The sequence below is a fragment of the Argiope bruennichi genome, chromosome 6 (genome assembly GCF_947563725.1).
Source record: "Argiope bruennichi chromosome 6, qqArgBrue1.1, whole genome shotgun sequence".
NCBI lineage: Eukaryota > Metazoa > Arthropoda > Arachnida > Araneae > Araneidae > Argiope > Argiope bruennichi.
In genome coordinates, this window is record NC_079156.1 from 7,630,585 (window position 1) to 7,754,222 (window position 123,638).

At 30.6% G+C, this 123,638-nt stretch overlaps 1 protein-coding gene across 5 annotated transcripts; it reads right to left on the reverse strand.

Annotated features, from left to right (window-relative positions):
- Positions 1-20,086: 20,086 nt before the first annotated feature.
- On the reverse strand, positions 20,087-120,790 carry LOC129971182 (septin-7-like). Of its 5 annotated transcripts, XM_056084720.1 has the most exons (15): positions 120,659-120,790; positions 114,961-114,996; positions 53,176-53,434; positions 51,526-51,632; positions 51,081-51,181; positions 49,975-50,109; positions 48,170-48,287; positions 47,206-47,301; positions 46,204-46,300; positions 46,037-46,088; positions 44,460-44,573; positions 43,251-43,386; positions 40,568-40,731; positions 32,971-33,039; positions 26,726-28,671 (listed from the first exon to the last, which is right to left on the reverse strand). In XM_056084720.1, the coding sequence occupies exons 2-15, from the start codon at positions 114,961-114,963 to the stop codon at positions 28,620-28,622; spliced, it is 1,503 nt and encodes a 500-aa protein (XP_055940695.1). In that variant the 5' UTR covers positions 114,964-114,996; positions 120,659-120,790; the 3' UTR covers positions 26,726-28,619. The 5 variants fall into 5 exon arrangements, with proteins under 5 accessions (XP_055940697.1, XP_055940695.1, XP_055940699.1 ...); XM_056084724.1 differs by lacking the exons at positions 114,961-114,996; positions 120,659-120,790 and adding an exon at positions 86,019-86,216; XM_056084719.1 differs by lacking the exons at positions 114,961-114,996; positions 120,659-120,790 and adding an exon at positions 80,205-80,696.
- Positions 120,791-123,638: the final 2,848 nt, after the last annotated feature.

Genomic DNA, 123,638 nt, shown 5'->3' on the forward strand with positions numbered 1-123,638 from the left:
AAAGGAGCAAAGAGAAAGCATCTGACTCTATCCACCAGGCCACGGAGACTTCGGCCAACTCAGCAATGTAAGATTCTTAATACCATTAACCAAGTTTCAAATGTGATGGAAATCTGGTTCTAAATGCACAATGCTAAGCAAATGGTTGATCTCTGCTCATGCGCAAGACATCGAGGCTTAAAATTTCAATTAACCTTATAGATATTTTGACATTAAATTTTATCTTAAAAAGTATGAAAATTGGTCGAATTCTTAGTAGATATAGAGTATATAAGGACAAATGAAAATAAATAAAAAATATATAATTTTTCTTCGCCTTTCAGACTCGAAATTGAGACAACCCAAAAGGAGAAAAGAGAAAGCATCTGACTCTATCCACCAGGCCACGGAGACTTCGGTCATCTCAGCAATCTAAGATTTTTAATACCATTAACCAAGTTTCAAATGCAATGGAAATCTGGTTCTAAATGCACAGTGCTAAGCAAATGGTTGATCTCTGCGCATGTGCAAGAAATCGAGTCTTAAAATTTCAATTACTCTTATAGATATTTTGACATTAAATTTTATCTTAAAAAGTATGGAAATTGATTGAATTCCTAGTAGATATAGAATATATATGGACAAAAAAATAAAAAAATAATAATCAAAAAAATATATAATTTTTCTTCGCTTTCAGACTCGAACTTAAGACAACCCAAAAGGAGCAAAGAGAAAGCATCTGACTCTATCCACCAGGCCACGGAGACTTCGGCCAACTCAGCAATGTAAGATTCTTAATACCATTAACCAAGTTTCAAATGTGATGGAAATCTGGTTCTAAATGCACAATGCTAAGCAAATGGTTGATCTCTGAGCATGCGCAAGACATCGAGGCTTAAAATTTCATTTACTCTTATAGATATTTTGACATTAAATTTTATCTTAAAAAGTATGAAAATTGGTCGAATTCATAGTAGATATAGAGTATATAAGGACAAAAGAAAATAAATAAAAAATATATAATTTTTCTTCGCCTTTCAGACTCGAAATTGAGACAACCCAAAAGGAGCAAAAAGCAACATCTGTCTCTATCCACCAGGCCACGGATGCTTCGGTCATCTTTGCAATCTAAGATTCTTAATACCATTAGCCAAGTTTCAAATGTAATGGAAATCTGGTTCTAAATGCACAATGCTAAGCAAATGGTTGATCTCTGCGCATGCGCAAGACATCGAGGCTTAAAATTTCAATTAACCTTATAGATATTTTGACATTAAATTTTATCTTAAAAAGTATGAAAATTGGTCGAATTCTTAGTAGATATAGAGTATATAAGGACAAATGAAAATAAATAAAAAATATATAATTTTTCTTCTGCTTTCAGACTCGAACTTAAGACAACCCAAAAGGAGCAAAAAGCAACGGTTGACTATATCCACCAGGCCACGGATGCTTCGGTCATCTTTGCAATCTAAGATTCTTAATACCATTAGCCAAGTTTCAAATGGAATGGAAATCTGGTTCTAAATGCACAATGCTAAGCAAATGGTTGATCTCTGCGCATGCGCAAGACCTCGAGGCTTAAAATTTCAATTAACCTTATAGATATTTTGACATTAAATTTTATCTTAAAAAGTATGAAAATTGGTCGAATTCTTAGTAGATATAGAGTATATAAGGACAAATGAAAATAAATAGAATATATATAATTTTTCTTCTGCTTTCAGACTCGAACTTAAGACAACCCAAAAGGAGCAAAAAGCAACGGTTGACTATATCCACCAGGCCACGGATTCTTCGGTCATCATTGCAATCTAAGATTCTTAATACCATTAGCCAAGTTTCAAATGTAATGGAAATCTGGTTCTAAATGCACAATGCTAAGCAAATGGTTGATCTCTGCGCATGCGCAAGACATCGAGGCTTAAAATTTCAATTAACCTTATAGATATTTTGACATTAAATTTTATCTTAAGAAGTATGAAAATTGGTTGAATTCTTAGTATATATAAAATATATATGAACAAAAAAAAATTAAAAAATAATAATCAATAAAAAATATATAATTTTTCATCGGCTTTCAGACCCGACCTTAAGACAATGCAAAAGGAGCGAAAAGCAACATGTGACTATCCACCAGGCCACGGAATCGTCGGTCGTCGAAGCAATCTAAGATTCTTAATACCATTTACCAAGTTTCAAATGTGATGGAAATCTGGTTCTAAATGCACAATACTAAACGTGCGTTTGATCTCTGCGCATTTGCAAGACATCGAGTTTTAAAATTTCAATTAAACTTATAGATATTTTGACATTAAATTTTATCTTAAAAAGTATGAAAATTAGTTGAATTCTTAGCAAATCTAGCATATATATGGAGATGAAAATAAAAAAAATAATAATGAAAAAATATATAGAATTATTCTTTGAATTTCAGACTCGAACTTAAGACAACCAAAAGGAGTCAGAAAGCAACAGGTGATTCTATCCACAAGGCCAAGGAAGCTTCGGTCACCTTAGCAATCTAAGGTTCTTAATACCATTACCCAAGTTTGAAAAGCGATTAAAATTTGGTTTAAAATGCAGAATGTTAAGCATACGTTTGAACTCTGTGAATGTGCAAGACATCAAGACTTAAAATTTCAATTAAATTTATAGATATTGTGACATTAAATTTTATCTTAAGAAGTATGAAAATTGTTTGAATTCTTAGTAAATATAGAATATATATGGATTAAAAGAATAAAAAAATAATGAATAAAAATATATAATCATTCTTCGGCTTTCAGACTCGAACTTAAGACAACCAAAAAGGACCAGAAAGCAACAGGTTACTCTTGTCCACCAGGCCATGGATGTTTCGGTCATCTCAGCTATCTAAGATTCTTAATACCATTAACCAAGTATCAAATGGGATGCAAATCTGGTTCTAAGTGCACGATGCTAAACATACGGTTGATCTTTGCGCATGTGCAAGACATCGAAACTTATAATTTCAATTAAATTTATATATACTTTGACATCAAATTTTATTTTAAGAAATATAGAATTGTAGTAAATATAGAATATATATCGACAAAAATAATTTTTTAAATAAGGAATGATTTTCGATAAATAATGGGAATCTCAATTTTGAGTGAACTCTGATAGGAATTCATTGTGTATATTTTGAGACTTTTATCTGGAGAGAAGGATAGGAATGATCGAATGGAGAGAATAAGCTCCAGAGAGTCGCAGATTAGTTCACGGTGTAGTGGGTAAAATCAGAAGGCGTTACTTTTATATTTGGTATTCCATTTTCGACTCTCGTACTTTGAGTGGATAAAATGTCTCTCTTTTTTTTTAAATTCCTAGAAAATTCTGAATCCTTTTCTAAATATTTTTTTGAATAATTAAAAAGAACAAATATTTCTGTTAAATAATAAATTGATTTTCGATAAATAACGAGAATTTCATATTCGAATGAACTCCGTCAATCTTCCATAGAAATACATTGTGCATATTTTCAGACTTCAATCTGGGAAATTGGTTAGGAATGAGCGAATGAAAAGCATAAGCATCACAACTGCAGAGAAGATTTCCTGGTGTAAGGTGTAAGATCACAGCGCGTCGTTTTCAGTTTTGCTACTTTCGAGAGCATGGAGGAAATCCAAACATTTTTCATCTCTAAAAAATGATTATTATGTTTACCACTTCCTAGAGCATTAATTCCTCTTCTAGAATCTGTGTAGATAATGGCTTTCTTAAATTTCTATGAAGAGAGTTTGAAAAGCCTCAAATAAATAGCGTAGTGTTTAGAATTGTCTCGGATATTGCGATATCAGGAAAAACTGTTGCCGAACCCATCTATGGCTATTAAATTTCGAGCCATCTGCAAAAACAGGAATGTAATCAGAGTAGCGTTATATGTGATCATAGCATTAGAAGGGAATTTAGACAGCATTTTGGTTTCGATGTATAAACTTAGCTTGGGAAAACAACAACTAGCGCAAAACAGAAGTTAAAATGAAGCCTGAGTTCGTAGATTAGGAAATAATTATTTCTAGGATCCGTATGAGTTGAAATTAGAAAATGCTTTACTTCTGGTTACGTTAGCACCATATACAAAAAAAAAATATTTGGTTTAATAATATTTCTTCTGAGTTTCCTACGCTTATCATCTTAATATTGCCACGACTCTCGCCTGATTATCGGACCATCTATCTTATGAGAAGACTCCTTCTTAACTCTCAGAAAAAAAGAGGCTCATCAAATTAAATACTGTGTGTCCACCAGGAGAACACTTCCTGCCAAATGTCTATGTTTATGGTGGTCAATAAAGAAACCAGTTTCTGTAGAAGAGTACATTTCGTGTAGGTAGAAGTACATTTAAGTTTCTTACATTGGCACGTTTAACGCCAAATTGGCAATATTTTGTTTTATTACTTTTTAATTCTTGAAAACAAATTCAAAAATGATTCTCAAATTCAAAATTTTTGGAATCTTGAAAATATGAGATATTCCTGCAATATGTATACAAAGAACAACACAAATCAAACAGAGAAACTGAATAATTCGTATGTCTAACGATTGCACAATAAGAAATAACAATAAAATAATCAAGTAAGAAATCTAAAGTAGAATCATACATACAAAAAATTAATCATCTCCATTTCATTTGTTTCAAATTTAAATTAATATCAAATTAATATCAAATCAATATCAAATGCCAGATGATCTGTATAATTTAAAATAAAAACAATAGTAAGCTATTTTCAACATGCACAAGATTTCTGTAATGTAATTAACTTCAAAAAGTTTATCTGTAAAAGTATTTTGAATCTGAAAAAAATTCAAGTGTTCATTCAAGTGCTTGAGTTCTTAAAGTCTCTCCTGTTTTAAACTGAAAAGGCATTTTAAAGGATGTTAAAATTTAAGAGACAAGAAAAAATATTAAATAATAAAATATAATTAATGTTAACCAAAGAATAGGTCAATAAAATATAAAAGAAGTAAACTAAGCGAATATAAAGAGACGTGCCACTGCGGCTAAAGCGAGAAGACGAATTATCAACAGCTTTTTTTACCGCTTCAAGCTCCAAGAAAAAAAGAAAATCCCTAGACTTCTGTCCGATTCCTCCTGTTTTTCTGTACCGAAACCTGTTTTTATAACACCCGCCATAAACATAGACATTTGGCCGGAAGTGTTCTCGTGGTTCAAGTGTAGATGGTTCGGCACTATCAGATAGCAGTTCTGATAAGCTGACTACAACAGAAACAAATCACTAAAAATTCGCATCTCTTTATTCTCCTTAATCCACTCATCGGTGAATCGCCGTTCCTTCAAGCTGTGTCACCAGCTGCTCTCTCGGTCTCAGTATTTCGCGCATCCGTGCGGGGAATGACCATCCTCCTCTGCTCTGCGGCCGAGCGCTGCTCCCGAAGGGCCATCAGCCACGCCCACAGCTTCTGGCCCATATCACACTCCTTGCAGCACAGGAACATCACGAACAGGACTAGAATGACCAAGAAAACAAGCTTGATTCCTTCGTTGACTATAACCACTCGCCGGATGTTGAACCACGTGACATTGGTCTTGGATGTCATCCGGAAGGTGAAGGGAGAGGAGTTGGCAGAAAAAGAGAATGGTGGACCGTGGAACATGGGAAACATCGTGTCCGTTCTAGAAGCAAGTTTGGAAATATTAGATTATTTTTGCGCTTGAAGGGAACTAGAATGGGAGAGTGGCTAACCAACTAAAGTGAGAGAATGAAATCTGTCCTATAGAGTTATAAAATGTATATAAAAACATCGTTCATTACAGTGAACTCAGTCATTTAGTTCTGCAGATCGAATGTGAAAACTAAAAAAATCAAGCCATGTTATTATGCTAATAGAATTAAATCTGAGCCGAAATAGATAAGAATGTGAAATATGTGATTATTATATTAATTTTTAATCTGCATGTAATTTGCTGAATATTATCATAAACTTCCCTTTTTTGTTGTTACTTAAGACACTTGTCATAGACAAGCCCGCTGACCAAGTCAGTGGTTTTAAGCCGAGTTTTAGCATCTTTTGTTTCAATAGTGCCATCTAAGGCCAAGAGTACGTCTCAACTACTCATGCGTCACAGCCTTTTTCACGAGGTTGACTTCGTTCATACATTTCAATTACTCATCCAAGAGATCATAATTTAGACCTGAATCAGACAACGATCACCTCTGATCCAGTATCCCCAGTGGTACTGTCTCAACTTGGAGGACTTTGTAGCTACGACAGATTTATACGCTCACCAGCCACTATGTACACGGAGAGTCTTCAACCGGCGGGGTATGAGCTTACAACCCAAGAGATGCGAATCCAACGCCCTACTAACCAGACTATCCCGGCTTTCTCTCTCTCTCTCTCTCTTTTTTTCCCCCTCGTATACAAAATATAAAAAAAGTTGTAATCTTCGGAAAAATTCGAATTGTAAATGTTGATGAATCACCAGTTTCAGATCTATCTGAGTTCGAAAAACACATTTTTGGAAAATATCTATTTATAAATGACAAAGAAATTAAAAGAAACCCTTTGAACTAGACGGATGAAATTCGGTACATGATCTTTCCACCAAATTTGCCGATTTCTTTAAAATACTGAACAAAATCCATTCAGAGACAGTCTGTATGTCGAGCTGTTGGAATATATGTTAATACGATAACTATAAAACGAAGTGAGATAGATGGATAAAATTCGGCACACACATTTCTCATCTGTGTAGTAGACTCTTATCTTAAATCCAGTAAGCGTTTAAGGATGTGTCGAGTGGTGCTTTCAAAAATATATAAATGGGTTAATTTAAATGCGCAATGAAATATATCAAGTTGGGTATTTGATTTTGTGACTACAATTGTAATTCTGGAAAACTGTAATTGTCAAATTTTAACTGCAATTGATTGGGGAAAACCGCATCTGAAACACAAATTCGCCTTCATTAAAAAGTATGCGAGAAAATGGATAAATGATTTTCCATCATTGTAAATATAATTCGTTTGTGCTTTTTTTTTTTTTTTTTTTTTTTTTTGCAACACACAGTTGAGATGAAATCAGATCGCATCTACTTGAAAAAAAATTATTCATTTACGTAATTACACGTGAAACAATGCAACTTTCGACCCGAACCAGCCTTTATAATAGTTTTGGGCTGTTTAAAAAGCAAATTATTTGGATTTTTGTAATGAAGTCTTTTTGGACTTATTTTTAATGAGCGGTCAGTTTAATCAAATCACTCTCGTTTTATTCGAACAGCGGCAACTCATTCTTAAAAATGGCTCTTAATATAAACATCCGGAGTTGCAAGCCAAAAAAATTAAATTAAGATTAAGACAGGTACTGCTATGAAAAAAAAAAAATTCCAGCCAGCAGAAACTTGTCGGATTTAATATGGCATTTATATGTTTTTATGCTATCCTTGGCACAAATTTAATATGGCATTTAACACACCCCAGTCTCAAATGAAATCAAAAACGTTACTTTTCAGTAAACGAATGACAAATAAAATGCTCGGACTTGTGCCAAGGATAGCAAACTACTTCAGAAAAATGAATATTGAATTTCAATCATTAAGTCAGAATTTTTGCTGCCACAGATCTCAAACAGTTAAAAAGAGAAAAGACCCATATATGAGAACGTATCGGGGGTACAAACGAGCTCTATCCTTTCCCAAAAGATGGCTCTGACTGCCTTGAATGTTTCTTAATGACAGCTGATTTTACTGGTTTCAGAGAGGTTAGATCACTATCATAATATTTATTTTATTACCCATCGGGTTTCGTGAAAAAAATCTCGATTTTTACTATATTGAATATGTCAAATTTTGCGTTAAGTAAGCAGCATTTGAGAGTAATTTTAGTTTTCTGGTTTAATTGGAAGAAATGCGTGTGGAAGTTGATGGGGGCAATGCCCCAAATGATAAATCAAGTAGGAAATGGTTTCGATGTTTCAAGAATGGCGATTAAACCATTTATGTTTCAGAGTTCATGTTCACCCAAAAGGTGTTGTGTACTATGAGCTGCTACAAACTGGCGATTCCATTGCAGGCGACACTACATTTGATTTGTTTGAGTCATGCATTACGAGAAAAACGGCCGGAATATGAGCAAAATTATGACAAAGTTATTCTGCATGAAACGCTCGGCTTGGTGTCGCAAAAAATATTTGGGAACGATCAAGTGGGGTATTTCATCGCACCCGCTGTATTCTGCGGACATTGCTCCTTCTGGTTGTTCCAGCAAATGCAGCACTATTTAGAAAATCACCGGTTCACTTTTTTCCCAGAAATCGAAAATTGGCTCCTAACTTGGATAGCCTCAAAAGAACGAGATGTTTTTTTTTTTTTTCGAAATGTAATTTGAAAAGTGCCCGAGAGGTGGGAAAAAGTAGTAACCAGCGACGGACAATACTTAGATTACTCTGTCCATTCAGTTTGCTCTGATATATATGCATTTTTGACCACAAACACATGCACCGAACTAATTTGTACTCCCAAAAATTTAAAAATTAACTAGGTGTAAGTGTCTTCCCAAAATTTTCTCATTTATTCCCTAATAAAAGTGTTATCCCAGATAACGCCTTGCATGACATTATTGTACAATAGTTACGAAATGTTATCTTTTGTCGTGAGTTTAGTACTCTTACTGTATCTTAGTCAGTGTTTTGGAGACTAATCCCTGCATGTGGTTGCATAAAACCGAAATTGTGTTTTAGACGTGTTTTTCCCACCCGATTGAAACCAAAACTTGATACCGAAGAACAACTGATTACACCAAAATTGATATATTTAAATCGTTGCGTTTTCAAGTTATCGCGTTTGCATGCTTCTGAAGGTATAGACCGACAGACGGTCATCCTTTGCCGTATTTCGTTTAAAATTTGTACTCTAGATGTCAAATCTGTACGGCGAATTTCATCTCTCTGGCTATTTTCGTTTTGCAGTTATTGAGTTTATTTATATCCAAACAGTCGGGCAAACAGACTTCCTCCGAATGGATTTTGAGCACATTTTGATAGAAATATGTTAATTTGGTGTAAAGATCATACATTCCATTCATCCTTTTACTTCAAATCATTTTTATCTTTATGACATACAAACAGAACATAATATCAAAAAAAAATGTATTTTTCGATCTCCTGGAGGTCTAAAACATCGAGATTCGTCAAAATTTCGATATCGAATGTTTTGATAAAACATCGCAAAACTCTCTCCATACTTCGTATACGAGAAAATAAAAAAGAGGGTGGACGGAACAGGTTGGTAAAAGTTAAGAAAACGATAATGTTTTGTTGCCAAATTCGCGAATTGTCCGAATTCCATTTAAAACTTAATAATGAATTAAATTTGAAGAGACGTCACTTGAAAGATTTCAGATTTGATGGTAGTGCTATATTCTCAAGTTAGACATAATTTAATTTCATGTCTTCAGTATCTTCCAGTCGTTACAAGTACATAAAAGTGAAATGTGTTCCAAAAATGAATTTTGTCAAAAGATAATTCATCAAATTTGGTAGCGAATTTAACACAAATAAGATTTGGTAAAAGTGAATTATAGTGTGCCCCCTGTTGCGCCAACAATGCCAAGTCGCCAATAAAGATGGCGGACAAAATAAGCAAATACTTCCGCGGAACAGTTACGGTTACTATTTCAAGCCATATAATTAGGACTTTATACTGATAAGTACTGTTTATTTTTATTTATTTTTTCCATACTGCCCGGTGCCTTCTACAGATGCCGAAGGCATCTGTAGAAGACACCGGGCAGAATTTTTTAATTTAAAAAAAAATATCCTACGGCTTCGCTAGCAGTGGGAACCTAGTAGCTTCGCTAGCATATTGAACGTAAGGACTGTGTGGATAGCAGAAACAGTACATAACCAAAAGAAAAGAAGGAAGCAATTGGAACATTCTCCATACAAAATTTCAAACAAACATCCTTTTCCCAACTTCATCAACTCGTAAAAAAATATATTCCACTCACCCTTCATCCATTCTGCCGGTTCGATATCAAACCATTCTCAATACAAAATTTCAAACAAGCATCCTTTCCTGACTTCATCAACTCGTAAAAAAAAATATATATATATACATATTTAACTCACCCTTCATCCATTCTACAGGTTCGAAATACTCCGGATATAACAAATTATGAAGGGAACCAACCGTTGGAACACCAAAAGAATTAAGAGAACTGCGAAGAATTCCATTGCAGCTGTCTTTTAAAGTGAGAATGCAGACGATTTTTTAAAGCACATACTGACAATTAAAAATTGCAAAAGAATAAATATTTTCTATTCGTATTCACATTAAAAAAAAGAAAGAAGAAAATAACTTTTAATTATAAGCTTAATTTTCTTTATTTAATAAGCTTTTAATCATAATAAAGAACAAAATTAAAATCTTTAATCGATATTTTTTTAATATTTTTAATTTGACATTTTTCATAATATAGTTGTAGTTTATGTACAACTCAACCATAGCAAAAAGTAGTAAACCAAACAGCATGAGGGTTGTTAGAAGAACGTTCCGATGGGTTGCAATATTGGCGACAAACTCGGGGGGGGGCACACTATTCTTCACATTATCCTAAGATTTTTCTGTTGGTGGCCACTTGTAAAATTGGCGATAGTCCTTATTGTGTTTTTAATTTAAATCGTTATTTGAAGACTTTTATTTGCTAGGTTTCATTCTGAAAGATGGCATTTATTTTCTTAGCTTTAATGTGCTCTTTGAGTACGTCGCTAATATGGCAACCCAAATATGCAAGTGGATGAGCTCTTCTAGCAACCCAACGCACAATATTGCTCTTGAAACGATGAAAATATGGGAAAGGGCTGCAAACAAATAGTATTGTTTACCTTGCCTGCCATCTTGATTTTTCATTTTAAAGACTTGGCATTGTTAGCCTCCTTGGCAATATAAAGGGACATTAAAATAGATTTTAGCTATTTCTTTACATAAACGAGAAAAAAAACTTGTCCATAAAATCTGACAAGAAAAGAACAATTGGCTAGAAAATAATGTAACAGATGTTAATGAATGATTATGTTATTATTAATTTTGATTGATAATTTTATAAAAAAACTATGTCTGAAAAAGTAATTTTTTTAAGCGTAAATTAATATTTCATGCTTAAGACAAATATTAAAATGTTCACAAGATGAGTAATTTTACTAAATATTCTTAATAAGTATCACTTTAAATGAATATTCCATTTTATTCAAAAACAAATATTTTGTAGGAACTTAATTAGTTTTTCTCAAAGTGTCAAGAAATGTTTAAAATTTATATATAAAATGAGAGAAGTATTTGAAGAGCTCTAAAAACATCTAATCATTGCAAAAGTTATTCAGCGTTCATAATTTCATCAAAATTGTTATTTATTTAAAATTGTTTAACCATTTCAGATAAACTGAAATATCATGAAGAATCATTTTTATTAACTTAAAACTTACCAGATATTTTGAGATCTAATAATCTATATGTAGAGCAATTTAAGTTTTCTCAGACTGTTATGCTTTTTGAGATAAAAAACATATTTATAATTAAAGTTTTTTTTTTGTTTTGTTTTTTTGGCAAAATAATTATCTTTCTGATTTGATGCCATGATTCAATTCGCCGCACGTTTGATCGATGTCATTTCCTTCATATTTTTTAAAAACTACAATCGAAAATATAATTTCATATAAAAACTAAAACACCTTTTCAATAGTCCACCTTAAGACAAAATATGTTAAAGCGTATAAAACGTATCATAATAATGTTATCGCTATAATTTAATGATATATTAATCAATATCGAAATATCTTCACAAAATTTTCTTTTTCCCCAATTCTGTTTGTTTTCGAAAAACAATATATTTCAATATAAATAAAATCATCATATAAAATAAATCGAATGCAAAACTTTCTATTTTTAACTATATATATATATATATATATATATATATATATATATATATATATATATATATATATATATATATATATATATATATATATATATATTATTGTATTTTAAAGTGGGATTCTATCAAACAGGAACAAGACTGGTGAAAGCAGGTACAATATATCTGAATCGTGCATATCGCCACTGAAAATGCAAAAGGTCATAAACCAAAATAAATAATTTAATTAATTAAAATAAATAAAATATAAAAATAAATAATTAGGATGATTTGTAGCTATAGTCCAAAGCATTGTAGCATAATAATAATCAGTTTTTTTTTAATCGTTGTTATTTTTTGAAATTTACTCTGACGAACAAAAACCGATTGAGTGTACATAAAAAAAATGTCTTTAATATCAGTGCAAAGCATCAATATAATCCAATAAATAAAATAATGAAAACTATTGCTGTAAGATATATTCAAGATTTTTTTTTTTTTTTTTCAATTCCTAATATTAGTTCACACTCTCCCTATATATATTGTTACGAATCTGTGATGCGGGCTTCCCAGCATAGTTGGTTCCATCATCAGAAAGACAGTTTTACAGTCATCTGTATTAGACGGAGTCCGGGTGTCGCTGTCGGAGGTCCATGAGCTTGGCGACAAACTTGGCGACTTGGCGATGAATTTGGCGACTTTGGCGCCAAAATAGATTATACCCGAAACATCGAGAATTTTCCCGATCCGTCCATTAGGAACCGAGATACGCCTCGAAAGTTCCTAATTGAGAGGCTTCTAGCCCCACCTCCTGAGACCTATAAAAGGAGGCAGCCGCAGCTGCCAGAGGAGGGTAGTCGGAATCGACGGTGAAGAGTAGTCGGGATTGACGGTAAGGATCGAGTCTTCCAGAGATTAGCAGAGCAGCGACGGAGTCAAGCTAGTGCTGAACTAAGCTGTGCGCTACTGTCTGCAGTAGAGTCTTGTGTGTGCTGCTGTGTGCATGTCTCTCAGCTGAAGATAATTGCCTTCTCTATGCTGTAAATAGTTGTCGTCTTTGTGCTGTCCTGTGTGTCTTCGTATAAATAAACGTCGTTGTTTTGTTTCTTCTACTGCCGCCTGCTGATTGAGTGTTCTCCACACCATATCACTTCCACTATACAAACGAATCCGGAAATTTCGTAACATTATTTATATATTTTGTTAAAATTTCCATTCGTTAATAAAATACTTTTATTCTTAAAATACTTTACTCAAGTTCAAATACATTTTTTTAACTTGTAGTGGATGTCACTTGATGTTAATACAGTTTTTTCAAATATTAATTCATTAATTATTAAATTTAATTTATTTTTAATATTTTAAATAGAGCTTTAGTAGTTTGTAATGAAGATTGAAATCAATAGGTAGTAACTCAATCGGTAAAATGCAAGGATTTCAGTATTTTTCACTTGAAGGTGAAAAATGCGAGTTCAATTCTTGCGAAAGTAGGAATTGACTTTAAAAAAAATAATAATACTTGTTTATTACAGAAAAATTTATGCTGAAATGAAGTTTATATCTCCAAAAAGGGTTTTTTTTTTTCCCTCTTTCTCTCTTTCTAAATTTTTAAATGGATTTTGTGCAAGAATACGCTACAAAATAATTCAGAAGAAGCATCAGAATTTTAATCAATTACAACTTCAAAAAAAATATTTAATGTGGGAAAAATCGTTCATAATGAACACTTACAAATTAACATGCAACAAACTGAGAGATTTTGATAGTTCTAGTGCCACGTTATGTCCTGTAGAATATTTTGTTGACTGGCATAGTGTAAGCCCACCTTTATTTTAACTAATCTGATTATAATTTGGACAAAACAATTTTCACGCTTACAAGTTTCTAAAAGTACATATCAACAGACTTTCAATTCCTTGTTCGATTTGGCTTAAAATTTGATAGGTGTCTACAGTGCAGATGTTAAATCTGTGTACAGAATTTTATCCACATAGTTCTCCCCATTTTGTAGTTATCACGTTGGCGTATATTCAAGCAGTGGACAGGCAGTCTTCAGCTGAACGTGCTTTGCTTAAAATTTGATAGAAACCTACGAATTTGGTCTAAGACCGTTATACCAAACTTCATCTGTCTAGAACAAAGCGTTTTGAGGTTATCTTTGTCACAAATAGATAGACGGATACGCAGCCATAATGCTGAAAACGTGTTTTTCGTACTCAGGGGGGGGCTGAAATGTAGAGATTCGTCAAAATCCCGAGATCAAATTTTTTTCTGGCGATTACAATATTTTCTCTATACTGCTATAAGAGGGAGTTAAAGTTATCTTACCAAAAATCAAGGAACACGGTCCATTGTTGAAAAGTTTTGACTTAGTTGGATTGATAATACGAATTGGCCGAGAGCTGAGAAATAATTGTGAACCTCACGCTAAATCAAGATGTGGCCAGTCTTTCCGGGAGAGTTATTATTAAAGCTTTAATTTTTTTTGCATTCAATTGCATATTTCATTTATCATTTAATTTTCGCCTATACATTTATTATTTATAAATTAACGTCAACTGTTAGACTATAATAAATCGGCCCTTCTTACTTTCTCATATACGATTATACGAAGAGAGAATTGCCAGAATATTCTGCCTCGAGATTTTGATGAGTCTAAACTTGCAGACTTCCAAGGTCAAAAAAAAAAATTAAATTAAATTTTAAAAAAAACTGAAACTATGTCCGTTTGAAACCATGACAGCTTAAAGATCGATGAGCTAAATGAATGAAGTTTAGTCTAAGTTTGCAGAATTCTTTTTTAAAATTATTTACTCTAAAACTGCTTATGCGTATCAGTTTTGAAGGGAATGTCGTTTATTTGTCATAATTGTATGTGTATGTGTGTGTGTGCGTGCGTGCGTGCGTGCGTGTATGTGTGTGAGTGTGAGTGAGTGTAATATTTTGGCAGATGCGTGGCCGAGAAGAAGACATGAATTTTTAACTTCGGTTTATTCCAACTAGGGGGGGGGGGCATAATATGTACAGATAAAAAAATAAATTGTCAATATGTCAGTCTACATCGCGACACAAGAACAGAAGAATAACAGAGAGCGACCTTTTTCCTTCGGTGATTTTATAATGAGATTTTGATAGAGATTTCTTTGACACGTGTAAATTTAGGATAGGGAAATTTAAGTATCTTTAAAAGAATGTGCAAGCATTAAGGATTTCTATCCCTTCATTCGGGTGCATGAGGAAATGCAGAAGTAAGCATTTTTATAGAAAGTGCGTTGAAAGTAATTAAATAAAAAGTGGAATTGGATAAGGAAATAAGAAAACATTCTAGAATGAAATTAATATGGGTTAAATTAAGATAAAAATTTGGAAATTAAATAGGATTTAAATTAGATTAAGAGATATTACACACATATATATATATGTAAACGAAAGTACGTTGCCCAGAAATCATTCATATTATTTATTGTCGAACTTTTTTATAGTTGCACTGAATTCATTGCTTCACGTAGGTGATGAATGGAGCAGAGAAAATATTATTAGAAATGTTCTGGAGAAGATTCTATGTCAACAAAAACTCCATTCAGCCGGAAGAAAGGAGATATAAAAAAAAATCACAAAATAGGCTTCGAACTGCAAGCTGAACCGAGCACAAAAATAGGTTTAATATTCGACAAATGACTTGCCTGTGTAAATTGATGTTCATATGTTCACATCTTCCAAAACAATTATCTTACAAAAATGATTTTTATATATTCCTAAGTTTCAAAAAATTATCGTTTTAATGATATCAGTCTTATTTCTACATAATTTTCTCTTATTTTTAAGTATTTTTTAGTTCAATTTGATACAGAATTCTTTTTGAAACGGTATGATGCAATTTCAAATATATCCATCAAAACATTCAATCGTGTGGTTTTGCCAATCATTAACTACGCAGCAGGACTTCCACTTCCGCTTTTATTTCATAATATGCACACTTTTTGATTTGCAGCAAAATTGTTTCAATTGAATTCATGCTTTTAAGTCATATCAAATAATAAAGTAATTTTTAATATTAAAAATGTATCACATAATAAAGTAATTTTTAGTAATAAAAGTATATTCCACATTAATCATTTAACAGCTTAAAAAAATCAATAATCTAAGTAAACAAGCTGGTCGCCAAAGGCGGCTAGTATGAATAAATACAACAGCTCGGAGACATATGTTGTATAAATAAAATTTATGTTTCTTGTACATCTTTTTCAATTCAGGGTTATTCAAAAAGGAGGAACAGAATTAAAACATTGATTCCAACGGAATAATAATAGATAGAGATACACACGATAACTAAAGAGGAAAGTTCGATTTCTTTTAATACATCCGACATGAGCTCTACTTGCTGTACGATAAACATCGAACTTAAAATCAATTTCCTGCTACAAATGAAGTAATTGGTCTCTCATTATCGAATATCATTACAATACATTCAAGATCGTTCATTGCTCTAGCATTCCGAACTCGCATATTTCGAAAACTAGCAAATAACAACACCGCGTTTACCGGGAATATTTTAACTTTGGATGTTCCTCTATTTAAATGATGTATATTCCTCTATCTACCGCCGTCCATTAGAAATAAATTTTGAATCCGTTCTTCCTTTTTGAATAGCCTTTTGTTGGTCCAATCGATAGACGGGAAGATGTCCATATTCTCTCCCTATAAAACAAAGCCGATGACAAAAGTCCCGTAGTGTGCAAATACACAAGCGGGATCATTCTCACGTATTTAGGTATTTCGCAACATTGGGCAGTGACCATTATGAATAATAAGATGGTCCATTTATTTTCATGCTTCCGCACATTTTTGACATATTAATGATTTGCTTTTTGTTAATATTTTTCTACTTTATTAAATTTAGAAGAACCATTCGTCTTTATCAATTACAGACTGCCATCTACTTTTGTACGCAATATAGCTTTGACGTGTATAAATTTAAGATATTCAGTTTTTAATTCAGTTATTTGGCATTTATAAACTAAGTGAGCAAAATGAAACACGTAGAAGCTTTACCAATTATATTAATAAAATGTTCATATGATCCTAATATTTCATCCTCTTCATAGCATGTTTATTTTTTACAGACTTATTTATTTGGCATCTAGGAACTTGCTTGCGGCTCCTTCTCAACCTAGGCAGTTGCCTGCTGGAAACTCGGCACTGCTCACTCATGCTGTTTCATCCTTTGCGTAAATTTGATGAAATGCAATTTCACAACAAAAGTAACACAAAAAGCGGAATATATTTACATTTTAAACAATATGCATTCAGAGATTCTTTAACAGAGATTTTTAATATATATATATATATATATATATATATATATATATATATATATATATATATATATATATATATATATATATATATATATATATATATATATATATATATATACAGCAAAGAAAAATGGCACTGTTTGCAATTTTGTTATATACAAGGGGTGTCAAATGAAAAGGTAGAAAACGTCGTAACAACGTAACCATTAATATATTTGCCTATGCCGCTATGGGAGAACGTAGCGAGACATCTAGGGATGCGATTGGAGTCTCCGGCGTAGATCGGAGCATGTGCGGGCGTCCGCATGCGCATGAGAGAGCAGAGGCCCTTATAAAGAGCGCCGTCCAATTGATTAATAATGTTGAATTCCTCGAGCACAGAAGAGCCATTAACTTCGATGTGTACTGTGAGACACTCCGAAGACTACGCAGGTCCATTAAGAAAAAAAGACCGAGTCTACTCACGGACAGGGTGGTTCTGCTCCTTGATAATGCGCGTCCATACGTCTCCAGAGTCACACACCCGGAACTGGCCAAGTTCAAATGGAAGTAGCTCGAGCATCCACCCTACAGCCTGGACATGTCTCCCTGCGATTTTCATGTGTTTGGTCCCTTGAAAAAACATCTGAAAGTGGACAGCTTCAACTGGACGGCAAATTCAAGGACACTGTGAAGGACTGGGTCTCATCACAACCACAGGAATTCTGGGAACAAGGAATCCTTCGGCTCATTAATCAATGGGATCGTTGTGCTTGCTCAGGCCTATGGTGTATACTTTGAATAAAGTCTTCATTTATACTCACAGTGTCGTTTCGTACCTTTTCATTTGAACACCCCTTGTATCATAAAACACACAAAACGGATCAACTGTTAGGATCATTGTGAAGGTGGCATTAAGTTTTACGTACGGAAACGATTTGAGAGAGAAATTAAGTAAAAGATTCCTACGTAACACTTAATAGTTAAAGTTCAAATGTAAGTTAATATAACAATATACGGATACACTTTAAAAAGCTAAGAATTTCAGTTTTAAAAACAAAGTGTAAATAAGACATTAACTATCTCTCTCACTCCATTTTATTTTAATGCACTAGAATTCTGTGCCGTTTTTGAATAGAAAGTGTGTAAAATCCAAATATAATAAAACACTGAAGTACGTGGCACAGAAATCGCTTATTATTTATTGTGAAATAGTAACAGTCAAATAAAAATTAACACTCTACCACATTCATTTTTATGAACAATTGAAATAATTAGAATGTCTGAAACATTTTTCTGTACTTAACTTATGTGTTGTGCGCGCGTTTCTTAAATTTAAAATGATAAATATCCTTTCAAATTTTTTGTTACATCCAACATATCATGTAAATTTATTTCATCATAAGTAGTCCAATTACGAATGGGCATTTATATTAACTGACATACATAATTTTTAACACTTGCAACATCAAAACAATTCACCCTTATTCTCGTCATTAATTGTTAATATGTTCCAAAAATGTATCATCGCCGAAAGTGCTTAAGCTCCAATATCAAAAACTCAGCATGCTTGGAATCTGTCAGTTGGAGTTTTTACATATCCCCAAAGCCTCCTGTGATGCTTATTTATATGTGTAACACCGTTTTATAGATGAGTGACCGAAAAGAGGAAAAATCTGAAATTAATTTCAATTTATTTTTCAAGGGTTTGTACGTGAGTACCAAAAGAGGAATACGTCTATTCGCACCAGAACACAAGAGCAAAGTGTGGGAAATTTTTCTTCTGAGGCATTTACTTAGAGATTCTTATAAAGGATATATATGGCATGTTTCGATTTAGGAAAGGGAATTTTAGATACCCTTGATAGATACCTCTTAGGTATCAGGCATTTTTATTCCTTCGCTTTCAGGCGCGAGAATTTCAGAGTCAGTCATTTTTAGTACGGCTGTCAGAAATAATTAGTTTCTTGGCAGCTTTGCTTCTATTGGTGATATGAAGGAATGCCAAGCAACAGATTTCACCTACCAGGGATTTTTGATATACAACATTTTTTACTTTCACTGACGACGTTCATTCTTCTTATGCGTAAAAACTGTCCGTATTCTAAAAAAAAATATTATTTCTTTAAATATTTGAAAACAAAGTCTTTAAATGTTGAGCCGTTTGAAGGATTATCTAGAAACCACCTATCGAAAAAATACCATCTGACTTCCAAGAAGATGAGCACATTTAAAGTCGGAATTCGGTTTAAAAACTTGAAGGGAACTGGGACGTTCTCGGCAGCGACAACATTTAAGCTGTAAATTAAAGGGAACTTTTTCTCAAGTAAATTTTATATCCGATAGAAAATTCAGAACATATAGGATGAATATTTTATTTTAATAATAAAACAGTAGAAAAATATTTGTTTCTTAAAGTATTTGATATTATGAATGGCAAATCGAAATAATAACTGTTGTGTAACTTGAAAATCTAAAAAAAAAAATGCATATTTTCCTAATAAATAATCTTTATATATTAATACTATTGCGCAGGAAAAAAATAATAAAAAATAGCTTTAGCAGATGCATACTGTTTGTAAATATTGTTGTATAAGGTTTCATACGATTGCAATGAATGGTTTAGTTTAGTTTAGTTATATTAAATATCTGTTTTAAAGAGCAACACTAGGGCTATTTTGGGACGAACCTCGTGATTTCGAACCGCTGTCAGAAGACGAGGACGACACCTGGGTAATGAATGGGATAATGTTCTATGTGTATTAAAATTTGATGAAAGCATGCTTCGAGAAAAAAGTAGGAAAAAGAAAAAAAAAATTTTTTTTAGGAGCTCCTATTAAATTTATTGTTGAAAAATAATTTATAAACTTCTGATTTTTTCAAAACTGTATATATATAATTCTGTAATCAGTGAAAGATTCCCTATTTTATTATACTAAAATTAAAAAATAAATGTTTTGAAGTTGCCGATGTTCCCTTAAAGGTATGTTGCATAAAGTAATTATACAATCTTGGAATGAGTGTGAGAAGAAAATATACATAAATTTCATACATGTTTTCATGTACATAAATTTTCACAGATGGAGACTCTTGATACCTTCTTCTTACTTCTTAAACCAACTCCAGTGCTTATCCTGCAACCTGTCATAAAACAGAAAGAATTAGAAACTGTTAAGGCCCCACTACAGAAGCACTAAATGAAATAAACTGTCTAATAAAAATTCTAATGAAAGAACAGACTACTTTGTAAATCAGTTATTTGTAACACACTACTTTGTAAATCAGTTATTTGTAACACATGTTGACCATTTCAATACAAAAAATGAAAGGGCAAATCATTAAGAGGAAATAATCTGTCACATACAATTAAAAATGCAATTCAGATGCACTAAAAAACAAATAATTACATGTTTTTTAAATTTCATTTCCAGGAAAATTTGAAGCAATAATCGAAATTTAGTTCGATTTAAAGTTCGGTCGATCTTAGTTTGATCTTTTTTTTTAAAAAAAATATAGTCAAAACTTTAGTCCGAAACGTAGCATATAGATTTGAATCCTCTATCTCATATTATTTTTAAACATTTATTCTCAATAATAGCAATGCAAAAATTATACTACACAAAAAATGTATTTGATACTGTGCATGTATAAACCAAATAATGAAAAGTGTTACTGTAATATACATTTAAAAATAATTTTAGTTAAAAATATTAAAACTAAAAAAAAAACAGACGGAAATAAGATTGGCATTACTAAAACTTTATAATTTTTTAAATGTATTTTGTGTAATAATATGAAGTTAGAAAAGAAAAGCGTTACTTCCATTAATTCTCAATTAAAAATTTAATAACATATTTAAAAACCTTTTTTTTTAATGAGCAACTTTAATGCAAGATAAACTACATGCCAAAATTTGGTAGCCAATGAACTAACTATAAAAAATTTCGGGGGATTTTTTTTTTTTTTAATCATGCATGTCACAGCTCAGAAATAGTAATAGGCCTATAAACAGCATCTTGTCAGATGGTTCTACCAGAAGCACTGACAATCGCTTCATACTAATACTATATCCAATTATACATCTTCTCAAAATTTCCGGATACATTCGGCTGTCGTCCAAGCTTTCTTTATTCTCAAATAAATGCTGTTTTGGTCTCGCTTCGGAACCGGAGGGTTTCAGGATCAAGATCAGATTTTACTAAGAATCGTCGTGTAAGCGGGTCTGGTGCACGTCCTCTCGCTGGTGTGGTGTGGAAGCTTGGAGAGGGGGTGCCAGCATGGATGTCGTCCCCGCCATATAACCGCGGTTCAAAATGACGAGGTCCGTCTCAAAATAGCCCTAGAGTTGCTTTAAAACGGGACGTTAATATAACTAAAATCAAACGCTCAAAATAACGTTCTCTGACACCTTAAAATAAGGGATTTTCTGACCTTAAATTCCTGTTTCTTATTTGTCCTTTCATGTGCTTATTATTGTCGCATTATTAATTTAATCATCGAATTGACGTAGAAGAGCACGAGTACTCATTTTCCAATGACGAAAAAAATGTCCGAAAACCTTTTTTTTTTTTTTTTTTTTTTTTCTTTTCTTTTTAAGATCTATAGTTTTCAAGAAAATTACTGAAAAATAGTATGAAGTCATATTCGATGTTCAGAAATGTATTCTTATTTCTAGTTAGAGCAACCTTATGAATTACGATTGAGTATGCACACTACTATCATCATGCTGTCATGAGCTGGTAGTTGAAAAAATAGTTTAAAAAGTCTTGCCTTGATATACGCGACAGACATTTTGAATATCTTTCTTTGTAAATATGAAATGCATTATTTCTCGCATTTTTCAGCAAAAGTACAAATAATAAAGCTGAAAATAATTGGTTATTTATAGATTATGCATTCCAAGTGAAGACATACATATTTTTACTTTTTCTTACATGAAGTATAGGAAAAGTATTATGATAGTCAAAAATTCGAACTCCAGATTTTGGCGAATTTTCACGTTCAAACCTGCATTCGAAAAACACAATCTTGGCTGTCTGTCCATCTGCCACTGACAAAAATTAAGTCAAAACCACTTTGAGATAGAACGGATGAAATTAGGTATACTGTCTTTATACAAATGTTTGGCGCAGAATGATCAAATCTGGTCCTTGCGCCATAAAAACCAACTAACTAATTAACTGTCTTTATATCAAATTTGTAGATTACTATCAAATTTTGAGCAAACTGCGTTCAGTCTATCTGTTCGAATATAAGCTAACACGATAACTATAAAACGAAGAGAGCTAGATGGATAAAATTCGGTAAACAGATTTAACATTATAGACAATAGTCTATAGTGTAGACAACTGCTAAATTTTGAGCCAAATCCAACCAGGGGTTGACCGTCTATTGATCTTAATTTTCAGAAACATATAAACTCGATAAATCAGAAACTCAACGACTTATACATATTAATTTTGATATTTGATTTTGTGACTACAATTGTCAAATTTTTGTGTTAATCAGGTGGGAAAAACGCGTCTAAAATACAAATTGTATTTTCAGATACTATCAACCGTATGACTGGGATTAATAGCCAGAACACTCGCCAAGGACACGATAGATTCAGTAAACATGCTGAATTCAGGCCACAGGTTAATATTTCGTAACAATTGTAAGATGCAAGACATTCTCACCTTTATTAGAAAGCATTCAAGACGATTTGGGGACAGCACTTCCACTCATTTCTACGAACAGATTAGGTCATTAATAGGTCACAGCGGTGATTAATACATGTACAAATACTCACCAGTAATTTCATACTTTTTACTTTCTCGTATAGGAAGCATAGTAATCGTCAAAAAATTTGAACTTGGGATTTTGTCGAATCTCCACATTTTAGATTCCACCGAGTTCAAAAACACATTTTTGAAATTCAGGGTCTGCGTCAAAGATAACTCAAAGATGTTTTGAGGAAGACCGCTGAAATTTGGTATACAATCCTTACATCACACTTGTAAATTCCTATCAAACTGTGAGCAAAATCCGTTCTGAGAAAGTCTGTCTGTCAGGCTGTTTGAATATAAGTTAACACAATAACTGCTAAACGAAGAGAAACTATATAAACGAAATTCGTTACCCATGTTTAAAGTCTATAATGCACACACCGTTCCAATTTTGAGCCAAATGGAATGAGAGATTGACCATTTGTCTGTCTGTACTTTCAGAAACATATAAACGCTATAACTCAAAACGCAGTGTTCAATCTATTAAATTTAATTTGAAATTGTGTAACCACAAGTGTAGTTTTGCATCAAATTTTTGTTTGCATCGTTTGAGAAAAATGAATCTAAGACACAAAATCGATTTACTGATACTATTAACCCCATGCCAGAGATGGATCTCCAAAAACCTCGCCAAGAATGAACGACAGATTGAGTAAAAATATAAATTCACGCAAAACGTTCATATCTCGTAGCTATTATACGCCAATGCCACGCAAGGAGTTCATTGAACTAACAACTTTATGAGAGAGAGTATACAAAAAAGTTTTGGGAAGATCTCTACCCCTACTTTATATCCATCTTTCTTTCCTTCTCTTTTTTATGTTTAGAACTCTAGACATGTACATTTTAACTAGTAATTAGTGTGTCAATTTTGACAGTTACAACTTCATCATTTTAACCCGACATCCGTCCTTCAAAGGAACTAATTGTAGGTTCCTTTAAAGAATAAATAATTAAATACGAGATTGTTAAGGAAAAGAAAATTTGTCATTTCTAAAATTTCAGTTTAGAGAAGATAACATGCAAATAGCCAAGTAGATCCCAGCACAAAATGGGACCGCGGTGGCAAGGTTTCGGCTTCGGAACCGCAGGGTTTCAGGATCGAGAACCGACACCACCGAAGAAACGTCGTGTAAGTGGGTCTGATGTACGTTAAATCCGTCGGAGCCAAACGATCTCCCGCTGGTAGGGTGTGGAAGCTTGGAGAGGAGGGTACGATAGCACAGGTGTCGTCCTCACCATCTGACAGCGGTTCAAAATCACAAGGTCCGTCAAAAAATAGTCCTAGTGTAGCTTTAAAAACGGGACGTTAATGTAACTAAATTAAAAAACCCAGCGCAAAATTTCGCAGACTGAAAAAGTGCAAAAAAGAGTGCCCATTTTGAAACAATAATGACACTGCTAATTAAATAGAAAATTTTATTAACAGATAATTTAGTTTAAAAAATATTATATTAAGTATAAATAGGATAAATAGTGCCCAGATTATAATTTCCCCAACCGTCTTCACAAAGGAAGACTTTCTTCAAGAAGAAAAATACATGCATTCTTTAACCACTCTGTTTTTCTCGACAAAATTGAATTTTTCTAAAAGAATGCAGATATCGCTCTGAAATGAATACTATGTATTCTCTTCTGTGCAACACATACTTAAATAGAAGTGTAAACATTTCACTAAAAAAAAATTTTTTTTAAAAAATAGATCTTTAAAAAAAAAAGTGTTGTTGTTTTTAATGGCTCTTGTCTAGTCAAGCTCACAGACTTTAAGAAGTCAATTGTAGTTTAAGCCAAGGGCACGTCTCTTGTTTTAACAGTAGCACCATCTAGAGCCAAGAGAACGACTTAGCTACACACACGTCACAACCCTTTTTACGGGGCGGACTTCATTCACTCATCCACAGATCGTAATTTAGACCTGAATCAGAGAATGATCACCCCTGATCCAGTACCCCCAGTGGTATTACTCTCGACATGGAAGACTTTGTGACCACGACAGATTTAACACGCATCAGCCACCACACACGCGTCGAATCTTCGGCCGGCGGGGAACTCGCAACCCAAGGGACGTGAATTCAGCGTCCTACCAACCAGGCTATCCCAGTAAAAAAAAGTGTTCTATTTAAGCTGTTTTAACATCCATGACTCAATGCGTAAGTTTTTTTTAATACCCATAATTTTCCCAGATTTACAGCCTTTTATTTAAATCGAAAAAGCGATGTTACTACTGACCTCTTCTTATCCCGCAGTCGAGTGGTTTGTTTTGGTTGGCCAACCCAAAGCTTAAACCAATAAAACTGTTGTATTTTCTTTTTCATCAGTTTGATATTCAGTTCAGCTGAACTATTCGTTCTTGTAGAACCTTCCTAATGGGTGCTACAAGCGGTGCTTTATTTATTTATTTACTTTTGAAGAGTATTTTCTTGGAATTGTATCTATTGGTGAAATGAAACATTTTTGTCACAATGAACGAAAGTTTGAACATAAACTGAACTTCAAAAGATGCAAGCCCATATCATGAGATGAATTGGTGGATTTTTGTATTAAAAGTTCTGTTAATGTTAACTTTAAGTAACTGTTACACCCCGAATTCAACTAACCTGCCAAATTCAAAAAAAAAAAAAAAAAATGAAAGATCGATTTTGATATAACGAGGATAAGACCTGGTCACACGTGTCTCGACTATCGTTGCAAATGTTTATTTATTTATTATTATTATTTTATTATTTGCAAATGTCACATTGACAATTTGCCAATCTACATGCTGCGAACAGAATGAGCTATGAAGAATATCACTATGTACTGTCCAAATATACACTATCGCGAAATAATTTCGCACACATTATTGGCTGGTCATCTCTTCAAATATTCTCTGTCTCATGCAAGTGGCGTTTCCAATTTTATACTTATAGCTTGTTTTCGTGCTTCCTATGTGCCTGTTGTATTTTAGCTATAATTCTCCATAGCTAAAATTTGTGTGAATTTTAAACTACCACACTTGCAAGTAGTTATTTTAATAATTAGTTTTTTTTTTTTTTTTAGAGAAATAGAGATAACATATCCGTATCTTTAAAGATAGATTCTTAAGAAGTCAACTTTATTATGGAAACCACTTAAATTTATATGAAATAATAAAAGATTTACTTTTGGATTATGAAACACATTTTTCACAAGAAAGACATTAGTTTTTGCCTGCGTTTCAAAATGTGGCAAAAATGAGGAGCAGGATTCTCATTAAATAAATCTGTAGTGTGCTACTACCTTGTTGAAGTAATGATTCTTAACATAAGATGCAACAGTTTCCCATGCTTACAGCATCTTCTTTATTTCATTGAAATGGTGATGCTATACAGTTATACCCTGACAAAATTTCCCCTTCAACTTCTTGCTGTGACATAGAATGCGGTTCCAACTTATATCTGAATTTGTGTTAGAATGCTATTGAAATACCCCCCCCCTCCTCATATTACAATGTGGAACTATGAAGCTTTCCAAACTATCTTGCAATTTTTTCAGCTCAATTAACTGTATATTTTACAGTTCCGCTTTAAATTCGGAGGGAGGGGGAAATTAATAAAAACAAATAAGGATTAGAAACAGCTTGATAGCCAATATATAGGTAAGATTCTAAATGTGATATCACGATGTCACCCATTTTTATTAAATAAAATTTGACAGTACTCCATAAAACGTTTGTAAAAAAAAAAAAAAAAATTTATGAAATTAATGGAGTCAACCAGAAACTGGAACTATGTTAAAGAGAAATAACCACAGAATCTACAAAACATGAAAATGTTTTTTATTTAAAGTCCATATAAAGACAACTGCATATTGATTTCCAATGACAATAATGTATAGCATGTTAAAAAGAGATTAATTTCATTCGAATATACAAACTTCTATTCAAACATTGGAAAAAGCTACAAGACTACAAATGCCAATAAAGTTAATTGCAGTATCAACAAAGTAATGCATTTGAGGCACTAAAATTGATATGACTTAAAAGAATTCACCTGCAACACATATGGAGATAGCCAGTCTTAATTTTCAAGTAAAAACAATTAAGTCATATCAATTTTAGTACAATTAAAGCAATAAAATTGACATGACTTAAAAGAATTCACTTTCAATATATATGGAACAGTCAGTCTTAATTTTAAGGTAAAAACAAAAAATTAATGACTGATTCTGTACAACAAATGAAGTAAAATAAATTAGAGAAAATGGTATACACCAGCAATAAAATTCTAGTTAATATGGACTTTCCAAGTAAATCAAAATTCACTTTTTACTCAAGGTACAATAAAGTATTTTATATTAATGCTACAATGACCAGTTACATTTGAGACCATGATTATTTTTAAGGCACCCAGTGCACACAATGAAACATTTCTTAAAATAGAAAAGTCCTTTCCAATAAAAAAAAATAAATAAAAAAATACAAAAAAAAAATTGACATATACAAGCGACATTTAATACAAATATGGTCTTACAAAAAATTTACAATATTAATCAAGATAAAAAAAATACAGTTTATATCAAAAACTGGATTCACTTCTCTTTGGGAAACAGCAAATACATAAATAGATTCAAAATAAAAGAATTCAAAGGTGTTAATATAAAAAGGGCTATGTGCTTAAAGTTTCTTTTTTTTTTCTTCTTACTCATAAAATATGAGCTTGAGATTTTACTTCTGTTCAGTGAATTAAAAAAAATGATTTTAAATAAAGTGAATTTTTAAGCAATACTTTAATATCTAAATTTTTCTATAAAAACCAATGTAATGTAAAAACTTATTTGAATCTCTCATACTTCATTTTAAAACCAGTAATTTTTCAGAATTTAAAAAAATATAGAAAAGATGAGAGGAAATCAAAATTCATGTATAAATAATTTTTTAACAATAGATGCTTAACTACTTTAAAAGAATACATGACTTTTATTTTCAGAATTTATCATAAAGCATTTTTTGAAAAGAAAAAAAAAAACTATTAGAACAAAAGTAGCTTTATGGTTAAATGTTTATTGTTCTATTCATGGAGTAAAAAAAAAGGGGAGGGATTGTTATATTTTACAAACTTGATTCCTCTGAAACTTACAGAAAAATATTTTTTTTTTAATACAAATAACAATTTACTTTTCAAAAAAAGAGAAAAATAAATCTTACTAAAGCAAAACTTACAACATTTGTGCACAATAGATGCCTTTGGTTTCGATCAAAAATCATTCATTCTAGAAACTAACTCTAAAATATATACTTGAAATTCAATGAGCATCAGTTTTGTTTGCCTGCATACAACACTTCTCACAAAACATTTCAATGATTAATTACAAAGAAAAAAAATCTTCAAAGTTAATGATCTAAATACCATATTATTTATTATGATCCAAGTCTTCAAATAAAATGTTATTTATAAATGAGACTTTTGCTATATACAAATGGATCAGATAGACAACTAGGGAATGCCTTAATTAAAAAGAAAAGAAAAGAAGAAAAATGTACAAGCGTTTCAATGTATGCAATGGCAGAACACGATGTGAGCAAGTTTTCCTGGGTTGTTGAATAACTCCAACATAAACACACAAACACACAGACTGTAGTCATGACAACTGGACAACACATAAGCAAACAATAGTAAATGGAGTACAATGCACACCAAATACTTTTTATCCTTTTAGAAAAGACCCTTCTTTTTCTCTTTTTTCTTCTCTTTGCCATCCAATTGCCTAGAAAAAGAGTAAAGGCCATTTTTAGGGTGCAAACAAAAAAGCAACTATTTCTTTTTCCCTAATAAGCAGCATGCAGTTATGCTAAAAGAATAATATACTATATATATAAAGCTTAGCATAAAAAATAACTATGCAAATACAGACACTAAATAAAGCAAAAAGCATTAGTAGCTTTGCAAGAGTGTATATTATATATGATTGTAAATAATCTCATAAAATTAAAAATATTCATAAATTAGACAATTGATACTCCTAATGAAATATATGCAATTAGAATTTAACAAAAAAAATATCATTCCTTTATTCTATTTAATATGTAGATAATTAATCCAATTAGTTTCAAATTTCAAACCATAAATATTTTCTGATCATAGCTCTAAATTAATAACAATTTATTAATTAAATTCATCTCTAACATGTAATAAAAGACAATGCAATTTCAAAAACATATCAAAGAATTTTTTGTTAGCATAATCAAGTTAAATTTACTCCTTGTTTTCACACCATTACTTTTTCAGTTAAAAAAAAAAAAAAAGAATCTTCCAAAAACAGACATTTAGCATAACCGTTTGCATAATTTATGAATATTTTTCAGTGATCTAAGAGAATTTCTTTTTTAATGATGTAAATCATTTTCTTTTGATTACTATAAATAATTCAGAAAAATAGTTATTTATTTTTTTAATTTAACAAAACAAAAATCTTATTACACACTCCATCAAAATTAGCAGAAGCTAGATTAATCAAGCTGCATATTGTAAGAGCAATTTAAATAAAATAAAAATGAATTATAAACAAGAACACAATTTTACAAACAAACATTATAATAAACAAGAACACAATTTTATTTTCATATGAAAAATGTATTTTATTACCAGATTAAACATAAAAAGAAAAATAAAGGCATTTAAAAAAATTAAACACAATATATATACAAGGCATTAACAAGTGATGATGTCATTCTCAATCTCTGCCGTAATATTTCCTTAATTTATTTCAGTCTCCATGATTTGTTAAAAATTATCACATCAGCATTCAATCAGTGCACTCACTAAAATTTGATGTCATAAAAGTGATGTTAAGAATAAACTGAAATTTATGATTTTATTAATAGCAATTTAAAATTGTTTCAAGATTTTACATCTCATTATATACAAGAAAAATAAAAACTATTATGTTTATTTTCTTATTAAATATATCAATATTCAATATTTTTTACATTCATTTTGAATATTTCTTAATTATTCTTAATATTTCCGTAATTTAATTTTACATTTAATGCATTTTATTTTCACATATTATACTTATTCAGAATGATATCTTTGTAGCTTTTTAACATAAATCTGAACCAACAAAATAATAAGCTGGAACAAATACTCCATTCAAACTTACAAGGGTTATGGAAAGCATATGCAAACATGCAAAAAAGTGATAATTGCAAAAAATGTTCTATACATTAATTATCTATTTATTACTTAACATGAATTCATGAACAGAAAGTCTGAATACTTTATCTTTCACTGAGTTCAATTTTGCTTTGGATAATTCATAATTAAATGAATTTGAGTATTAAAAAAATACAACAAACTTTAATTTTTAGACTTTTTAAGCAATTAGTATGGAGTCAAAGAATAAGTAAATAAACATTCTCTGCATGCTACAGAATTGCCTACAAAAGCTTTTCGCAAAACAAAATGTAATACCTGAAACTTAAGATGAAGGTGTATATTTAGGTGGAAATGTTTTCAAACGTATTTTTAAACATGAATCATTATATAAAATTTTACAGCACACAATAAAAAATATAATTATGTATTAATTAATGATTTACTAATACAGATGTTTACAAAATGAAGAATTGTCACATTTTTGACACAGTCCAATCGTCAAATAAATATTTGATGACAATGTATGAAATAGCATTAACAATAATAAAGAACAATAAAAATACTCATATGTTTCATAAAGAATTATTTAAAATTTTAGGATAAATAAATGAATTGACAAAATTAACAAATAGAAAGTGCTAAAACTCAAATGTTTTGCAGAAGAGATTGATTACAAAAATATGTTTTGGCAAATTTGATGAATATTTGCTTATTCTTTTAATACAGTATGAAATTCTTCTTAAAAACTATCAATCTTTGGAAATTTAAAAAATTTTAAACATACAAATAAGAATATTATAGCTTCTTTAAGGTATATATCACAATTAAATTTTATAGTAATTTCATATAATTTAATTTACAAACTCTTTTGTTAAAAAAAAATTCAATAAAGTGGCAATTTTTTTTTTTAAAGTACCAGTAACTTATTGAAATAATCTGACAAATTTACGATTGAAGACTTAGAATTCTACAGAGCATATTTTCAAGCCCATAATTAATTATGCATTGAATTCTTTATTTCCTCAAATGCACTATACATGCCCAGAGGTAAACATTAAAAAAATATTATTAAACACAAATTTCTAGATTTATTACATTTTATTGGCACTAAAAACTATTATGAGTTACAGATGACAATTCAGTACATTCAATGTAGTGTCTTAATTGTTACCAATATGCTTAAAACAAGGGAAATACATGATATGTATAAATAGTACTATACCATAATGTAAAATATATTCTTAACTAAAATCTCAGAGTTACTTGAAAATCAACAGCTAAAAACTATTTTCTTCATTAAAAAAAAAAAAAAAAAAAAGAGTTTCATACAAAGAAAATTGAAATCAATAAAATATAACTACAGCTGTACACATGAAGTTCTGAATGACAAGGAACAATTCAAAGAAAAAAGTAAATTAAAATTTGGTCAGAGAAATAAATATTTTTAAAAAAGACAAAAGTATATTAGATAATGAGAGAGAAAAAAACAGGGGGTAGGAACAGTTTCTCTTGAATATGGTTTAATCCATGATTCTAAAAATATATATATCTGTAGCATTGTTTTTATATCAAATTCTAAATAGTGTATCTATTCTTCCCTATATTTGTACAATGGACTACTCCCACTTAATTTTTTTTTTAACAAAAAGTACTTTGCCAACTGAGAGTAAAAAGTTCAACTGTGTGCTGCTCAAAATGGTTAAATTTCTATTTCAACACACATCCATCTATATATATTCAATACATATAAAATCAAAACAAAAATGGAAATGGGAAAAAAAAAAGTTCATCACACTGAAGAAAAAAAATTACATCAACAGCGATCTAATATTTGATATATTCAACATAATTTTTGTGCGTACTACCATTACACAAAAAAAAATACAAAACAATAGCAAATTAAATTGAAAAAATAAATCATATTGGTGCAAATGAGTTGTGTATTCTAAAAATGAAAGTACAACTGAAAAGGCTTTAGAAATGTATTCAAAATTTTTTAATTTAAATGATTATAACAACTGGTTCTTATTCGCAATAATGTACAGATTGATCATGATAACTTTTCTCTTTGCTTTTAAAATTTCCATAGTATAAAAAGAAAATTTTATAGAAATATTTATGAAAATTTTAAAATATAAATATTTTTAAACCCAAATTTCATATAAATGTATTAAAATAATAATAATGAAAATTAATCTGCATTAATAAAAAAATAACAATTTTTAATTTCATTTCATTCAAGATAAATTAAGATATTACATATAATAATTAAGGTCTGCATACAACTCAAATTTTTGCTAATAAATTTACACTAAAACAATAAAATGTTTTAATTTCTCACATTGCTTTATAATTATTAATGAAATCATAGTTGTTTTCAAATTTTATTACCTTTGAAAAAGTGTTAAGTTTTGAATTTTGAATAGCATAAAAATTTTATAGAAACCTTTCAACTTGTAAAAACAATTTTAAAAAAACAGTAAAAACAAAACTGATAAATAAAATGTTTACAAATAATTACTTAAATTCTACTTTAAGATTTTCAGAACATGTAATAAGATTAAATCTTTATTTTTAAATATATAATAATTAAAACACAACATTTAACCTTTGCAGTATATTTTTATGAGTAATGTTCAGACAAGATATTTAAAAACAACATTTATATAATTTATTATAAATATAATTTAAATTATGTATTAACTGCACAGAAAAATCTGGGAATTCATTCTCTAGATACAAAAAGAAAATAATAAAGATTTTGATAAATGATAAAAAGAAAATATGAATTGTTTTCATTAACAATTAAATTTTTAAATCAGGAAATTTTTATAAAACCTTGCACAAATGAAATTGCACAACTCACAGCACATAACAAAACATAACATAACATGAAAAAGCATTTTACTTAAAAAGAAAGGCAGTCAAATTTTTGCTTTTCAGCCGTGGAGTATTCCTCGCTGATCCGGATACTGTCCTGCAGATGGCAAAATATATAAAAACAAAATATGGAAAATGAAAATAATTTTTTTTAAAATTAATATGCAAATTTTTATGCCTACAATGAAACTCAATAACTCATCTCCTTCCCTTCCCAATTTAAAAATAATTTTTTGCTGAAGTTTTTATTTATTGTTTTGTACAGGGTAATTCAAAATGAATATAGCAATTACAAATGGCTATAACTATTTAATGAAAAAAAATTTATCAATAAGATTAATACATAATGTAGACGGAATTTCAAAATTTCCCATGCCCAAAACAATTAAAGAACTCAAGCTAAGAATTTCTAATGTGCTTATGTCAGTGACTTCAGACATGTTTCAGAATATATGACATGAAATGGACTACCGCCTAGATACTGTCTGCGTTACTAAGAAAAGTCGCATAGAGCATTTATGACGTATCTATACAAAATTTTGAAGTTGCATCAACATTATGTGTTAATTTTATCAATAAATTCTTTATCATTAAATAGTTATAGCCATTTGTAATTGCTATATTCAACTGGAATTACCCTGTATTGAAACCAAATTTTAAATGCTAGAAGTGTTCTTTGAAATTAAAACCAAACTAATATATAATACAAATGTCTATCAGAAAATCTTTAAGAAAACAGGTGCAGCATAGAAGATTTATATATATCATCTATATAGAGTCAACATTCTGAATGGAACCTTTTTTATTTACTTTTCTTAAATTTTAAAAGCAAAGTATTCTTTACAAAAATTACTAGGAATCTTTTAAGAATTAAACTGTGTGGAATGGGCACATGCAGGAAGTGAATATTAAAAAGAAAACGTGCAGCAAAGTAATTTCTAAAAAAGCAATTGAATTTCCAAATCATACTCTTAGAAGCAAGTTTCACAACAGTGGATGAAAAACTGTAAGCCCATTTTGTGATCATACACTTAAGATAAAACAATAACAAAATTAATAAAAAATGCATTTGAAACAAGAAAGTACTACATGTCACTAATATGAAATCAAAATGCTGAAACATATATAACAAGCATGCATTCAATCCAAGTATTGGGGTGGGGTGGGGTGGGGTAGGAGGAGCAAACAAGGACAATTAAGTGAATAATACAACTTGTTCAGGGTCAAATATTAAATACATGATAAAATTTACAAAAACCAAATAATTGAAGTGTTTGTTAAAATACAATAAATAAAAATGTATTTTATAACAAAGTTTTACAAATTATACAGCAGATATATTTGTATGATTGTCTAATACTTCTAACACCATACAAGATACTAAAAAAAAAAAAGAAGAAGAAGAAGAAGAAGAAAGATAGAAAGAAAAGAAAAAAAGAAAGAAAGAAATTAGGACCATCAAATTAAAAAATACAATTTTACAATTAAATATTATGGAAAATATCATTATTAAGGATTAAGGAAAATGTATTTAGCTTTTTCAATGTGAAATTAGAAAAATTCGAAAGAGATGTTGACAAAAAAAAAAATTTAAATAAAGCTTTTAAAAGAGAATACAAAATTTGACATAGCAAGTACCAAAGACAAATTCGAGAGAATAATTTATTCTGTATCTAACTGAAAAAGAAAAAAAATTCAACACTACAACTGATAATAGGTATATAATTTTTTAAATGTCTAAATAAATAATTTAATCAAATAAATAGATATACAATAAAATTAAAATAAAATAATGAAAGTAATTCAAAGTCGAAATACAGAAATTCAAAAATGTTAATGAAGAAAAAAAACCATAAATTGATAAGAAAAATTTGAAAGCTATACCAGTTATCTAAAAAGAACTGATTATGAAAATAAGTTTATAGAGAAAAGATACAGACAAAAAAAATAATGTTTGTTCTCTGAGATAATAATTTAATAGAAATATAATTATTTCAGATACAATTTATTTTGAAGATGTACATGAAATAAAGATAGAGAAAATTCAAGTATAATGTCTTAAATAGTACATTTTTAAAATTAAGAAACTAACAGAAGGAAAACTGGCTTTCCAAACAATTTCAAAAAGGAATTAGAAAAAATTAACTGGTATTTTATGTATATAAAAATTTATTTTATTAAAAAAAATTCCAAAGTGTGATTTATTATCACATCCCCCCCCCTTCAATACATCATTATGATGTGAATTTCAAACACAGATGCTTCATTACCTAACTAAGGAAATGTATGGATAATTTTCTTCATTCATTCAAACAGCTTGAATTTCATTCACATAATCTCTACAATATTTATTGCAATGAATAATTCAATACAAATGACTTCATCAATTTTATTTCAATAAAAATGAAACATTTTACATAGTAACCTGAAACAATTTTTAAGCCTGCAGTAATTAGTTTCATAACATCACCAATTTTTACTTCTACTGCTATTGCTGATATTAAAATCTTAAGAAAAATTTTTTTTTAACTTTTATTTCTTAAAATTCTTATCTTTTGCAAAAATTAGCACTCACAGATGCAGCCGGGCAAGATAGAAACTAATGCACTATTTATATTTCTTCTAAATCAAAACAAAATATATCATTATCTAACAAACCAATTGATTCCAACCCCCACCTCCTCCTCGCATATGGAGAACAAATGCATATTTCCTAATCTCATACCTCATTAACTTATATATCCTTGCTCTTGAATTTTACTAATAAATTCACCAAAATAACTATTTAATAGATAAAATTTTATAAAAAAACGTTTTTAAAAGAAAATTTTATTTATGTAAAGAATCTAATAATCAATTTATTAACAGCAGTTTTCAATTTTTCTCTCCATTTAAAACATATTAGAGAAAATTTTATTTATTCTTTCAGAAGTCTTAGCTAAAAAGGAAGGTGCTGCCTTAATTAAAAAGTGGTAATCAACAAATCTAGAACTAAAAGCCAAAAGTTTTGAAGCACTGATTGGAATACTAATAAGAAAACTGAAGCATAGCACAGATTTAAGAAGTACCTGTGTGCTGGTGTAAAAAGAATGAATTAGAGAGAAGTAGGAGGTTCACCAAACATTTTCAAGAATTTCTTTGAAGAGAAAGGCGAACAGCAAGCAGAGAAGATTTTCTGGCCCAAACTCTGCCTGCATCACAAGCAGAACACATTTTTTAACAATTCAAGGATATACTGATCCACACCCAGAATTAATAAATAAAAAACAAACATATAACAAGAAGTTTCAAAATTATAAAAACATTTTTGTATGCTAATTACTTATTAGATGGAGAAAAAATCATTGTAATATATGCCTGCTTTTTTCCATTTTTTACAAATACTACCACAAATTAACCCCTCAATTGTGATTCCGGAACTCCTTTCATGAATTGAATTATGTTATTCCTAAATTTATAAAGAAAAATTAAGTCATTCATAAATATTACAATTTGATACAAAATAATGAAAAATCTCTCCACGCATCAAAAATACTGCTAAATTAATAACACATTCCTAAAACTGAAAGGATAATTAAATTTGATATAAAAAGAAATCAGAAAAGTAAAAAGTTTAATGTTATCCAAGTTCACAGACATTTCTATCTCCCACCAGGATACTTTTTTTATAGCAGACATGCAACAAAAGCGATATTTTATCAGATGGCAATCATTTTATCCTTAACCTTTTCTGGGAAAAAAATCACTTTCACCATTCTCTTGTAAGATTTGCAATATGTTTTCTTCAACAATCACTCCATCATATTCGATGCATTTTCATTTTATAGTCAATTTGGTTACACTCTGAATAGCATTCAATTTTAACACTGAAGTGAACATAAAATCATGACAAAAGAAGTTAAGTTTTCCTCAATATTTCAATTTTTACCATATATTTAAAGTTTTAGCTTTTTTTTTAAAATTTATTCCATGGGTGTAAAGAGTTTATTTTCTAAAAGTATAGGATTAGAAATGTCACACAGATTTTATTCATTTAACATCAAACATTAAAAAAACTATAAGCTTCTATCATATCTGATCAAATTAAACTTCTTAAGCATCAAAACAATTTTATGATATAATTTTTTTAAAAAATTAGGAAATAAGTTGAATGTATCACCAGTTTTACGAATTAGTTTAAAACCACACAAAATCTTTAATATTAATATTAACATGAAGTACAGTAATGTTCTTCTAAAAAATTCTGCAGCAGTTTGATATTATTAAATACAACACACACACACACATAAAAAAAGCAAAAATTCAGAGAAAAATCTAAACTTTTAAAACTAGGATTAAAATTATGTTTCATGATGAAGTGTATTGTAAGCATTCATTTTTTAATTTGCAGTAATACTTAGATGGATCTGTAGTAATAATTGATGGTGACTTATCCTATTTATGTGAAGCTTTAACCATAAAGTTCATATCAGAAAATCTTTAAAATATATCCCTCTCCATGATCCAAGATTTTCATTTCATTTAGATTAGAAAAAAAAAAATACATTTAGTTATGTTAAGCCTTTTTATAGTGAATCAGAAACACAGTCAAAATTCATTATGCAAAGAAAATACATCATTGCTATGAAATTTTTGGGATCAATACAATTTTATTACCAGATCTTCTGTAAATCAAGTCAATCAAATGTAAAATATTTCTTTAAATGCTACTATTTGTTAAAGTGTATACAAAAGTGTTAGAATACATTTAAAATCCCATATAACTATATTTGAGAATAATTTAATTATTTTAAGATTATTTTAATTATTTGTCATATTTAGATCTGTAATATATAATTTGAATTACATATACAATTTGTTACAAAATAAATGTACAGTTAATTTATAAATTATTATTTAATTTTTGCAAGAATGTATAAAAAATATATAAATATTAAAAGAATTAAAAATTTTGTAGAATGTCATGCAATTCAATGATTTATATAATATAAGAACAAATATTGTCAAAATTTTTTAGATTTTTTTTAAAAAAAATAGCCTATATTATATAAGCATGAAACATAATCTTCATTCCCCAATTAAACAGCAATAATTTAAAAATACATTTGTTATTTATCTAGAGATCCATATAATTCTTTATTTTATTATCGTAAATATCAACATTTTTCAATTTTCTAACAATTAGAAATATCCAAATTACTTTTCCTTCATTTATTTTTAAAATAATTGAAATAGTAACAAAAATATTTGCTTAAGTACTATGTGGAATTAAATCATCCCAAACAATTACATATTTTGGTTCATCAGACTAATGGCAAATTTTGTAAAATATCAATTCCATAAATAAACCATAAAATTGTACTGCCAAATGCTATACTTTTCAATATGCCTGTACATATTTATATGCAAATATAATGAAAACTAATTATTCTTTTAAATATTAATCATTATATTTACAGAATTGGCAAAATTTGAAGTTTTATTAAATAGGAAGAAATTAAACTACTTGACATTATACCAAACTAACAATAGAGTATAATTTCTAGAATGATTTAAAGATTACTTTTCATATTTTCAATTAAACAAGATTTAAAAAATGTTCCTCTATTTAATACTGAATTGCAAGTACCTTCCACTTTCTATGACTGGAAAAAAAAATGATCCATGTTTTAATCTTAGAGATAACTAATTAGTATTATATACTAATTATACTAAATTTCCTGTGGCAATAAGGCAAAACTTTTTTAAGCCCTAATATTATGATTTACTCTTAAAATTACAATTAAATTTTTTTTAATTCCTCCCTTTATGAGTTTTAGAAATAAAAGTAAGCAACTTAGTGGTTACAAGTCTATATATTCTTGCTTGTACAAAGCCTAAACATAACAACATTACAACATTTAAAGAAAATTCTGCATATCATAAAGTTCTTAATGATATAATTAATCTTTATCATATTATTTTGTTTTGTGATACAAATTGTACTGATTTTCAGTTTTCCATTCATATGCAATAAAAAATTTTTAAGTATAATGTTACATAATATAAATACGATTCACAAATATCATGGGGGGTGGGGAGAAAAAAAATGCACTACAAATTACATACATCATTTAAGAGAATTCATCATCTTACAAGGTCATCAAATCACAATGCATTCATTAGACAAAGTTTAATAAGACAATCACAAGACATAGGCAGTTAAGATGAACAAAGCTATATAAACACAATAACTAAATGTAATGCAAATGAAATTCTCCACTTTACTAAAACATAATTCTATCATAAATTGCGTTATAAAAAAAAATTCTATAAATTATGTTAAAATGATGCACACACAAAAATTACTATATTCAAAATGAAGTCTCATTTGATAGTATACTGTATCCTGTATATTTTAATAACCTTATCATTTAATGACCAGGTCTGCAAAATAATATGAATAAAATAAATTTATACTTTGTAAATGTTTGGGAACTTTTAAATAACCATTTTTTTTATATCACAAGATACAAAATCTATAGAAAATAAATACTTTTTTCAAAAGAGATTTTCTTGGAAGCATTAATTCGAAAATCATATTTAAAAACTAGTTTTGCATTTATCACAAAAGGTAATACAAATTTTTTTGGAATAAATTAATCCAAGGGTTTTTTTTTTTTTTTTTTTTCTAATGATTTTTCAACATGACACTGTAAAAGATAATTAAAATCTTAATTTTGCTAATGAAATATTTTATAATTTTTTTAAATAATAATAAATTATGGTCTAAAATTATTTGAAAAACTTGAAAGAAATAGATGCAGAAGATTTTATGACAGAAAGATAAGATAAACTACAGTACAATTTTTAGAAACAAAACAATTTATTAACTGTGATCTCATTGAAATTAGAAATTTGCAAATATCCTACATATGTTTCATCAATTCTAATTGAATTTTAATAATTCATCATTAATTCTGATTTAAGTAATTTCATTTATGCAAAAAAGTACCCCACCAATGTTTTTGTAATTGAAAGATAAAAACAAATTGCAATATAGAATAGAACTTTGTTCATCTTCTAACACAGCACAACAAAACATTGCAAAACACAGGACACACATGGAAAAGCAAAGAAAGATACAATACAAAACACTTCCACAACCAATCATGCATCAAGGAAATTACAATAACAGCACACTTCAATAAAATTTAAAATATATAAAAATTTTGTTTTACATGTGACCAAATGTTTGCATCTTGAGCTTTCATATAAATACTGATAAATGCTGCATATATAAATTAAAACATAATTAACACTTTTGGAAAAAATACAAAGAAAATTCAACCTCCCTTCGATTTAGATAATTAATAACTAATGGTTGCAGCAGAATTGTATATTAACTTTGGTCAAAAAATTGCACAGTTAATAATACAAAAATTACTGGTTATATTTTAAATCACTACTTTATTAGTCTCAAATCACATAACTTTTTTAAAAAATCTTCAGATGGCTAAAGGAAAAACTTTTACAGACACTTTAGACTATTATTTGATGTGAAAAAAAAAAGCCTAAACACAAGCTAAAATGATACGAAAATATGCATTTACTACTGTAAAAAAATAGTGAAAGGAAAAACTTACTCTTTGGAATTGTTATCCATGGTCATCCTCTTAAAAGCATCTTCTACATCTTTATTGGTTAATTCAAATTCTTTTTTCTCTTTTTCAAATGCCTTCCTCATCTCTTCCAATTCTTGAGCCTGTTTAGCCAAGCTTAACCTTATCTGTTCATGTCTCCTCTGGAGCTGTAAATAAATAAATATATTCAGTTGTTCAATATTTTAAACTAATTATAATGTGGATGAAGAGTTGTATCTAAGGAAGATGAGGATGAGGAAGCAACAGCACAAAAATGGCTAAATTAATAGGAAGGAAGAAACACAAAATTTTGTGATGTGAATAAAGAGGTACGAGGAATAACCTTTTATTATCAAAGAATGTGCAACACAAACTGTATGAATAATACAAGATGCAAACATTTTTTTTTAAATTAATATTAAAAGATTTTTCAAAACTTTAAACTACATAGGATTAAATGATAACCAATGGTTCTGTTGTATAATGTCTCATATTCTTTTGAGATTTAATTTTTTTTCTTGTTAAAAGTAGTATTCAAATGTTTTTCCTTAAAAAAGAAAAATGAATATATTATCTGAAAAAATTATCAAATCATCTTCATTTGATAAATGTTAGGAATCATCAGGAATGCCATCATAAGACTGGCAAAACTTCTATAATATTGATGATAAAACAAAGCCATATTCTAAATATATTTTTATATATATTTTTTTAAAGAATAGCAGAGTTCATAGACAGATTATAAAAAAATTGTCTTATTGTTTCTTATTTTTGTAGTTTATTGAAGGCTTTTTTTTTTTTTTTTAACATTTCGCATTTCGAAAATTTAATAAAAACTTGCTTTTTAACTTATATATCATACTTGGGCTTTTAAAAAATTGTAGAAAAATGTGATGATATATTTTGTGAACAAATGAAAATGATTTAACAATTTCTAGTTTCCATAAATAACAGAAATAAATTCGGGGTGTTAAAATAAATAAATAAATAAAGTTCAGTACTAAGAAGCAAAATGAAAATAAAAAATGCTAGTCAAAGCATTTTAATTTTTTTTAAAGATAGTGCAAGACAATATATTGTATTGCTTCAAAATATGACTCATAAAAAGATGAGTCATATTCAATTAACTGTTTTTAAAACTTTTAAGTTTAAATTAACGCAAAGACCTCCCCCCCCCCTTTTACCAAGACGTTAAGAATGATAAAATAATGTGACTCAATGATTTGAAGAAGTAATTACATTGTTTTGAATTTCATTACAATAAAAATCACTGTTACAAACTATGTCCAAAAGTAATTTTTTAAAAATTACTAAAACTGAAAGGGAGGGGAATGCATTCAATCAAACAAAATTGGTATCATTGGAAAGCAATTTTTTTTATTTTTTTAACCTTTAAAAAATGGTGTAAAAATAATTTTTTAGCAATGTTGCTTTGGCTGTTGCAGTGACAATAAGTTAAAATTCTGTTTTTATTTTTTAAATTAAACTTCTTGGATATTTGATAATTTTAGAAGTAACTTTCCAAATTTCAAGCTCCTAACTTCAACGGTTTTTGCTATTCACTGTTCTGTCAACCAGGACAAATCTTTATATGTAAAGAAAGATTTCATTGGGTGAAAATTTCTATAAGAGATTAAAGATTCTTACTAACTAGGAGATAACTGTTCTCCAGGTTGCGTCACAACCCTGTTTTAAGCACAGAACTTTTTTTTTTTTTTTTGCTTTTTATTAGCAAAAACTCAAATTTGGTGAGATTAGTGCAACAAATAATAATTTTCAAATGGATGAGTCATTTATAAAGTATGCTTTGTATGAAATCACGATAACTGGAAACTTACAGCTTAAAATCTCATATTAGATTTTAGGCGATTGACTAACATAATTACTCAATGCAATTACAATTCAGTACAGTAAATTAAAATCCCTTTAATAAGTCATTCAAATTCTTCAAGGCACTTGAATGATTTATTAGAGGGATTCATTGCTTCGAAACAACATATTAATGAGAATGATGATTGCGAATGTACTAAAGAGATTTCACTGCAAGTGTTTTTACAATAGATTTTACCATATTCAATAAATCTCTGTGATGCACCAAATTCATCCTGCTGTATTCTCATTTTCCATTGAAAGGACCAATCTGCATATTCTTCTTTCACAACATAAAAAAAGTTAAGCATATACTTACCTGGTATAAACAACATCTCAAACACTAAAAATTTATTTAGTGTTTCAAATTTTTTTAAAAAAATTTAACACCTTTTGAACCGCATCATATATGGCCAGTACGAATATTGTACTGCCCTGCTGGATAACCCATATTTTAAAAAAGCAGCAAAGTACATGTTAAAGAAAGAGGGAATGCGGGAGGAAAAAGACTCATTAAGCATTATCTTAATATGGGCTGGAAACCCCAGATTCCTTCTCCTAATTCTTCCCTTTTCTTGGGGTTTCCCCCTCCCCTCTCCTTGAGACATTGTGTATGCTTTTGAATTACTGCTGAATTTTGAATTGTGTATGCTTTTGAATCTTGAGAAAAATATGCACTTTTTAAGGACCTTATTTCAAAATTAAGCACTTTTCATGAAGCTACAAGCTCTGATATTTGTTTTAACCCAATACTATATTATCAACAGTTACTCATATAACTAAATTCTCAAAATAAATAAATAGAGAGAATACTTACATCCTGTTCAGAATCTTTCAGTTTTTGACGCTTTTCTTTCACTTTCAGTTCAAATACTTGTTCCATCTCTTGCTCCATCCTCTTCATTTTATTTTCGTGCTCCTTTTTCTCTTCTTCTAGTTGATCAAGTGGATTCCTACAAAAATCAAGATATTCTTTAAAATATTATACAAAGAAATGAATTTAAATTTTGAATGAATTTTCAACAAATATAAATAAAATGCAATATTATATTTATTATTTTTTCTTCCCTGTAAAAGATTTTGAAACAGATACATACTTGATCAAACTTAAGCTTACTTTATTCTAATTCCTTTCAAAATTGTTTCTATATACCTAACAACAATGCAATTAGAGACCATAATGATAGTTCTAAAAATGTAATAACCAACAGAAATCTACATTTTACATTGATGAGTACATTAATATATTCATTCAAATACTTTTTTTCTTTCTAGATCATTGAATTTGATCCTTTTTGAATCATTCATCTCCCCAAAACTGTCTTGCATACTCTCAAAAGAAAGTCAATTTGTGTTTTAGATGCCTTTTTTCCCTTCAATTGACCGAAGCCAAAATTTGACGCAGAATTCCAACTATAGCCCCAAAATCACATACCAAATTTTATATATTTAAGTCATAATATTTTTGAGTAATTGCATTTACATGCTTCTGAAAGAACAAGCCAACAAAAATTGAATTGCTTCTTGAATTTGACTCAAAATTTAATATGTGCCTACAATGTAAATGTTAAATACGTGTAATATTTTTTATGCATCTAGCTCTCTTTATTTTATAGATATCATGTCCACATATATTTGCACAGACAGACAAACAGATTTCTTCTGAATAGATTTTGCTCAAAATTTGATAGAAATCTATAAATTTGGTATTTACCAAATTTGATCTGTTTAGTTCATACTATTTTTAAGTTATCTTTATCACAGACTGATAGACTGATAGATAAAAAAAAAAAAAAAAATACATTTTTTGAAATATGTTTAACTCAAGGATGTCTAAAATGCAGAATTCATCAAAATCACAAGTTTGGATTTATTTGATGATTAAAATACTTTCTCTCTATTTTGTATATGAAATAAAAAGTACTTTTTTTTTATAAGAAATAAATAAAAGGTCATATTTTAATCTTCTATTGTCAACTACTTTTATAGAATATAGAATTTTAATATTGTCATTCATAATACTTACTTATTACAGAGTCTAGCTGGTTTTCCATCTGATCCAACTCCAGCTAATTTCCTACATCTGAAATTCTCATAGTGTACACTATTTGTAATATCTTTCAAGTCTTGCATATGTGTCCTACAAAGAATATAAGCTTAATTATCAGTGCTAAGTAATAAATAGTGATATTATCCATTTACATAAAAACAAATTATCACATTGCTTAAAATATTTTTTAACTTACACAGCAGCCTTTAAATATGAAAATCAACAAAAAAATGCAGCAATAAAAAAAAAAAAAATTCCCCTCTATGATACATTAGTTGAAGTTTTTTTTAATCCAATATGGAAAGTAAAACTACATAATGTTTACAGGTTTGAATATATATGAATAAAAATCACCATGTCTTGAAATGTAATCAATTTGTATAAAAAAGGTGATTGATGTTCATGTATCAAGTGATCCAAGATTCTGTACCAAGAATTCCTAATCAGAGTTACATGACAACAATTAATGAATTTTTTAAAAGTTATAACACTACACCAGAGATCAAAATGGAGGACTTGAAAACATTGACCCTGAGAATATAAAAATTATAATGAAGCTATGCGTGCTAAAGGAGAAAAAAAATTTTCACCATTAAAATACACAACATTAGTTGTACAATTAATAGTTTTTAAAAAGTCTGGGAAAAAGAAATTCAAATGTGGTACAATATTTGATAAGTACTTTCTGAAAAAGAAGAGCTTTGTTTAGTGGTAGAGTCTTCTTACAAAATGGCTAACTATGGATTAGTGACAAAAAGAATTACAGAATTTGGATTACAGATCAATTTTAATTACTGAAATACCCAATAATAAAAAAAGTATTGATATCTGAAAGGAATTAGTACAAAAAAACAACTGGACTGTTTTAGTACTGATTTAGTATGCAGTGAAATTAACAATCAGAAAAACAAAAAAGACAAGTTATTCATGAGCAAGAGCTTTCAATTCTGCCAATGCTGAAATCTTTTATTATAAACCTCAAGCAAGCTTACTTGAAAGTAAGTCATTTTCCTCCTCATTGCATCTAAAATCAGGATAAAACAGGACTACAATAATGTGATCCAACATACAAAACCATCTTTTACCATGAATAATTTTTCATTAAATCATAAAATTCCTCTTTTTTAACAATTCAACTTTCTTATCTCGCTGCTTAAACTAAAATTAAATAGATACTATACAAAACAAGACACCTGCAACTAAAATTAAAATATAAATTGTCAGTTTATAGTCCTATAATAGGAAAAAGTTACAAACTATAAAACTTTTTAAATTAAACAAAACAAAAAAAAACATGTTCTAAAAGAAAGGCAAATGTATTTGCTGACAATATATGATTAATATAATCAAAAAGTAATACTTCAAGTTTCAGGATACACCATAACAGGATAAGTGTCTTTTGTTTTGTTCAGCATTTTATGGATGTCTTGCATGAGATATATATTTTTATTTTAATATATATTTTAATTTTTTAATTCTTAGAAGTACAAAAATATAAGATAAACAGGAAATAAATAAAAAAAAATTAGCTACAAATAGAACCAAAAACAAACCTTAAAAGCATGTTCCGTAATGCTAAGAAATCACAATGTTCCATGTTTTCAACTGAAACAACAACAAAAAAAAATTAAAAACTGCAGTATTAAGGGATTTATTAAATAACATAAAAAAGTAAACAACATTTTTGAGATAAAACTAAAAATAGAATATCACTTATTACCTTCAGCCACACCCCAGGGATATCTGCGGCCTCTAACCTGTTTCCCACCAACATCAATTAATGTATTACTACCAACAACAGCAAATGGCACTCGCTCCTTAAAAATGGAAGTAAAATGACATATTAATAGAACTTCACTGTCTGTCAAATATTGCAATATATCTTCATTTAACATTTACTATATTCCCCACAATCTTAAAACTAAAATCAGCCAACAAATAAATAATAGTAGAACAGTAGTAAAAATAGTTAAAATGAAAATTTCAAAATGAATTAAAATTTATTAATTTAACTGTGCAACAATACAACGTTTCAGTTACACAATATTGGCCCAACCAATCATGAGACCAGAAGCTGAGTAAGAATTGCCTTATTCCTCAGGCAGATTTGCAGAGCTAAACCACGATATGATCTTGAATGGATATTTCTAAATTTCTAAGATGTTCATACAATATCTTAATTTAATCAGTTACTATACAGTTAATCATATGCACAACCAATAAACCTAGTTTATAAAAGGCTTAATAACAGCATGAACTTATTAATGAATCATGACTTATTATTACTGTTGTTCTGAGTTATAAATGCTATAAACTGACTTAGTACATGGATGCCTTCTCTCATCCATCATGGAGACAGTCTGTCAGTTTGAAATTTTTTTTTTTTTTTTTTTGGATAAATTTAAAGAAACTGTAGAAGTGCAAAATGATATAAACAATACTTATTTTTGATATTAATTTTTTGATAAAGAATCAATATATACAATATATTATTTATATCTCCAAACAATAAAATGAGCCCCGCCTTCAGTGAAGAAGTATTAAATAATTGTTCTCGAAATGTTTCTGGTATAATAAAGTGAAAAAAATATAGAGAGTAATTTAATAATAAGAAGAAATTAGAAATTTAATTCAGCAAATGTTACCTCTGATATTTTATTTTAATTTACAGTGTTTAAAATTAAAATAAAATATCAGAGGTTTAAATGTTTATCAAATTTACCTTCATTATTTTCTGCTGTCTGTTTTCATCTTCATCTTCATCACAATCTGGGAATTCATATATCTTTATTTGATTTTGTGCAATTTCACTCAATATCTAAATTTAAAAAGAAAAAAAAATACAAACAAAAAGATAAGATAAACATCATTATACTCAAATATACTGTATAAATTAAAGACAGAATGTCAGTTTCCTATTCTAAGTTATTTACAATAACTGTAAATTAATTTTAAATAGTAAGAATTTGAAGCTCATCATGTCCATATCAATTATTAAATAGAATTATATGAAAAAAAATGGTATCAAAATTGTTTGGGCAAGTAAAAAAAATAGCATCCAAGCATTCAAAATAAAAGCATATGATATTCTACAATTGGTTATAAATTTTTTTTTAATTTTCCCTTTTGAAAATTATTTTAAATTTCAATTATAATAAATAAAAAGACTACTGATTTCAAGAAAAGATTCATAGTGCAAAAATTTATAATTCTGTGAAATCATTTCTAAATAAACAAGAAAATTAAAGTTAGTTGATTGTGAGATTTATTAGTTTATATAAATTCTTAATGGGGTGGAAAGCTATTAGATTTTTATATTTGCATTGGATGGTCTATTATGTATGAATTATCTACATATCCATTATGTATTCATATGAATGCAAAAAGTTCCTAAAGCATAAGTAATTTCTTTTTTAATTAATGAAGTTTTTAAAAAATTTATCTTGGAGTTTAGCTTTAAAAATAAACATGTAAATCATTCATATACATAGAATATACAATATGACAAAAAAGGCATAAAATACATTTGCTGAGCCAGCATTCTTGGTCCTATTAGATTATAAGGCAATATTCTTCTGTATAAATTAGATGCAATATAGAGAATGATAAGACTGATTTCTAAGCAATCAATGTTATATGTAAGATAAAAAATATCTAACAAGATCAAAATATTATAAAAAAATTACTGTTTTCTTGAAGTGATGACATTCCTCAGGAGTCATTGTATCTGCTTTGGCAATGATAGGAATAATGTTGACTCTGTCGTGCAACCTCTTCATGAACTCCACATCAATAGGCTTCAGGCTGAAAATTTTAAATAAAATTCAACTAAAATTACTGACAGAAATCTTTACTAATAATAAAGGGGAATATATGTATAGCAGAAATTAAATAGGGCAAACCAATAAAAACAGAACAAAAATAGAATTTTAAAAGAATATTTCAGAATTTAATTAAAAAGTAAAATTTTACTGCAACATAATCAAGAAACATTATCATACAAAAGTTATTCTTACAGCATTTTAAAATTTAAACAATTATCTTTTCAACTTTAGTCACCAATCAAATTTCCATAATTTTGACAAAGTATTTGAAAGTTTAAAATATACAACACTATTTTAGATTGTATCATGTTTTAGAACTAACCTAATTTTATTCTAGCATTAGACTATTTGAATATATTATATTTTCCATAGAATATTGAACAGAAAGATTCTACAAATATTTATTTACCAGAAAACAGTTTGTTTAAAAATGTGTTTATTCTCAAAGCATGATTAGAAATAAATTATTTTTGTATAAACTCTCAACATGCATTAAATTTATATTTTTAAAAGAATAAAGAAATTTTAAAATATTATACAATCAATATTAATAGTTTAATAAACAGGAAAACAAATATTCCAATGAAGCAATCTGGTGTGCAAGTCTAATAATATATATATAAAAAAATTGTCTCTTTAATTATTCATTTCATGGCAAATATAAATCAAGTAACTCTCTACACTAGACATTCAAAATAAAATTTTCTTAAATCAAAAATTTAATAAGAAAATATGAAAAAACAATGAATTGCACAGGGCGATGACAACTTTAACAATTTTCTTGTTTATAGAGCCAGGAATTTTTATCCGATTCACTATATCTGTCAAACTGATTTCAAACATGAAAACAGTTTTTCTCCATCAACTTTACTTTATGAAATTTAGCATGGCTAAATGATAAAATATTTTCAACTTATTCTTGAAATAAGAAGAATTATATGGAAAAAAATGAAAGGAAAAAAAAGAAAGAAAGAAAAAGAAGAAAATGGGGGGGGGGCAGTAACAATGGTTATCAAATAAAATCTTGTGATGAATAAAAAAATAATATTATATCATAGTTTTAGTTAAGGAGAACACTAAAATTATGGATAAATTGTGTGGCTTTAAAAATAATTAACTATTTCCTTGGTCAGCAAACAGACAAATGAAATAGCCTTGTTTTTCTGTCCATAAAATAGTGGAATTAAACAATATAATTGATTAAGAAAAAAGTTGCATACCAGAGAACATGGTGGCTGTAGAAAAAAATGTTAATTGTAAATCTTAGTTGGACAAGGTAGAATCATCTTATCTCTACTGCATGTAATATTAAATTAAAACTCTATGAGGATAGTCCTAGCTTTATACGCATAAGACAGAATGACCACTAGGGTACCTCAGGGTCATGAAGCTGTCACACCTGAAGAAGTGCCCCTGAGCTGATGAATTGTGATGAAAGATAAAATGTTAAAATTTCAAATATGATGAAAATAACTAATGGCTTTGAGAAAACTGAAAATTTATTTAAATATAATGAGCCATGTGAAATATTAACCACTTTATATATGGTAAGAAATTAATAATTTAATGAGTCATTGATGATTGAGCCAAACTGGATAATAAACTATGGATTACTTACTATGAGTGAAATGGATTACTATAAAAATGCTGATAAATATGAAATTTACCCATGACCAGAAGGAGCAATGAAATACAGGCAACAATGCACTCTCCCATCAGGTATAGTTGTTCTGTGAACCCTAGATTCAGCATTCAAGTATTCTTCATATTTATTTTCTATGTAATCAGATATTGGCTGCCAACTACCCAAAGAAAAAGAAAAATAAATTTACTCAGATATATGATAAATATGGCATACAATAAAATATATAAATATATAACACTTTTTAAGACAGGAAAAAAATATATACAAATAGAAATCAAATATACATATATATTTTAATTAGATATTAGTTTATATATAGATTTAATTAGATATACAGTTATCTATTGATAACTGTATATCTAAAATGTTGTGTTGCAAGTAGAGAATAATTAAATAATTGCAGAATTTTTAGATGATAAAACTTAAAAACTATAAATTATACTTTTCAATCAATTAAGATAGAAAAAGAATAAAATGTCAAATTTTTATTTCCATACTTCCAGTCGTCCAAATGAACAGCCATTTAGAACCCTAACTCATCTTCACAAAAATCTCCTTCAACACTGAAATGATGATACATACCACACTTTAGGTACACCCCTCCCCCTTCCCAAATAAAGGTCATTAGATCTTATGGTTCTTAATTTCTTACTTTTAAATTATTTTAAAGCATAGTGCATGTGCTGCTATTGCCTATTAGACTGAATAAGCTCTATAACCATGTAATGAATGCTTTTGCGAACATGTACTAAAAGATCTTTCAGAAGAATTTGATTATTATAAAGCTGTATAACAAAAGGAGAACATATAGAACTATATAATAACCATTTCATAACTATTTAAAAAATTAAAAATATTCATTTTAATGAAATATTGTTTATTTTAATAATTGTTTAGTAATCGTTTTTTATAGATAATCTAACCATCATAAAAAATATTAATGCTGTTCATTAGAATTTTTACTAAATAGTTGTACAAGTGAAAAATCAATCTTAAATTCTAAGTAATTCTGAAATTTAGATATGAATCCTATTCAAAGAATTCAATCACTGATTATATTATTCACCAATCAAATATTATTATACACAATCCAGTCAGAATTACACAATATTCTGTAAGATAACATACCAATGAGAATTGTCAACAGCATCTCCAAACCCTGGAGTATCTACTACAGTCAATAATAAATTAACACCACTTTCTTTTAAAAGTACTTTAGTTGTCTCCACCTACAATTTTAAGAAAAACTAGTTACAAATGTCCATACAAAAAAAATTTAGATGATATAAAACATGTACAAATTAAAAAAAATTCAATGGTGAACAATTTTTATAGATTATATTAAGTAAAGTTCTATTAATAAATGCATAGCAAAAAACAAACTTGGCTTGTAAAAATTAGAAAATTATCTACAAATTAACATTAAAATCATTAACTTAATGTAAAATTAACTCAAAAAAAGTATGCAAATTGAAAAAAAAAAGAATACAATTTAATTCAGTAAAAATTCAGGACCAACTTAGGACAACTTAAATTTAACCTCCAAAAAAAATTATCACATCAGAAGATATACCTGAATTGTTTTTTTAATTCGATGAGATGGACCAGGATGTTCATTAGAATAAATGTCAGTCAGGAACATAGAATTAATTAATGTTGATTTACCCAATCCAGCCTCCCCTGAGAAAGAAAAAATAAATGGTGAATACATTTTTACATTACATATATATTTTATATTACGTTACATATTTCATGATCTTGATAATAGGAAGGGCTTCTAAATATACTTATAAAAAGAAGTATTGCTATGTGTGTATCTGCAATATCCAGACAAATCTGCTGTATTAACAGTCATGAAATTTGGAACAAAGATTGTTATAATGGCAACTCAATGACAGTACAGAGCACCAACTGAGTAGATAAACAGAAAAGATGCAAAAGAAAAGCATGAAAAAGAATCTTTTGATCTTATATAGTTTAGAAAGAATTTCTATACCTCAGTATTTTCTTTCATGAGAAAATTAATAGCCGGTGGAACTTCGAAGTTAATAAGTTACAGTGAAGATATAGCTCAAGTGGTTAGGAAATTATTTTAAGAGTGAAGCTAAAATGAAGTTATTACATGCACAAATAATAGTTGCTACAAATCTCATAATCCAAGTTATAAATGATAATTATTTTAAACACATATGTCACTGAAGCTAATCAATTTATTTAATTCCAGACCTTTAAAATGATTCAAAACTCTCAAAAGAGGTTTCTACTTATGACAGAAATGAAATATGAAATGAATACTTGTAGAACACAAAAGCAAAAACAAAGTTTACACACCTATATTTAAAATAATAGCTAATTAGCTGAAAAAATTTAATTTTTCACTTTCTCAGGAACTCCATTTCTAAGATACTTTTAAAAAAAATGGTGAGGGGTACATGCCCTTTGCTTTCTCTTATTTTTCATATCAATGACAAAGCAAGATTAATCATCGTAAATATAATTCTGTTTATTTTTAGAATGTTCAGAAGGGGGAGGGGAAGCCTATTATAGAAAACATGTTTTCCTACCGAAGAATTTCAATTCAAATTTGAAACAGGCCAATTCTGGCATAAAGATTACAAGCTTAATTTACTCTATTTTGTACTATGATTTTTGGAGTTGTTATAAATAAATGTACATAAACTGATAGACACTCTTCAATAAAATGGATATAGTCCAAAATTTGATTATTTATAATTTTAGTGTTAAAAAAACTAAAAGGTAAATTTGTTTCTGAATTTCTACACTCATCTATACATGGATCCACAACTGCTAATGAATTTTTATTCAAAATTGGTAACATTGAAAAATTTTAATATAAAGAATATGTATCAGCATACAGATGACACAAATAAAAAAAAGTTTTTTTTTTTTTTTTTTTATAAGTGGTCTAAAATCTGTAAATTTATTAAAGTTCCTAGACCAATCTTTTGCTACAGCTGTTAATGAGATAAAAGAACTGTGACAAATCAGTCAAGAACTGGAATTCAAAGAAAGAAAAACTTTTGTTGTAATTACCTGATAAAACAAATGTTTGCCACTTCAGTGTATTTTGTTATTTGTATGAATGGAATAAATTTAATTTATGAATGGAATAAATTTAAATAAACTTAACATACACAATTGCAATACTTTCACTTCATATGAAAAAGTAAAATGAGAAAATACAAAATAGATTCACACTCACCAACAACCATGAGAGTGAACTCAAAACCTCGTTTCACAGCTTTTCTATAAACTTGATTTGGCAGATTGGCAAAACCGACATAGCCGTCCAAATCTTTTGGTGACATGTCTTTCATTCTGTCACCTTCTTTACTAGAGAGGGATTCTTTGGATGAAGAATTAGAATTGATGCCTAGCGATGAATTTACATTAGAAGATGCTACCGTATAATTAGTAGTTGATGCATCATGACGGAAAAATAAGTCCCTCTTGGCATTTAACTGAAACGATAGAAGAAGAAAAAAATTAGCAACAAACTTTAAAGTAACTAATAAAAGAAGAAAATTTACAAAAATATAATATTAAAATTATAAATTCATTGAATCATGAGATGAATTCTAGTTAAGTGTTTCTGAATTTATCACCAGCATATTAATCGAAATAAGCAAGCAAATAGTTATCCTAATAATCCTAATACTATTTAGTTTACTATTTTCTTTTCGCTTGTGGAGTTGTACATCAATTATAACAATTTTATGATAAATGAAAATTAAAAATAATCAGCAAACACCCCTTAAAGAATTGAGCTAAATTATATAAAATAATTGAAAACATTATTATTGCTATTAAAATATTCTAGATTTATTTTAAAGAACAGAAAATATTTATCATTAATAATATCAATGAACAGATAATATTTATCACTATGCAATTATTAATAAATGAATTTATTTTAATTAAAATCATCTATTCAAGCCTTTTGAAATCGTTCATCTTTAAATCACAATTCTAAGACCTTTTCATTCTAATGAATGGCATGCAATTTGTTTTTCTTTTCATTGATTTTCTATGCCTTTTTGAAATACACAAATGGCAATTTTCAAAAAAAAAATAACGATGGCTGTTAAATATTTAAAACTAGCCGCCTTTGGCAATTAGCCGGTTCACCAATCTTAATGCTTCGTCAAAATTTTAATAATTAAATATTTTATGTAATTTCTACTTTAATAGCTTCTTCATCAAAATATTTTAAAACTTCACATTTTGATAGTCATATAATTCACTCATAATATCATAAAAGCCTTCAGCCATAACGTAATATGTATCTCTCTCATTTTCTGTTAGCTCCGGTAGAATTTATGCTTTAAATTAAAGTGGAAATAATTAATCTGCAATTAATATAATAATATTTTTTATTAAAATAAAGCATCTTTTTAATAATATGATTACTGATGAATAATAAAGTTTACATAACTTAAAGAAATTCTTCTTTTAATTAAAAAAATGTTTCAAAGCTAAGATTTATGCTTAATATAATGAATACAAAATATACATAATGATTAGATATTTTTTTTTAAACATTCAGTATTCAAAACACCAAATGAAGAAATGAATTTAAAAATTTTAAATCCGAAAAAAAAAAAAATCAGATTCCCTATCATTGATACAAACAAATTTTTCTATTGCTCAATTCATATTATTCTATAGCTATTATTACATGTTAAAAAAGTTACTAATTAGAATTTGTACAAGCAAGTATAAATCTGGGACAAGAAAAAACAGATGCAGTTACTTCTACAGAAATTTGAATAACTGTTTAATATCAATAATAAAACCAATACAACTTTTTTACAGAAATTAAACGGACCAATAAAATTACTTAAATAAAAAATAAAGATATGGCCTACTATGTATTTATGACAGTTGTTAACATACACCAAAAGCAGTGACAGATTTCCAATTTGGCATACACCTAAGTCTGTTAAATTAGGAACGATTCGATAAAAGGTGGATTAAAAAAAACACCTTTATTTTCTTAGTTGTCAAATTAATTAATAAATTTATTAAGAATATTAATTCTATGAATGAGAAAATGTTAGAAAAATATTTCTATTTTATTTAATATATTTAACACGTTTGATGTCGAAAAATTAGATGCACACTAACAGTGAGAATAAAAATATAACAAATAAAAAAAAGTTAAAGAAAAAAAAAGAAAAGGAAAAAAGCTGTACTAATATTGAGTATGCATACTTTTTTCTCCGATTGCTGCTGGTAACTATTTTGGCACTGATTCAAAGAATTTGTGACACAATTCGGACAAATTTTTAGTCATTCATTCTTATAAAATGTAAACTTAAAACTATAAAGTTCATATAAACTTTGTTAGAAACTTTACTTTTCCTTTGCTTATCCAAAATATGCCAAACATTGGTGATTGTGGCAGCGTTTTTAAATGATTTCTTTACTTTATATGACAACCCTAATCTTGCATTGTACGCTGTATGTTTGTGATCACTATCTCGTAAGTAAATGAAGTTAGCAACTCCCTATTTTGAAGCGCTATTGGATAAATGATCTAGCAATTCACTAATAAATTGTTTGCATTCGTGTTTCCTTCAATAAATACTATTTCACCAATTCCATTAAAAGACATGCCTCCCGAAATCATTACAAAAACACTTTATGCTTTACAGTTAGTCTAAAGTTTTTTTTTTTTTTTGTTTTTTTTTTAATTGAAGGGGCGTATTCGGCTTTCGCCATGCACTTTTATTTCCATCTGATCCAAAATATTAAATTTACTTTCATCGAAAAAAAATAACATTTTCCCCAAACTCCGGTGGCTTGCTGGCATACACTTTGGCAAAATCAAATCCATTCGTCTCGATAAATGCTTATTTCCCGAATCTCTTTATCGAATATGATGAAGGATTCCTAATAGTTTGCGTTGTAACTCTTGTTTCTGAAGTTGAAGTGATATCAGCAGCCAATTCTTGGACACTTAGATAAGAGTATTTAGTAAATTTCTGCATGGTGGTCCTTCTTTACCTTGCATTTAAGCCTTCTTGGATGTCCAGATAATTTGTTGTTTCTCTATGGCAACGGGTATCAGATAATCAATTTTCAGTTGTTGTTTTTTTTTAAACCTTTTTCTCAATAACTTAATCCTAAATCATGAAGAACAATTATCTTTTCATGGATAGCTAAGGAAAAAAATCACATATTTTCTGCTCTATGGCAATTGAAACTGACAGATTTCATGTCTGATATATTATATGACTTCAAAATGCCGAATTATTGTGTTGTTGGACTGTTGCGTTAATATTTGTACAATGTTTATATTTAATTGCTATTTAATCAGTCAGTGTTCCAAGTGCAAATATTTTTTGGCTTAAAAAAAAAGCTATTCTATTTTTTAATGGCGTATTATTATTATTTTACATAAAGTGAAAGTTAAAGCAATTCCGTCGCATTTGTTTTCTATTTATGCAAAATATTGAGAGCAAATATTTCTTAGATCATTGCACATACAGCCTATCAGAAATTAGCCTAAATATATATAGCCGATTGGTATTATATAAAAAGTTTATAAAAAATGTGTTTAAAATTCCGTAAAACTGTAAAATACTACAGTATTTTTAAGAGATAACTAACGTAATATTCATTAGAAAATTAAAGAGCGTTTTCTCTAATTTTCCTTAAAATATGAAATCTATCCAAAAACTACTTTTCACCATTACTGCAAAATAATGCTTTGCAATAAAATCTTCTCTTAAAAATGCAAACTTAACAAAAACAGAAAAACATACCAAATATACACATTACAAATTAATAGATTTCAGCCATTTTGCCTGCTTTAATAGGGGTTGTTTCCTCTCAACCCCTATTATGGTCCGAAAAATAAATTAATTTTCACTGTCGCTTTAAATAAATAAAGCGAACATAAAATAAGCTAGATCCTCTTCGAAATGATATTTACAAAAAGAACAAGGATGACAAGGAAATTTGATATCATCAAGTTATTGCAAGCAAAACCAGTGTTTATAATCATAAACAAATCATCGTAATTGAACAAGAAAGTTCAGATACAAACATATCCCAGTATTGTAAACAGTGGAGAGGGTCAAGATCTTGAGAGATAGGAATTTCCGATCTAAAATTTCATTAATAAAAATCTAAACAACGATAAAATTTAATGACCTAATGTCTGATTTTATCAATATATCCGACGGCCACTTGAAAACCGTTTCAATCAAAGTATGAATGAACATAACACCACACAATGACAACACATATTTATAAACGTTGATAAATACTGTTATATGTTGGTTTAAATACATTCCAGGGAACAAATACTTGTTTGGCTCAATGCATAAAATTAAGCCAATCGATAGTACTCGTAATTATGAAATATTTCCTCATTGGTAAAATTGCATATTATCAAATATTTCATATCATAATAATAATACCAATATCTAGAATTTATGAAAAAGATATCATAAATTTAATGCTATTTTTTTTTTTTTTTTCGTATTTTCATTCCCCACAAAAATAATTTTAGCTTAAGATTCATTACAAACATGGACATTACTTGCATGATAACGAATAAGTTTATTCGGCGTTCAATACATTTAAGAAGCATATTCTGATACTCATCTGTAAAATGGCACTTGCATACACAGAAATAAAACTTTAAAAAAAAAAAAATTAGTAGTAGTAAAAGCAGCTCGTAGTTTTGAACATCGACCAAATAAAATAAATATCCATTCTAAAAACTTCCATGCAGGAACTCTTGAGTTCGACTTTTAATATTTATATTAGTGCTGAGACGACCACATTTCGACGACTCCATCTCATTAAGGGGTGAGACGCGAAACAATGAGTGATTTCTGATATTCCCTTTGACCTTGGATTTCTCCTATTAGATACTAGTAAATATAAACATATCCTCCTTTTATCTTTCCTTTCACCCCTATTTTGACGAATTAAATCCATCCTAACGCATGCGCAAAAGTGCGGAGGGTTTTACAACCCGTTGCTGAACAGTACACAGCTGATCTCTGGTGGAATTGAGCTTCATCATCATGACGATGCAGCCTCCTTGAATGTCGGCCATAAATTTGACTATTTCGGATTTAGAATTTTTAAAATGCTCGCCTATTCTTTCAGCAAAGATAGGCATAAACCAAAACAAATGCAGCCCCGTTCCCTACCCCATGAAGAAAGTGTAATTGCAAAATTTAAAAAAAGCTTCAACATAAACAAGAGGAAAGTTTTCAATCTAACAACAACAATTTTCTCAGATATCATACTTGACATAATAGTGGAAAATACAAAAATGAAAAAAAGAACGGAAAAACGGAAAGCATTAATTTTTCCATAACTGCATTGGCTAATTAATGCAGAAACTATGCAACAGATTATTATTACATATTCATACTTTTACAAACAAACACACATTTTTATGTAATTGAAGAGTTTGGCATGACAGCAAGCCTTTTAAATTTCTATAACGCAATTAGCAACAGAACTCTATAAACAGACATGGAGCGTTCGATTGAATTAAGACCTAACCGCTTAAGAATTTCCGTAAAAACAAGAAACAGCAGCAACCGCATATTTGGGAGAAAACAAATTTGAACAAGCGCCATCGAGCTAATTTAATGTTCGTCAGCAGCAACACAGGGATGAGGAAATGAGAGGGCTTATGTCTCAATTATAGGGTTAAGCACCCATCGGGAGAAGGATTGCAAACCGATGGCGCGGCAACTCCTCGACACGTGATTTCAAGATCTGACGAGACGCGGTTCCACGTGATTGAACCGAGCAGGAGCAAAGGACAAAACACTCGAAACAAAGAACTTGATGCCGTCCATTGTGAGGCCAATTCTGGGCCCCGAGGGTCGAAGACACTGGGCGCAACAAGAAAGGAAGTGTTGTTGCCTCCAAGTGAGACACTAATACTAGTACCGCTTTCTTTCTTTCTTTTCTTTTCTTTTTTATTATTATTATTCTGTGTGCCCCATAAATCAATGGAAATATCTGTAGCCGCAAATGGAATTGGATCTCTTTAGGCTGAAGTTGTCTATTGGTCTAGTAGAAGCTCCGACAAGATATGGACAGTATTTCCATATATCTTTATAGTAATTAAATGAATCGATGTTCAAAATTAATAGCAGCCTTAGAAACCTTAAACACGTGTAATGTTGATAACAACTGAGAATTATTTATAGGTTCACCCTTAACAAGTACTTGAAGGATGGGCAAAATTTCTTCCTCTGGAAAAGGAAGAGGGCATTAATATTTGTGTATCAAGATCAAATGATGCAGTGGCTTTTCTTTGACACGAACTAGCGTAGAACTTATTAAATGGAACAATACCGAATATGAATTTTAATGACCTGCATTTTACTGAGTAAATAATTCATATTTAAAAAAATATATACACATCACATATGATTAATTTTTTAAAAAAACAGTAAATTTTTAATCTTAAATCGTGCTATTTTTTTTATTCAATAATAATTCAAAATAATAATAACAAAAACATATATAAAGTTAAGTTAGCTTTAAAAAATTCTGCTTCTCGACTTTTTAACTACGATAATTCACTCTATGATGACCAATGCAGAAGAATCCGCTTGAAGTAACATTAGAAACTGTGACAGCAAAATATTATCAAGCTTCTTTATCTCTTTCTATAAATTTTTAAATAATTAAATATTTCATTGTTTCTAATACTTCAGTTTGGTTGTCAACCATTTCTCCTGTCTCCACACCTATCCAAGCATCCCGAATCTCCTGTTTTAAAATGTCCCGGATCAAAATCTAAGAAAATTTGGATATTTTAACAAAATACACAAAGATATTTACACAAAAAAGACAAAAATTACATGATTTATACAGTTGAATCTCGTGTATAATGAAACCACGACTAAGACCTAACTTTATAAAATTTTACTAAATATCTACAGCAAATAAAAAAAATGGCTCATTCAACGAACAAATCAATATTAACATAAGTTAAATCCTCCTAATTACCTGGAGAAGAAATCGTCCTCCGCCCTCTAAGCAAGAGAGATTTAAATAAAAAAAAATTTTAAAAACCTGGGGCAATAGAACCACACATCTGAGAGTAATATACATCTAATCTGCAAATTAAACTGTAACTTGGGAGTAAAAGTGCAAAATCCGAACACATAGCAAAGAATAAACTTTCTCGATCTGAACACAACAGATTATATGAAAGGTTTCCAAATCCTCCAAAACGAAACAAAACGTCAAATCAGTCAATATGCCATCACCAACATCAAGATATACAGGTATTCAAAACTCACAATTATGAATGAATTTCATAATAAAACTATTCAAAAGATACAATAAAAGAGAATAAAATTGAATTTAAAAAAATTGAAATCGACGACACAGAACATTCAAAGAGCAAACGAAGGCCATGAAGACTTATCTAAAGCTATCAAATGACTAGGCACAACTGGGAAATAGATGCCCAGGATGCAATCGGAACAAAATAGCAATGAGTTCACATCATTTTCGATGTTTTTTGAATCACGAGACGCGAAAAAATCATGTCCTCGGAGCTTGTTATTGTCATACTAACACGATGTTGACCGCAATGGCCTGGAGGTAAGGTCTCGGCTTCGGAACCGGAGGGTTTTAGATTCCAGACCCGATTCCACCGTCGTGTAAGCGGATATGGTGCGCGCTAAATCGTCGGGGCCAAACGTCCTCCCTGGTGTGGTGTGGTGTGGTGTGGAAAATTGGAGAGGTGTGTGCCAGCTCAGGTATCATTTTTGTCATCGGTTCAAAATGACGAGGTCAGTTTCAAAATAGCCCTAGTGTTGCTTTAAAACGGGACGTTAGTACAACCAAATTAAACTATTGTGCGAAACTGAATTATTGAAACAAATAAGTTATGTACGAATATCCCAAACTTATTCATGTCATTCCTCATCATCTTCCTCTACCTCATGCCTTATCATCAAAATTCAATTTTTATTCTTTTCTTAATTTCCTTCAATTTAACTTTTACTCTTCTTGCATTTCAAAGACACTCCCATATTCAATAGGTACTTGCCTTCGCTATGCTCGAAGGTTAAGATCCTTTGAATTTAATTTAGGAACTTCGCGCACCCATTCCACATCGGCAAGGGCCAAGGAATGAATTCTAGAAAATCATAAATTTAAATGACATCCTCCAATACACGTCAAAAGTTACAATCAACTGCTGTGGAATAAAATTACTTTTGACACGTTACTTTGGCGTACCACTTCAAGGGAGAGAGAAAGAAAAAAAAAAATAGAGAAAAATCTAGAATTTCTTTCAAGTGTAGACGGTAACAAGTAGAACACATAAAAAAAGTTACTCGATGCACTCTTCCGTTCACCATTTGCATTTCAGCGGAAGTCGTGAGTCATAGCAAGGAAGAAGAGTGAAGCGGGTAGGGGGACGCACTAACTTTTTGAACAGTCAGAGGTCGCACGGATCTCAACAGAGAGGAGGGTCATCAATTACCATCGGAAACTGGCAAGCATCCCGCGAACAGATTTATGCGCAATCCAATGCATAAACTCTAAGTAATGGCCACAGATGGGGAAAGAGCGCGGACAGCAATTTCAAGGTCATGGGATGAGGCAATGTTCCATATTCATGAGTTCTTCGTCACTTTCTCCTTTGTTTGTTTAGAACTCATTACCAATCAGTACGAGAGGAAAGCTTCTCTTATCGATTGAGAGAATGATTCAGTTTTCCGCAGGAGTCAAAAGTTAATAGAGTAAATAAGTGATCAGAATTGATTATCTTCATACTTTATTTACATGTTAATACGATATTAAAAGGAATTGGAAGATGACGACAGAAAGTGCAAATGTTTCTTCTTGGGCCGATGCAAGTCAGCTTTTGGTAATGCTGAAAAAAATGATACGTAATATTTACAGTATTCTTTGCAATATACAATATAAGTTGTATATAAAAAACGGCAACCCCATCGTCCGGAATGTGAGATAACAAAAAAACAGGGTTTTCCTCTTTATACAAATATTTACTTTTTTGTAGTTTTTGGCCCATTAATTAATGCAATGACCAGAGGAAGCAGATTAATGATTGATATGTACAACGGTGTCTGTCGCCTAAAGAATGTAAACATACAAACCAGAAATTATTACTCCTTTCAATTTCAACTCTTGAAAGTTTCCTCCACTTCCATTGCCAATTCACATGCTTTTATGATCCAATCCATTACCCCAAATTAGAAACACACCTGAAAGTGCAGTGTGTCTGGAATTTTAAAAAAGAAGCCTGGTCTATGGGAATCGTCATTGCAATAAAAATATCGGCTTTCTTATTGCATGCACAGAGATCTCTGTTGACAAGATGACTGTTATCCAACTCGTTTCAGAAGGGGATTATAGAAGGGAATCTTTTTTATTCGGAGATAAGACACTGCTCACTACCCACATTTCCCTTCAATTCATTTTTAAGTGGTAAAAGTGATGGCCCAAAGCAAAGCATTGGCATTTGCAAAGCGTTATACCATAGCGGATGTAGAAAAATCAGATCCAGTTAATGATGTTACATCTTAGAAACAACAAGGTTAAAAAAAAGTGAGAAAAATAAAGTATATAGCGCATTTTAAATTGGTTTGTTGAATGAGCCAAGGCCAGATAAAACAACGTTCTTTACAAAGAGAAAATTCTAAAAAGCTAGGAAGAAATTGAAACATGGATTGGCAGTCTTGCTTGTTCAAACAATACTAGAACTGACAAACTATACCACTGGTCATAGGAAACTCAACGAAGGTCATATGCTTTTAAAACGTCAATGGTTTACTAGTTGACAGCAAGGCAAATAAGGTTTGAATGGTGGAGAATCTTAAAGTATTGACTGATTGACTGTCTGGTGTTGATATTATATTATATATACATATACATGACATACATGATATATATATATACATGATATATATATACATGACAACTGCAAATCTCACATCATATGCCCAAGTCTGAAAAACAAAAATGCTCTGACTTTCTACCAAACTGTACTTCAATCCTGCAACAAGATTTAGGCATTATCAAGTATTTCCAGGAATACTATAGAAAAAGATTAATTCAAAACATCAATAGAATCTGGATAACAATTTCCCAAATTCATACAAAATTGATGTAAAAAAATGAATGCAATTACGACTCAGAAAATTGCAATTCTATAACAACATCCAAGACTCCAAATTGTTGGAAGAAAGCTTCAACGTTTGAAGAACCAATGGTCTCTATAAAATTTTATCGCATATACTCTAATAAACAGTCCCAGAGAACGCCTTACATGGGACTGATGTACAACAGTTATAAATTATTAAATTTTGGTGCAAATTTAGCCTTTCTATTAATGTCATCCTTGGCAAGTTTTTTGGAGATTAATCCTTGGCATATAGTTAACAGTACCCAAAAATCAAATTTATGTTTTAGAGCGCGGTCTTTTTTTTTTTTTTTTCAATTGAGAGAAGTTGCAAATCGACATAGAAATACAATTATAGTGACAAAAACATAAACGAAATTTGATATATTTTAGTTATTGCGTTTACATGCTTCTGAAAACAGAGACCGACAGACAGTCAAACCAGTAAAAAATTTGGCACAAAATTCAAATTTGTGTACCGAATTTTATCAATCTAGCTCTTTTCGTTTTGTAAATATCGTGTTAACTTACATTCAAAAAGCTGCACAGACTTCTTTTCAGTGGATTTTGCTGGAATTTTAATAGAAATCTACAAATTTAATGCAAAGGTCACATACGAAATTTCATCCATCTAGCTCAAAGCATTTTTTAATTTTCTTTATCATAGACGGACATTGCTTAAAAATGAATTTTTCGAACATCTCACTTCAAGTCTAAAACTTGATATTTGGCACAATCTCAAATTTTTTTGATGATTACAATACTATCTCTATCCTTCATATAAGTAAAAAAAGTGACCGATGTACGAGTATTGGTTTTACTGAAATTGCCTAGTTTTGCAACAATAACTGAAATAACTAAAGTGGCAGTCTGTGATAGATATAGGTATTTTGCGGCCCTTGGCATTACACATTCTGGGACCCAAATACGGACAGATGATGAATACGACATCTAAGCTGGCACCCTCCCTTCCAAACTTTCGCATCACATCAGTGGGAGGATATTTCATCCCGACAGATTTATCTGGCACCAGACCTTCTAACATTGCGATTCTACAGAGAAATCTTCTTTCGGTCTTGGAAACCTCCGATCCAGAAGTCGTGATCTTATCACCATCCCACCGCGTCCTGCAAGAATGCCCAGAATTTTATTTTTTGAATAACGAACATAAGCGTTCTGCATCAGGTAGTGAGTACTATGAAGAAAATCGAGTGAGCACTTTAGAAGCTCTTTTTCCCCGAAAGAATTAAGTCAATATTATAAATACAATTTCAACAAGATTGCATTACAAATTTCATTTAATTAAATCGTTATATTTTTGAATTCTTGCATTTATTTGCTTAAGAATGAATAGACAATCCATTCTTTCATAGATCTGATTCAAAATTTGAAACTTTGAATGCTAAATCAGCAATCTGATCGTAAACAATTAGCATACCAATTTTTGTTCATCTTTACTGGACAGCCAGACAGAGAGACTTCTTGCGAACGGTTTCCGTTCAAAATTTTGTAGCATCTGCGAATTTGGTATTTAAAAAAAATGTGAAATTTAATCTTCTTAACTCAAAGCATTTTACAGTTAATGTGTTCACAGACAGATGGAGAGACAGAAATAATTCCAAAACTCTTTTTTGGACTTGAGGAAATCTGAAGCGTGCAGAACAGTCACGATCTCGATTTCGAATTTTTTGACGATTACACTTTTGTGTTCGCATTCGAGAAAGTAGTTTAATAATGCTCAACAAATCAAAAAGTTCATGTATGGACAAAACTGTGAAAATGACATTATGCGGTTAAAAAAAACACAAGACTTTACATGGCAATAGCACAAAAAAAAAAAAAAAAAAAAAAAAAAAAAAAAAAAAAACCAAGAAATTTTATTGACTTTCATTGGTATGCACAGCTCACAGAAATTTCGAAGCAGCGTGCAAAATTGCATCAATTCAAAGAGTCGTCACGTCCACTGGAATTGTCAGCAAAGAACTAAAACATGAACAGTTGTTTGGAAGAGAGACACGTCCCGCGAAAATATTTACACTGAAATATGTCTTTCGTACGACTGGTTTCACAGCAGCCAAATCGTAAACAAGCACTATTCATGATCACATGCTAGCCATTATCCCCCCCCCTCGCCAGAAAAAAGGAGTTAAGTCACGCACGTCTACGAATAACAAACAGGAAAAGAGAAAGGGAATTTGTGCAAATAGAATCTGATGCGGCGATAGAGATGACATATTTTTTTAATGGACATTCAAATGAATAGATATATCTTTCTTGCATCATTAACTAAATTTCGTTATTTATTTATTTTTTTTTCTTTTTTCATTTATTCGTAAAAATAAAATAAAGAATATTAGAAACCGCAGTTCAGAACACTACTGCAGCATAATAATGTTTTAGGTTGATTTTTAAAAAGTATTAATAATTTAACTATTGATAGTATACACACAAAAATTGTGCAAATATCCTTATATCAAAGGTGTGTATAAAGTAAAACAATGAAGAGTGCCATTATGAAAAATAATAAACACTTTCCCTGTAATTTGTTGTGAAAGATTTTTGAAACGGACAAGATGATATTTACAGATTAAAAGTTTCGAAACTGAATTGAAGGATGAAAACTGATTAGCTCTTCAGCTTTGGAATCCCAAATTAGTATCAGATGAAAGAAGGCTGATTAAATGTTCAGCCAATAAGAGATGACAAAATACAAATGGGCTGGTTTATTTTAATTCCATTAACATCTCATTTCAAAGAAACACTAAAGCAATTTTGAGGCAGACCTCATAATCTGAACATCTGTCAAATGATAAAGACGACACCTAAACTGGTGATCTCCCCGCCAAATTTCAGCACCATACCAACAGGAGGAAGTTTGGCCCACGATATCAGATTTAGCGTGCAACAGGTCCGCATACCCAACTGATCTTTAGTACAATCGGGTTTTGAACCTGGAGTCTTCGGGCTTTGGGGTCAGGGCTTTTCCACTAGGCTATCAAAGCTCTACAACTGGACAGGAGAAAACTACTGGGACGAAAAGTCAAAACTCAAGACTGTATTGACGATTCCGGCACAAGTAGTCACTTCGTATTGATACAAAGATACACGATAATATTTAACGGAAATTAATAATCGTAAAAGAAAACAGGATTACTAAGAAAGGGATCCTCAAACCACACAAACGATAAATGTTTTTCAATTACCGTATGTGCATCAAGCCCATACACATAATTTCGAATTGACATCTTCAAATCTCGTAGCTACCAGAACCAAGTAATAACACAACATTCTAATGTTAATTTGTTCCCCGTTAAATGTTATTACTTTAATGTCTTTTAGCGTTAATTTTTGATTTTCATGCAAAAACACAGGCAACTCGAATTATTTTATTCAAAATCAGTACGTTTTCTCAAACTGGAATTAACACTGGAAAAATATTTCACCTAGTCCTGGTCACTTAGTCATCCCACTCCATTTTTATGCTCTTTCTTAATAATAAGTAATCAATACTGACTTCTTTACTTATCAAGGCAATATATATTTGATTTGTATTGCAAATTGTGAAATTGCGACTGACAAAGGAAATCATTTCTCCTCCCCCCTTTCCTGCAAAGCACTGATCAAATAATCCCATTTCAACTAATAACGAAGACAAGCACAATTAGAGTATTATAAATTTAAAAATATTAGAAAAAAGTATAAACGCATGAAACTGACATGATGTAATCAATGTTAGTAAAATTTTTTATTACTTTAAAATATAGTCAAAGTCAGAGTTAAAGGTGCTCCAGGTTCAGAGAGAAGTTTAACAGAAGATTTTTGGAGGAATATTAAGTATAAGGATATTAAGTCCGAGTCCCTTCATTTCTTTAAACTATTGTAATATTTTGACCATAACCGATCAAATAAAAGAGTAGATAACAAAATAATTCTTTTATTTACAGCCCTATATATTTACAAAAAACAACTTGTTCTCATATTGGTTGTTTTCTTTTTTCTTCTATGTCTGTCTAGTAGCGGTGATTTTCGTACCATAGGTAACATTCAAAAGATAGATACCATTCATTCATTCTTTTTTTTTTTAATGGAGAATACGTTTCAATAAAAAAAGTTGTCATTGTAATCGTAACTCTTAGAATTTAACTGTTGTTTATCATATGATTCTTGAGCACATACCTCAAAATGCCCTGAAACACAATATCTGAACCTGAGAACGTAATGACAGTTACGATCACATACATCCGGAAGGCTTGTTTTTTCTATAATTCTCCGATATTATATATCTTACGGTCAATATGAATAATCGGTTATTATTAATACTTACTGGTCATTATTAATAATAGCCAAACCGACTATTGTTAATAATGACCGGTTGGTATTAATAATAACCAATTATTCACATTGACCGTAATATTATATAAATGAATTCCAACTTCCAGTTCTCTACATTTCCGGATGAAAACATTGGAATAGATAAACACATGGCTCAAAATTTGATAGATATCTATCATATGAATGTATCAAGTTATCTGTAAAACTCACAACATTTGTGAGTTCTAAGATACAGAAAGGTAATCACAAAATTAAAAAAAAAATTAATTAATGAAAAAGGGGGAAAACATCTTTTACTACCGTTTACACGAAAGTAAAAACGTCGGGTATAATTATATTGCTATTTAAAGTATGCATAAACGCGCAGGGAAATTATCTATCTTCATCCACTCACTTGCGCACGAAATGCAGCAGGCATGCATGTCCGTTCACCGAGATGCACGCAATTGCGGCGGTCATCTTCCCCACATACAAGTGACATTTTTCAACCGCGAAAGCGGTTTTATTTTTAATTACGGAAGACGAGATGAATTTTTTCGGCGGAGGGTTACGATTTCACAATCTGCATTCCAGACGCGTGATGCAAATCGCAGATAAACGTGTTTATCAGAGTCCGTTGGTCGAAAAAGAAACGTTTCTTCAGACGTCTTGCAGGCAATCAGCGAGTCGTGCGAGTGTCGGAGCTTCCTGCTTATTCCGCACCATGAATATTCATGCTCCACTTTGCACGGTTACATAGTTTCAAAGGAAAAAACACGCAGGAATAACTGTGATGAGCTTAAGTAGTATAGAGAAGGCATTGTAATGGACACAAAATTCGAATTCCATGTTTTAGGCCACCCCGAGTACAAAAAACACATTTTTGGCATTATGTCTGTCTGTGACAACGACAATTCGAAAGCGCTCTGAGTCACACCGATAAAATATGGCGCACGGTCTTTATTTTGCAGATTTCTATCAAACGTGAGCAAAATCTATTCAGAGAACGTCTGTTTGCCCAACTGTTCAGATATAAGTTAACACAATAGCTACAAAACGGAGAGAGAAGGACAAAATTCGATATACAAATGTCTGTCGGTCTGTTTCAGAAGCACGTAAACGCATTGGCTCAAAAACACAATGACTTAAATATATGAAAAACTTAATAGATGCGATTTTGTGATTGAACTTGTAGATTAGTGTCAAATTTTGTCTGCGAAATAATAAAAATGCGTCTAAAATACAAACTACGCTTGGGGCGTTCACTCCCGCTGATGCCAATATAATTTTTAACAATGTAAAGTAGAAACCGTTAGATGAGTTTTATAAAACTTACAAGAATATTTGCTGGAAACATATACATTATAAGATATACAGCTGTAAAATTATGAAGAGGTCTGGTTCTAGAGGCGAAGCCGCTATTGTATTGTTCAATTTCAACTGTCCCCTTGTCATATAATACAGTGGGTTGTTGTTTTTTTTAAATTTTAAATTGTAGCATATACATTAGAATGAAAAATATATCTACCGTCATAAACTTTTTAATCATTTCGATTAAAGATCAAAGTATCCCAAACTGAAATATATAGAGATGGATAGTTAGAACAATAAACTGAGCACATACAATAGTTAAATAAATTTATAACTCTAAATATAGATACATAGATAAACTAATGCCACCAAAACTAATGCAATTTGCCGTTTGCATGTACCACAATTTGAGGACTCCTCCTAAAGTATTTTCCCTCATCTTTTAAACAAATGTATTTCAAATTAAAACTTTCTGCAATTTCTTTAAGGTATGTAACTAAGCGTCGAGATGAATGTTTTTAAAAAAGTTCCAAAATAGTTATATTTTTGAATTTTTGCATTAAAAAATTTTACAAAACCAAAATATACCCGGTAAATGGTAAAAACGTATCGAAAAATTAGGTTAAATATTTTTTTCCCCCTTGTTAATAAGAGGTATAAAGGAAAAACCTACTTGTTTAAATGTTTATCACATGAATTACTTCAAATTTGCAGATAACTTTAAAAATATATTACCTAGCTTCTGAACTAAAAAATAAGCTGTATCTTCATCCACTGTTTAAATACTGGATTTCAACTGGTCAATAACAAGAAATGTTCTTTCACCCCCCACCCCCGCCGTGTGAAACATTAAAACAACAATAGAATATTTCCAAGTAAAAAGATTACTTATTTTTTAGCTCAGGTATTGAACAAAGTATTGAAAAATTATTATATCAAATCTGAAAAAAAAATACGCATCATGTTTCAATGTATAAGTTGTTTTTTTCGGGCGGGGGGGGGGGGGGAGTAAGAAAATTCTCCTTCAAAAGGTTAGAATTTGAGAAAATAACATTTAAAGATGTAAATAGCATTCAAAGGTATGTAAATACAATTATAAATATCAGTGTAAAGTAACAAAACAATGGATTAAGAAATAAAAGTCAAAACTTTTAAACATCAAAAATATTAAATAGTAAAAAATTTCGCAAATTTCAATTATTTTCGCAAAAAATTCACTGCTTAACGTTCTTATCGATAACACTAAAAAAAAAATATTCGTCGTAGATGCATATAAAAAAAATATAGATTTAGCAAATTAGCAACCAATTTAATTAATTGCTCATCACAAGTTAATAAAATTCACAAGAAAAAAGAAGTAGGCGGATATATTTCGCATTTTATAACATGGATGTGCTCAGGTGCCACATTTCACGCGTTAAGACTTACATACATTCAACGAGAAAAGACCAGCACTGTTTCGAGGTCGAATCTTGCATGCACGTTATAAAGGCCTGGTTAACAATAAAGCGATCAGATCCATTCGGGCAGCCTCGATTTTTGATTCTTAATCTGGGAATAAAACTACTTAAGAGTACTGTTGCAAATTCGAATTATATATCCAGGATTTATGCGTTTTTTAATTATTTATTGGTTTATAAAAAAAAGGTTAGACTGAATTTTACAAAAAAAAAAAAAAAAAAAAAAATCTTGAAGAATTCGCCACCCTTTAGATCATATATAGTGCATGGTAAATATAATATTATTAATATAGTTAAGGCAACTTGGAAGATTAACAGAAGGTAATAGCTAAATGTATCAGTCTCGTTTCGATAACTGTTTTTTCTGGGGGAAAGGGGGGGATTTTGAAGGTCACTTTAATGTATCGGCATCTTTAAAAAAATAAAGAAAAATATTGACATTTTTCTGTTTGGAACATGCTGGAAAAAAATGAATAATTCAGAAAATTTTAATAAAATTTGAGATTAAGTCAATTATTAAAAAAGCTCTGTCATATTCTTCCGACATCTCAATACCTTATTGAAGCTTTGATTAATTTTTGAAACTAAAAGCGCATTCTAAAGCCCCGTTCCAACGACCTGTGCGCATCTGGAGACGGGCACACTTTCCCCCCTCTTGTGGTTTTCTGGGGTTCTTTGAAGTCTGTTCAGTTTACCGACAATTTGCTGGAAACCCCGGATCGCTGTCCACAGGCGAGGATGGTCATAGATGGGTCAGTTGTCAGATTTATGACCAAACCCGTAAAGCCACAGGTTGTCGGAAAGCGGATTAACACTTAGATACAGTGTGTCTTTTGCACAAATTTCATATTCTGGCCACATTTTAATGTGACGGCTTACTCATAAACTAAACCATTTGACCAATCAGTAAAACGTATTTCAAGTTAAAAAAAATGATTTAGACAGGCGTTTGGGATGGAAATCATACGCTGTAAAAACAGTGCATACCCCCCCCCCACCCTTTAGGTAATAAATCACGCTCCCTTCCGAACATCTGCGAAAGCTGCAGAATATTTAACACCGAAGAATTTACAGCTGGATAATAAACATGTAACACAGGACGGAGTTTCCGCCGCTCTTCAAATAGTCACTGGTTACTAACATGTTGGAAGATGATGCATCATCCTCTGAGGCGATAAATTTTAAATCACAGCCGACATTCGACCCTACTTCTCAAAGAAGTCTTGAACAGGTTAAGTTACAACACAAAGAAAGCCTTGAGCAACAATAATATAATTATAAATTTTTAATGACTTTTGAATTGTGTGCACTACTAGATATTACACCTAATCAAAATAATCTTGAATCAGATTAGGAATCACAAAACATTTTCAACAACCTAGACCGGTAATACATTACTCAATGAAATGTTAAGAGATGAATTTTAATTTTAAAAAACATTAATGAGCGATGGCTATACAAAAATTAAATAGATAAATGCGCATCAATTTTGACATTTCCACCAGGTAACGGCAGAACAAGAAAATAGAAAGGTAACCAGAGCAACGTGAGATTATTTCTATTAACACATACTTTATGTGTTAATAGGCCATTTTTATGGGCCATTACAAACAGTACTTTCTTTAAAGCTTTGAAATTTCATGATTTTTTTTTAACTGTAGGCTAAACAGAAAATTTGGGAGAACATGAAAAACTATTACAATATATTTGATTCATGCGTATTACTCAATATAAATTGTTAAGAAAACCGCAGATTAAAATATCTCACTAAAATTGGGTGAACAAATATTTAAAAAAAAAAATTTTAAATACTTAGTCACTCAACGTATCCATCTCTGTATTACTTTCCCGTGTACGAAATATACAGAAAATATTGCAATCGTCAAAAAAATTCGACCTCGGGATTTTAACGAAACTCCCAGTTTTAGATTGCACTGAATTCGATAAATACATTTCTGATATTATATCTGCCTGTGACAAAAGTTAACTCTAAAATGCTTACAGATAGATAATGAAATTTGATATACCGTCTTTATAACAAATTTGTATATTTCTAACAAATTATAAGCAAAATTATTTCAGAGGAAGTCTGTCTGTTCGGTTGTTTCAATATAAGTTAATATGATAAGTACAAAATGAAGAGGATTAGGGAGATAAATTTCGGTATGCGGATTTAACATCTATAGTGTAAATACCTATCAGTGATTTTGTAACTGCAACTGATGTTCTCGTCATTTTTTTTTTTTTTTTTTTTCAAACGGTAGGGAAAAACGCACTTACAACCCACATTCGATTTTCATAAACTACTAACTGCATGCCAGGGATTAATCACCTAAAAACTCGCCAAGATTCACAAGATAGATATGGATCGATGCTAAATTCACGCCAAGCGTTAATATTTCGTAACTACTGTATGGCAGAGAAATGCAAAGCGTTTCTATGGGATAATTCCTTTATTAGAGAGTATGCCGTGATTATTAGAGAGAAGACCACTCCCGCTGGTTTATTTTGAAGTCTTTTTCCGCAAAAATGTCCTGATAATATACAATGTGCATTTAAATAATAATAAAAAAAAACTGATATTATCTTTGATGGCTCCGTTCAATAATTGAAATTACAATAACTACATCAATAATCGAATTAAACAGAATTTCGCAGCATATCCTCAGCAATCCTAGTGGACTCGCGTAGCTTCTATAATGTCAGAATTGAGAAAACTGATCTTTTCCTTATCTTAATTGACAATCGCGCGAATGGATTTCACCCCGACATCTCCTATCTTGGTAAGCCATCATTTTGCCGCGATCAACAAGGGAGCCATGCCGACAGGGACAGACAACAACCGCTCACTGTTTGCGTTTATCTACCGCGATGAAGTTTATGCACGCCATAACTCATTATGAATCTTCATTGACGCCAATGAAGGCAACCAACATCTTTTTAATACTGAATCCTCTTTAGTAGGCATATTTAGATAACTCACTGTCCAGTTTCAATTGGAACAAAATAAAGGCTCTTCGGGGTTCAACTGACAAAGGTTTCATTTTGTACAGGAAGCTATAAATAGGAATGAGACTAATCGAGATTCAGAGCATTAATAACTCGAGACCCGTTGAGATTTCAAATTAAAAATCTCATTTTACAAGGGAGGAACATTCTCTTGACAAGATGAAGAGGAACGTGTCTTCCAAATTGTAATTGGCACTGAGATATTTTTTAAAAAAATTTTACCACTCTGTCAATACCATTCTCAAATTTGCCCAGATTATTGATATATTATGTTTATAATCAATAACAGAGCAATTGACTGAAAAAAATAATTTACAAATAAGGACCACTTTTATTAGCGAACTAAAATGTCGGGTTTTAATTTTATTTCCATTTTTTCCCCCTTTAACTTATAATTCACTAGAATGAATATTTGTTTAAAAATTCATTTCAATATTCCCCAATTCATTAACAGCCGTTCCCATTCTAATGGAACCAGATGAACTAATTCAGAGACGATTAAACTCAGTAATTTTAAAAGTAAACTGTCATCAATAACACCTCAGCATCAGAGACTAAGTGAAAGATCGTCTACAAAATTTTATCTTAAATATCATGAAGCAAATGAAGTTAAAAGAGCATCATAAAAATTTCAAGTTCACTCTCAGCAAAAGAAATTCCGTTCGCTTCTTTTAGCTTACACTTCCTCCACTCCCCATTTTCTTATTTTTAAATTCGTTCCATTTAGTTTGAATCTGAACTTCCTTCCTCCACTCCCAGTGAAGAGTTTATTATTTTTTAAATTGGTTAGTCCGCATTACTGAACCCATATCGAAAATTGCTTCGAAAGATATGAATATCAATTTCTTATGCAAGTCATAGCGATTATCCATTTGGTGACGATTAAATCTATTTTTGCTTCCGACTAAAAACTTACTGTTTTAAAGTTTTTATCTTGATTTCTTTAACATCTTCTTTCCTTCGATTAAATGGAATTTTTGGAAAATAGCGAATTCTCTCCAGAACATTTCTAACAATATTTTGGAGCTCCATTAATTAGATAAACAAAGCGCCGAATTCATTACAGACAATAAAAAAAATGTTAAATGAAGCATTCTGAAATTCGTACGACACTTTATTTACATTTGATTGTTGCCACTGGACAATAAGTAATAAGCGCGATTTCTGTGCCAAGCACGTAATCGCTTTATATTATATAGATTATCACTAAATTGCTAATGGCTACATTATGAAACTAAGCTCTATGCTAAATTATAATAACCCCACATTTTAAAAACTGCAGCAAACTATGTCATTTCTACTTTAAACGCCATTCAAAGTACGATGGAAGAATATTTACGAGTGGAGCGTAAGGTAAAACATTAACTAATGTGACAGAACAATGGATCATAAAATATTAACAACTATTAACTTCCACCACAGAAAATTTATGCATTCCACACTTTAACAAATCGAAACAATACCAGCAAGAAGGACGTGAATTTTATTTTTCCGAATCGCAACTGCAGCTGCTTAGAGGTAGAAAATCGAAAACAATAACTGATGTTTCGATGCGAACTGCATCGGTAAAAATTATTGCGCGATAAGAAAAGATTTTTGACAAAAAAATTCACATTTTTTTAAGATGGGTTTAATCGTTTCATTATCAGCAATGGAAAATAAATTTTTATAGTTTTATTAATATAACAGAAGAAGAAATTATTTTTCCTTTGATTATTTTCTACTTTTCAGTCCAATTTAAAGTTTTATAACTATTTATATTATGGAATTTATTAATCAGTTTTTCTTTAATTTCAATTAATTAAAAAATACTTTATATATATTTTAGCAATATTTTTCATTGTTTTAGTCGCTGCTATACTATAAAAAATGTTCGAATCCCCATTTATATTACTTTATTCTTTATTTTTATTTGATTTACTTATTTCTGGCGATTGAGATTGTTTTGCATATGGGAAAATTACAAAAATCGCCATATAATGCTAGTTATTGGATTTACATAATTACATGGTAAATAAAAGCATGTTAAACGGAATAAGATGGGTTGAATGACTCGGAATTTAACAAAACTGTGAAGAGAGAACACAAGTAGTATAATACGGTGTCTGTGTGAAATGAAGGTCTGTCCTCCAATAATGTGAAGGTCACAAACTCACCCGCAAAAATTCCAGCAGAAATTCTACACGTATCAGGGTAATATGATCACAGCAGTGGGAATACCTCATTTGATGCTTCGATTATTCCTAAAGGGCGTGGCGCCTACAAAGCAGCGATGTGCGCGTTTTTGTATCATCGCTTGTAAAGCACTTACAGAAAGTGACTAACCCCAATCCCATGATTAATTGAAGCAGATTTTATGCGAATGAAAACGGTCAATAAAAGCGCGCTGAAATCTGATGTAGGCAATGATTCCTCACGCTTACATCAGATTCGCGAGTATAACATTGGGCGACACAATCAATTATACCACCCACGGGCCATCTCAGACAATCGTTCAATTCCACCTCCAGAAGGATATGCAAATGGAATGCATTCAGTGGGGATTTAAAACCTTCTTTCGGCGTTTAAGTAAAAAAAAAAGTAGAATAGTTAAGTAAGCATTCAAATGGAGACTCGCCGCCTTCGCGAAAATGATTAAGAGGACCGCTAGTAAAGATAATCTCCGAGAGAAGCGATAAATACAGCAGCACCCAGGTTTAAGCTTCAATTTTTAACGACTTTCAGTTGTTTACAACAGTTTTTTCGTTGGTCGCATCAGATCCCAGGATGTATTTTTAGCTATATATGCAATACAAAAATACAAAATTTCCTTTTTAAGTACATTTTTTTTAATAATCTGAAAATTCTATTCATGTTCAACGTTTAGTTTTTATTTGATTTCAATGAACTCACTAATAATAATTCGGTTGTTTAAGTTATCCATTTGTTTCGAATAAAAACACTGTTTAAAACAAAGCTTCCATTTATTCATCGCATACTTTATAAACATTCCATAAACGATAAACAAATGCATTGGAAATATTTCTAGATAATGGCAAGAAATAATGAATTTCATTACAAGGTTAAACACAGTGTCACAGATTGTGCTACAAATTAAATGTAACAAGTTTATTAAAAATAATAAAATAATAATTATACGGAAATGAAACTAATATCATTAAAAGGGCAATCATTTGAGTGTTAAGAGAATACAGAAATCACTTTTGTGAGATAATAGATTTTGAAGATATGAACATCAATTTCCATTGGCTGCCAGTCATAGTGTTACTCGTCTGGAAATAGATATATTTTTGGCCTCTATTAACTTCTTTGCTTAGACACCTTTTTCTATTATCTTGATTCAGACTTTTTGGCGACATCGTGAACATTCTGCAAAGTCATAATTTAAGTGAAGTGTTGAATTAAACGCAGCTGTAGCTCAATGAAGCAATCTGAAATATTTGTATGCGAGTTTCTCTACATTTGACTGCTGCCATTCAATAATCTGTGCTAAAAAATAAAGATGAATGTGTGCGTGCGTGCGTGCGTGCGTGCGTGCGTGCGCAAATTTCATACGTCAAGCTCAAAGCATTCCATAAATAGGTTTTTCGGAGACAGGGAGGTCTAAAAAGTGGAGTTTCGTTGAAATGTGGATTTTTTTTTTTTTTTTTTTTTTGATAATTAGAACACATTCTCTTCGTATACTTCGTAGATAAAAGAAAGTAAATGTGGTTTGTTTTTGTATGTTATAATTATTACTAAAAGATAATATAAAACTTCTGGGTTGTAACAACTATTTGTGAAAATTCTTATCAATTTAAGCTGGCCAAACTATGCTGCGAAAGTAATATATTTTGTTCTTTAATCACAGCCATAGGAATTTTATCTGTACAAAGCATAAGGCATTTGTTTCTGCTTTACAACAAAATAAATAGAAAAGGGGAGATACTAGAAACAGGCTTGGGAGATTCAGTCCTTGCTTTTGATCTATTAAATGCCCATCCATTTCAAAACTTGGCGGAACTAAGCATCGAAGTAATCCAGAGACAGACAGAAATCAGCACTAAGCATTCATACATCTTATTCTTGAACGGATTAATCGTTTCGCCAAAAGAGAGAGAGGGAGAGACGAGGGAAGGGGGGTACGGGAGGAACGGAAGATGCTTCTATTACGTACCACAGAAAAACATGCTGCACATCTATTCATATTAATCGGAGCAGATCTGACTGCCAGACATTTCGTAAAAAAAGTAAAATAATAAAAAGAGCATTTTTCTAAATCTTTAAGGCAGTTTCAATGAGGTTTGAGGCAACAACAAAAAGTCATCTGCAATCCGTGGATATATATACCTTTAAAAAAAAGCCAGAGTACACTAGAAATATTCATTTAACAGTTTCAAAGGCAACCTACCTTCTTAATTTCAAAAACTCTTTATAGTTCTGATAAAAATTAACATTGCGCTTTAGCTCACAAATAAAACTAATGTGCTAGCATGTTCTTAATTTCAGCTACGGATATTAGCGGGTGAAGGTGATGATCAAGTCGATACAATAAGCTGAAATCTGGGATGTCTGGCTTCATGGAAACGTAAACGACATGATGTTCCGGAGTTCATCGGCAAGACAAAAAGGTGCACCTTCTTTATCATAATTTGGAATAGATTCGTATTGTTTAGAAAGTTAAGGTCATTAGTCTTTTCTTAAAAGTTTAAGAAAAGACTTCGCATTGATTTTCCTTCAGTTTTTCTTTAAATTAAAGCTTCCATTAAAATGATTTAAAAATTGTTTATACGGTAAGATTGATTTTAAGGGAAAATTCCGTTGCTCATGCCTAGGTAATTAAGGACTGATTTTATTTATTTGGTAAATTCATCAGAAATTATCGCGTATAATAACTATCTAGAGTCTTAACAGGAAATAATTCTGAGAAAACATTCAATCCTCTAAATTCGCAACGGTACGATTTATCTTCACCTTTTAACAGAAGGAAAATTAACATAAATATTGTCGATAGTTTCCCTTCCTCCACTTTCTAGAACTGGCAACTACGGGATCGTCAGTTGGTTATTGTAATAACCCCTCGCTTTTCGTCTATCCGGCGTCATTTTACAGAGTCCGAAAGTCCATTTAGAGGCCATTGTGAATAATTTGACTCCTCACATATTGGGGGGCATTAAGTATTTGAATCAGTTGTAACTCCATAAAAAGGAGAAATTTAAAAACCATATGTCATGATGGATTTTATTATTAATGATATATAAAGCAGAAATTTACGTCTAATCGATAGCTTAATCCATTAATAATTACATAAGCTATTGAGTCTCTTCAGCATGTACCTTTAATAAGGACTTCTTTAATGTGTCAAGAAATAATTCTAGATATTTTTATTCATCAATCAAAGGAGCGGGTAAATCGAAGATCGGGCGTTTGTTTTTCTCTAGTGAAAAAGAAACTTTACCCTATATACTAATGAAATTTGAATTTGCTCACGAGAACTGCAATTTTATATACTTATAATATGTTCGGCAAGGTAAATGGATTATATTCTGAGCACAGTAGGAAACACAAAAGGAAAAATTCTCCAGAAAATAAGTTTAAAAAAAATAATAACTTTCTTTTTTTGTTATTTTTTAATAAGCATAGTTAAATTTAAAGTGTAAATCAAATTAGGAATTACATAAAACATTTCATATAAAAATGCGATACATGGCTGTAATGCAGTGTAGCTATTTTCAATATGCATAGAAATCTAAAATCTACGCTATTCCAGAAGATCTTGACACTTCATAAAACTTCCAAGGGATTAAGAAATTTTATTTTATTTTGTGTAGAAAAATAACAATGCCTCTAAATAGAAATTGGCATGGCCAAGGTAAAACATAGCACAAGACAATCACGGTATTCGATGTTTAATAATAATTACAAGAATTCTTCAAAAACAAAATTTAAAAAAATTTTAAATGTATTTAATATTTTTAAATTCATCAAATATATCTCTTTCCACGTAGAGTGAAAAACATTGCACTTGAAGATTAACTAATAAATTTGATTGAATTGAATCCCGAAAATATTTACAAGATGGGGAGAGAGGGGGGTATCCAATTAAAAGCAAATACTGGAACATCCCACGCTGTAAGTCAACAATTTTTCTTTCGAGAAAGAATTTGATAAATTTAGACATTATACGCTAAATCTTTAATTAAGAGAAGACGACCAGATTCCCCGTAATCTTCCCCGTTCTGTCAGCTGAAGGAGTTGGTTTAAAAATAGAAATTTCTTAGAAAGATTTCATTTATATTATGCTCATGCGACAGGTTAGACATAAGTTTAAGCAATGGAAAATACAGAAAACAGCAATTTATGCTTCAATGGCGTGAAGAAATGAACTGTAAGAGAAAAACATGAGTCAAACATTAATATCTAGAGAAAAACAATCATACGACGTTTTTAAATTCTTTGCTTCGTTAAATCAAAATTCGTATTTAACAGAAGCTGGAATATAACTGAGGGGGTTGGACATCCTCAAAAAATAACAAGCCATGATCAAATTCGAAGATCAAGCATAGAAATTTCAAACTTAATATTTAATTAATATGTATTTGCAAAACTTGATTTAAAAATTTGCAAATTTGTTTAACCCTCGCAATTCCATTTTCACTGAAGCTCCATGCACCGAAATTAAAAAACAAAACAAATACATATCACATTTCCTTAAAAAAACTGATAAAGGACTCTTGAAATTCGGATTCTAATCTCATATTCATAAACAAAAAAAAAATGACAAAGCAATAACAGCTAATTAAATGTCAGCATAAATTTTACATGCTAAGGGATAAGAAACTTCATAGTTTTTTTAAATTTTACAATAAAATCACAGTTAAATCAATTCATCATTTTGATAAAAAACAATTTTTTCACAAACCCAAGAACTGGTTTTAGGGTCTATTCTAATGATTCATTCTGACCTCGAACATTAACTAACGAATAAAATAAATAAATCCTCACCTCGTGGGCCAACATCTATAGCATCCAATGCTTAATTTCCATGGAGAAAGAAATACAAAACCAAAGATGGCTGGGGAAAAAAATAAGCACAGAAACACTGCTGGAAGGGGTGACAGCACACGCCCTCTTTTCTTAGAATACACAACACTTCGCACGAAATTCGGAACTCCCGCAATCCAGGCGCACAACACAACTCCTCACAAATTAAGAGGACGTGACGTAAAGATGGGGACAAAACGCGTAATCAGCGCGCACACAAATCCGAACTCCGATCCGACCGACTTCGTTTGCAACTCTGGCAGGAAGAAAAAACGGCCAGGAAGCACTGCACGAGGCCTCAGGCCACGCCTTCCTCCCCCTCTGGGATGGCAGATGATTTCTTGATTGAGAATGATTTTACAGAAGGCGTCGAAACGAGAGGGTGTGATAAGGCATATGCACGCTGAGACAGAAGTCTGCTAAGTGACAAATGTGTCCGACTCGCGTTTTCGACGATCCAGATTTCTCAGCCTTGGACAAGCAGAGCGATCGTTGACAGCTCTTCACTGCTGCGGCCTCGCGGTTTGGCGAGGAGGCACAACGAGAAATCAGATGTCATGCCAAATGATTGTTTCATCACGCGCTATACCAACTTGAAATGGAACGTCAGATATTCTTTGCAAAATAATACTCGCACATCACCTTCGAATGTTATTGCCCAACGCTCTAAAATAAGCTTTTCATTAGGACTAAAATGAATAATATATATATATATATATTCTTGATTTTGATGAATCGTTTTAAACCATCTCGAATTTGAAAAACACATTACTGTAAAATATCTGTTTGTGACAAAGAAAACTCAAAAACACTTTAAGGTAACCGGATGAAATTTTGTATATGATCTTTACGCCAAATTAGCAAATTTCAATCAAATTTAGATAAATCCGATTCAGCGGAAATTTGTATGTCCGGCTGTTCGAGTATACGTTAACACGACAGACAGAGAGAGAGAGAAATTAACTAGATAAAATTTGGCACAAGGACTTGAACGTCCGTCGGTCCGCACTTTCGGAAGAATGTAAATGTGATAACTGAAAAACACAATGACTTAAATAAATTAAATTTCACATGTGATTTTGTGATTGCAATTGTAGTTCTGTGTCAATTTCAAACCGTTAAGAAAAAAAGGTATCTAAAACACAAATTCACCTTTATTAAAAGAGTGTGCGAGAAAGTTTTGGGGAAACCAATCCTGCTAATTATTATATGTGATAAAATGAGATACTGAGACAAATTTTTAAAAAAATGCGCTTCCATGCAATTGCAGGACACAATTCTTCATTTGTAAAAAAACACAAAATTCGGAGCAGTGACGAAGGGGGCATAATTCACTTCTACTTATTATCAGTGATACAGGAAATATAAATGGCCTGCCGACTTGGGTTTTTTTTTTTTTTTTTTTTCCCCACCCTTTATCAGATTTGGGTTTAAAAAGTGTGAAAAATGTACTACGATTTCGCATCTATATCCACTAAAGAAGGACATAGAATTAATAGTCAGAATAATATAAAATTTTAACAAAGCGATTTATTGTATTCTATGACTGAATATGCATGCAGCAGACCACATCATAGATGTACAACCAATCACAATGTATTCGCATATCGAAAAGTAATTGTAACTAATTATTATATCGTTTACATGAACAGTCTCTAGATTGCAAAAATGCGACTTGTGCATAATATTCTTAGATTAAATCCCATTAAGACATAATGGCTGATCAAACTGTAATTCTGTATCTTCTTAAAAAAGGCATTTTAAAAATCTTGCGTAAAGCAATGAACGCTCCGCTTTCCATTCTTATGTTTATATATCATATTCCAAAAAAAAAAAAAAAAAAAAAAACACTAATGAAATAACTTTGATAAGAAATAAGAAATGCCTATATCTGTGAGTGGTTAAAATGTCTAACGATCAAATCCTGAAAAGTAGCATTAACCATAAAAAATGATTTTTAATGCGAAGAATGTATTGATTTAACAATACTTTTGAAATATTTGCATGTAAACAACAGTATTAAGTTCAGAATTTTTTTGTTTGTTTTTTTTCAAAAAAAGAAACAAAAAATATGGTTTCTCATTTTTATCAAGCTGTCAAATAGATCCAAATAAAAGGAGCATCTCCCATTTTCTTCTAATTTAATAATTGTTGAGAGGCCGCCAATTTTGTCTAGTACGGAAGAAAACTTTCTTTGAGCTCGAAATGGAGACAGTTCATATTCGGGTGATAAACGTTAAATGTGCGGCGGTATTAGAACTTTGAAACCCATTGTGCATCTGGCAGAGAGGGAAATGTGTTGACAGAGCACACGTGTTGGACAACGTGCAAAATCAAATGCCAGACATGTGTTCGTTATGCAACTGTCAAATCACGAGAATTGACTCCATTTTTAAGCAATTCTTTCAGATTCAGAAGAAAAAAAAGTTGTCCTATAGAAATTTCTAGATTTTCATGACCGAAAATGAATTTGGAACTTTTTTTTTGACAAGTTAGTGTTGTGCATTAACTTCTTCGAAACAGGTGAAAGACGACATTCGATCAAAATGACAGAACATATTCTGTAAAATGCAGCCATACAAAGCACCTTCTGCAGATTCCATCTTAAGACAACGCGTCCATCCATCTAAAAGAAATATTGCCTAGAAAAAGCAACATACATTCTCAGATGTATCTTTAAGAACACAGAACATTCCCCTGGGAGACCTTTCCTTAAATAAGACAAGAGGCCGTTCATCCGAGCATTTTGTTTTGACAGAGCGGGGAGGACTAAACGGTTGGGGAGGGAAACACGTCATTTCATTAGAAGCTAATGATGGTGACGAGATATATTGAGAGAACACTCATTCTGTTTCCGGAGGAATAAAGATAACGGAGATAATGGAAGTGTGATGAGAACATGATGGCAGGTACCAGGGGAACTAAATGATAAAATTCCGTGACCATTTTAGAAAACGAAAAACTAAAACCAGACATGCATGTGACAAAATCATAGAAAGAACTGAAATTGGATGAAATAAAACTGGAGATGGTTATTGTTATTCCGATGAATTTTATTTTGAAAATATTTACAAAACGTTTTATATTTTGAAAAGTCCGATATCAGACGTCTCTACAAGACGTCTGATATTTTTAAAACTCGTTATTGCCCATGATAATAGATTAAAAATAAACAATAGTCTTAAGATGAAATATTTTACTTTTTATTGAAATCAATCCAGTACTAATTTTCTTAAATCCTCAAGACCTCGGTTCCGCCTTTATATACATATACTTACTCTATCAGATCCGCAGTCAGTCCCTAAAACCAACCCTTCTGCCACTCTAAGAAGACGCTAAAAGTAATCGGCACGCACACTGTCATAATCTGAAATACCTGATCAAACAGCCAGTTTCTAAACTTGAATTGAAACTCTACTCTGAAAGGTGAGTTACCTATCGATAAAGTTCTTGAAATTCTGAAGCCACTAATTGTCTTTATTATTTTTTTATTATTATTTTTATTTATTTATTTTTCCGGTCTGAAACATACAGTTTATCTCCCACGCCGACTTTAATGATGCGAAGCTTAACAGAAATCGACGGAAAGAAGCTGAAACATATGGCTAAACACGACTAAATATATTCAATAAAACATACATCAGAAAGAAAAAACTTCTATGTTATATTTCGATACAAAATATCAGTGAAAATTAATTCAGAAAACGATTATTAAAAATATATTTTAATGAAATTTTTATTTATCATTACTTATAAACTATTTTTTCTTCTAATGGAACTATATACTAGCGATCACACAGAAAAAAAATTAATAAAGTTAACTGCCTAGAACAAAAAGATACACACAAAAAAGAATATCCTTAAAAAAAATTGATTTTTCGAATTATTTATGTCTCAAAATTTCCCGCAACTTAAGTCTCGTCATCATCTTCTAAATATATATAAACTACATGTAACGCTTTTCCCGTCTTTCAGTACAAGTTCGTAGCCGAAAGCTATTTAAGAACAAACATGTGTTGTCGCTGTTGTCATGTAGACGTTAATCATTTTTCTCAGTGACATAAAAACAAAACAACGACGGTGGGAAAAGTTGTAAAAATAAACATAAAATCCTCGTTAAGCAATTAAACAGCAAAATCTAACAACGCAACGCCAGTTCAAAGTAGGAGAGAAAATAGTTATTCTCTATCCAATTCATGCATAAACGAACGTGGTCTAATCCACCTTTTTAACGCGCAGGAAAGGAGCAGAAGCGCGTGCGCACGATCAACGATCTCCGTACTCCCGCTGCCATAGCAACCACTACAGGATGTTGAACCTGAAGACGTGAAAGAAAAAGGTTGATTTTAAAGCAGCTACAACTTTGCCATCGTAAATGAACAGCTTATCAGAAAAAATGGAAGAAAAACAAAAATATAAAACGGCGGTTTTCTTTTTTAGCATAGTTCGCCCATCACCAGTAGATGGAAAAATTCCAACACTGTCATTAAGAATTAAGGGCGTGGTACGGTTAAACAATTAAAAGTAATAAAGTTTTGTGCTTTGATTTTTATACAAATGTGTCGGATAATTAGAAATTTATCATTTTTTTTAATATAATGCTTACTTCTAAAAAAGTAGAAAATTAGTAGGTGAGAAATGTATAAGCTCAATTCAAAAAGCATTTTTTAAAATATTGATTTTCTATGTAAGATAATCTAAATCTAAAGAAATGATAAATTCTATTCGAAAGTGAAAATGATGTCAAAACTGTTCCAAATATTTTTTCCTAACATAAGAAAGCATGAAAATAAGCATTTTGCAAATCAGTTTTCATAAGTATAGAAGGAATTCAATTACCAGAAGAAAATCTTCTGCTAAACTATCATTAATATAAAAGTTTCAAAATGCCTTAACTGAGAACTAACTCCTAAAGCATGAACCTGGTTTTTAAAATATCGATGTTCGGGGGTAAATAATAAGCCATTGTGTGATTTTTTAAAAAAATTTTCTTTTAAAAGCAAGGTATTTCATTTTGTCAAAATTTCAGAAATAGTAAAAACATGAAAGAGAGGGAGTGAGAAATAATATAGTTTTCGGGCATAAAAGGTATAAAAATTATACATTTTATGATTTAAATTTCTCAAGTTTTAAAAGTTTAACAACATATGCAAACCATTTAGGGTTATAAGCATTTAATATTTAGTAGAAGTATTAAGGAGGTGGAAACAAAAATATTTTTCCGAATCCAATTCCGATGTCCAAGTATATTGTTACATTTTGAATTAAATAAATAGCTACCTATCAGTATTTCAATGACATAGGAAACCATTTTTTCATGTTTTATTCAGCAAACAATTTGCAGTAATCAAACATGACACAGGCTTGGAACAAGAAAAGCTGAACTTCATAAAATAATGAAATGCACCACACATAAACAATGAGGGATAAAATAAATATGATTAATTGAACAATAAAATGTAAATATAAGCAAAAAGTGCTTGAGATACTAAAAATATTGTAGAATTATGACATGAAAGAAAATTTGATCGACTCTGATATCCGCCGAAAAGTGCCATGTCTGAAAAATACACTACTGTTGTAGATTCTTACCACAATGTTCATATTTTGAAGGGATGTGAAAATTACAAAAATCATGTGGCAAATCTTACATGGACAAGAGTGCAATTATTGACAACTGAACAAAACAATTTTTTTAAAGAAAGTAATAACGTAACAGAGAACATATCTTCAGAATAAACTAAACAAATGCAGAAAAATTAAAGAATTACTCACCTTGCGGGTACAGCAAAACCCCACCAACGCCTAGAAGCCCGACGGAAACACCCTATATTAGGACAGGTTCCAGACAAGATTTCATCACCAAGACACAACTGCCAACTCAGTGTGGTTAAAATAAGATGAGAATTCCAAATCGGAACTATTCCATGGCGGTTTTTCTCCACTAATAACTTCTCCAGCCGTGCGTTGAAGTTTCACGATCGAACGAGACCTTGCAATGTGTGTGTGTTGAAGAGATGCGGTTCGCTGACTTCGGATATCGATCCGCTGGTGGTTGTACGATACGACGCTGAGCACGTGCGCGGGAAAATGCCGGCTCTTCCATTTCACACCACACCCGGCTTACAACGGTATGTCCACTACACAGGTGGAGTAGAAGCAGTGACACCAACAGAACAAAGGAGGAAGGAGAGGGAGGGGGGTCATTAAATTATGACCGTCCAGAGCACGCGAAAAAACCATTTTAATCTCGGTCCGAATTAATGAAACTCTGCCATGCTGGAAAGACGCCTTCCTTTTTATAATGCAAATATCGCCGTGGGAAGAGTGGATCAATAGCTTGATCGCACGGTTTGTAGCGTCCGACCACAAAGAACTCGTTTCTCAACTCATGTTACAAATAGTAAGAAAAACACCGGAAATGCGAAAGTTATACGCAATAGTCCCGACTTTTAAGATACACTAGCGGGTTAGAAAAGATCAATGTATCGCATAACAAGATCAGTGATATCCCAAAGAACTATGCAAAAGGAATTTAATGGCTTGTTGATGTCATTAAGAAATGATTTTGAAACATCGACCTCGATCACTGACAACACTGTTTCTTTAAAAAATGATTGTCTTAATGATGATCACCATCATCATCTTTCTTTTCTTTTTTTTTCCCCTCCCATTCCCGGAAGATTCTTGCTTTTTGATACGGTTACCGCGAACATTTGACGGAAATTTGAAAGTAACATTTTGAACCAGATGATAATTATATAAAACATTATACGATACAAAAAAAAATGGCAGATAAAAAAAGTAAGCAATCAAATGATTTTCTGATTAATAAAATATGCGACTGCATCACATGATATAAAAACATTTCAAAGATATTTATGCATGTGACGTCACTGTCGCATCAACAAAATAACTGCGTGTATCATGCAGTATTTCACTATATGCAGTCTATCGTTCTACTGTGAATTCACGTCATTTTCTCTTAGTATTTGAATTCTAAAATTAGATCGGCGCTCGCTTTTCTAATTTAATTTTCAATTATGCTTTCAAAAATAAAACATAACCCGGTAAATTATGTAGTTTTAATCCAAGAATAAAAGTGTTATATGTTAAAATACGTGAAGAAAACGGCCCAATAATGAATGAAGATTAAATATAAACAAAATAACATTTCATGCAAAATGAGCTTTAATGAGATTTAAAAGGTTAAAAATATAGCATACTCATTTTACTTCAAAAATGAATCTTTAAACTCTAATGAATCCACAACTACTATTGAACTGTGCCCAGATGAAGGTCGGTTACATTTGACAGTTTTCTTTGGACATAAATTAGTGGACGAAAGCAAGGTAGGGCAAGTTTACAATAAGTCGAGTGTAATCCATTCGCATGGTATCCTTGTAAAACACAGCACCACAGGCAATGACCAAGCGAAAACAGAAATCTAGTTGGAGTTAGTCCAAAGAAAAATCGATCGGAACTCAACAATTTTTTCGCAAGCTCGGATAAAATGCATGACGTTAAACTGAGAAAAGTCGAACACTTTTATTTTGAAAGGAGGAGAAAAAAAATATTAAAAATTATCTTATATTAAAAATTATCAAATTATTAATTAACATAAAAAAACTGGGAGCAGATGTATAAAAACATCTAATATTACATAAACTTCTTTATTACAAAATTTTTCCAACTTCATCCATATTTTTTTCATAGCTGCCTATACCCTTTGATACTACAACAAATGTGTAGTTTATTCATTTTAAGTCTGTACTTTCGACATTCAGAATATATTTCGGCAAGACAATCTAAGTAAAGTGTAACAAACCAAAAAGAAGATAAATTCAAAACTACTACAATAAATGTACATTTATTGAGAAAAATGGATATGCAGAAAAGCATCGAACTTTCCAAAGAAAAATGACGAACTGAGATGATTAACCTCAAAGAAGAACAATTCAACAAGATCTTGTCTGAATAATTCCACTTTACAAGTTTTAATTAAGAATAAATATAACAATAACTATCAAAGTTTCAGTAGTTGAAGAAATAACTTTAAAAAACGTATTGATTAAAATTACACTAACGTAAAATTAAAATTACCACTAAACAATGAAAATGGGATAAAAGCAATCTGCTTAAAGCCATCTGAAATGTTTTAAATATGAACCCCCCCCCCCGGCGTCTAACGCAACAAAACAATATCATTTGCACAGACAAAAAGAATGCATTATTCTATTCAATACTTCCACAGATTAATTTGGATCCAAAAAATAACTTACCACACAGTCACGCAGAACTAAATCACACATATCAATCACACAATCAGTAAGAAAAAAAATGATTCGAGGCCACATTCTTTCATTCATCTTTTTGGGGGAAAGAAAGGTTGACATGTTACAATAAAAAAAAACTATAAATAGATTATGTTAAATGATTTATTATCAAACACGCACACTCAGATTGGATATACTAGATATGTAGAGCCATACCTACAGAAAATACCGCGCAGAGAGGGCAAATATCAAAACTACGCTTTCACATATTTAATTGGATGCAAAACAAATTACCGGATATTTGAAGCATATTTTCTTTATAAACAACACATCTCAAAGGCTCTATGAAAAGATTCATTTTCAAGTGCAACACCAATATTATAAACTCCACCCCCTTCCAAAAAAATTTAAAGGTTTCTTGCTTGGCTATTCTGACACCCATTTTCAACGAAATATATCGATTCCAATCTCAAAAAACAACAAAAAGTTCCAATTAATTGTCCGCGTCTTTAACTCTTTTTTTTTCATATAATTTCGATATCTTGCACTTATATTATTAATGAAATTTATTTCTACTTTTTCACATATGATTTAGTTTATGACAATTCTAAACAATTTATTATGCATTTCAAAATATTAAATCAGATTTTTGCTGATTGATGTTTGGTGTAGTAAGAAACATGACCTTCAGACCCTATTTAATTTAAATCTGATTTCATGTTGAATCTAGTTTATCAAATACTACTAACACGCTTATAGTATATAGAGGTATATTGGCTTATTAATCAAAAAAGTAAATTCAAAGGAAGTGCAGAACTTCAATCCTGATTAGACTTTGGAAAAATCAGAAAAATTGAATGAACAAAAATATTAATACAAGATAAAACTATTTTTAAGAAGTTCTGGGGGATAAAAAAATAATAATAAATACTTTTTTATCAAATCTAAATAGACTAATTAACTCCACAATTTTCTCTTTCCTCGGAAGAGTGACCAGGGCACTTACCACATCCTAATTGCACCACTGCTTTATCTGACGAGACTGTAAACCCGAAGAACGATCACAGCATCTAGCGAACAACCGATTAGCCACGGGAGGATTGATTGGGGATAGCAAGACTTTACAAGCAATGCGCCAACATGGGCAGTATATACTTACGTAACAGGCAGTCTACAATAAAATAACCAGCGGGAGTGGTCTCCGAAAGCTTTGTCACACACTATCTAATAAAGGTGTTATCCGGGAGAACACCTTGCATGGCATTTGCATACGATAGTTAATATTAACGTTTGGAGTGAATGCAACATTTTCATTGAATCTATCGTGTGATCCTTGGCGCGTTTTGGGGCGATTAATGAATGGCATGCGGTTAATAGTACGGTAATGTGTTATAGACGTGTTTTCCCCGAACTGATTGAAACCAAAATTTGATGTTGCGTTACAATTACACTCAAAAAATCAGATACGATATATATATTTAAGTTTGCGCGGTAACATGCTCCTGAAAATACAGACTGACAGGCTGTCAATGCCTTGTTGAATTTGGCCCAAAATTTAATAGGAGTCTATGCTATAGATGTTAAATCGTGTACCGAATTTTGTCGGTCTATCTCTCTTTATTTTGTAGTTATCGTATTAACTTACATTCGAACAGCCGGAGTGGCAGACACTTCCTCTGAATAGATTTTGTTCAAAATTTGATCTAAAAATTATAAATTTGGTGCAAACGCCATATTCAAAATTTCATCTATCTAGCTCAACGCGTTGTTTTTTTTTGGGGGGGGGGGCTGTTGTCACAGGCACAGATATTTTTCGAACACTGTGAGGTCAAAACGTGGAGATCAGTCAAAATCTCAAATTCGAATTTTTGACGATTACAATTTATTCTTCGAATAAGAGAAAGCAAAAATGTTACGGTATCTTAACCAAAGCCAAAAAAAAAATGTAGCAAAATAAAATGGGCATGGACATATGTAGATTAGATGCCACTAGTCACGGGGAGATATAGTTGTAAGAATATTTACAAGACAGTTCAGCGGAAAATGTGACTTATCACTCAAAAGTAAACAAGTGTTACTTGACCAACTAACGTTTACTTAAACGCCCACAAAAAACGATCCATTAACTGCGAAGTGCAAAAACCCCATAAGCCAGACAGAAATGAGCAACATGCCACTAGCTGATGGAGTTTCCGGTCGCTGCGCTCGCAGAGCATAGGCACATGACCAGGTGTTATCGTGCAAGCAGATGGGGAAAGGCGGGATATGTTCGAAACAAAAAGTAAAACCGAAATGGGCGGAAGTTTTCATACAAGCGCCATTGTTACATGATAAAGAAAACTGTTACTTTATTGAAACGACTTTCTTTAATCATTATTTAATAATATTTCAGAAGAGAACATTATTTTTCAGTGTAGATCAATATATTTAATCACGAAATATTTTTTTCAATAAACTAACAAGATCTCTCCGAAACCTTTTCGCATACTTTCTAATAAAAGTTTGTCCCCTACAAAAAATTGTGAACCTGGAGTAAGGCACAGGACGATTTATTTCGCGAAATGAGAAATGCCTTTTATAAATACAAAAGAAAAAGCAGTCATCATGAAATTCAATTAAATATAAATATTTCATGAACCAAACTAATAAAAGATACATTGTATTTTAGAGAGTACTAATGCAACTAAAACACAAATAAACTTAACCAAATTAGAAATAAATATTAAATTTAAATGACAAAATGGAACCAAGAAGAAAGAAATGATGAATCCATGTGGTTTTGGAGGTGAAAATTAGTATCACAAAAAATCAAAGACAATAAATTATACAATAATAAGCAAAATATTTTAAATCTACGCAAGACCACAGCAAAAGTGAATGATAAAAACTACAAAAAAATCATTTAATCATAAAACCAAACTTATCATAATATTGCTTATATAGTCATGAAATATTAACCTTTGGAGTGAATTTCGCATTTTTAAGGATCTATCGTGTAATCCTTTGCGACTTTTTCGACGCTTAAAACTTGGCATGAGGTTAATAGAATCTGAAAATCGAATTTGTGTTTTAGACGCATTTTCTTCCAACCGATTGAAAAAAAAATCTGAAAAAGAACTACATTTGTAATCACAAAATCGCACGCCAAATTTGATATATTTAAACCATTACGTGTTTGAATTGTCACTTTTACACGCTTCTGGAATGACAGATAGACAGACGGTCAATCCCTCATTGGATATGATTCAAAATTTGAAAAATGTCGACAATATAGATGTTAAATCTGCGTACCGAATTTTATTCGTGTAGCTTTCTTCGTTTCGTCGAATTCAAATTCATTTATATTCAGACATCTGGACAGACAATTTCCTCTGAATGCATTTTGATCAATATTTGATAGAAATCTACAAATTGGGTGTTAGGTCCATATATTAAATTCCATCCATCCAGGTCAAAGTATTTGCGAGTTATATTTGTCAAAGACAGACTAAAATGTGTTTTTCGGAACAGAGATCTAAAACGCGAAGACTTGTCAAAATCTCAAATTCGTATTTTTTGACGATTAAAATACTTCCTCTGTACTATGTATATGAGAAAGCAAAAACAAACCGCACAAAGAGGCAAGCTGTTTCGAAAATTGAAAATAATTCACTCAAAACGCGGCTCAGGATAAATTCAACAACGTGAAAAACGGGGAGGGGGAAAACTGTCATTTATTATTTCTTAGCTTTTTATTATTTTTGTTACTTAGCAAGACACACAGCAAAGGATGTTAAGATCTCTTTATAGCGTAAATGATAAATGATTTGAATTGTTACTCTTTTAAGCTTTATCAATCCTAAATTTTATACTAAAATATCAGACTAAGTGCACAAATATTAAAAAGGCAAATTAGGCTCCTAAAACGTTGAAGGTCCCGAGCGCTCGAGATTTTGGAGGAATTTTCGAAAGTTATTTAATTTTGTGTTTTTATTTAATTGCAAAGTCTGTGCAATCGAACCTATACAAATTAAAATCAAATATTATTGAAATTAATTTTGGAACATTATTCTAATAACATTCCAAACAAATTGTCATTTATAAGTTTTATATTATATTATAATTTTTTTTAAAGTAGTACTTTATAATTTTTAAAAAAATGTCTGAATTTAAATTATATTAAAGACAGTTTTATCATTTTCAAAACAATTTTTCGTTTAAAATTATTTTTAAATTTCAATTTGCACTGTTAAAATGCACAATACTGAAATCAACTTTAAGATATTATTCTGCAATTCAGCGTACTGATATTTTCATTTGTCAAAATTTGCTTTTTTAATACAGCTTATATAGAAATTAAATTATATGAATTTTAAAAAAATTGGTTTTGTAAGTTTAGAGAGGAAATGATGCCTTCGGAATTTGCATCGCCTAAGGGCCTCTAGAACACTTCATACGATCCTGATCAGACTACCTTTCTAATTGATGAATGGAGAGAGAAGATGCGCAAAGGAATCTCGTCGGATGATCCAAAAAGGTGCAAGCAAAAATCTAAAGCCGCGGTCCAACGACCGGATGATCTTCACAGATGTGGTCATAAAACTGTCCCCCTTCCTTCGTGGTGCCACCCCCGCCTGTGGCAGCGGACCCACGACCAGAGAAATCTTCAGACGGCACGCGTTCCCCTTTCGACCGCTCAAAACCCTCAGTTTCTTTGACTCACTTCCCCCCCATAGCCCAAACAAATTTTCCGGTTCTTTGATGTTTATCCATCTACCGACATTTTGCGGGAAACTACAGGCGTACTACAGGCGTACCGCGGGCGACGGGGGAGTGTGGTCCCCTAGTGGGTTGGATGTCAGATTTATGACCAAATCCTTGAGGTCGCAGGTCGTTGGACCGCCGCTTAAGGTCTATCTGGTGGACAATGACAGCATAGCGTTTCAAATAAAAACCGGCATCTCAAGAAACCAAATCCTTTTTGCGGTGTTCATCTTTTGACAGCTCGCTTATCGGAGACATTTTGGGGCAAGGTTTCACATTTCGCTTCAGCGGCCTCTAAAATTTCAAAGGGTTGACCGAAGAGCTCTCTGAACAACCAGCATCAATGAAAGCAAATCCTTTAAACCATTCAACACATGCACCCATTTTGATTCTGAATATGTGAGTCATTTTCACTCCAACTGTAAGGCAAATTACTCCTTGTGCGAGTTTTCTAAAAATAATAAACAACAAACTGAATAAATGAAAATTGTTTGTTTTTTTCGCACAAATAAATAATATTTCAAACAGCTTTTCAACATTATTCCTAATTTTTTTTTTCACTCATTCCTTTTATATATAAATTTTTAAATATCAAATAAGATTTCCGGCATAAAATTTAAATTATAAAAGAAATCAATATTTTCTTTATAGTTTTGATTTGGAAAAAATATATATATGACTATCTTTTTCATGTAATCAAGTTGTTTCATTCGACAAAAAATTTGTTTAATGACTTTTTTCATTTCTTCCACAAAATCCTCCAAACCGAAACGCTGCATTTCATTAATATTTGAAAAAAAATGAATGACCGCAGAATGCATTTGCAGATAATATTCTTAAACACATATTTTTTTTAGTTTTCACTGAATGACTGTTTAACTCAGTCTACCACGACCAAATGGACAACTATGGGTTACAGGCACGCAACAAAATCATTCAAAGGACGAATCCAAAACCCACATACAAACAAGTTAACAAACCGTCTCGAAGTAGACAGCACAGACCAGCCACATTTATGACGTGAGAAGCCACTAAAACCGAGCCATTTGAAAGGAGGGGGAAATCAAACGATGAGAGCTTTAAGCACTTTTTTTGACGGGCTGAAAACAGATTTGTTGCATTCTGATTCAAATTAAAATCTAAACAGCGAAATCCTTTTATTATTATTATTAATAATTTTAACTGGAATTTGTTCGATACCTTAAATATATTGACGTCTTTAAGCCTTGAGCAATAAAGTTTGACTGAATGACTACTTAAGTTCGATTTCAGCAATTATTCACTATATTGTAGCATTATTATTTATTGTATTGTATTACTTATCATTGTTGGCTCAAAATTTGACCCTAGTTGGATTTGGCTCAAAATTTGATAACTGCCTATACTATAGATGTTAAATCTATGTATCAAATTGTATCCATCTAGCTCTCTTCGTTTCGTAGTTATAGTGTTAACTTATATTCGCATAGTCGGACGGACAGACTTCCTCTGAATAAATTTTGCACAAAATTTGAAGATTATATATATATATATATATATATACACACAAATTTAGTGTAAAGATTATATACAGAATTTCATCCATCTAGCTCCAGACGTTTTTTAGTTTATCTTCGTCATTCTCCAGTAATGTGTTTTTCAAACTCAAGGTGATCTAAAACGAGAAGATTCGTCAAAATTCCCGAGTTTGAATTTTTTGATCATTACAATACTTTCTCTACACTTCGTATACAACTAAGTAAAAATAACAATAAAAAATAAATAAATAAATAAAATACATACCCACCGTGTACTCCCCCCCCCCTCAATGTGGCACAATCCAAAAGAAAGCCGCCCCACCTTATCCGTGACCTTCACCTCGCAGGGTTTGTAGAATCAATCCCCTCGACCTTTCCACTATGACTAACCGCCAAAAGAACGCTCCCCCAGTGACTCACTTCTTGCTCAATGGGCTGCAGAAACCTGTAGGCTACATAAATTACAGGTATACCGTGATGTTACAGGAGCTTTCCTTTTTCATCTGTCCTTTGGAAGAAAGCCAACGAACACAAACAGAGCGAATCCATTCACTTTTGGATTGGAAATGTTTCCTTATCGGCAGCTGCATGCCGATGCTTGTTCTGTTTGTTAGCAGATAGATACACACTATTTTCTTTGATAATGCCAAATGATAACACAGTAGGCATTTTCTGGATGTTTTGTATGTTGTTTTAGACCCACCACTGCATCAGGACGATACAAAAAGATGGAGGAGGGCTTTTTATTCATTGTTTTGAAGGGAGGCGAATTGACGGGCAAAATTGCGACATGCGATTGTGTGTGTGTGTGTGTGTGTGTGTGTGTGTGTGTGTGTGTGTGTGTGTGTGTGTGTGTGTGTGTCTGTGTCTGTGTGTGTGTGTGTGTGTGTGTGTGTCTGTGTGTGTGTGTGTGTGTGTGTGTGTGTGTGTGTGTGTGTTCAGACGTTCCCGTATAAAATGACTTTTTATATCATTTGGAAATCAAAAAAAAATTTATATTTTAAATGATGTCAATTTAGTTTCTGTAAAATTCTGTAGTCAATATTTAAACACTTTATTTAATATATTATAAACATATATTTTACTCTAGTATTTCACAACACTATTTTCATTGTTTTGAATGTAACCGAAATCTTTTCATTGTTTCCCTAAATATCTGATCGTGTGATTTTCTTCCATTATTGAAAGCTAAAGAAGGATTCTATTTAATATTCAATGTACTTGCAGAACGAATACAAAAAAGAAGTTATAATAATCGCTAAATGTAGAAGATAAACCGGACATAATACCGCTGTGATGTAAAGGGATTGGTCTCCATTAGAAAAGTTCATATACACAATGAACCGAACATATGTAAGACTATTAGAATAACAATGCTTTAATATATGGCAATTTGACGAAGCAGGGATCTGATTTTAATTAAACGATTCATCTGAAATGAAACAAAAGCAATATGTGCGACGAACAAGCTGGTCGTTAAAGGCGATGGGTTAACAATAATATATGCCATTCTTAATGGATAAACTTTTATTAAGAAGAGTAGGAAAATTTTCATTCAAACTAATAAAAGTTTAATAAAACATTCAAAAGATTTTGACACGAATTTAATAATTAATGTAATAATCCAATCGCTAATTAGAGCTGCAAAGAAAAGATATATATATATATACAATATTAAAATACTTAAATACATACTAGAGAAAAAGCAATTTAATTTTTTAAATTCAATGCTACATCTTTACCAATCTTATGTAATTTGGGAAAATTTTAGAAACAGTTTAGATGATCATAATTGAATTTTTCACGTACTTAAAAACAATGTGTCAAAAAATTATTCAAAAACTGTTTTAGAGAAGAAAAAAAAAGTAAGTTATTATTTTTACTCATGCAAGCCATTTGAGCTCAAAAGAAATGGTTGGTTACTGTGTTACTTTTTTTAATCGAAAACCTGTTAAAGTGGAGATAACACTTTTTTCACAAGCGAATGTCAAACAAAATTAAATGCCACAAAATAAAAGCAGTTTTATTAAAAGTTAATTATAAAGCACGGATTATGAAAAATAAATTCTAATACAATTCGTTTCATTGATTGCATCTTTTCGATCTTAGTCACATCCGATTTTATCATTTAGCACAAAAGTAAATGTGCAAATTTCCGCAGCTGCCGCCTTTTCGATTTGCAATGTGAGTCAGATAAAAGGATTGCAGAAAAATGATTCACCTTCCCACACAATCGACTCTTTCCTAGTAATTCTATCTCGATGAAAATGCAGTTATTGGGAAATTAAAAAAATAAGGCATAGCAATAAGTCGGAAATAGATATTTACACCTGCATTTATTTAATAACATGATCAATATGTCACTAGAGGCATAAAAGCAACAAACATTTAAAACGAAGAATACTAAGAAATGAAACAAGAATATGAGATTTGTTTATATAAGGTAAAATCACAAAGCCAAAAACGAAAACTGACATTCACAGGAAGTCTTGTCTGTCTGTCTGACTATTCCAAATGAACACAGTGATTAAAACATACAATACATACATCATTACAATACATACAATACATATATAACTAGATAGATAAAATTTAGCGAGCAGATTTAACATGTATAATGAATGTAGACACCTATCAAATTGAGAGCCAAATCTGTCAAAAGTTTGACTCCATGTCAACTTGTACTTTCACATGCTCATAAACAACTCAAAATCACAATGATTTAAATAAATAACATCTGGAAAGCGATTTATTATTAAAATTGTAGTACTTTATTACGATAAAACTGTATCAAGAAAGCATATTCAGTTTTCTTTATCCCATTACGAATCACGAAATTCTCATGTGTGAAACTGAAAATAAAAGTCTGAAAATTCAAAAAGTTCACAAAGTTGTCCATGATACCTTCTTTTTGTTGTTGTTGTTGTTACGAAAGGAGGGGTAACACCTTTATCAAGGAGAGTATGCCAAGAGGTTTCAGTGATACCACTCCAAATGTTTTTTCTCCCCTAGCCGTTATTTTTACGGTCTATACATAAATAACAAGTGAATGTCATATAGCCCATATGCGCACGAGATCTTTTTGACACCATCTTTATTCTTTTGTTTAGAAAACTATAAAAATGCACACCTATGACTTCCTACACTTTCATTGGGAAACTAAAAGATTAGAACAGCAGAAATCAATGAAACAATGAACCTCATTTTTTACTGAAATATTGCTATCAAACTGACTTCTGAGTGTGCTTTCTGTTCAGTTTAGTTATATTAACGTCCTGTTTTAAAGAAACACTAGGGCTATTTTGAGACGACCTCGTCATTTTGAACCGCGGTCAGATGATGAAAACGACACCTGAGCTGGCACGTCCTCTTCAAACTTCCATATCACACCAGTGGGAGGACGTCAGATTCTTTTAGTGTTATGGTTATAACAGCGTAAAATTGTGAGAAGCAGATTCAGAGATTTTCTCACAAGTGCTCGTATGGATAGTAAAAATAATAATGATAATTCAGATGGATGAAATTTTGGAAAAAAATCATGACACAGAATCGAAACACAAAGCAGATTCTGAATACTCTAGATAATCTGATCAAAAGTCCTTTCTTGCTCATGAAAAAAATAGCACAACCTTATACAAAATGCATTCTCTAATAATATGAATAAATTGTCTTGAAATTTATGTTGAAAATTCATTATATTCTGAACGAGGAATGATAAAAAATATTTTTTGAGTATTTTGAGGGTAAAGAAAAATGGCAAAAGTTATGAATTTTCAAAGCTGTATGTTTAAGCTCCGTTTTCTAAAAAAAAACGCAAAAGTAAACCATACGTTTAAAAAAGAAAGAAAAGAATATCTTATACTTCCAATATTTTTATACAGAAAAAAATTACTTGCTTTAAAAATAATGAGCGTTTTTTTATATATGGAATGGAGGACAAAGAAATGGATACTGAAAAAGTTTTCAAAAAAAGAAACTACGTTCCATTTTGATCTTTTTATAATAAAAATCACATTTCTGTCTTAAACAGAACATATTTGCATAAAAAACGTTCATATACTTTAACCACATTTTATTTTACATAAATAATCAATAAGATAAGAAGTAAGTGTTCTGCGCGTGTGGCAATGTTCAAATACGGATGTGTATGCTGAAGAGATCGGTGCTTTTGTAAACAAAGATATTTATCGCGCTGCGTGAGTAACATCGCTTTTTGCCCCGATAAAAGAATCGACGCGTTTCTCGTATAGCGTTTTATAAGAAAGCCCCTTACGAGAAGGTTAACCATAGTTAACCAAATTAAACACCTTTAGTTTCTATTATAGAATTCTAATACATAAAATATTGATTAATAATATTTAAAAATATACATTCAGTTCAAATAAAACGACAGCTTTCAAATACAGTTAGATCACATTCGGACTATTTAATTGGATGTATTCATACACAACGTAGCCATTTACGATGTCTTCAACTTCAGCTGCCTAGGAATATATTCATTTCCTATTGAATCGATCCATAAAAAATGCAGTCACTTAAGACAATCTTGGAATTATAAATGAATATTTCTGCATTCCTAACCTTTCTTTTCGCCTATGAAGCGTTTCATTATGGCATTTAATGATGCAGCTAAAATAATTTATACATTCTTTCCCATCAAAACACAAATGAAGAAAAGGGAGGAAAATGCAAAGGCACACCTACACATACATTTCTCAAATCTTACGCCAATGCTTGCAGATCTTATGAAGTATGCATTATTTAGATTGCATTCATATCCATTTTCACTTTTTGTTATATTAAGTGAAGAGAAAATATTGTAATCATCAAAAAAAAAAAAAAAAAAAAAAAAAAAGAATTCGAACTTGTGATTTTGACGAATCTCTAAATTTTAGACCACCCTGAGTTCGAAAAATACATTTTTTTAATTATAATGTCTGGCGGTGACAAGGGTCATTCAAAAACGCTTTGAGTTAGACGGATGAAATTTGGTACACTGTTTTTACATCAACTTTGTATAAGTTATAAACTTCTGAGCAAAATCTATTATCAGCGGAAGTCTGTCTGTTCCAATATAAGTTAAACACGAAAACCCCAAAATGAAGAGAAATAGATCGATAAAATTCGGCACACATATTTAATATCTAAATGGTAGACGCTTATCAAATTTTGAGCTAATCTCAACCATGGGTTGTCTGTCGACCTATACTTATAGAAACATGACTAAGCGATCATTCAAAATCGCAATAACTTTAATACACAGTCCAGTCACATTAATGTGACCACCTACTTTCGACGTCAACGTCAAATAACCATTTACAGAAGGCAGCACATTGCAGTAGAGCATATATAAAGGATGTCCGAAGGAATCGGAAAACATGCCCACACCTAAGCCTCTTGGAAACAAGACCATCTTCCTAATCTGTTCGTTCTCCTTCACAGTTTAGGACAGTTAGGACTCCAGGACTTATACTCATCAAAACATTAAAGATAGCCTTGCTATGCAAGGCGGGTGCTCCGTTGAACCTTTCAGTAATAATCGGAAAACATTATTGCCTCAAATAGGCATCTCACTTCTCTTGAGAACTGGTTCATAAAATGGTAACATACTTCAACATACTCAACATACTTCAGGAAAAACTGAAGCCATAATCTTTGTTAAAAACAACTGTAAAACTAACCCCCTCGGTTAAAATTAAAAACCAAATTAACCCGCAGTCTAAAGAATGCAAGCATTTAAGTGTAATTCTTGACTTTAAAAAAAAAAAAAAAAAAAAAAAGGACATGAACTTGAAAACCCCATTTCATATATACATCTAAAAAGTGTTTCGAGATCTAACTCGAACACTTTTCCGCTTAATATCTCAAGACTCCAAAATGAGGCAAAATAAAATTCTTATTTACAACGCCTATTTGTGTCCTGTACTAATATATGCATGCTCGGTGTGGTCATATGCTGCCAAGACATATTTAAACATACTCAAATTACAACAAAATAACTTGTTTAGAAATATTTGTAAAATAAAATGATACATGCCAAATACCAATATGTATAAATCCCTAGGCTATCCCCTGCCTTAAAAAATTTGTCAAAAAAAAACTTAACCATCTGCCATCAAGACAATGCGAATTGTCATACAGCAGTCAGTATACGTGCATGATTCGAAGAGTATCAGGATGTATTTACCATACTCCCCTGGCCAGCAAAACTTAAACCCAATCTCGAATCTTTGAGACCACCTCGATTGGGTTGTTCGCGCCATGGTTCTTCAATCGCATAACCTAGTGCAGCTGGCCACCACAGCTGGAGTCGCCATGGCTCATTCCAGTGAACATCTTCAAGACATTAAATGACTCTCTGCTTGCACGTCCGGCAGCTCTCCGCACTGTCAGGGTGGTTATTCTGTACTTTGACTGGTAAGACACATTAATGTGACTGAATTGTGTATGTGTATGACTGGACTATTCAGTACGTGATTTTGCGATACAATTGCAGTTCTGTGTTAAAATTTGGATTCCATCGGTTGATTAAAGAACGTCTAAAGCACTAATTCGATTTTCGATATTATTAACCAACAAGGATAGCACGATAGATTCAAGTAAAAATATTAAATTCACGCAAACGATTAATATTTCGTGATTACTGTACATCCCTGTGATACAGGACGTTCTCTTCATAGCACCTTTATTAGCGAGCATGCAAGAAAGTTTTGGGGAGACAACCACATTGTTTTTCAAACAATCGAAATATTTCACGCTTTTTTGGATATCCAGAAACGATTCCATAAAAAGGAATATGAAAAAAATATCAAACACATAAAAACGCGAGGTTTATCCGTTTTCAATAAAGTGGCCACTCGGCACGGCCATCTGGAAGATGGCTGTCAATTAGCGTTCCGGGGAAAACGTAAGCACAGGAGCAGGGATGAGTGCAGATGGTGTTTCGAGTTTTTCAAGTGCATCCACGCAACGTTATGACGCACGCTTAGAGACAGGGCCCGCAGTTTTATTTTTGGGCCGAGAGAATTCAACGCTTTTCTTCGACTGTAAAGTTTCTAAAATATAATGCTGTTGCTGATGCCACACTCTTAAGAAAGATCACATTTCAATTAAAATTAATAAAATCTGTATCGAAATCCTAATTGAGAAAGTTAATTTGTGTAATTACATCAAATATCAAGAGTACTAGCTTTAATAGAAGAACAGAAACAAACAGAAATAGTTTTAATACATTAATTAGTAAATATAATATAATTAAAATACTTGCGAAGTTAACATATTAAAATCCACCATCTTATCCTCGTAAAGCATTTCATGATTATGAAGTCAATGAATTATTTAATTCTAGTTTATAAGTTTAAAAATGCCATCATTCGATGCAGGGAGGAGTTCGGACGTCACAGCTAATGGGATTAAAAACAAGGCGCTGCAGCATCATACAGAACTTACTCTTTCGAATTACAAGAATAATTTACTTTAGAATATACTTATATCTACAAAATAGATATTTCAGTCAGACGAGAATTTTTTTAACTCTCTAAATTTGTACAGTGTATATACCACATCGCCCCAATTTATTTTTATTTCTAGAGTGAGCGTTCGTGTCTCGAGTAAAAGAAAAATATCGTAAAACCACCGTGCGCTCTAATATGTTCAAAATGTCGCTCATTTAAGTCTTAATTTTATTACATTACTACGCATTCCCCAGACGTGATGAACTGGGAGAAAAAAAATTTTTAATTATTATTCACGAATCACAGACAACATTATCAACACAGCGTATGAAATGATGCAATAATATTCAAAAGCATATTTGAAATCCACATTTTTGCCAGCATCAAAATCGATATACACTTTAAGAGAGGTAACCAGGAATTCTGAATACATTTTTCAAAAATATATTTCATGGTATAGTAAATGTTGTTTCTAAATTACAGAGACATTTTAAAATATTATTTAAATCATGTAACAAATGACTTGTAATCAACATTTTTGTTTCTATTTATTTATAGTGCAATGTTTATCTTTTAAATGGAATGAAATTTTAATCTATAATTATTTCACCTGTAAAAGCTATCTTCCTGGGAAAAAACATTCTGTTATCAGAGCTGCACTACAAATTAGAATATAACATACGTTTCTTGACAAATAAATCTGTGTGCAAGTACAATAGTTATATAGATATTATATATGTGTAGCGGTCAATGCGATTCATTCGTTATTAAGAATAATTATTAATAAATCGCATGGACTGAAACCTATATATTGAAGAAGAAAGTTGATTTTTAATTCCCTCTTTTTTATTTCTTGATATCATAATAGAGGCTATTAAAATATATTGAAAAATTACTACTTGTGTAATAAAATAAAAATTGATCTACTGAAATAAATATAAAAAAAGATTTTTCTGTTTAGTTTGGAATATTTTTTTCACTTATTTTTACAGCACTTCTGTTACAACGAATTTCCAAATTCATTGCCTTTCCATGGTTGACTGAACTAAACCTTCCCCTCATGCGAAATTTTGAAACACTCCAAACAATGCATCGGAAAATCTTTTTTAGCACCGTCTAAAGTGTGGAAACTGCAGCGGCACACAAAGGTGACCTTTAATATGCTACAGAAGCACTTCTAGAACACACAGCACTGTTTCTCAAGCATTTTTCTTTGGACCCCCCCCCCTCCCCTGCCTTCAAGAGCACACTCTTGTTACTTTACATACTCATGCGAAACAATGACAAATACAAATGGGAACTGAATAAAACATAATACACACATATACTTAAAAAAATTCGAGAAAGGAATAAAAGAATGGAATCTTACCGCTGAAGTGGAGTCATCCCAGAAAAGAAGGTCACATGGAAAGAGAAAAAAAAGAGAAAGCATCGTGTTACTACACTAGTAAAAAAAACTACCATACAATTGTGACATAAGTGGTGACACAGAAAAATAATAATCTTCTTAGATCCTAAGAATTTTATTCTTGGGATCTAAGAAAACTACGACAAAGAAAGCAGTGTTTCATAGAGAATAACTAACAAATAAAGAACCGCCTTTATTTATTTGAAATACTTAAAAGATCAGTCAACTTAATTTCTGAATTGAAGAAAAACAGTTTTTAGGGAAGCGTGAATTTATTCTACTTATGAAAGCAATTTTGCGGTGCTGTTCATGGTCAGGGGAAGTTTCTGCAAAACACGACAGTGAATAAGCATGATTATTCACTAAAAACACTCAGTAGCTGAAACCATTTTTATTCGGCAATATAAGAAATACGCAAAAGGATATTCCAACACAGACAATTAGTTTCGGTTTCATTTCATATCAAAATGTTTCAGTAAATATTTCTATACTTTACGCAGGATATCCACTCTACTGGCGGTTCAATGGATGAATCGAACAGCTCAAAACTATTAGATATAGGTATATGAAAAGTTAAGTGAAAATTACTTTAACGTAATAAATCTAAAAAAATCATCTTAATGCCGTATTTTATACATTGTTCAGATCAATAAATGTAATGCTAAAAACAGCAACCTTTTGTACCCCCTCTTCCCAGCTATATTAATAACATTTCATAAAACATTTAAAACATATCATTTTAAACAAATAAATTTCCACCCTTCTGCAACTAAAACTCGAGGAAAGAAACTAATCAACGAAAGCGGCTTTTGGTTTGGCCTAAAATAACGAAATTCAAAGTTTCAGAACTCGATCGGTCTGATGGCAGAAGACAGGAGCACTTTTTTTTTAAATGTCAATGTGTCCCAAATATTTTACTAAATATGGCAAGACTTAGTAATTTTTTGAGTCAGTCATTCTAATAGTAGATTTTTTTTTCTCTTTTAGAGAAATTTTTTTAAAAAAAAACAAGGAATATATACTTAATTTAGAAGGTTTAGAAATTTGATGTCGGGCAACAATTAAAAGTGGATATTCTGCATATTATCAACGCAAATGAACACCTTTTTAGACAGAAATCTCATAACTTTTATTAATTCAAATAATTTCGAACAGAAAAATATCAATTTAAAAAAGAACTTTAATGTTTTTAAAAAAATAAGACGAAAAATACTCTTAAGAAAATGATATTTTTTAATCACATTATATATATTTCTGTGAAAGGAATTCTCTGTATATATATTTATAAATATATTTCATTGAAAAGATTTCAATGACTCCAAATCTTTGATAAAAATTATTTTCTACTTCATGATAAATACTCAAATAAAAGCATATTTTTAAAAATCAGCTTTATTATTATTTCTTCCCCTCCCCCCTTTAATGCATACCATAATCATATATAAATACTGTGAATTCTTTGATGAGTCTTGTTTCTCTAATTCATTTTAAATCATGCCTTCTCGCACGGAATCAAAATTCAATTATAATCGACCATTTCGTAATTTCTGAAAATATCAAAACAGTATTTTTATCACGGAAAATAAATCATTTCAGAACTCAAGAACACCAGCAATCGAGTGAAATTATATTGAGTTGGCAAGTAAGTGATTGCGGAATTCAATAAGAAGGAAAATGAAAATTTTTATTTAAAAATACAATTTTATTAAATGAGATACTGCCCATTTTTGTCAATGATTTTCTGCCATCTTTCAAGCAGGGTCATTATTCTATGTTTATAAACCTCCTGATTTTCGCCAGAGAAAAAAGAATTTTAAATGATATTTTCATCATCAAGCCATCAAAAATTTTACCACTTGCAGAGTTCTACGTAGAACGAAATAAATGAAAATTTGAAAGCGTGAGATCAAAGCTATATGGTGAATGTAACGACATATACCAATTCCAATAATTCTTGGCGAGTGATAGCGAAAGATGTGTGGGGCCTTACATTATCATGTTGTCTCTTACAATTTGCCAATTCTAGTCGCTTTTTTTTTTTAACTGCATTGCTCAGTTTGGCGACTTGTTAAACGTAGACGTTTGAATTAACTTTTAGGTTCTTAATGATAAAAATTCAGAGTGAAGAATTCCTATTATAATCCTACTGAACTGACAGCATTTTCTTTTTTTTTTTATGATGATGATGAATTTTAGCTTTTGATATTGTTTAGGCTGATTACACGATCTTTTTCGATTAACTTTGTTATAAACTATCCACTTTGGGTTTTCCAGCAATCATTTGTTTCAAAATTGAATCAATTTCACTGCGTTTGCAAAGCGATAGGAGTGAGTTAATGCTCGGAGTCAAAAAAAAAAATACCTCCTTTAAAGTCTCCCTATACTCCGGACGGACCCATAAATCGAATTTCTTAACAAAGGCAAGCTGCTTTAATTTTTTAAAAATACATTATGTATGGATATATCGAATTTCTCTACAATCTTGCGTGTTGTGCTACGGCGATCCGAATCGATAATGGAACTCATATGCTCTCATCAACTTCATCTGAACTGGACCATCAGATCATTGTGTATTTTTGAGTGAAAAAAAATCACCAGAACGAAATTTAGCAAACAAATTTTGACACTGCCTTCAATACACAGTATATAACTTTCCATATGGTTGCGACGCGTTCCTTCCTTTCCGGAAATACAGCAACATATATATGTTTAGTTTAGTTATATTCACGACCCGTTTTAAAGCAACTCTAGGACTATTTTGGGACGAACCTCGTGATTTTGAACAGCGGCCAGATCACGAGGACAACATCTGAGCTGGCACCCCCTCTCCAAACTTCCACACCATACCAGCGGGAGAACGTTTGGTCCCAACGGATTTAGCGTGCACCAGACCCGCTTACACGACGGTTCTTCGGTGGAATTATTCTCAAACCTGAAACCCTCCAGTTTCGAAGCTGAGACCTTACCACCAGGCCACCGCGGCCCAATAATATATGTATGAAATGTGTGTCTGGTTCTTCCATTTTTAAACTGGAATAAAAACAAGACTAAATAACTAATTGATAGAATCGTCTGATTAACTAAAGGTGCAAGTTCAAACTACAACAGAACAATATAAATTTGGTGATTTCAACACGCTGAAAAAACAAAAAAATGCGCAAAAACATTCTATCAACAAAATCGGCAATGATTTATTTGCTCAGCCAATAATACAAATTCCCATCCTCATAAAAATGAAATACGCCACCAATATATCAGAGACATCTATAAAGACACCGGCAACGTCGTGATGTTTCGGAGTTGCGTGTCACGAGCACCTCCACGTCACAATTTGAAATAGCAATTATAATTCGTAAATTTAGGGAAGGATTAAAATGAATTGAAACTAGTTCAGACGAGCGAAACAAGCTTTAACGTCATGAAATTAATTATGATATAATATAAAGAAACATAATATTTTGGTTATTTATGAGAGGGAATAGACAACTTAAATGGAATTACGTGGCACGTGCCTTTTACTATAGGGATTGATTTAATTAACTATTTTTTTAAAAATCCAGAAAATTTTACGCATGTAGCTGCTATCTTAGGCCGCAACAGAAATAACGAACGCGGGAAAAAAAAAATCATCTTATTACTTACTGGGAATACTAACAGCCAAACGTAAACACATCGTTGTATGAACTTTTCAGACTGTTTCAGTGAACACTTTCACAGTTGCATTTGATTTAATTCTTCGCTAACTGCTAAACTACAGAAATGTTATTAGAAATACTCTGAAAATGGCTGGCATTCCTTCCATTCAGTCAGAGGAAACAAGATATAAAAGAAATTAAGAAATGATGCCAATAGAAAGTTTATGAAGTGTCAAAATAGACTTAACCATCACCAGATGGATAATTACAATGACTAGAACTTTTCTATAGTAATCTTTTAAAAAGTCCATACTCTAGACAAACAAGGTGGCCGCCGCCCATGGTGGTTAGTTATTAGAAAAACACAACTCCCAACAGTCTTACAGACATGAAAGAAGTTAAATAAAAAAAATATTAAAATGGAATGGATGCACGCCTGAAAAACAATTATCTCACTTCCAGGTAAGTAATACTATCACGTAACTGTTTCACATGTGAATGCCCACTACCAACCAATTATTTTAAAAATAATACACTGCTTTCAGATTTAAACATTTTTAAATTTTCTCCATTACTAATAAACTATATTTAGATGCACGAAAGACTTTTTTTTCAATCGAACATTGCTGGCACACATAATATTTGTTATCGCATAGATAAGCGTAATAGATTTGTTACTTGAAAAAGTTTCTGCCTATCATCAATCGGATAATTATAAACAAAAGATAGCGCTACTTTTCTGTAGTTTAAAGACTCTTTTATCCATAACAGTCCGCAGAACAAATTTAAATCAAGGAGGGAAATAATAAACTGCTTTAAATAAACTGATATCTTCAAAATTTCGAGATAAATTATTCATTATTTAAGTAATATTGATTATTTATTAAGAATAGATTAGTAGTAAGATATCGCATTATTTAGTAAGAATTTTAGCTGCGATTTCTGGCAGATGCAAAAAATCAAATTTCCAACGATGACTTCTCTTTTAATTGCAGCTTATTCTCTCGTAACTAAATTTCCAAACTTTCAGATAGTACACATAAGTCACATGATAATCGTTTCATACACATTCAAACACTTTTTTTTTTCAATTCTTGTGTTATTTTTATGATTTTGCATACATACACAAAATCCCACAAGTGTTTCATTAAATGATTACAACTGTACAAGAAAAGCCTCGACATCCAAATACAAAAAGAAAAAAAAATCACTTTCAGATAAAGTATTTTTTATTTTTGAATATTATTATTAAAATGAATCGTAATATTTTTAACACCATGAAAGCCGTGGGAGCCACCGGTCCCTATAAATTACCATACCAATCTAATGTAAAAAATTCAGTGCAGCAGTCAGCCTTCAATAAAAAAAGAGGAGCAGGGGGGGGGGTCAATTTCCTTCAATCGGCACTTGAATATAATCAATACCACCATTAATACCACTGGTTGCTCGGAATGAAAATCTTGTTTGTGCTGATATCATCATCCAATTTCGGGTTTGCAGCTTTATTTTTAAATTAAAATGAGAATATCAGTTACACCAAAAAAATTTGAAACTTCACAGATTTTGAAAAATTACAAACATTGCCGAATAATTTTCAAAAGTTGCAGAATTTTTTTTTTTTTCCATGACAGAATAAAAAATGATATTAAATGGCGAATAGTAACTCGAAGGAAAATAAATAAGGATTTAAAATATATATAAAACTTTCATTCAATGCAAATGGCAGCATTGAAGAAAACACATTTTTCTAAGCATGAAATCAACTTTAAACTAGTAAAAATATAAATTGCTAGAAAAATATCAAGTGGTTCATTTCTATCTACTAAAAAAAATCTATAATAAAACCTTTTTTATGTCTCAAAGAATTTATGAACAAAGTTTATTAGCTTTATGGCAAAGCTTTATTAGTTTATTAGTTCTATGGCAAATACACTTTTCACTATTATTTCTATAAATAAACATAGAAAAATTCTAAAAAAATCAATTTTTAAGGCATTTAGAAGATTTCTCAAGTAAGCGAACGATTCATGATCGGAAAAATAAATGGCATTTTTGTGCATGTTCCTTTGAATTGCCATAGCGCACTAGTAAAATTCCATTAATTAGCTTTCGGCTTCCATTTAATGTAGTAGAAATACGACATTTTAAAGCAAATAAGAGGAGATAGTCCCCAAAGTAAATGTGTTAACTCTAAATGGCGTATCTATTTATATGCTTTGGCAAGAAAAAATCAGAACTCACACACCCTAGTTCTAGGAAAAAAGTGCACGTGTTGAACACAAATGTTAACAGAAGGCCACCCAACCAATTCTTAAAAAAAAAAAAAAACAATAAAAAAATCAACGTACAAAAAAAGTAATTGTAACAACTTACATTTAGCGACCCTTTTCGAGTTCATTGCATTTGAGGAGCGATTAGTTGATGACGTTGATTCAAAAATCTAGCAGCGCAAAGAAAGCGGGCACACCACATCCTCTCGCCACAAGACAGGAAGGAAGTGAGCTAAACGAAATCGCTTTGCTTGTGAGGCTTTCTTTTCGCGATACCTTTTTTAATAAACCGAGATAATAATTCTTATTTTAGAGGCACTCCTACATGTCCGATTTTTTCGAGGTTGCTCAATTCAGTAAACTAAGCAGGGGCATATTATGCACAGAACACGAGAGAGAGAGAGAGAAAAAAGAATCAAAATTATCTTATTGATTCAAAGAACACTTCCCTCTAGAATGAACTTCTGCAGTTTTAGTAACTGCGACATACAGAATATTTTCGATTACAAATAATGTTTATACATTTAAAGAACGTGTGTGTGTGTGTGTGTGTGTGTGTGTGTGTGTTTACATTCAAAATAGCTTTCCCATTTTGGAGGCTTCTACAGCAAAAACGAATGAACAAAATGAAACCAAATTTCATATAAAAGGTATGATAAGATGAATTCTACAAAAAAAAAAGAAAAAAAAATAGTATTAAAAGTTGCCGATAGGGGAAATATTGGCGCAGCTGTCACGGACGATTGAGGAAATTCGCATATCGAGATGAATTATATAAATTCTTGATGCGAGCATGACAGTAGTGCCATGCATTCTTTATAGAAAGAGAAGAGCAAACGACCTGTTAGCAGCTTGTTTTTGATTATTGATGTGTTCTTGACTGTTGGTATGTGCTCAATATGGACCCTACCTTACCTCAGCATGCTTTACTGGTAAAACTGTTCTACACTAGACAGTGTCATGCCACGGCTGCTCTTAATCAAACCTGCATGTCTTGAAACAGACAAAAGACGGCTGTTATAAATGTCGAAACAGACAATTAGCGTGCAGCAGTGGAGAACGTCTTACACCGTATGCAATATGTTGTAAACCGGGAAAGTCAGAATATTGAAAATGTTGCACGGCGTCCATGGAGCCCTAATGTGGATGCATAAAAGGTTATTTTCTGTGAGTTTTATGAATTCATTCATAATTGTACTCCCACAGCGCCAGTATTTCCCGTACCGGCGACTTTTGGAACTAATTTTTTTTTCTGAGGAATTCATTTTTCCATGCGTACCACAGTCTGTATATGAAATGTGATTCCATTTCGTTCATTCGTTTTAGCTGCAGATGCCGTCAAACAGAGAAAGTTATTTTATGGCCACCCTATATAATAAATCAATAATTTTCTGATGTGTTTATACTCGATTGTTTTTCCACGGATATCTTATTATACCTCGAATTCCAAGAAAATATATTGTACACAAGCGGAAATTAACGGCACCGCTCTTTGAATCAGACTAGTTACTGCAAGAAATTCGAAATAACCACTTTTAAAGATCACTCATCGGTTCTAATATTTCATTCATACCCTTTAATAATATTGTTACAAACCTGTAAAGTTGCTTCCCAGCAAGGTTAATTCTATCACCGGAAAGACTGATTTACAATCATCTGCATCGGATGCTGCTCGGGTGCCGAGCCAGTGATCCCAGAGCTTGGCGATAAAATAGATAAGGCTAGAAACTTCAAGAATTTTAACGATCCGTCCATAAAAAACCGAGAACTATAAAAGGACGGCAGTCTCAAGCTGCAAGGTGTCGGAGTCATAGACAAGTAACGAGTTTTCGAGAGGATAGCGAAGCAACGGCGGAGAGCCAGCGTTGTGTGAAGCGCAAGCTAGTGTTGAGCCGAGCTGTTCCCTTGTCCATTGTGTAAGCATCAGCAACTTGTGTGTGGTGTAGTAGTGAGTCGGCAGTTGGATACAACTAACGCGAAGAGACAGAGGAATGTTTCAGAGGTGTGGGGAAACGGTAGAGCAAAGCTCCGAGGAATTCTGCTGAATTCTGTCTCTCCGCTTTGTATGCTGTGATCGATTACTACTTGTGGGCTACTGTTTTCTGAAGTGCGCTGTCCTATGTTTGTCTCGGCTGTATATATTTGTCATCTGTGTATACGTCGTCCTTGTGTTAGTGTCTTCGTGTTAAATAAAGGTCGTTGTTGTTTTCTATTGGGGCCTGCTGATTGTTTTCACACCATACACTCACTACAAGCGAACCCGGTGATCCGTAACAATATCTTAACAATATGATTAATGCTATGCTAAATATGAAGTCAAGTAAATCGATGATTTTATGCTTCAAAAACTCTAATATTTTTCATCAATTTCAATAGCAAGCAAGGACATTTTTCGAGTGATATTATGTAGCAAATAATTATTTTTAATACTTAAAATAATTTATAAGTTGTCCAATAGTTTCTTTTCCAGCTAGCTGTTACATAAAAAAACTGTTCCGGAAATGTTGTAACACAGCTACATCAAAACTGACTTTTGTGCCCAAAACAATCCATAACATCTGGATAGTAAGAGTAAAATTCATTTATGAGGAAATCATTAGAAAAGAATTGCGAGAGAATAAGCAACTTATTCAAATTTCAAATCATATAGCGTTCTTCAGATATGTACTTTTATCGCTAAACTTGACTTTATGCTTTAAAAAAAAAAAAAATTAAAGTCCTTCAAAAAGAAATTAAAGTTGGTGCTTAAATTCGGACAGTCTAGACACTCACATATCGAGAGAATAAAGAAAAATAAGGACGATATTCGCTTTCACGAATCCAGAACATGCAGCAACATTCGATAATAAGTACTGTCAGCTGACTAATACGGACACGCATGCGCCGAGAGTCCTTATTTTGCCAAAACAGGAAATGCGACAGAAAGAAAATGCGTCTAATGGGATATAAAACACGGTTGAGACTTAAAGAATTCCGGGAAATTTTATTGCGCATCATCCCTTTACGGAATTAAATCATCCAAAAGTATCTCGGGATCCTCAAAGGACAGTACATTCTTCGTTCATCATCAATTGACATTTCATTGTAAACAAACACATGAGCTTTGCATTCTCTTAAGTCATACTAATTACGAACTCCGGTTTTTCTCACGTTTGTATGTTGCAACTAAATTCCAACGACCACACCCAATTTGGATAACTGATGGAAAAAATGATTACTTCTAAAAAGATGGGAGGGGGAGATGAAATTTCCTTAAAATATATTAATTTAATGACAACAAAGGCATTTTGTGTACTTGCACGTTATATTAAAATACCACTGCTTGAAACTAGCAGTCGAAGTCAGTTTGTTTTTATTATTATTATTATTTTGGAAAGAATTTCTTTGCAGGTTCCCCTCTCCTCAATGCGAACTGGATAATTGAGATTCTATTAATTTCAGGCATTCAGTTTAATACTTTAAAAGACAATTTTTAACAAAATGTGGTTTATCGATGAATAATGCAAATCTACAAGGATTTTCAAAATATGAATGACATAAATTTACTGATTTTTAATACATTATTTTATGTTTGCCAAAGAGAATCATAAAATAGAGAAAAGTTACCCATAAGTCTTAATAAATAATAGAAATTTGCATTTCTGATAGCAAATCCCAGTATGCATTCCAGTTAATAATAAGTCATGAATCTGTTCCTATTCAATTGAAATCTCTTCATATCTTCTATTATCTGAATTCTTGTCTCAATTCTTCAGAACCAAATGAAAGGAGAAAAGATAATTCAAAGGCTTTGTATACTGTTTATGCTTTCAGTTTTTAGAAATCCATTTTAGTTGTAGATAAATCAAAAATATATTTGAATTTAAAGTGAATTGTTCTGTAGAATGCAGAATTAAATCATCAAAAATTCTCTAATATTACAAAAAATTGTGTTTCTTGTAATGTATAAATCAAGTTTTACATTCTTCATGTTTTAAATAAACAAGCATACAAATAATATCAACATAATAAAAATAACTTCCTATATTTACTTTCCAGTATTTTATTTTTAATATGTAATTGAAGCATTTTACATTTAAATTCTTGAGGATTTAAAGGTAACTAAATTTATAATAACAAGTGATATAATAGTTTTTATTATTATTATTTACTGATTTGATTCAGAATGATCTCATGTAATATAAGCATTTCTGGACACTGAGAAGGATTTTTTTTTTTTTTTTTTCAGATCAAATGTATAATTTACAGAAAATCTATATTCTTAGATTTATTATATATTATTTTAAATTACTATGGCTTTGATAGTTAGATTATGTATAGATCATTAATCTTGGTAAATAAATGTTTTCCAGTCACAATTTTTTTGTAGTAACATTCTTTTATATATCAATTCTAGATGTGGTAAAATCATGTATAATTTTCTTTTAACATATGGAGATTCTATGAAAATAATTACAGCATCTCACTAACAACACCCAACTTATAAGAAATATACAATCAATGATGCCCATGCAAAAATGAACAATCTTGAATAAGAATAAAGCTGGCATGATACAACAAGGTCATTCAAAGCCATTAGTAAAAAAATGACTACAAGCTTCGAAAACTGCATTTTGTACATATATCCAGGACAGTTGTGCATAAATCAAGTACTATATAATTTTGACTGTAAATATTGTTTCCACTAATACTGTTTGCTACCAAAAAATTGGACTGCATATTGAGCTTGTTTGAAAAAATAAAAATGCCTAATGTTACCTATTTTGCTGCATCTGTTTCATTGAAAGGCATACTGTTATTAGATGTACAATAAACTTCTCCCGATATGCACAACTATCAACTGGAGAAATCGCAAATTTCAGATATATTTCTCAATATTATTCTCATACAGAATATTATTGCTAGGATTACAATATCAAATAAGTAATTGAGAATCCTAACAGATAATCAGTCTATTATCAATTCTCAATTATTTTTAATTACAACATAAACGGCATTTTAGCAACTTACAGTAAAATTATAATTAAATTAATCCTAATTATGTCATCTTATAATGCAGCACTAATAAAAGCTTTAATATCTTACTTCATAAATAAAATAAATCATATGAAGAATTTTCGTGTTTTTATTCTCAATTCATAAGAAAAATACAAATCTAGTAATATATTATTAGATTTAATATATTACTAGATTTGTATTATTAAGCATGCAACTAATTTGTTAAATCCACCAATTTGTTAGGAAATATTACAAAATAACTCTTCATGATTTAAAAGTATTAGGACTCTTTTTACGGCAAAAGTAATAAAACTGATTCAATAACAATACTATGCAATAAAAGTATTACTAAAAATAAAAATGATATAAATATGTAAAATTTAAAAATATCTTTAAACAACGGAGGTAAAACTTACCATTCAATTTCCTACTAGAAGGATAAGCAGGAAGTTCTGCAAAAGAATGCAGAAAGGTGAAGAAATTAGTCAAAAGTACAAAGAGAAAAACTATGAAAGGTTTTAAAGTTAAGATAGCAATTTATAAATGTTTTGGTTAATTGAATTTCCAGTACATCTCTTATGAAAATTAGTATAATGTGTTATTTCTAAGTTCATAAAAATTAGTAAATATTGTTAAATTATAAATTATTACACATATTAAAACAGAGATTAGAATATAAGAGAGGAAACTCTTAAAAATAAAGAGTATGTTAAAAAACATAAAATTATACTCAAATAAATTCTATTAATAAAAATAATAGACTAAAAACATGAATTGTTGAAAAGTCTTAACAACAGTGTTTATAAAATTTTTGTCATGACTGTAGGTGTTTTCAAAGATATCTGAATAAGATATAAACACATTTAAGTAGAAATGCATTAGTTCAATTGGGATTTATTATCTTTTTTTTAAAAAAAAATTATTAATACATTTATTTAAAATTTAAACAAAAGTTTAATTTTGCAGGAAGCAATGAATTGTTCGTCAACTAAAGCCAGAACCAGTAATCTGTACCAGAGGATCCTAGAACAATGCAATATAGTACCTAAAGTTGTCCCCTCCCCATCTGCAGCATTTATCAGTAGCTAAGAGAAGATCAATGGTCCTCAAGGCACATTCCTTTGCTACAATGGGATTCCTAAGATTGGTACATCTAACCTTCATTGCCACCTGCTGCTACATTATGAACATAACATAGATTTATGTTTCAGGAACAAGAAGTAATTCTTATTCCTATTACTAACTGAACTCTAATTCAACGTACAAGATGTACTTATATTTTTTTCAAAAAAAGGTAATAAACATTAAACGAATATAAAATATTAGCTATGGTGTTCTTCTCAAAAATAATAGTTTAACATATATACAATCTCTGGTCAAATTATTAAATATATTCTTTTTTTACAATATACTATTAATCAAAATTAATGGATGTCATATTATATATATATATATATATATATTAAATTTGATTATATTCATAAAACCACCATTTCAGTAATAGGAATGTATTGATTAGTTTAGCTAGTAATGATAGATGGTTTAATTGATAATTCTTCAAAGCTATATACAAAGGAATACATACTCCTAAAAAATGTTCACCTATCTGCTAATAGTGAATGATTATATTTTTTTTACTATATCATCATTAGGGCATATATTGACAATCAATAGCTAAGCACTTAGATGAAAAACTCTCCAGTTATCCATACAATCACACCATTATAATACATTCTTAGAAGAGAACAAAGAAATTCTCAATAAATGATTAAATGTATTGTTTCTTAATTTTCTTCAATATAGAAATAGTTAAAAATTTAATAAAAGTATAGGCTGATTTGAAAAATGGCTTTGTTCAAAGCATATTGATGTTTACACCAAAGGTGAAGGGAGCCTGAATAAATTTTTAATTTATCTCTCACTCTCTTTTTTCACAGAAACAAAGCTTTCATAATCAATAAAGTTAGTTTTATTTAACATATTATTTCTTCAAGTATAATATTTGACAGCAAATATTTCAAAGATCAGGTTTCTTATAATGACATAAGCTAAATGAGTTTCAGATGAAAAAATACTAATAAAAAATTTTCATAAACTGAAGTTCAACACCATATTTATTGTTGCTCAAATAAATAAAAAAATAGCACTCAAATTTTACTTAAATTCAGTATATTAGTTTTTAACTCAGAATAAAAAGTAAAAATTTTAAATCAATGTTTAATGCTCATTTGTTATGCACTGCAATATTTAGGAAACTATTATTAAATAATTATTATAAATCCAATGTAACTATAACTCCATTAATATAGTACTTTTCATACAATTAATTTAAAAATTACTGTGATATCATGCTCTAATTAAATTGTTATTACAATTCTTAAATAAAAAGAATTATAAATAAATAATTAAAATAAATTTTCGCATTATCAACAGCCGATTATACTTTAACAAAAATATATTCTGAAATGTCTATACATTTTAAAAGCCTCGTCTTCAAATGGTTTTCTGCTTTCTTCCCACCCCACCCCACCCTACTTAAAAACTAAGAATTAACAGCAAAACTATTTTATGACAATTATTTTATAAATTGTAATTACCTCAAATATTCTTTTAATTAAATTTCAGTATCTGATATAGAATCACTAATTTTATTATTATTCCATTTATTAAATTTTCTAAAAAGAATGTAGATAAAATAAATCCTTTTGAAAAAATGAAATCTGTTTTCAGTTTTGTAGCATCTATCAAAATTTTTTAAAAGCATAAAAAATAATCCCATCATTTGAATTTAGAAAAAAAATATACAATTCTTGAAATATTGTTCCCTCTCCACCCCACCCCCATACACACACACATACAGGATTACAACATTTGTATGAAATGGGACATTTTCTGTCCCATCTCATTGAAAGGAATGTTTTAAAAAACATAAAATTTATTTTAAGCACTCTATGAAAAATGACAGAAAAATCATATTGAGGCACAGAAACTGAGATTTAATTTGTTCTAAGATGGTGAAAGGAGCAAAGGAAGTATTTCGATCATTTATGAAAGTTAAACAGAACTACAACAAAGTCAGCTTTTGAAAAAAAAAAAATCAATTTTCTTATGAATTTAGTGCTTTGAATTTCTTAATATAAAATACTATCCATAATTTAAATTTGTTATGACTCATAATAAAATATTTTTTTATTTATAATAAAAAATAAGACCTGAAAAAATCGTTATTTTCTCATTGATTTTGGCTGTAAAATACATCTGCATATGTGTCCATTGTTTGTTTCAAGTAGCATCATACATCACTTATCAAAACTACCAATTTATTTATAAGAGATATATGTTGCTATTTTCAACAGAAAATTTGTTATTTTCTTTTTCTGTATTCAGTTTCAAACCTATGACACACGATTTTGCTTAGTTAGAATAACTAGATAAATTGAAATTGCTAAGACAAGTAATACTCAACAATAATAAAAAGTAATGCCTATGACAACAAATGGGGCAATGCACAAAAATAATAAGGTCACAAAATTTCTTAAAGACTTTTCTTTTCCCTTCAATTTTTTTCAATACTGTTTGTAAGCACAGAGCTTTGACTAAAAGAAAAATGCTCTGGATTTTTTTTTTTTTTTATATTTCCTTCTAATTATTAATAATTATTCCATTTTCAAACTGTCAGGTCTCAGAAGAATTATGGAAATGGGATCACAAGTGGGAAAAATATAAGTCTTACTCTAGCACTTAGAGTGAAATAATTTTTTGAGGGGTATCTACAAATTCAGAAGAAAAAAAATTGACTTTGATTATATAAGGAATGTTGTAAATTTCAAGTAAAATTAGATTTTAAAAAAAATGACTGAAAGCATAAAATCTAAATAATCTTCTACTTTCCAAATAAAATTTATATAATTTATTTTTTTATAAGGAGAATAATCTTCTCCTTATAAAAGGTTTATTAGGTTTTCACTCTCATCTCATTCAACTGCCTTGTGTCAGCTCTAATAATTCACTATTTAATTTTTTTGACTTATTAACCTATTATTGACATATTATTTATGGACATATTATCATATATTTATTGACATATTATGACAATATTTATGAGTTAATATGGGAAAACAAAAATAGGAATTCCTTGGCAAATATGAATGATAGCTAATGAAAAAAGCCGATCTCCTTATCACTCCGAAAGATTAGGAGATCTGCTGTGGAAATGATTTTCCGTTTCTTCATCAAAATCCCAGAAGTAAAATATTTTCAACTGTATATGGGTGTAATAATATAATCAACTGAACCTTCACCACAATACGCTTAGAAAAGAAGAGACAAGTTTAACAAATTCTTAAAATGGCAGGATCATCATGCAGACAAGAACATAAAAAAATAATGATATAATTAGTTAAAATATATCAAAGCCATGCTGCATGATTAATAAACAGAAAAGTAATATATATTTCATTAATCAGAATAATAGCCTGCTCAAATTAAAATTTTTATCATTATTATTAATACTATCCAGAAGATATTCTTGGTAAGAGAAATATGATTATAATAGCATGAAGACTGTAACAATTTAAGATAACATATATTGTTGTATTAAGCAAATAATCATGCCAATAATCAGGGACCAATAAAAAGCCATAATAATTAATAAAATGTTGCTAATGAATTACAATATATTTTGAATAATTCATAAACAATACAAGAATCATCGACCACCAAGCCATAAAGAATGAAAAAGAAATTCAAAGTAAAAATTATAGTATTAATTTTAACTGAAAATTACTGCTACTTTCAGTAAGCAATTATTTTTTAATTTCCTAAAATTGAGTAAAAAAATTGGTGAAATAAGAGCTTTGTGCAGTGATTAAAATAATTATTATTCTTAGCATTACTTATTTTGAATTATGGTCATCTAATAAAAGGATTTAAAATTAAAGTTACGGAACTATTACTATTTTTGAAGGAAAAAAAAACTAAATTCCTAAACTGATATTTGATTTTTAAATCAAATAAAATGTTAAAAGGAGAGAAAAAAAAACTGAAAAGAAATTTTAAGTGATTTTTAAAACATCTAATCATTTTAAAATTATGAAATTCACATATATATAAAATCAATGAAAGGGCAATAAATAAATAAATATATAAAATTTTTAGTTTCAAGTTTATTAATTCAAAACTTATAGTCACATTATGTAAATAGTTCCTTGCAAGTATATTTCAATTACTTTTCAGTTCCATTTATTAATTTCCTATTTTTTTAGTTACATATTGAATTAAATGGTAATCTGCTATATATTTTAGAGCTTTGGTCATCATGAGCGAACTGATTACTATCTCTCTCAACACATATTAGTATTTTTTGTCATCAGAGCAAAATGATAACTTACATTTATTTATTGAACAGCCTGATAATTACCAACATCTCTTGTTTCTCTCTTTTGAATATAAATTCACATTTATCAACATATCAAACATTCAGCAGGTTGCATACAAATATCCATATGAGAAACATACTGATTTCACTTGCTATACACCAAGAGACTGACCTTAGGTCTAACTGTCCAGCATTACAAATGACGCATTGTAGTAATCCAAAGAAGTAAAATCTTATAAGCTAGGGATGTAACTAATTTTTAACTCATTCTCTTTCGAGCAGAACACTAAGCTTTCAAAAATTTGTAAAAATCAACAGAACTTAAAGTAATATTATAAGGTTAATTGGATTTTGTATAGATTTGATTTTAAGTCTAAAATTAATGAATGCATACAACAAGACTAGTAACTTCAAAAAATGAAATAAATCTGAACTAATAAAAAAATCATTCAAAATTTCAAAAAGGAAAGAAAACAAGCATTTTTAATAATTTATGCGTATTGGTCACATTATTATTGTTCTTCTTTTTTTTAAATTCTTGATAGTGCAATAAGCCAAAAATGTAATATAGATTAATTTGATCATATTCTAGTAAGCTGAAACAGCGGTTTATTTACATTAACTTGGAACCAAACTTTATTTTCAAATGCAATTTCTTTTAGAACTTTGCACATAATCACAGTATCACACAATTTTCAAAATGCTTATATAAATTTTGAATCAAAACAGAAACTTACCAGGCTTTTGCATGACTTTTAAATTTTTGTAACCAGCATGGTAAAAAGCCGACAATTGATTAAACTGTAATCCGTTTTTGATAACTTGATTAAATAAACATTTAAAGAAGTGAAACCGTAACTGTCATTAAAGAGGCTAAACAGAAAGCAGATAACATTCAAAAAAATGATTATAAGACAATAAAAAAATCGATGGTGTTAATAAATAAAAAATTCTATTATTATTATTATTATCATATAAACAATAATTTATTTACAATTTTAAGGTTTGGGTAGAATTTCATTTTCAGGTTGAGGTCATTTAGATTTTCGGTTCACTCACCACGTGATGGTAGATACAAAAAAGCAAAAATAGCACTTTGAAGTTTTTGCTATAAAATCATTAAATAAATATAATATCTTTTCAGTGCAATAAAGCAGTCGATATTTACATTTGCGAATTTTATTTTCAACTAGCTGACCCGGCAAACGTTGTTCAGCCTTATAAATTATTTCTATTAAATATTTTGGTTGTAAACGAATATATTGTAAGTGTGTAGGGATGGGATCTATGACAAAGAGGAATGGAGCATAGTAGACGATGATCATCGCAGATAAAAACTAAAAAACACCAACCATTCATTTTCTCGATACAATGTATTTCATTAACGTAACGAACATATACATTGTTTGATCTCTTAAAAGTTAAACGTAAAGTGAAAGAAGTAATATATTTTTTGTCCTAAAGTATAAAAATGAAATAAAGAAAATCAATATTCATTTCGAAGAGCAATTGAGTGTACGATATTTTTTCTCAGTCCGTCTTTAGCTCGATAGTTGGCCCACGCGAGAACATGCCACTTGTGGAAAACATGGTGTGCCCAAATCTAAGCCGCAAATAGACATCGTTTGGCCTTGCGGCTTATTGATTGTCACTGCGAATGCGAATCTAATAGGAAATTGAACGCTTTTGAATTCGATTGGCACGTCTGTGAGAATCATTGGAATTCGTGGCAGCAAAACATTTTCGGCTCGGAATTTACCATTCAAAATAGTGGCTTCGATAACTTTTTCAGCAATTTTTTAATGACCAATCGCGTGTCATTGCACAGCCATGGGGGGTTCAAATAATGAAGAAAAATAACCGGAGATCCAACTTTCAGTCATAGAAGGTGTGGTGACATGCCTGGCAAAACCAATGAGTCCAAAAACTCTGTTGGATAATTTACAGCTTCGTTAGTATTGCAAACTGTATCTATCAATTTGTATGATACCAAGTCGCCTGGCAACTACTGCTGTATCTTGAAGTTTAAATCGTCGACATCCACATTTTTTGCTGCCAAAATGACTCTTTCTGCCAGCCACGCATGATTTATGTATTATGTGCGTACATCGGGAAATATGTGGTCAATGAGAGCATTTTGCGAATCAACGATAGTGCAGAAATTAGTGGAAAATTTTACGCATCCAATATTTTCATAGAAAGCGACTTTTCCATCACCGATATATTTAAATTGGTCCGAGAATATGTCAGCAGATAGATCTTGTAGCATTTGGACTCGCGTGTTTATTTTTAGCTGGACTTTTTCAGCATTATGCCACAGTGGCGATGATTCTCATACCTACCAAATACACAAAAAATTTCATGAAAATCGGTCGAGCCGTTTCGGAGGAGTTCGGACACAAACACCGTGACATGAGATTTTTATATATTAGATTATTCATTTTTTTTTTTTTGTTATTATTATTATGTTAAAATCCATACATATGCTCACTCTAAATCGACGACAAATAGTTCATCTTTCACTATATCAATAACATTTGTTAATTTAATCGTAAATAAACCAACTTATCATACGGAATTAGCAGAATAATATATTTCATACAGTTTCAAGGGATTTGAATCCTTAGAAGCAAGCTATATTTCAACCGCACCATAAGCCAAACTCATTTTTTGTGTGGCTGGTTCAATTCCATCTTCAAGTTTAATGTTTCTTCTTTCTTTCTTTTCTGCTTTCGAATAAAAATTTTATCGAGAAATTTTAATTTGCATAATTTTATTTTAAAGATTTCTCGATATAAAACCCAAAGTAGAACCTGTCGAAAGCGAATACGAGATAGCACTAAAAAACTGCCATCGGATTCCCCTGTGACTTTATTCAAGCGGCATCTTTCTTTAGATAAGAATAGGGAAGATTTAATTTCAGCTCATTATCACATTAGCAAAGGGACAAGCCTTGAGCCAGACTTATTCTATCTATTATGGGTTCACTTACGGCTTTTAGTTTAATGGGGAGGGGTACTTTTGGATAAAAATTTACCAGAGAAACAGCGGAATTCCTTTTTCAATCATTTTCCTCGATGCAGTAATTTTTCGATTTGATATGTTTTTCTTAAAAAGTGATGTCAGAGGAGAATACAATACTTAAATACTACTGCAGAATTACTTTGCTACTTTATTTAAGCTATCATCTTTTATTTAGAAACAAATGAGTGAGTGAAAAAAAAGTTTAATTTGAGTCGAAAATAGGCACATATTAATGTATGCTGAAATAATGACCAAATTATACATATATTTCCTGCTCTACATTAAATTCCGGGCTCAAGCTTTTTTTTTTTTTTTTTTTTCTTTTAAGCATTTTTCTCAATAAAGACAGATTTCGATATGATGCAGAATTACTGAAAAAAATTCTTTTCGAGTGCGAATAGAAAATACATTTAAATTCAACTATGAGATCAGACTACTACTTTATTCAGGCTCCCATATTTTATTCAGACAAGAATATAAGAATAAGTGAATAAAGAGAAATTTTAATTTCAGTTGGAAGAAACCACATATTAGACTAGTGGTGATTAAATGGGGTACTTACATAAAAGAACGCTCAAGGCAATTACCAAAATTGGGCCTATTCCATTTATCTTTTTTTTTTTTTTTTTTTTTTTTTTGAAATGGCAACACGTATTTTTTCCTGGTCTTTTGTACCAGGGAGTGCAAATATTT

Excerpts from the sequence above, each read along its gene's own strand:
- LOC129971182 (XM_056084719.1), bottom strand. Across the intron at positions 43,387-44,459 it reads CCAGCTAGACTCTGTAATAA|GAATCCACTTGATCAACTAG; the intron begins GTAAGTATTATG and ends TGATTTTTGTAG. Across the intron at positions 40,732-43,250 it reads TGAAAGATTCTGAACAGGAT|CTCCAGAGGAGACATGAACA; the intron begins GTAAGTATTCTC and ends ATTTATTTACAG.